We start from the raw sequence: 115,837 nt of genomic DNA on the forward strand, positions 1-115,837 counted from the left end.
TTTTCTCCGAATACTCCAGTTTCCTACTACTTTCCCAAAACATGTATAGCAAGCTCATGGAACTCTAAATTGTTCCTAGGTGTGAGTGTGAGCGCGGATGGTTGTTCGTCTGTGCGTGCCCTGCGATTAGCTAGCAGCCAGTTCGGGGTGTACCCCGCCTACTGCCCGAAGACAGCTAAGAGAGGCTCCAGCATGCCCCATGACCCTTGTGAGCAGATCAGAAAATGGATGGATATCTTATCTATATATACTGTATAGAGAAAGAGAGGGCGAGAGAGAGAGAGCAAAAAGACCAGAATGGATTCAATTCTTTATTCCTGCTTATGGTGCTTGCTCAACAAATGCCTTGATTGAAAACTTCAGTTAATGACGGACACGTGTGTTAAAATTTGTAAAAACAGCAGTGATACGCATGTTTATTTCATCAAGCGAAATGGCATACAGACAAAAAGGTACAGTACTGTAATTTATATGACACTGCCAATTAAAATGAATTGGAGAGGTTTTCACCATATATTTACAGTATGTCAAATTCTGACAGAATTGAGCATAAAAAATATTCGATACTTGTCGAGAGTAAGCACATTACAGCATTTTTTAAAAAAATAGACAAGAGGACAAACTATCCAAATGAAAACTACAAGTTATTACATGAAACGATGCAGCAAAAAACTTGCTAGGAGAACAATAGTCCAAAGAATCTGAGAAAAAAAAACGTAGAAAAAACACCTGATGCGGTTTGTTGATATCGTCATTGACCAGTTATGAGAGGTATGAGTCATTTCACAGGTAGATCAGTGTGAAAAAGTTGCACTGGTGGGTTGGGGCCACGGCCCCTGCATACACTCAGTTCACGTGGATGGGAACTATGGCCTCTGCAGTTCTAAGGCATGCATACTGTGTACGGGAGAGGAAGCCACCTATTGAACCATGCTGACCCATCCCATAAATAGAAGGTAAGAAAACCCATTGTCTGTCTTCACACATCATAAAATTGGAAAAAAAACAAAAAAAACCCAACAATCTCAAATCTAATCATGCAAAATTTTACATGGCAAAAAAAATCAGTTGTCATAGTCGACAACTATTCATGTAAACATTTGTATACTTGATATTCACAGCCTATCCATTCAACCACAATTTTTCTTTTTTGGGGGGGATAAATTTGAGGCATCTGTAAAAAAAAAGAAATAATACGGTTGATTTTGTTTTTTTCCAATTTCACCTTTATAGTGGAAAAGCCACAAGAAATGCCGATATGAACTATCATATATTTGCCCATGTATCGAGGACATTAAAAAAATGGAGCTTGGTTAAACCTGGCAAAAAAAAAGAAGCTTTTTTTTTGGGCAACTTCAGTGTTAGACACCAGCGCGACCGCAATTAAATTTTTTTTTTAAATTAAACCGAAAAACTAATCAGATGAAACGGATCCCAAAACCCTGAACGCTTATGTCGTTCAAAAGAAAAAAGACAATTCTTTGTCATCGTGAAGTGCTATCAGATTCCCTCTTCTTTACTGTATGGACAACAAAAAAATATCGGAATGATTGCCATTCACCTCCAAGGTAATTATCACAATCATCAATTTTGTCGTATGTGACAAAGATGCTCAAAGGCCAACTCTCAAAGTCTTTGCACCTTTACTGCTAAACGAGACTTTTCCAGTTCGTAGAAATCAAAAGACAGACAGTCACGTCTTTAAGAGCAAAAACAGTGCATCTTTACGGGAAACCGCGCAACACCCGCCGATGCATTGCAGAATCAGAAGTAGGCGGCACCACAGCATATTCAGTGTGTGAACTAATTGGATGAAAACCGCTTTCTGTGTGTGGAGGCGTATGCTTGAGGGTGTGGCTTTGAGAATTCAGAAATAATAAACGGATGAGAGAACTTCGGAAATGTTTCTCAGCTGGTTTCCTAAAATGCTTATAAAATAAACAGTTAAGAGTCAAAATGTGGAAAGAGAAGTCAATCTTAAAACCAAAATCTGGAAAATATTTGTCATGGTTTTCATTGTTGATTTTAAAAAAACAACAACAAATACAAATTTTGATAAGCAATGAGATTTTTTTACAGACGCCATTTTGGGCCAAGGGCGAGAGACCATGAGACTTGAGCTTGATTTTACTTCCATACACATTGCAGTTTTATCAATAATTTTATGAAGTCATTTCACGCTTATTTTATATTAAATGAATACACACGAGCAGAATGCATGCGCTTGACAAAATTATTGAGAGAGTTGAGGAGGCGTTTGAACGATCTTTCAGCTTTGTTGGAACAATTTCCTGACAGCCATTTTCTGTTTCAAGATGACTTGGAAGCAAGAAGGATAAGGCCTTTTATGGCAATGATTAAGTCATCTCAGTGTGGAAGACAAACACCGTACGGCACAGGTGTCAAACCCAAGGCCCGAGGGCCAGATCCGGCCCGCAACATCATTTTATATGGCCCCGCAAAAGCAAATCAAGTGCGTGAACGCCCATGATCATTGCTAAAATCTGTACCAAAATGTCAAATTGTCATGTGGAATAAATAACGTTGAGATTTTGTAATAATTTTAAGTGTTCCCACTCACTTGAACAATAATTGAACAAAAAAAAACCAAACAAACAAACTTCGAGTTGATTGATTTCAGCTGTCACGGCCTCACCAGTTACGCTGCCATCACACAATGGCGGGTGGAAATGGTATGAATGAGACTTGGAAAATCCGAAGCCCCAAACAAAGGGAAATGAAACGATCACCTGAAGCAAACAGGACAAGACGGCAAATATGGAGGTGAGAGGTTTCCACGTTGTGCATTTTGAATCACGGTATCCATCCGTGTCTTGTCTTAGCTAAAATCTAGATGAAACAAGCGTCTGTACATTTGCATGATACACGCTTCCCAGCTGTACTTTTTTTTTTTTTAGATGAATCTATATGTAGCTTCAGATTCATACAAGATAATATTGTCCATGCTTGCAATTTTGTTGGAATCATTTGGTGACGCCCTTGGGTTTTGTTGGGTATCCTGTCAAAATAATACAATCACAGGTCATTGGGTATTCATCATTATTCTTACGAACATATCCAATGACCTCATGCCAAACTATTATAAGTATACGCTGCTTTACTTCTTTTTTTTTGTGTATGTATATATTTTTTTCCCCTAAATTTCTATGCTAGTACAACTGCTAATACTTTATCTGGATGAAATTGTGAAGTGGCCATTTTAATTCTTGACACAATCAGTTTCTTCTAAAAAAAAAAAAAAATCAAATAATTCTTCTCGAGTCATTTTAAAGACAAGCTGCTCCAAAGAAAACTTTGGAGGCAGACGTGCTAGACCTGCTAAGTAGGTTTCAGCAAGAGTCAGAATGCACGCATATCAAAATACGATGCTCAAATATTTGCACAATAAATGCTTTTTTTTCCTTTTTTGACAAAACATTCATTCAATTACTAAAAAATAAATAAATAAATAAATAAATCATGGGAATGATGTTATGAGGTGACATGAAGAGGTTTGACAGGTAGTTTTGAGGTGCCTATTTAAGTGTCCCTCCCCATCTTTTTATGGGTATCATCTGAAACCATGAAAAAGTGTGAACATGCCTTCGTGTTAGTTTTTTTTTTTTTGGTCAGTGGATGTTTATTTCATTCATATGTACAAGTATTCAGGCCACGCAGATGTATATTGAATGTCAATATCATCAGGATAAAAGAATATTTCTTTGAGGGGAGGTGGTGGTAGGATCATGAGTTTTAGAGACTTAAGTTGTAATTAATTAAAGACTGGTGATCAAACAATCCGCCCCCCCCCCGCTCCCAAAAAAAGCCATCTCGGTCCATGTAGCTCTTCCAAAGCACCCCGCAAAAAATATGTATCACTGTTAACTGCAATCTGATGACATCAACTATCCGCTGAAGTGACCGGAGTTTACCGAGGAAACCGAATGAAAACAAAAACAATTTTATTGTTCATGAAAGTTAAAATGTCAAAATTAACCGAGGTCTTCAACAGTCATGGACTTCACCACGCTTATGTTATGCTGATAATACTGTGAGTTAGATATGATAAAATATACAGTTTTTATCTTGTTATACTACAAGGTTATTCTGTCAACGTACAACTTTATTCATTTTGTATTGATTGTGTGGCCCTGATACCTCCTTCATACATTTGAGAATAATGTGAAGTACTAAAACACCCCCCCCCCACAAAAAAAAAAACTAATGAATCACATCAACCGCAGTATATGCAGATGGTTTCTTCAAATACTGTTCAGAAAAAAAAACGAGATCCGTTGAAAATACAAAAACAGCTTTCCTCAAAAACTCATTCACTTGAACTACAGAGGTAATAGGGAAGAGCTGACTTGACGCAAATTGAAACCATTGAAACTCCGTGTGTGTGTGTGGACACGTGAAGCTTCAATTTTGGATTCGTTTGTGCCACGAAATGCGTCTAATCCATCCGTATGCACGTCTGTTAAATTGATTTCCTGAGAATTAAGAGCACTCGCCATGTGTGTGTGTGTGTGTGTGTGTGTGTGTGAGAAAGGGGTGTGGGGGTGGGGTGTGGGGGGGTGTATTCCACTACAGTGGTACCTCTACTAACGAAATTAATTGGTTCTGGAAGAAATTTCTGATCTTGAAAATTTTTAAGGTGAGACGCGTTTTCCATGTAAATGCCCTATTCCGTTCGAAGCCCCCCCCAGCCCCTCAAAAATTCAGACAAATGTTTTCTAAAGCTTAAAAATGCATCAAAATGCGTAACAAATACATGTTACAATTAGATTATTGTGCAATAAATGAGAGTTGTGCATAATGTAAAAAACAGAGTAAAGAATAAAAATGGTCATTTCACTTTTAAATGCGTCCTCATCATTTTTTGCCCTCTTTATTCATGTTCTCTCAGAAGTGGTTTTTGCCTGCCGTTTTGGAAAGAACTGATCCAAAGACGTTTGCTTTTGTCGACTTTTAACAATCCTTCGGAAATGTCCGAGGCAAACATCAGCTTAGTGAGTGATCGCCCGATTGGTGAACACTTTTTCTGGGTGATTCACATTTAGTTAAAACCATCAAAACACCTCTTGGCCTGAGGGGCGAACGACGAGGACGCTGCATGGACACAAATCTATCGATCTATCTACACACATAAACACATACGGTGGAAGTCCCTTTTAGCCAATGAGATGCCAGGATGATGCTTGGTAGTAGCCAATGGCAGAGCAGCTCTACGTATGTTGCGTTCAGGAAACTCGGGGCTGTGACTCGCAGCCCATCCTGTATTTAAATACCTTTCGTAACAAGAGGCAATATTTTCCTGTTGAAACGTTTCATAACTTGAAAGTTTCGTATGAAGAGACATTCGTAAGTAGAGGCACCACTGTATATGAAATGACAAACATCAAAAATCTTCCCACAGCAGTAAAATGCTTTCTGTATCCTTGGTGAAAGAAAAAATAGTCATTGAGACAGTCATCATGCTCACGGTATATACATGTTGTCAAACAAACACTGAATCAATGGGTAGCGCTGGTTAGAGAGAGAAAACATGTTTCTGCCAGCAAAAAAAACAAAAAAACAAAACCAAACCAAACTTTACATTGAGAGCTTAAGAAGGCAAAAAAGGGAATGTGATCAGTTTACAGCCTGTACAAAACTACAAGACATTTTTTGCATCGACATTTTACAATCTAATTGCATGAGAACATCCGCATGTACAAAATCTCCTTATCTTGCATGACTTATTTTGAACATTCAGAGGTTGGGTTTTTTTTCTGTTGTTGCTTTTTTTTTTGTTTTCCTGAGTTTTGAATCGCTGTAGATGAAAAGGCTCACTTACAGCTAAAAAGCGAGAGAAGATGCACATGGAACAGAGTCAGAGAGAGGTAGAGAAGACCGATGGAGCCAGAGTTGCAGAAAGAAAGGGTGGGAAACATGCCAACAAATGCAAAGAGCTGCTGATAAACTGCTAAAAACAGAAAGAGTTGTTGTTTTTTTGTCCACTGAGGTTCCTCTTTGTGTTATGGGTGACACACCAAGAACATGAAGCCACCCTGACTCTCAAAAGCTGCTGCCAGGGCCGTAGATAGCACCGTTGTAAGGATTTAGTGAGAACCTCTCACATGAGAATACTTTGCGAACAGTATTTCTGCCATTAAGACAACGTTAGTGTCGACTGTTCACACAAAAAAAAGGAAATCATGAAAAACATAAATACATACAAATCTTTTTTTTTTTTTTTTTTTAGCGAATGCTGACAGAAGCTGGGTATCTCAACCACCCTCTCAAGAGGGTTTGTCAAATTAGTATAATTAAATAATAAAAGAAACAACATGAAATGTAAAAAAAAAAAATCTATAAACCATTAATTAGTCGAGTCCTTGCGTGGTTGCTCGTCAGTTGTACATTTTTCCGTCATTTCCTGGCAGAAATCAACTGTCACTGTCTGATGAGCGTATTTTTCTACGGTCAGCCCTGAATCTGTGTACAAGCCAATGTATTGGCGGTCCGTATCTTTGTCTTCCCCGTTTCCGACCGAGTTGATATCCAAAGGGCCAGGAGAAGCGGGAATGTTTGTTTCAGGTGCGGAGGAGTCCAAACAGACAGCCAGATCCATGTTGGCGGTGTCGGGGATGTTACACGGCCTGGGATCGTAGGCAGCGTGATTGCTGGCAGTGGAAATGTTGGGTCGGAGGACCGGGCAGTAGTGGTGCAATGACTGAACCTGTTCGGGGCTCAGCTGGACATCCCTGCACACCTCCTGGGACAGACAGGAGAAGTTCTCCCATAGTTCTCCCATAGAAGCCTTCAGTTGGTTCCTTTCTGTAAGCAGCGTCTCCTTTTCGCATACCTGCATTTGCCAAAAATAAAAAAAGAATGCACACACATACTGGACTTTACCTTATGTTCACAATAATTTATGTCAAAGCCATTCACTGCACTTGTTTGTCCTGCAATATATCCACCCTTTTTTTCTGTACCCATTACAGCAGTCCCTTGTTATGTTCCAGAAGTGACCGGCAAAAAGGCAAAATCCATTATTGTTTATTGCGGAGAGGGACGGCTCTATGAAGCCATTATGAACTTCCACACACTTTGAAAACACTTGTTACGCTCCTGTGTCCCCGCTTGGTGCTGTGCTTAGTTTTTTTTTTTTTTCCCCCAGAGCTACCAGGGATGGGCAGAGTCTCCGAAATGCACCTAAGCTGCAGTGCAATCAATCGAGCTTTGAAGCACCCGGGAAGCAGTGGCTGTCGCCGGGTTATTGTCTAACTTCCGAGTTTTCTTGTGCCAGTTTATTCACATTGAGTTCGTAATTGCTTAACTTGTTTAGTTTTAGCTTTAGTTTTCTCATGTGATTTTTCCCATCTGAGTCTCTCTTTACTTGTGCAGTGTAGATGGAGTACTGTAGTGTATTTTCTGCACTATAAGGCATGTCGGGGTAAAAGGCACACGCGTGCGCACCACAGCAGCACATGAGGATGCAAAATTACATTTGTTGCATAACCTCTGGGCAACACACCTGATGCACGGGACAGGTGCGTAGAGTGGAGGACTTCAAAGAGGTAACAAGTATCTCTAATGAACTCTAAAATGCACTGGGAGCCAGTGAAGGGAAGTCAGAATTGGGGTTAAGTGCTCCCTCCTACGAGCTCCAGTTAGAAGGCGGGCAGCAGCATATTTGAACAACTGGGGAGGGCTTGAGGGAGGACTGGATGACTCCAAAATAAATTGCATTACAGAATCTAGCCGAGATGTAACAAAGACATACGTTACTGTTTTTAAGAGCTGTTAAGAAAGGAAAGATTCTTTTGCCAATTGACGAAGATGATAGAAGCTCAATTTAACAACAGCACCGATTTGCCAGTCGAATTTAAAATACAAATTTGAGTCTGTTCACTTTAGATAAGATGCTCTGGGGCACAGGTCACACAGGTGTAATGCACAAAGGCCAGTGGGACCCAACACTGTAACAATCCGTTTTCTTTTTGCTGAAATTTAAAAATGTTTTTGACAACGTGCTTTGATTTCCTCTTGACAGAACAAAAGTGGTCTTAAGGGGAACATCCAATTTTCCTTGGCGTGAAATAGATCTGATAGACATCTGCATAGTAGTGGAAGGAAAGACAATGTTTTCTTCGGATGGAATCTCAGCGCAGCAAATTCAGTGAAAACAACAGGGGTCTCAAAATTGAACCCTGTGGAACACCATACGACAGAGGGGAAGAGCGCAAGTCAGCCAATAGTGGCTAAACTACTCTAGATTGCTACCACGAATGCTCAACAGTTGGTGCAAGTGAACCTACAGAATATTGTTGTCCACCTATCAAATGCTAATTGGGATTTTTGTGCAAGGGAGTAACTAAGAATTTACACTTGGGTGGTGAAGGAAATATTAAATAGCCCAATTCTCAAATAATATTTAAAAAACGTTTTTTCCCCCCCTCTTGTTCCATGTCTTGAGATGGTACAGACAAGAGGTGTGACGGGCTGTGGATGTTCACTCCCGTGGCATTCCATTGTTTAACCCAGCTGTGTCAAACTCAGTTCCTGGAGGGCCGCTGTCCTGCATGTTTTCCAAGTGTCCCTGTTGCAACACACCTGATTTGAATGATCAGATCATCAGCAAGCTCTGCGGAAGCCTGACATTGAACCAGTTCATTTGAATCAGGTGTGGAAAACATGCAGGACAGCGGCCCTCCAGGACCTGAGTTTGACACCCCTGGTTTAACCCATTTAATCCCACAAGGACAACAATGATTTAATTTACAGGGCTCTAATTTTTTTTTATTACTGATTACGTAAAAGGGCAACCAATGACAACTTGATTTTGACCTTCAAATGTCGGGGAAAAAATTGGGAGAGCTTTCTACAGCTGAGGGGTGACCGAGAGGAAGCTGCTCATGAAAACAGAGTAACTCAAGGGCAAAGTGCAGCCTTTACATTTAATTCAAAATCTGTGGGAAGGTGTGTGGTGAAGTGAGAGGATCCTCAAAGACAAAGGAGTTGGCAGAGATAGATGGACTCACCAGTTTTCTGATCTCGCACTCAAGATTCAAGATGCAGTCAAGTTTTCTCTTGCGGCAGCGTTGGGCAGCGATGCGATTCTTGCTCCTTCGCCTCACATCATGGATGAACTCAAGCTGCTCTGAGGTCAGTTTGTGCATTTTCACCAATGTTTGGAAGTCATTCCGTGGAAGATTTATGATTTGATCAACAGGGAAAGGAAGCTTCACCTGGAAAATTCACAAACAGGTGGTTGTCAAAAGTCAGAATATTTTAAATAAAGATGTGACAGAAACAAATGTGACCCGGATCAGTTGATCACCGATGTCTGGTAATTCTTGTGCATACTGAAGGATTTTTGTTGCCATTTGCATTGCTTCCTTGCTGGATGGTGGCTTGTCATCAGGAGTTGAATCGATGCCTTTTTTTCAAAGTTTCGTAGATTTGCGTCTTTCCGACTCCAAGTGTCTGCTGGCTGTTTTTAACTTTGTGTCCAGCCTTGCTCAAACGGATGCATTTCACTCGCTTCGCTCCAGTCATTACAGTTCTTCTACGTTTCAATGCCACGACGTAAGTGAATAAAGTTAAAATATTTCGCAATTACAGTAACGCGAAGTGAAAACGTGTCTCAGCGTTGTCTTTTCCGTCGCATCGGGTGGCGTTGCGTGTATTCAAGCTCCCCCAGCATTACGCCTCCATCCGGGTTACAGCTAGTGGAATTTCCGCTTACGTAAGGTCCAGTAACACGTAATATTGTAGTCAAAATGTTAATGCATTGGTTTTTATTACGGGTGAAGGATATTCCTTTTCATAGAATTCCGGGGATGGGAATATTTACTGTATACACACACACACCCATACCTGTGAATCATACTGAAATATAAGACTGACATCACTACCGATTGTCAGCACAAAATGTTGCATTTTAAAACGAGTGTGTTTGCATTTTGTGAGACATTTTGCGGACCAATCGGGTTTCTGCTTCACTGAGTGTCTTTGTCGTTCTTGGATAGCAGGTAGGCAACTGCGCTGATCAAGCCCTTTAATTGAGTGATGCCACTTTTTAAATATACTTAAAAATGCCCCCTATTCCCCAGGAGTATGTGTATCCCTATTTGAGAATCATCTCAATCAAGTCAATGCGCCTAAGTGTCACTTTGGAGGGACACCAGGAATTACTCAACGACGATCATGCAGTGTGCGTCGCTGCATGTCAATTTTGTTCATGATTTGGACACGGACAAGTGGCAGGCTGTATTAAAAATAGCAGCGAGCTGAATCTGGCCCAAGGGCTGTTGTTCCCACCGCTGATTTAATTATTCTACCTGCCTACTGGCATGTATCCTGATGAACAAATGATGATTGTGCATGTTTGCCTTTAATAAACAATAATTTCCCTTGGCATGCCTGAGGAGATCTCACAGCACACTTGGGTGCCATCGACACCCTGGTTGGGAATCACTTGCAGGAGACAACACGATCAAGCTTATTACTTGGAGTATGACACCAATTGACCACAAGATGGCAAAATTCCATGAGTGCACGTCAGACTTTAGCTGCAGCTTAGACAGCAAGTCTCAGAGAGGCATAACAAAGAGTACGAGGAAGAGGAATTGGCAGGGGATGAGAGGAGCTGCTGCGCTCTCTCTCTTCTACCTTTCATATCCGATGGCAGAGTCTGCACAGCTCATGAAGAACAAAGTCAAACAAAGGCGGAAGAGGGCAGAGAGGAAAAGTGAGAAATGCTCTACACTTCCACTTCTCCTGCAGAGGCTGCCTGAGGCCCCAGAGAATAGAGGGCCAAGATAGTCTTCATCGGTCTGGTGATGCAGTAAGCCAATCTAACGCAGGTTCTTTATCCAACAGCACCCAATTGTGATGGTTGAGGCTCCACCTACCAGCAACTATTTATTCGAGAACCATTAGTGCCTTGTCATGACATAAATAAAAATGTTTCCATGTATTCAAGCTCATGAACAATACCCTTAGCCATCCTGGGTTGCATTTGACAAACTACTTTGACAGGCCATAAGAGTTGTGTGGGAAAACCTATAAACAGTAGGGATGTGAATCTCAGCACTGAGAACGATTCGATACACATCTCGATGCACTACCAGCGATGCGAAACTTAAATGATACATGGAATTTTCTGGCGACACGATGCGATACGTTTCACCGTCTTCACGATGTGATACGACGCATTACACATTTAGTTCAAATCAATGCGATCCGATACGATACAGTGCAATTTGTTGTGATATTGTGCAATTAAACATGATGCAAATACGCAAAGAAAAAAAGTTTAAAAAAAGATGGAATTCAGTATGGTATTGCAAAAAGTAGACCACTTTATTCCTTATAAACAGTAGAACGTGTAAAACAACTTATTTAAGTCCTTTCACAATTGGGTTTTGTGCAAAGAAAATGTAAACCAGGGGTGCCCATTAGGTAGATCCTGATCTACCGGTAGATCTAAGACAGGTCCCAAGTAGATCCGAGGAGTGTCGAGAAGAAAAAAAACAAACAACCATTTGTGTCTTTGTACATGTTAGTAATATATTTTTTGTGTTAATATACACTGCATACTAATCAGTCTCATTTTCACAAAAAAAATATTTAAAAAAAATAAAATAAAGCAGGTAAATCTTAAATTTGTGTGTGTGTGTTCGTGCGCGCGCCGGTAAGGGTAGATCCCGTGAGGTTAGTTGATCGAAAAGTAGATCTTCGATCCAAAAAGTTTGGGCACCCCTGATGTAAACAATTTGGCACCTGAGACTCACAGCTATGGCTGTAGTGTAAACACAGACTACTCACTGAGTGTCTTATATGAAATATCCATCTCCATAGGACAGAAAAAAAAATACAATTGAAAAAATGTGGCAGTCACAGCCTCAAAGCTGCTGTGTGTGTTGTAGCGTACACAGATCACTCTCACTGAGTGTCAAAATGAAATGTCCAAAAGAGTCATCCATATATAGTTTTTCCTTGCGTGATCACAATGAGCTGCAAGGGGACCCCCAAAATAAGAGGCGATTTTTTTCTGATCCTGACCTGGTTTGCCAAGAGTTTCTCTGGTGTCCAACGAGGAACTGGACGGGGAGGCGCGGGAGGGGGCGGGAAACTTGTCGGTGATGTGGTGCCATCGTTTTAAGTGGTCTGCATATTTGTGGTGCTGCCGTTGTATGGCTTCGTAGTGCGATATTCTTTGCAAATTACGGAGCTTTTATCAATCTTTCCATCTTTCTTTTCGAAGCCGTAGTATTTTCAAACATAAGATCTGAATGTTGCGGAAGCATTAAATACAGTAGTTTCCTCACTGCTGCTTGCGCGAACTTCCATAGTGTTTCGCTAGTTGTGTACTGGACTGTATGTGACGCGCGGCTACCGTCCGTATTCAACACACAACGCAAAACAATGATGGTGCATTCATGCGCCTAGGAAAGGGCAGATAGCTGACGTTTAACATGAATAAAACGGCGCTTGAATCGGATTTTACCGATACCCACCAATGCATCGTGATGAATCTCGATTTCACCCGTCAATCGCGTCGTACCCAGTGAATGAGCCGATGCACTCGCATCGCGCACGCGCGCATCGATGTATCGATTAATATCGATTATGTTCCACACCCTTAATACACAGGGGTGCACATCAGTGGTGCGTAAGTGTGCATGTTAAATGAAAATCAGCCCTATTTCATTGCCTCGCCGTGCATTTGTGTTCCAAGCATGTTGCAGCCACGTTAGTTTAGTTATTAGCCCCGAGCAGTGACCTCTATACTGTAATTGGAAGCCATATGTACCAGCCCACAGCTTACACAAAATGTCTCTTAAGTTTAAGAAAACCTTTATTAGTCTCGCAATGGAGAAATTCCAGATTCACAGCAGCAAAGTTATGAAAGGAAGAAGTAGAACAACAAAAAAATAGGAGCTGCTGGAAAGGCAGCCACTCTCGCGGCGCCATTTTGAAGTCAAAAATAACAAAAATAACACAAGACAACACATAGGACAGAGACAGTCGTGCAATCTTCACCACTTTTCTGCATACACTTTGTTGTCTGAAGCAGTTATAGATGAAAGAGGAGAGGATCAAAGTGTCCTTTCACCAGTGGATCAGAGACATCATGCTGAAAAATGTGCACACGTCTGCTACAAGCAAAGTTTTGAAAGCAAACACGAAGCTGGAGCAATATCCTGAACCTGAGAAGAGACAACCCATTCTTATCTGACATATTTTTTCTCTAGGGTTAACCAGGTATCCTTGATATTTTCTTGGAAGAGTGTTCAGACTTTCGTGATGTTGAAACGGGTATTTATGATGTTTTGTGAAACGCTACAGCCGTTGCTATGCACTGTTGTTTTTGAAGGTTTAAAAATGCACAAAAAGTCACAATAGGCCTGGCAAACACAATCCATATTTTACAGGTTTATTGACGTGGCCATTTAAAAAAAAATCCAATGTGCCAGTACCCCAAAGTGACCCACAGCTTGAGCAGAGAAGCCCAGACTTTCCTGTCCTCAGTCACTTCATCCAGCTCTTCCGCGGGAATTCCAAGGCGTTCCCAGGCCAGCCGGGTGACAAAGGTTCTCCAGCATGTCCTGGGTCTACCTGCTGGTGGGACATGCCCAGAACACCTCACCGCGGAGGTGTGCAAGAGGCATTCTAATCCGATGCCTGAGCCACCTCATCTGGTTCCACTCAATGTGGAGGAGCAGCAGTTTGACTCTGAGCCCATAATGGATGATCTCTAAAGGAGGGCTTCGACACCCTGGTCTAGAAAATCATTTGGGCCGCTTATATTGGGATCTTGTTCTTTTACTCACAACCCACACCTTGTGGCCATAGGTGATTGTAGGAATAGAGACTGACCTGTAAATTAAGAGCCTATGGCTCAGCTCTTTTTTCACCACAATGGACTGTATCACTGCAGATGCTGTCAGGTTCCATTCTTCCCTCACACGTGAACAAGAACCCAAGATACTTGAAATCCTCCACATGCGGAAGCATCGCATCTTCAACCTTGATAGGACACTCCACCCTTTTCCGAATGAGGACCATGGTCTCAGATTTGAAGGTCAGCAGTACCACATAATCTGTAAAAAGCAATGATGAAATACTAGGCCACCAAACGAGACCCACGCAACTCCTTGGCTGCAACTAGAAATTTTGTCCATAAAGGTTGGAAGAAAATCGGTGACTAAGGGCAACTCTGATATCGGTCATCTAGGGACTAAACAGTGCGGTATCAGGAGGTTCGATAGCCCCATACTCGCGAAGCAAACCCCACATAACTCTCCAAGGGACACGGCCAAACGCCTTATCCAAGTCCACAAAACACATCTAGACCTGTTGGGTGAATTCCCATGCACCCTCGAGGACCCTGCCGAGGGTGTAGAGCTAGTCCACAGTTCCACGGCCGGGGCAGAAACCACACTGCCCCTCCTGAATCCGAGATTCGACTTACAGACAAACTCACTTTACCAGCACCCCTCACTAGACCTTACCAGGGAGGTTGAGGTGTGTGACCCTCCTGGAGTTGGAGCACACTCTCCAGTCCTCTTTCCTAAAAAGGGAGACCAACACTCTAGTCTGCCAATCCAGAGGAACAGTTTTTTTCTCTTCAATCCAAATCTGTCCATGCACATGTTTGTACAGTTGTTTGGATGTGTGGGCGTGTGTGTGATTTTTCTAAAAGAGGACATTCACGGATCAAGAGACAAGAGCACACAACATCGGATAATAAGGTACACGTTACAAGGCAGATTTATCAAAATGCCGTCAAGCCAGCAATATTTAAACAGCCAATACAGCATTTACGGGTGACACACTTTCACGGGTGAAACTCAGATTCACACTGCTTCCGGTGCACGACCACGTGACTAAGGCGAACTTGATGATCACAACAACAAGGCCACTAACGAAAGCCACATCACTTCAACAAAAGCACTCCGGAATATTAATTCCAAAGGAATCTGAACAGTTAGATGTAAAATGGTGTCAAATAATGTGTGACTTCACATAATTGTGAGAGAGAATATTCTATTGTGTTAGAGGACCTGGCCATTTCTCATTGCTATTTCGATGCCCTGGTTCCAATCCTAATAAGTGAACTATGCTGCTCTGGGAATTAGCATAAGCGTATTATAAAGGTAAATCAAGGGTTTAAGATAGGATGTAGTATCGTAGCCAACATACTCAGAGTACCTTGTGTGACTTCAGCGCCGTGTAAGTGCTTCTCACATAGTATGCTATACTGTATTTGTGTATTGACCAAAACATTTTCAAAGTAGCAGAACAATGCCCCAATTATAGAAACATTTAATATACTGATTAATAAGAAAATTATAAAAACAGTTGGGTCAAAAATAACCCACAATTATTTAATTGTTACATATTGGACAGCCTTCTCGATTGTCAATGATGGCTTCAAGACCGCATATGCAGATTTGCACTCACCTCAGGGCCACGCTCTTGTACTGTACAGGACTCACTGTCTCCCTCTGAAAATGAACCTGACTCATCGCTGGAATTGGTGCCATATGACTGTTCACATTTTATTTTGGGTTGCCCCTGGTTAAAAACATCCCCGACACTGTGTTCCTGCTGGTCGACATTAAGGCAGCGGGCCATGTTGGAGCATGGTGAGGAAGAGAACTCAAACTGAGGCAGGCTGCACGGAGAGCCACCACTGCCATCTTCTGCATAGGAGTATGACGAACAGGAGCTGGATGTCCTGGTCCGTGTCTCGCAAGGCGGTGAGCGCGGGCAAACTTTTATTGGAACCGGGCAGCTTGTGTTCGGCCGTGGGCGGCACAGCAGTTGGGGTTCGGTGGAGGTGGTGCTGGGAGAATAGGCCTGGGAGGTTGGAAGGGACTGGCTGGCTCCAGGACACATTCCCTTTGGTATGTGCTCAGAAAGCTCAATTTCAAAAGAATTCCCACCAGGGTAGGAATGTGCTGGGGTTCCAAGGCGATTGCAGGCTCCTGAGGAAAAAATGACACTTCGTCGATCAAGCTCAACTTCCTGTTTGCAGATTTCATCGCAGGACGTGGACTTGACGGACAGACCTGCAGTGAAATTGTCATTGTTCTTTGGGGATATTAAAGACAAACTTAACTCCCCAGCAAAAGCTCTGAAGTCTTGATCTCCCTGAGAGTTAACTTTGTCCTGTGGACAGACAAGCCTGTTGGCAAATAGCTGCTGTGATGTATTGGGCGGATTGGAGCGGTCCACTCCTTTTTTGAATAAGGCTCGGACGCAGGATGCCGACTTGGTTCTCTTGATGATTTCTGAAGACACAGGATTATCCATCTCCATTGCGAGCCCACTATCCTTATCGTGAGTGTCCTGCTCATCCCCCGAGAGGCACAATGAGACGGCCTCTTCCACTGTTTGTTGTTCTACTTTGATCTCCGCCAAAGGCAACCTGTCCTGATCTGGGACTCCCCCACTAATCCTGCTCTCTTTTATTGTGCTCGGAAAACCTGAGGTACTGGTGTCTGAAGAGAAATCGTTATTGTGCTTGTTGCAAGCCCACTGGTATTTCCTGTACTTAGGGCATCGTGGCAGGTCTGATCCTCTGCGTCGATCAATGTCCAATCGGCCGTCTGTGAAGTTACTCTGTATAGACATTGCTAACCGATCCTTATTGGGGCACTGAAAGGTGGCAAGATCATCAGCACGTCGTGTCCTTGGGGAGGAGGGCATTTCGGCCTCTGACTGCATGCTTTCATACTCTGAGTTGGTGCCCCCAGCAGCCACATTGTGACAGTGCAGCAAGCTGTCCTCGCTACGCAGCTGAGCTTCCAGAAAACGAAAGCATGAATCCTCTAGGTTGTGCATGCGCAGGAATTCGGCACAGCGGATGACCTCTTGAATGTTTTCTTTGCTGAGTAACAGCTTTGCGGTGTAGGCAAACTGCAACAATGGGATGAATCCTCTCGCAGTGACCTGAAAAATAGCAGGGAAATTGTCATGATTACTAGAACGAGAGTCATTGTCTGGAGTACTTGGGTGTGGTGAGAGCCTGTAGCCTGCCATCTGTTCTTAAACAGCCCACAGCAGATACTAAAAGTGCTATTTGCTACTAATGAATTTGTTTTATATACTTGGAGCTTTTCACAATATGCAAAAAAAAATACAAATAAACTCATGACAACATTTCTCTTTACAACACTGTGGTCATGAAGATAATTCATTTTTTACAAGCCAAAATGGTTCCCTCCACTTCCTGCTCTGTGTCAACGCCCAAATTGTGAACATATGACATGAATGATTCCCAAGTAACTGCTTTAAAAATGGTTAGCTTACAAGACCTTGCTCCTGTTTTGGTTTCTGGATAAAGAGATGGGATTCGGCTGCTGTTCAGCGCAGGGACAGATATTTTCTAGTTGGTTGCAGGGACTCTGACCACCCCAAAATCCCCAAATTAACCTTATAGATTATATAAAACCTTATAGAAAGGTTTTCAGGTATGAAAGGCATGATTAGGTGAAATGATTATTTACAAGAATAAAAAAAATCTAAGTATCATCCAGTAGTCGACTCGGCATATTCACCAGCTTTATTCGTTTCCGAAGGGAACAAACAGAGGTGAGAAACATAGTGGTGGTGGAAATGGTGACCAAAAAAAAACTCCACACTCACCCCAATTATTTTGTTCTCAAATTTAAGGTGGGTGGATGGTTTTGGGTCATGATGACAAGTTACACTAATGCCGATTGTGAACGGTGATAGAGACCAGTCAACAGCATAAGCCATACAGGACATACATGCACACTTTGCCTTTTTCTTGAGCTAGGTATAGGTATATTAGAGTATATATTTCCTTAGGTTCCCTCATTTAGCCTTCCCCTGACCGTGGTGGAGGTCCAAATGAGCTAAATTGTTTGGGGCTTAATGCCCCTGGCAGGGTCACGCATGGCAAACAGATCCTAGGTGAGGGACCAGTCAAAGCATGGCTCACAGATCCCTTATGACGAATATATTAGCGGTCTGATCCTCGGTGACAGAGGCTATTTCTTGGGACATCCGAATGTCACCTCTCTTGCAGGGAAGAGGCTCTACATGGTGTGTGAGGCAGACAAGTTCCGACTTGACATAGAACTTGCCTCCACACACAGCCTGGTTTCTGGTACCAGTTCCATCGAGAGGGGTTGGACTCTTTTCCACTCTGGAGTTGCCCACGATGAGATGCAGAGCAGGGGCGGGCATACTAATTACCCCCCAACTCAGTGCCTGTACAGCCTCCCTCCACTTTCGGGTGTGGGAACAGGTCTCAATAGGGGGAAGCAGTGCACCACTGTTCCTTAGAGGAAGCAGAGTCTGGTGATTCAGGGGTGGACTCTCCAATCTCTGGGGTTGTGAAGTAACAGAGGTAGTTCAAAAGCTCCACGGCGGCAAAGCCCCTGGGGTGGATGAGATCCACTCAGAGTTTCTCAAGGCTCTGGATGTTCTTGGGCTGTCCTAGTTGACATGCCTCTGCAACGTGGTCATCGGGGAGAGTGCCTCGGGACTGGCAGACCAGGTTGGTGGTCCCTCTTTTTAAGAAGGGGGACCGGAGAGTGTGTTCCAATTATAGAGGAATCACACTACTCAGCCTCTCGAGTAAGGTCTGTTCAGGGGTGCTGGAGAGGAGGGTATGTCAGCAAGTCAAGTCTCCGATTCAGGAGGAGCAATGTAGTTTTCGTCCCAGTCGTGGAACAGTGGACCAGCACTAAACCCTTGGCAGAGTCCTCGAGGGTGCATGGGAGTTCCTCCAACCAGTCTACATATGCTTTGTGGACTTGGAGAAGATGTTCAACCGTGTCCCTTGGAGAGTTCCGTGGGGGGTGCTATGGGGTATGGTGTTCTGAACCCCCTTATATGGGCTGTTTGGTCCCTATCCCACCGATGTCAGAGTTTGGTTTGCATTGTCGGCAGTAAGTCGGATCCGTTTTCATTTGAGGCTTTGACTCGGCCAAGTCTGCCCTTTGTCACTGATGCCGTCCATAACCTTTATGGGCAGAATTTTCTCGGGGCATCCAAGTTGTAGAGTGGGTCGGGTTTTGTGGCCTCAGAGTTGCATCTCTACTTTTTGCAGATGATGTGGTGCTGTTGGCTTCTTCAATCCGGGATCTCCAACCCTCAAGTGGTTGGGACGAAAATCAGCACCTACAATTCTGAAACAATGGTCCTCAGTTTGAAAAGGGTGGATTGGCCTCTCCTGGTCGGGGAGGATATCTTACCCCAAGTGGAGGTGTTTATGTATGTTGGGGTATTGTTCATGAGGGAGGGCCAGATGGAGCAGGAGATCGACAGGCGGATCAGTGCAGCGTCTGCTGTCATGTGGACTTTGTATCGGTCTGTCATGGCTAAACACGAGCTGAGCCAAAAGGTGAAGCTCTCGATTTACCGGTCAATCTACGTTCCTACCCTCACTTATGGTCACCAGCTATGGGTAAATCTAAATCGAAAAGTCTCAAATATTTGGGATATCAGATTTCCTTTTTGGGCGCCCTGGTGGTCGACTGGTTAGCACATCGACTTCACAGTGCAGAGGAGCAGGGTTTGATTCCGGCCTTCCGGAATTTGAATGTTCTTCCCGTGCCTGAGTGGGTTCCTCCAGGTACTCCGGGTTGCTCCCACATTCTAAAAACATGCGTGGCAGGTTCATGGAACACTTTAAATTGTTCCTAAGTGTGAGTGTCAGTGCGGATAGTTGTTCATCTCTGTGTGCCCTGCGATTGGCTGGCAACCAATACAGAGTGTCCCCTGCATACTGCCCGAAGACAACTGGGATAGGCTCCAGCACACTTTGTTACAGCTTTGTTTATAGATGTATTGTTTAGCTTTAGGCTATAGTATATTAGACCAGATAATGCTTTGTGTCGCGGTACCCTCTGGTCAAGTGTCTGGAGCCTAAAGCTTAATGGTTTGTAAGACTCCAGCTAATCTCTGTTGTGGCCATGTGGTGAGGAATGATCGAGAGAAGCCTTTCCATTTAAACCTAATGCCAGTTAATTAGGTATACTCCTGAGCTGGCAGAATTCTTGGCCTGCTTTGGTGCTTCATTGAAACACGTGAGAGAAAGGGTGTCTAAGAGCCACTTACTATGACCCACTGTTTTAAAGATCAGCATGAGGTTCGCAGTTGACTGTGATTATTGCTTTGCTGAAATTCAGCAGATAGCCAACTGTTACTGATATGGACAGAAATCCATGACGTTTTTGGCATTTATAAATGTGAAGTAAGAGCATGTGGCGCGCTCCTTTTCACCCATGCCCATATTTCTGCTCTGAGCTAGCTTAAAGTGAGCTCATATTTCAACAATAGCAAAGCATATCAGCTATTGTTAGGAGGATGCTGCTGACTTGATAGCCATGAGTGGGGGATGGTAAGAGAGAGAGAGAGAGAGAGAGGGAGCGTAAGTAGGTGTATGGGAGTTTCAGTATGACACCTTGGGGGAGGGTAGAGGCTTTCTTTTCACTTTACGTATGAGCATCCACAATATGAGTGGTACAACCACACGTACACTCAATTCTACAGATGCAGGATACAATTTAGAGTCGCTCGACAGATTTAAATCCACTGAATATAAATCAAATTTTTTTGTTTGTTTAATGGAGGCACCCCTTGATCCCGTATGTCACTGAGCGGCTAAGGTTTGCAAGTGTGTGCACACATGGCGGAAGAAAGCAGTTCAAAAGATGTTCGCCATACATTCCCAAACAGCTTTAATGTTTGCAGTTTTTATTGCCCCCCCCCCATCAAATTTCGAACGTTGTGAATGTTCCAAATTTCTCTGCGACAAGAAAAAACTGTTGAGGACCATTAGAATTGTTGGTGAACGAGATATGGCCTTTCAAGCCCGAGTTATCACCAGTTTGTGGGCACGTAGTGAATGTTTACTTGTCAGGGTTCCTAAAAGGTTGCCAAGAGTTGCAAAATGTTGCAGTTTTTCAAAACTGCAAAGAAATTTTGAAAAAGAACTGTTTGCAATAAGTACTATTTTTTTGGGAATATCTTTGCAAACTTTTGCAACCCTTTGCAACCTTTAATGTACCCTGACAAATAAACATGTGCTATGTGTGCGCACACTTGTAAATCTTCCCCATTGAGTGCGATAAATGCTTAAGATATATGACTGGTATTTCATGATTATTTATCAACAAAACTATTTAAATTAAGTTTACTAAAAAATGAAAAATGCTTGATACACAAAATTAAGTTTGTAAACTCTTATTTTAGCTCGATAAATTCCATAACATTAATTTCTCTGCTTGGCTGATGCCCAGCTGATCAATGTGCCTTCGCGTTGTTGTGATGTGATACAACAGCTCAACCAGAAACCGCTAAATAAGCCTGCTAAGCAAGGTCAAAGGAGGGCGCGACTTGTACCTGTCTTTCTGATTACGGTATATTTAATCAGAACCCATGAACGTAAACTGGGAAACGATCGTCGAATGATGCTAATAGCTTGCGTACGTGTGGAAACATATCATAGCTTGAATGAAACGGATTGGCCAACCTGACGCAGTTTATTCAAACACGCTTATTAATAGGAAGGCTAAATAAGGAAAAGATCTCAGCATACCAATGGCTCTATTTTCAGTTAGTCTCATCAGCTGCCATCTGCAGGTTTACATCTTTATGTGTGTCCTTCGACATATGCAACAACAACACTGTTAAAACCGCAATAGTAGCCGAATGAGGGAAGTTTAAAGTGAGCCAGAGTATTTGCAAGTGATTGAAATTTGATTGTCCTTACTGTTTGGCTACTTTTTTAAAACAGTATAATGACCCATATCCAATTGACAAAAGGCCGCCAGTGGTTATTGTGTTGTATTGTCTGAATCATTATTGTCCAAAACTTCATTTTTGCATTACACTCGACAGTACATTTGTGTACAGTGTACTTTTTTTGCACTATTATGCAATATATGCAATGTAATATTGCAATATATGCAATGTATGAATATTGTTTGAGTGTATCCCCCCCTTAATCTCTCTACCTCTCTCTCGACACACACGCGCACACACACACACACATGCAGACACACACACTCTATTTCTATATTTCCTCAAAAACATATCATCAGATAATGTTGGGGCGATATTGACCAACTATATTCTGGTGTATTTTTTTGGGGGGGGGGGCAAAAAGCCAAAGAAAAAGAATACAAACACATGCACAGTTAATCCTTTTAAGGTGGATGAAATGATTTAGAGAGATGTATTGAACCAATGCTTACAATGATAGTGGCCAAAAATCCCCAAAATTTGAGGATACTTTTTTCAGACACATTTTGGCTAAACTACAAAAAGTGCTCAACTTTTAAGACTACTATAATCCCTTAGAAAATATAATCACATGTCTACTGTTATTATGTCAAGTCAAGTCAACTGTATTTATAGAGCACTTTCATACAGCCATCGCTGCATACAATGTGCTGTACATGGGGCGATTTCACATATAAAATAAACAGTAAAACAAATCGGTAATAAAGACAGTAGAAAGCACCAAACAGTAAAACCAAGAACAAATCTAAGTCATGCTGAGTCGAATGCCAAACAATACAAGTGAGTTTTGAAGTTTTGGTTTTGAAGATGGGCAGCGAGGAGGCTTGCCGAATGTTCAGTGGGAGGTCATTCCAGAGAGAGGGACCAGCAACAGAAAAGGCCCGATCCCCTCTGAGCCTCAGTTTAGTTCTTGGTACTTCTAATAATGTCTGGTCCGCAGACCTGAGGCGCTGGGCAGGTGTGTAGGGGCGGATGAGCTCAGAGAGGTAAGGTGGCGCGAGGTCATTTAAAGAGTTGAAAACAAATAAAATGATCATGAAAAGAACTCTAAAATGTATGGGGAGCCAGTGAAGGTATGCCAGAGTCAAAGTGTTCATGAGAGAGTAGAGGTTTTATTTTGGCCAGCTGTCTAAGGTGAAAGAAGCTGGATTTAACAAGGGCACCAATTTGCCGATCAAGTTTGAAATCACTTTCCAGTTTAAGGCCCCAGTTTGAGACTGTTGACTTAAGATAAGGAGACAGGGGGCCCAAGTCTACAGAATGGGATGTACAAGGGCCACTGGGACCAAACAGTATCACCTCTGTCTTCTTTTAATTGAATTTCAAGAAATGTTGTGCCATCCAGGTTTTGATTTCTTCCAGGCAGGATAGGAGTGGCCTTAATGAGAAGGCGTCTTTTTTGCTCAGTGGGACATAGATCTGGCAGTCATCTGCATAGCAGTGGAATGGAATATCATGTTTCCTTAAGATGGAACCCAATGGGAGCAGATACAGCGAGAACAGCAGAGGCCCCAGAATTGAGCCCTGTGGAACACCACATAAACAGGGAAGCAGTGAGTCACTCAGAGCAGCCAAGGCTGACACAACAGGTTCTGTCAGCTAAATAGGACCTAAACCACTCAAGAGCACTACCGCCAATGCCCACCAAGTGCTGCAAACGAGTCAGCAGAATACTGTGATCCACTGTATCAAATGCTGCAGTTAAGTCCAATAAAACTAGACACACGTGGTCTCCAGTGTCATTTGCCAGGAGGATGTTATTAGAAACGCATAACAGGGCTGACTCTGTGCTATGCATCATCTTGAAACCTCACTGGAAGGCCTCCAAGATGTTATGTTCATCCAAAAAAAAATTCAACTGCATGTGCACCACTTTTTCCAGAATTTTTGAAATGAAAGGCAGTTTGGAAATGGGCCTGAAACTTGACATCACATCTGGATCAAGACCAGGTTTCTTGATCAAGGGCTGGACCACAGCATGTTTAAACTGTTGGGGAACTATACCAGAAGAAAGGCTGTTGTTGATGATATCCAAGACCGATGCACCAACACTCAGGAGAACCTCCTGAAAGAAATGTGGGGGAAGAGAGTCGCAGGGGGAGCCAGATGACTTCGTCTGGCGAACTACATCCTCCAAAGACGTCAGGGACACCGTTTCAAAAGAATTTAGCGCAGCTGAACATGGAACATGGACAGAGGGGTCAGATGCGGTATTTGAGAGACCTTATCAATGAAAAACTGTAGGAATCTGTTGCACATCTCGGGTGAAGAATCCGAGGAAGTAGGCAGAGGGGGTTTGAGTACAGAATATATCGTTTTAAATAGTTATGTATATGTTATGTTATTATGACTTCAAGATGGTGCTGCGAAAGTGGCTGCCTTTACAGTAGCTCCTATACTTTTTGTTCTTTCTTCCTTTCATAACTTTGCTGCTGTAAATTGGGAATTTCTCTATTGTGAGACAAATAAAGGTTTTCCTCTTCTTATTCTACTCTGCCACTAGACAGGTAAAACAGGTTACTATTCCATACCACTGTCGTCGATAAAATCCCACCTGATACACCCCCCCCCCCCCACCCCTCGGTAACCCACACAGTGGATTAAATCAGATAGTGTCTCGTAATCCGCTCACAGTGCAGTTTAGTACAAACCAGACTTTGGGAGGACATGAACTCACCTCTATATTTTTTTTTACAAGTCTGCTTCTGACCAAGCAAATATCATGTCGCTGCATGTCACTTTATGAAGTAGATACATGGAAAGAACATTCATCTCTTCAAATTAATATCGAGGCAACTTTAGCAAATAGATTAAACAAACCAAATGTGTTAGATTGTTGAGGAATGGACAAAGGAAATGATACAACAAAAGCAACTCAAATGAACAAACTAATCAGAAAAGAACTTCCAACACTCCATCTAACACCCAGAACACAAACACAAACAATGCACGTCGTAAAATCCCCATGGTGATTACAATTAATGGATGTGGGTCACCGGGGGACCTCTGGAGCCAAGCCAGGTGGTGGGGCTCCATGGCAAGCACCTAGTGCAACCAAGGGGCCCCGCCGGGCATAGCCCAAAATAACGTTGGTCGCCCTTCCCATGGGCTCACTACATGTGGGAGGGGCCAAGGGGGTCTGGTGCAAAGAGAGCCGGGTGGTGGCAGAAGGCGGGATCTTGGTGCTCTGATCCCGGGCTCCAGAAGCTGGCTCGAAAAATGTGGAATGTCACCTCTCTGAAAGGTAAGGAGCCCTTGATGGTGCGCGAATTTGAGAAGCTCCAACTACATCTGGTTGGATTTGCCTCCACAAACAGCTTGGGTTCTGGTACCAGGCCTCTTGCGATAGAAACTCTTCCACTGAGGTGTTGGCGAGCAGATTTGGAGTTACTTATTACCCTGCGCTCAAAGTCACACCTTTGGAGCGCTCCATTAACTTGCCAAGCATGTTTTTGGAATGTGGGAGGAAACCAAAGTACCCCGGAGAAAACCCACGCAGGAGAACATGCCGCAGCCAGAATCAAACCCTGCCCCTCCGCACTGCAAGGCCGACGCGCTAACCAGTCGACCATCGGACCATATCGAGTGCCTTATTCATAATGGACCATGCATTGCAGATCTGTAAGTGGTGTAATTGGAAATCACAGCATTTGAAGTTCAATAATATTCTTAGTTACATTTAAGCGCAGTTGGCATCATTAAAGTTGAAATAATGTGTTTTATTGGACATACCTCTTCAGGAAGGCTGACCGTGAAGCCATTCTCTGCCTGGCCCACCAACACCTGGAGGAAATACTCGCTGCAGGCCGCCAGGACGGCCCGATGCCCACGAAATTCCTTGCCCTCCACTCGGACAGTCACATCGCACAGGATATCCTGCTTCCGCTGGTCATTAAGGCAGAGGAGGATATTGGTACAATGAACTGTTGACTCATACACATACATGGGGGCTTCAGGCTTCTCATCCACGGACATTCCGCTCACAATCTGAAAACAGAAAAGAGATGACGCTGAGAACCAAGCCCACCGACTGTCAAGATCTCGATATCTTACTGAATAATACAACAATGGATGAAAAACGTTGAGAGAGAATTATCCACGGCAGAGGGTGCATCAGAATCAGTCACTCCGTCTGCCTCCTTTTCTTGATTCTGTGTTTAGCAGGTCAGGATCAGACCCTCTGTGTGATGTCACTCAGTACAGAGAGACAAATGACAACCCTTTTCCTCAAACAAGCACTTTCAAAACAAATTATTTTGTGGAAAATAAAATAATATCCATCCGCATACGGTCATTCAAGTCAATCAGTTCTCAAAATAAGGAATTTAAACTCTTTCGGGGACAGCGGTTACTACAGTGGACAGCTTCTCATGTTAGCAGGTTGCAGGGTGCGTGAAAGGGTTAAAAGCAAATACAGATACATTTATTATCTCCTGTACAAAAATCAAAGCAATTTTTTTTTTTGAAACGCACCCAAACACAAACAGCAAAACAGAGAATCTCAGGCTACGACTGCTCTGCTAAACATGCTGCAGCTCTAAATTCAGTAATTAACTCATTCACTCCCAAAGACGTTTTTAAACGTCTTTTCAGACTTGGTCTAGAATTGGCTGGTACGGAATGAGTTTTAAAGCCACCATCATCTCGAATCCTTGGTGGCGAATAAGGTACACTTCTTACAACGTATTGTTCTCACAAAGGGATTACAAGTCATAATTGCGGAGGGAAAGCTGGGAGAAGTCATGCTCATTTCTGAGATAACCAAATAACATTGTGAAAGGCCGCAATTCAAAGTGCTTGGGTGACTTGGTACACTTCAGAGAGGTCTCGTCGGAAATGCGAGTGAATTGCCGGCAAGTTAATAGGTGTCTGGAGAAAATAAATAAGGCAAAATAATGCTAATAGAGACGATAAGCATTTCAGAAATGGATGGACATAGTGTCATGAATGCTTACAATATTAATATTACAAATGTGATTTAATTTCACAATACAGTCCGGAGCCTTGATTTTGACTTTTGAGGACCTGCACAATAAACCTCAAATTTAAATTGCAGTAGAGCCTCTTTTTTAGACTGATACTTATATTTGGCCACAAATATGTAGTCTTTTTTTGGTTCTGTTTACATTTGATAATTTCATATACGAGCACTACTGGATGCATTTCTCAGGTGAGCAGTCACATCCATCCATCCATTTTACCATCCGCTTTATCCTCACAAGGGTCGCGGGGGGTGCTGGAGCCTATCCCAGCTGTCTCCGGGCAGTAGGCGGGGGACACCCTGTGTGCCAGCCAATCGCAGGGCACACAAAGACGAACAACTATCCGCGCTCACACTCACATCTAGGGACAATTTTTGAATGTTCAATCCGCCTGCCATGCATGTTTTTGGAATGTGGGAGTAAACTTTAGTACCCAGTGAAAACCCACGCAGGCCTGGGGAAAACATGCAAGCCGGAGTTAGAATTGAACCCAGCACCTCTGCACTGTGAGGTCGACGCGCTAACCACTAGACCAATGGACCGCCCTGAGCATTCACAGTGGATTGTATTTTTTTTAATAATTCCAAATGTATCATCATATATCATTAGCATGATATAAAATGGGCCATATCAAAATATAAGATTTTTTTCCCCCCATATCGCCGAGCACAAGCGGTGACGATGTCGTACAGGATACTCTATACCAAGTATCTTCAAATACAGCTAAACTCTGTTTTATGGTAGCACTTCATGTGTGTGAATCATGTGACCAGAACCGATCTCATGCTGTCCGCACACAAGTTACGCAAGTGTACAGCGACTATTAGTTTTAAACCTTTCATGCACCCTGGAACATGATAACATGATAAGCTGTCCACTGTAGTAACCGCTGTCCCTTGAAAAGGTTCATTTTTGTCATGGAAAACAAAACATCATATTTGCAAAACTACAAATAAATGTTTCGAAAAGTAAATGGAAATGTACTATTTCGTTATTGCTCAATGGGTTTAGCTACGCTCATCAAAAGCTTGGTTTTGCCCATGAGAAATTGGTTGCAATTGGACTTCTTCAAATTTTAATTGCAGATCCATGCCCTATGTTTTTGTTTGGGTTTCCAAACAAGTTACTTGGATGATATGTATGGTACAGTTTTTACGCCAGATGCCCTTCCTGATGCAACCCGCCCACGACAGTGGAAGGGAAACCATTCACAGTGGTCTTGCCGTGGGATGCTACTGTCGGCGCTGACCGGGATTTGATCCCCGGCCCCATGCGTCCGAAGTCACTGAGCCATCCAGCCGCCCGAAGAACTGTGCTCTATCCAGTTGTAATAAAACTGCAGCATCTCGATTGGAGGTCGCAACAGGCTTCGCTAACATTAGCATGTTTGCGTATTTCCTTCCATTTCTAGATTTGCATTCACAAATGTTAACTGCTATCCCAAATGTTACTCCCCCAAAGAAGGACTATCAAGTCAGGCTAGATGATTTATCAAAATGTGTGCTGCCCTACACCAACAGATATTACTCAAAGGTGAGGTGATTAGCATACCTACAACGGATGGGTCACTACGTCCATGACCCATCCGTTCTAGGTAGATTCTGGACTCATCATTGAACATAAACATAACATATTAAAGTTGCAGTGCATGCAACCTGCATGCTGTCCCATAAATGCATTTTCCTAACAAAAGTGGCACCATTCAAAAGGGAAATAATCAGGCTTTCCAACAGTTAAACATTTAGCCAAGAAGCATTGTTCAAATAAAGAAAACTACCAAACACAGGTTCCCTTATGTTTTGTGCTGTCCATTATTGGTTCTAATTAATTATTGATAAGGTTTGAGTATCTCGCTCCCACCAAAAATAATCATTTAAAAAATGACTTTGATGTACTATCAATATGATTAATATGGCCTATATACAGGTAGGTATTTTAAAAAAATAACTCTGAAAACTGGATAGGTTTAATAAAAAAAATAGTTGTCACCATGCTTGACATACCAGTAACTGAAATATAATCAGTGCAAACGTTTCTGATAGCATAGAACCATCTTCAAATCAATACAATACAATACAATACAATACATGCTGATTTCTATAGCGCTTTCACAACAGCGGCAGCCAAAACAAAATGTACGACTCAGAGACATTGCCACAAATTCCTTCAAGAGTCAATTCAAATCAGGAAAAAGCTAGCTGCAAGCACACACGTGCATTACCTCAAAAAGGTGTCTGCACAGATCCAGTCATCTTAATCGTCCCCTGTTTGCTGTGACAACTTTCAATGCCTCCCACTACTTGTTACCAACACCAGCCGAACCTATCAGTGTCTGAGGGTGGGGGAGTATGACTGAACAAGCAGTGTGTGAGTGTGTGTGCGTGCGTGTGTGTGTGCGCGCGTGTTTATGTGTGTGCATGTTTGTGTGTGTCCATGTGTTCATATGACGACATTCAAGATTATTTTAGGCCTTGCCTGCTTAAATGCAGCTTGCATGAATCATGACTTCCCACATAGTAGGTCAGTGAGTGAGTCTTATATGGTAACACGCCGCACATGTGATAGAAACACGTTGTTATCTATAGACTGGACTCACTGTTTCAAATGTCTCTTAAGCATTACTTCATGGCTTGGTTGTTGAGGGTTTATTATCAGAAAAATAAGTCAATAAAGCTATTATTATTATATTAACCCTTTCAGGGACAGCGGTTACTACAGGGGAGAGCTCATCATGTTATCAGGTTATCGTTATCGGTGCATGAAAGGGTTAAAGCAGGGGTGTCAACTCATTTTAGTCGCGGGCCAATTTGGAGTTACGTCTTCCATTGGAGGGCCATTATGACAATGAAGCCACAGAACTATTGCTTGTACACAGCAAATTAATAGATTATTAGTTTTGAAATCAGTCAAGTCAATTATAATAGTTTGTTCAAATATTGTTCACGTGAGTATAAACTGGGTAACAAAATTGTTGCAAAACCTCAACGTCTTTTTTATACATGACAATTTCAAAATTCGGTACATATTTTAGCAAATTGACAGACACAATTTAATTTCGCGGGCCACATAAAATGACCTAGCGGGCCGGATCTGGCCCCGGGGCCTTGATTTTGACACCAGTGGGTTTAATATTTTGGATATAAAATGATCTTGAATAATTATGCATATAAATAAATAAATAAAAATCACGAGAGGACATTTTGATTTTGGATTCCCGCCTCCCCCTCCCTTCAGCATGCTGATATGAGTCAACATGGTCTGGTTTTGCTTTCACATGACACAGCTTGAGCCTAAAATCATATCGGTCCCCAGAAAGGACAAACATATTTGGTATTCTAGACCTCAATACTCAAGCGCAAAAAAGTGATCTCACTTGGGGGGGGGGGGATTGTCCTTTGAAAACCAAGATAACAGTAATTACTTGGGGTTATTGAGGCAATCCTTGGACATGACAAAGGAATGCAAAATAAAAGTGGAGAAGACGGTGTGAAATTGAGAAAAACATGTCAACCACAGTCAGAAAAAAAGGGCAGATGGAAACTGTCATGTAAATACTTGACGCAGAGGCATTGCCCACAGGGCTGCCCATCTTCAAAGCCCTCCTCAAAACTCACTTGTATTCTTTGGCATTCGATTCAGCATGACTTAGATTTGTTCCTGGTTTTACTGTTTGGTGCTTTCTACCGCCTTTATTACCGATTTGTCTTACTGTTTATTGTGCATGTTAAATTGCTCCATGTACAGCACTTTGTATGCAGCGATGGCTGTTTGAAAGTGCTCTATAAATACCGTTGACTTGACTTGACAGGCATCGCCCACGTAAACCGCTAAATGTAGACAATCTGTGTGAGTGCATATGTGGGAATATGTACCAGCAGACCAGTCCTTCCCAAATTTGAAATATTTTACGGAAGTGATGCAGATTTCCCCACCGTGAGACAAATAAAGCTTTTCGAATGTAAAATAATGCAATGTAATAGAATGTCATGTAATCTAATGAGCACAAAAAGTGTATTTTTCTCAAATATTGATCACAAAATTTATGATAGTGACCACTTTTTACTTGCGAATCATCAAGCTCTCAAGATGCTCATTTGACAGGTGGTGTGGTCCGGGGTTGTGAGGCTAGATCAGAGGTGGGCAAACTACGACCCGCGTGCCGAATCCGTCCCGTTGGTCTTTTTAATCCGGCCCGCCGAAGGTTGGTCCACAATTAAGGTTCGATGTGAATGATTGCATTCATTTCAATTGGACTTGTAATGACAGGCATTTCATTGTCAGGCGGCGCATTGACTTGAAGTTGCAGAACAACAGGGGGGTGGGGGGGGGGGGTATTTTCGACCACCTAGTACCTCTGTATCGCTCTACTTCTCCTGGTCTGATCACAACCCATCTGCAGCAATGCACAGGCTAAAATAGGTCATGAACAACACTGTTGTCATTTTCTAAAAAGTATATTAATACAGTACTTTCATACTTTTGTTCTGTTGATGTTTGATATGGACTGTCAACAAAAGCTGTTTTTTTATGTACCGTTTTTTCTGTCCAATTTTAACGTCAAGTCAAGTCAACAGTATTTATAGAGCACTTTCAAACAGCCATCGCTGCATACAAAGTGCTGTACATGGAGCGATTTAACATACACAATAAACAGTAAGACGAAATGGTAATAAAGGCGGTAGAAGGCACCAAGCAGTAAAATCATACTGAGTCAAATGCCAAAGAATACAAGTGGGTTTTGAGGAGGGCTTTAAAGATGGGCAGCGAGGAGGCTTGCCGAATGTTCAGTGGGAGGTCATTCCAGAGAGAGGCACCAGCAACAGAAAAGGCTCGATCGATTAAAAGTCAATGCGGCCCCCGAGCCAAAAAGTTTGCCCACCCCTGGGCTAGATGGAGAAATTCTCGGCTTTGGAGAAGGCTTACCAGAGAGAAATGAACGTTCCATTCATGGGCAACAACTCTGGTGGACGTTTTTGCATACAGCATGCCAACACGATTTGAGAGAAATAGTCTTTTTGTGTACATAGACAAAGTCCTAGATCAGTGGTCCTCAACTAGAAAGGCTGTACGTCCACTTTTTTTTTATAAGACCAAGGTCATGGCTATATGCCAATTTAGTATGGTCACGCCAAGCTTATAAAAATCAACACTCCTCACACCCAACCAATAATGGGGTGCATGAAAATAACAATTATTCACTTTGCCAGTACACAGCAAATAATGAGAGGTATTGTGTTGAGCCAGAGGAACTCTTTTATTTTTATTTAGTTGTGCTTGCTTAATAATAGAAATAGCTCTTTTAGGGAAATAAGACATTTTTACTTTAACTTTGTTAAACAGTAGTTGTCTTTTTTCCCTTAATTTAACAAAAGCAAAACAAAATACTCATTATACCAAAATAAATACAAAACATGAAAACAAAAATATCCTTTTCATTTGTACAATTCCCCCCCTGAAATCACTGCCCCGTTCAGCCATGAGCATGAGCCAGTTCGTCAAAAATTATACACACACAGTCGCGCTGCTGCGTCTTCTGCAATACATCTGTTCGTGCACGCAAATAATAAAACGGATAATTTTAACAAGCGGTCGCGGTAATGCGCAGATTATTCATTCATTCATCATCTTCCGATCCGGTTGATCCTCACTAGGGTCGCGGGGGGTGCTGGAGCCTATCCCAGCTGTCTTCGGGCAGTAGGCAGGGCACACAAAGACGAACAACCATCCACGCTCACACTCACAGCTAGGTACAATTTAGAGTGTTCAATCAGCCTGCCACGCATGTTTTTGGAATGTGGGAGGAAACCGGAGCACCCGGAGAAAACCCACGCAGGCCCGGGGAGAACATGCAAACTCCACACAGGGAGGCCGGAGCTGGAATCGAACCCGGTACCTCTGCACTGTGAAGCCGACGTGCTAACCACTGGACTACCGGGGCGCCTGCGCAGATTATAGTCCAAAAATATAAAATGTATAACTTAAAAATCACTTTATTTACTTTATAATTTATTATTTTATACAATTTGCCGAGGGTCCGGACAGAGGAGGTCTGCGGTCCGGTCGTGGATCGCGGTCCGCCAGTTGAGGAAGACGGTCCTAGATCTTTGTGTTTAAGCTCATCAAAATTGGGAGCTAATGTTGCCGGTTTACTTTTGTATAGTGCAGTGGTCCTCAACTAGAAATGCTGTCGGCCCACTTTTTTTTTTTTAATAAGACCAAGGTCCGGTCCCATGCACGGTGGTCATGGGGAGCAGGGCTATATGCCAATTTAGTCTGGTCAAGCCAAGCTTATACAAATCAACACTCCTCACAACCAACCAAGAATGGGGTGCATGAAAATAACAATTATTCACTTTGCCAGTACACAGCAAATAATGAGAGGTGTTGTGTTGAGGCAGAGGAACTCTTTTATTTTGTTAAGTTGTGCCTGCTTAATAATAGAAATAGCCCTTTTAGGGAAATAAGACATTTTTTACTTTAACTTTGTTAAACAGTAGTTGTCTTTTTCCCATTAATTTAACAAAAGCAAAACAAAATACTAATTTTACCAAAATAAATACTAAAAATGAAAACAAAATTATTATTTTCATTTGTACAATTCCCCTTTTCACATCCCCCATGAAATCATTGAAAAATATATCAGAAGAGGAGTTAAGAACCATTTTAAATACTGACACAAGGGAGCACAGGAATGTGCAGTGCTGTTCTTCCACTAAAGGTGAATGCAATGTCTGAGGCATGCAAATATTATTTGAGGACGCCATTGGGTTGTTCATTTAACATGTTGCGCTGTTCTGCCGTTAAACAGCTGCAAAGATCCCCGGGTAGACGGGAGCAAAACTGCACACAATCAAAACCTGCCGCGATTTGTCTTGTCTGTGTGTGGCTCTCCTGTGCTGAAGCTATGAGCACACTGTGGCGTCGCGCATGCGTCTATTTCCTGACACAATCATCCATTTTGAATGCGTGACGCTGATGTATGGGCACACCTTAAGTTCAGAGGAGCCAATCAGCGCGTCGTTATCGCCGACATGCCCCCGTCTCTAGTTCGTCAAACACTGTACACACACAGAGTCGCGCTGCCGCGTCCTCTGCAATACATCTGTTCGTGCACGCAAATAATACAACGGATAATTTTAACAAGCGATCGCGGTAATGCGCAGATTATAGACCAAAAATAGATATTGTATAACGGAAAAATCACTTTATAATTTATTATTTTATACAATTTGCCGAGGGTCCGGACAGAGGAGGTCGGCGGTCCGGACAGAGGAGGTCGGCGGTCCGGTCGTGGATCGCGGTCCGCCAGTTGAGGAAGGGGGTATAGTGTATGATGAATGCAAGCGTAAATCAGCCCGGGGGAATATTTCAGGGAAAAATCACAGAGTCGAGTTGCTGCTATTTGCGGATGAGACGCACATTGACTGAAATAACATGTTAGATGGTAGGCCGTGGGTGAATGTTGGCTTTTCGCATGCTATCCAGTTTATGCTAGCTATGACAGTTTACAGCACATCTCTACTTGAGTATTCTCACCATTTCAAATCATGAGGTGCTGTACAACTCAGACAAACTAGATGCTGGTTTTGAGAAGGCCACTCTTAAACTCCTCACAAGGCGAGGTAACTATTGTTTATCATGCCACAGTTTCCTGGCTAAAGTGTGCTTTAGCTATGGTCACGACGAATTACTCACTGAAATTGGCTGACAGACAGCGGAAAAATTTCCATTGATTTTGTGTGTGTGTGTTCGGCACAGCAAACCATTCCATAGGAAGCTTTTTTCAAATTATTTTTATTTTTTAGCTGCTTTATCGAAACAGATTTATTATGTCACAGATAGGCCAGATGAAAAATCGAAATAAAATGGTTCATCTTAAAGAGCATGGTGGTTTTACATCTGATCCGTCATTACTTTAGCACTGTAGGCTTTCCTTATTCAAGGAATAATCAACAGTAAAGTATGATGTTTGAGGCTGGATAATTGGATTTGGTGGGGAGGGGGGGTTCTTGGGGCAATACAATACAACTTTATTTTCATAGTGCATTTCACAACAGCTGTAGTGGGAACAAGGACACCCACGAGTCTTCTGGGGATAATTAATTCAGATCATAGATGGAACCAAAATCCAAAATGGAACCCTCTGGAACACCGTACGACAGAGAGGCAGAGCGGGACTCAGAGCAACCTAGGTTAAAACACAAAAAGTCCCGTCAGCCAAATAGCATCTAAACCACTCTGGAGCGCGATCATTAATGCCGACATGGTGCTGCAAACATGTCGGTAGAAAGTTGTGATCCACCGTATCGAATGCAGCAGTTAGATCCAGCAAAACAAGAAACACGTAATCTCCTGGTGTCATTTGCCCGAAGGATATCATTAAAAACTTGTAACTGGGCTGACTGTGCGATGCACCATCTTGAAACCTGACTGGAAAACTTCCATGACATTATGTTTATCCAAGAAAGTTTTTAACTGCGTGTGCACCACCTTTTCCAGAATTTTAGAAATAAAATGGCAGGGTTGATCAAGGCCAAGTTTCTTAAGCAGAGGTTACACGACAGCATGTTGAAAATGTTGGGGGACGACACCAGAAGACATACTGTTGCAGATAATGGCCAAAACCAATTTACCACTATTTGGGAGAACCTCCTTAAAGAAGTCAGGAGAAATACAGTCATAAGGGGAACCCAATGGCTTAATGTGACAAACCACATACTCGGAAAATGACAAGGAAACCACTCCCAAGGTATCCAACACTGCGGAACAAGGAACGTGCACAGAGGGGTCAAATGCGGCGATCGAAACGAGAGCCCTAGCTGTAGCAAACTGGTCAATGAAAAGGAATAAAAATCTATTCCACATTTCAGGGGATGAGTCTGTGTAAATAGAGTGGCAGGGTTTACTGGAAGTCCAGAATTGTTTTGAGCAAAGTTCGTGGATTATGATGATTTGCCCAAATAAGACTTGACAAGTGCTCCCTTTTGGACTCTTTCGCTTTTCTTTGGTAGCAAAGCCAAAAGTCTCTTAGGATTCTTTTTTTCCACCTGCGTTCAGCTTTGCGGCATTCTTGTTTTGCTGACTCAGTTCTCTCATTCAACCATGACTCTGGTCTTACTTTAGAAAAAGTTCGTTAATGAACCAGATAGTGTACGGATCCTACCTACGCAGACTAAGACAAACTACGATATAAAAATATCGATTTTCAGCAAAACGAAGGACCGACAAAGAAATCGCTGAAAGACGCAAAACTCAAATCAGCCAGGCATGACATGAAAACCAAAATACGTACAACATAACCTATTGGATCAAAAGTTCAACTAGGAACATGAACAAGACGTCTCGATAAGGTCAATAATCCGACGAGGGAAGTAGCAATCAGAGGCCCTAAACAAGACACAGGTGCACCGCTGACGGGAAATGCCCTCAACTCCAGCGGGTGCTTAAAAAAAAACAACAACAACAACAAAATTATATAGCGCTTTCACAACAGCTGCAGCGGTAACAAAGCACTTTGAAAAACATTTAACATACAACAGAAAAAGACAACACGTAACATAAAACACAGACAGTCATGCAATCTTAACCATATTTCATAGATACGCTTTATTATTTGAAGCAGTTCTAGATGAAAGAGTAGAGAATCAAAGTGACCTTTGACCAGCGGATCAGAGACGTCATGCTGAAATTATGAACGTCTGCTACAAGGTAAGTTTGAAAGTGAACAAAAAGCTGTAGCGTCCATTGACGAAAAAAAGAGATTGGTTCAGTTCTCTCCCATTTAATCCGCTTCAATTCAACAACACGTCGGAGATTCGGCCTCGTTTTGGCAAGACGGTGGTGGAAAGACGCTACCTCCGTTCTTGGCTAACCTGCCGGCTGATCTCCTCTGAATAATCTCGCGCCACCTTACCTCTCTGAGCTCATACGCCCCTACACCCCTGCCCGGCGCCTCAGGTCTGTGGACCAGTCTTTGCTAGACGTACCAAGAACTAAACTGAGGCTCAGAGGGGATCGAGCCTTTTCTGTTGCTGGTCCATCTCTCTGGAATGACCTCCCACTGAACATTCGGCAAGCCTCCTCGCTGCCCATCTTTAAATCCCTCCTCAAAACTCACTTGTATTCTTTGGCGTTTGACTCAGCATGACTTAGATTTGCTATTGTTTTTACTGCTTGGTGCTTTCTACCGCCTTATTACTTATTAAATATTACTGATTCGTCTTACTGTTTATTGTATATGTTAAATCGCTCCATGTACAGCACTTTGTATGCAGCGATGGCTGTTTGAAAGTGCTCTATAAATACTGTTGACTTGACTTGACTTGACTTGACAATTCCAAGCGGCAACTCTCAGTTCCAACCACGCTCTCTTCGGCCTCAGCTCCGCAAAGCCATCCATCGAGCCGCACCAGCGCAGACTGTTCGACAGAGCCAACATCTCTGCTAAACAAAACGGGGCTGTGAAATATGCTGCCCATTACAGACACAATAAAACAAGCGCCTTGGGACTGTCCAGCGGCGACAAGTCAAATACCACCGACATTCCTCCCAATCAAAACTAGTGCTGGTACCCGCATGCTGCAGAGAAGTCGAAAACACCAAGAACAGATTCTTCTCCTTTGATGAATGTCGTGGCCAAAAATGCTGAAAACAGTCCAAATCGGGTCCACACGAAGTAACAAAGCTCTTGAAGAGCACTGCTGTCAACGAGGGCGCAATGATAATCAATCAGACTGATTTAGAGTGAGAGGTTAAAAATTCGACTGCTGCACATTGAGTGCTTTGAGAAGTTCCCTCAAAGCTGCGTGTGTGCGCAATTGTGCACTTTTATCACCCTCTCAGCACACGCACACACTATATTTCTATGTTCCTTCCTTCATTTCCACCCCACTTTAATTTACAAACAGGACACCTGTTTCTTCCCACTTCCACGACAGTTTCAGTAGCGCGGCCCAGGGCGCGCCTGACCTCACATTCATACATGACCTCACATTCACTCACACTCACCACAGACGAGAGGCTGCAGGCGACACGCGAACCGCTCCATTCAGGGAGTCCAAACGTGGACATAGTTTATGAACCTCTTGAATGAGGCTCTTTCGTGCGTTTCAATGGTCGGGTGACTCGGAATTTTGTGGTTTTATCAAATGACATGGTTTCCATTATTTATGAATGGACAATGATGGAACATAGTTATACGGATTGGCTTAATTAATTATGCTTAAAGTAACCTTTGTGCTAAAATAAGATTAACAAACTTAGGCCAACTGAATTTGTGTCACAAATCTCAATTTAGTTACATTTTCTATTTTGACATAAAGGTGATTTTAATTTTTTCATAGCATGGTACATGACGTAACTTGCTATGATTGCAAGTTTTGGACAGGTGTCATACTGGTTTGGTTGCCGTGTGAATGTCTGATGTTGTTCAGCGTGGTCCAAGGAATGCTCAGGGAAGTTTGTGAGAATGCTCAGCCGCATAAAAAAAATTTGAGAGAAGAATGGCTGCACTGAATCAAGAAAGAACAGAGCTGCTACCAGCATGTGGCATTGCTGCACTCCATTGATGCAATCAGTAGAAGTCTACAGACTCACAAAAACACTTGGGCAGGGATGGGAAACTTAAATGCTGGAAGGGTCACAATTTCTCATCAGTGTTCCTCCGGGGCCACATAGCACCATGAAAAAAAAAAAAAAAATTTATATTGACAAAATACATGCATATCTGTAAAATATGTGCTCATTATTTGTCATTTTTCATCTTACATTTCTCAATGCATGAATAAAAAAATTACAACTTTTATTTTCTTTTAAATGTTTAACAGTTTGTGTAGGATTTGTCTCCTTATTTACCTGCAGTGGGGGGAAGGGGGAGGGGGGTTATTATAGGGGGCTATTATAGCGTCATTATAGCCCACACGCTGTCCTTTGTCGTTTTTAACTTTACTCCTTGCACAGACCACCCTCTGATGTACGACTGTCGTGATTCTGTTTTTGCGTCTCCAGCAGGTGGCAGAGGAGGGCTTTCCCTTCACCATGCACACCTGCTGTGCATATCAATTAGCCATTATTATTCCTCATCTTGCGCGTGATTTTGTCTCCAAGTGTTGAATTCTCGAGACGCCCTCTCTTGTTGACGCCACATATTTTCTCGCCTTGTTTTTGCGTTCTTCATTGTAAGTATTTTTTTTTGTGATGCTTCATCTCGGTTTTGTATGCTTCGTGTTGTCCTTTCACGACAAGCTATTTCTGTTCATCATATCCATGCACTTTGCAAGTGTTGTTGGTTAGTTAGTTTTTTTTCCTGGTTATCGAAACTAGCGCCATTTGTTGTACTTTGTCAGTCTTGCGTTTTTGTATTAATAAATTATTTTTGTTCAATTCTATCTGAGTTCATGTTTTGGGAATCCAATTTGGTTCCTGTACCCTTCCGAACCGTAACGACAAGGTTTCATTTTTAATAGCAGGTCTCACACTCATTGTTTTCATTTTGTTGTTAGTTATTACATCATCCACTATGGCCTGCATACAATCTTTCACAGTTTCAAATACAGTAAATGGGCTTTTCTCCTTTGCCAAAAGCCGCAAAACATAAAGGGAAGAAGCTGTAGCTTTTTATTGAGCTGTGCATCACGGTGCAGCTCCAGTCAAAAGATGCAATCAAGCACTGCCCTTTTCCCTTTTCTCTTTTAAGATCCCGCTGGGAAGTTTGTCTGGAAAGTTGGGTGCTTCTCGACGCGGTGTCTCCAGACGTTGTAATCTTGTAGTGGCAAATCAAACACAGTGGTTTGGCATTTGAACTTGATGGTAAAATAAAGTGTATGGTCAGTCCGGACAGGATTTTCTTCAACAGTGTTCATTGTCCATTTTAGGCTTCACAGTCGAACTTGACATGTAATTTGCAGCTACTGTAAGCATCGCTAGCTACGTTTCAAAACAACGCTCTGCAACGTGGGGAGCGTTTGCATCCAGGGTGTACGTCGGAATTTCAATGACGTTAACATACTCAAAGACTTGTCAGGAACGGCGCGGTTGACCCCCCCCCCCCCCCCACCACCACCAAATATATAAAAACTTGAGCACCATTTCAAGTTACAAAGGCCCACCACACACCAAGCAATGTGGTTGAAAAGTGCACGCAAAGCCATGAATGTCACGTTCCGTGCCTGCCTGCAGGGGGCGGGCTTTCTCCCCGCCGACTGCACACCTGTTGTTCATTCGGGATGATTATGCTTCCTTTATTAGGAGACTCCGGCAGTTTACTCACTGCCGGAGAATTCCTTACCGTGCCATTGCTCTCTCTCGCTATTTCATCGTTCGATATTACTCGCTGCCTTTTTGCCTTACGGCCACTACTATTGTTATTCGCGTTGCATCCAAATTGTTATTGCTCTAGTTTACTGATCTCTGTACTTCCTCGCTCTTTGTTTTTTCGCGAGCGTTTTCGGTTGTTTTTCCTTATTTCCTGGTCCTTATTTGACCAGCGTTTTCTGTTACCGTTTTCCCTGTCGGGCTCTTTCTGTTCGTTATTAAAACCCTTTTTGTTTCATACAAGATCTTTTCGTGTCTGCTTTTTCCTGGGAACCACCTCGTTATTTTTGTTGTGCACGAGGCGATTTTTCATCGCCTCGGGCGCAACGTGACAATGAAAAATCTCACATCGGCAAACGTGCCGCAAAGGAAAACAATTGTGAGCCTGTATCAGCTTTCGGGGATCATCCTCATATTTTGCACTGTATTATTTTTTTTTGGAAAGCAAAATCATGGCATGATTTTCATGGAAGAATCGGGTGGCCGCAAAGAAATAAAAGGAGAGAATGTGGATATTTTGAGAGTCTGTTGGCAATGAGCATTTGGCACGGTTGTGATCAACATTTGTCTGTGATATACGAGACATCAATGATGCATGTTTCACTTTACAAGGAGTTTTACAATATCAAAATAACGTGCAACAAATTTGTGCTTCGAACTGACTATTTCCTGCCATGAAGTATGGTATAAGGAAGAACTGGGCCTTCTGCAAGAAAGTAATTCTCATACAAGACAAGCACCATCTCATATTTTGAGTTTTTGGTTGTTTTGTTCTGAATCTGCTGCAACTATGTAAAATAATAGTCTGTAAAACTACAATTTTACACATTTGAAACTTTTTTTGTAAACCATTTTCATCTTTAAAAAAAAAAAAAACTAAAATACATGAGTCGGGCGGCCCGGTGGGCGACTGGTTAGTGCGTTGGCCTCACATTACAGAGGTGGAGGGTTCGATTCCAGCTCCGGCCTTCCTGTGTGGAGTTTGCATGTTCTTCCCATGCCAGTGTCGGTTTTCTCCTGGTACTCCGGTTTCCTCCCATATTCCAAAAATGTGCATGGCATGTTAATGGAACACTCTAAATCACCAATTTCAAACGCAAGGCCGGCGGGCCAAATCTGGCCCACCGGGTCATTTTATGCGGCCCGCGAAAATAAATCATGTGTGTCAACTTGCTAAAACCTGCACCGAAATGACAAATTGTCATGTGTAATGAATAACATTGAGATTTTGCAATCATTTTGTTACTGTTTACACTCACTTAAACAATATTTGAACAAACTATTATAGTTGACTTGACTGTTTTCATAATTACTAATCTATTATTTATTGTGTAAACATAATAATTTTGTGGTTCGGCCCTCCGGGGGAAGGCGTAACTCCAAATTGGCCCACGACTAAAATTAGTTTGACACCCCTGCTCTAAATTGTCCCAGGGTGTGAGTGTGCACGTGGATGGTTGTTTGTCTATGTGTGCCCCGCGATTAGCTGTCAACCGGTTCAGGGTATCCGAAGACAGCTGGGATAAGCTCCAGAACGCCCCATGACCCTTGTGAGGATAAGCGAAATGGAAAAGGGAGGGATGGATGGACATGAGAAGTTGAACCCTTTCAGGGACAGCGGTTACTACAGTGGACAGTTTATCATGTTATCGGGTTACAGGGTGCATGAAAGGGTTAAATAAAAAGAAAATGAGCACGAATGTAGCTGCCAATCACGTTTGAGCACATGCTCATGACATGCTGTTATTTAAGAGGGCACTGTGCTAAAAAACACACTCAATACTCCATTGTTGTATGAGGTACAGCTTTCCTGCCTCATGTGAAGGTGCTATAAATATGTGGTCCAAAGGTGCTCTACTGTTTTTTTTCCCCCCAGCGCACATCTCCAGATTTGATGAGTTTGAGTTAGCTGTGCACCACAAGTCTGAATTAGAATTAGTAACATCTTACACTAGGGCTGTTCACACGGCAAGATTTGGTCCGGTGCTGCGCCGGGGCTGCCCCAGTAGAGCGTTCACACATGCAAATAAGCTCCGGCGTAGCCCCGGAAAAGAGCTTATACCGGACAATATTTGCTCCGGAGCAAATGCTCGTTTGCGAAGCAGCACCGATGTAAATTTGCACGTGTGAATGCAACTGGGTTAAATTTGCTCCAGAGCAAATGCTTGTGAAGAGTACGTATGGCGAGAATGCGTTGCTTTCGTGCTCTGTCAGACTTCCGTAATGTGTTTGTTTCATAACGACACAAGACTTGGCTAGTAACATCTTTCCTTTTGTAGGAGACTGGACTGTCTCGGAGTTGTTTGTTCCTTTGTTGTTTGTTCACAACCCCCCGCACCCCATATAATTTATTTTGTGATTTCCTCTCTTGATTTTTTGTTTGGCGCATTAGTGTTTGCTTTTCTGAGTGTCATTGAAGTCATCGTTCATTTACGTTTTCTTGGGCTGTCACTCTCGAGCAGAAGGCACGGAAACTGAGAAGGCGAAGGACGTGCCGGTCCAGTAGTCGCTTGAGTTGTGTATATACAATACGTTTTGAAAAGAACCAACACGACAGCTCGTTTGTTTTCTGTCGTTTTGCTCCGCTGCAGAAACTGCCGTGTGAACGCAAGTGGGGCAGCCCCGACACTGTGTCGGGGCTACCCCGCTCAGCGGCTTTGAACGTGTGAACGCTCCACACAATTTGCTGCGGTGCAAAATATATCGCAACAAAATATATCGGTGCAGCGCCAGAGCAAATGTGTGCCGTGTGAACGGCCCTATTGACTCTACTGCAGTCTCATTTGGGGTTCATTATATGCTTATGACAGAATCTATAATCCCGTGGCTATATTGTACTTTCAAAAACACAATAACATATAGCCTAATGAGTGAGTTGGGGGGGGGGGGGGGGGGTTGTCAAGCAGCAGTGGTTCTCAAACTGTTGTGACCCTCTGGGAGTGTGTGTGATGCACCTTCCCTGTCGTTGCATCACACACACTCCCAGAGGGTCACAACTGTTTGAGAACCACTGCTTGAGGTGACATAACAAAACCCGGAGGAAGGAGGGAGGAAATTCTGGGGACAGACTGGCTGTCGTGGAAGGGAGGAGCTGTTGAAGGTTCAGCAAGGTTAGTCAATAAGGGACTGACTCTTTCGAGTGCATTCCAAGGCTACAACTCACTCTCCCGCCCAAAATCTTCTCTGGGGGATTCCAGTCGTTTCTGGGGCTGCTCTCAACTCAAACGTGTCAACGTTTCCAGGCCAGTCTTCCAACAGTTGAAGAGGGGGTGAGATCATCATTCACACTAGTATGCTAGTTGCAGTAGAAGAGATGAAGGTCAACATACTGTCCGACCTTCAACTCCCGATGTCTTCTATCAAAAACAAGCTAAGGGTTTCAAAGTGTTTGCGGAGGTGGCGGTACTCACTCACTGGTCCTTAATGGCATTCTCCATTATGACCCGAAGTAGCACCAAATCCACTGGCCGCGTTAGCAACTAGCATGCAACTGGCTAGCAACAAGTCATGAAAACATGCACACCTAAATAGAAGCAGGACGTAAAGCCGGAGGATAAATACATTACATGGAAGCAAGTAAGCGAACTACTACAACATAAAAAAGAGCTGTTTACAGCATAAATACAACAGCGGCATCACAACTTTAAAGGATTGATAATGGACTCAACTAACTCACAACTTGATAATATTATCAGGAAAGTCCAAGAAATCAAAACCAGCATAATCTCTGCACTTTGCTACTCCAATGACTCAGAAAGAGGTTGACGACATTAAAAAAATAAATAAACAATAATTTAAAAAAAGGTCAGATCAAACAAACTGCCCCGCTTTAAAAACTTAAATTTACAAAATATGTGACAGCCTGATCATAATAACAGAGAAGGAGGCCTATTTAGAAGGTCAGTCAAGAAAAAATAACTTGGTCATTCATAGAATGGAGCAAACACCAGGAGACACCTGGACTGATACAGAAAAAAAAGTGCAAAGAATTTTCAGGGAGAAGTTTCAGTGACAGGAGAGGATCGAGATGGCGTGAGCTCACTGCACTGGGAGACCCGAACCCGGGAGAATTAGCCCAAGGCCACTTGTGGTGAAACTTGAAAAATACTTGTGGCATGACAAACTTATAGTTTACCACCGCACCAGTACACCAACACAACAGGCTCAAGTTCAACATCATCATGCGGCATGCTGAGAACTGTAAATCAACCACCTCAACAAAACTATGAGACTGTACTGTAATAGTAAATCCATATATGAAAAAAATGGACTTCAAAACCTTTGAATCAATGATGATCGAATGATTTGGACCCCGACAATCATTTTTATATTATATATATTTATAATAATCACAGCAGCACTAATTCTGAGTACGACATGGACGATCAATTCAAATGGAAAATGGAAAATGCACTTTCAATTATATATTTTAACAGTAGAAGCCTCGATAGAAACTTCACAAAATTCAAAGAATGCGTGGCTAAATAACCATATTTTCTGCATCGTAAGGAGTTTCATTTTATAAAGCGCACCTTCAATGAATGGCCTATTTTAAAACTGTTTTCAGATATCGGGCGCACCGCATTATAAGGAGCATAGAACAGAAGTTACAATAGTGGCTGCGGTTGCGTTATGCATCCATTAGATGGCGCTACGCTGAAGGAAATACAATACAATTCAATGCAATACAGCTTTATTTATATAGAGCTTTCACAACTGCAGCAGCTGTAACAAAGTGCATTACAGAAAATTTTAAATACTACATCCAAGAAATCAGAACACTGTTCCATACATATATAAGGCGCGTCAGATTATAAGACGTACTGTCAGCTTCTGAGAAAATGGAATGCTTTCAAGTGTGCCTTACAGTGCGGAAAATACAGTAAGTAGATTTAAAATAATTACCAGATCAGAAACTTGGCTTGACAATGAGGAATGTAATGAAATATTTCACTACTAAAATATCTATAAACAACAACAAAAACACATCAAATGTCAGCCTAAATTTCATTTATAGGATCCTGTCTTGACACATTAAACCAAAAAAAAACTCCAACAACAACAAATAAACATAAAATACTGGATACTGTACTTTGCTACTCCAATGACAAAAATACACAAATAATGTATGGGGATTTTAACACTGACTTGTGAAATCCAAATGGACATGAAAAAAACAACTGCTTTTATAAATACAATGTATAGTAACAGTCTTTCACCTGCAATTATAAAACCTAGCAGAATCACAGTTGATACAGCATTTGAAAGAAAAAAGAAACAAAAGAGCCACACCAGGCTCCAGCCAGGCACACCAGCCACAGGTTCCCGACCCCTGCCATAGATCATAGCATATTATTGAGCGATATGACATAAGAGGTGTCCCATATAAATAGTTAAAAATGTATTTGGACAATGGACAATCAGTGTGTGCAGTTCAACAACATAAAATTAAATCAGCTGAAGATCAGTCATGGGGGTTCCTCAATGGTCTGAGCTAGCCCCAAAACTATTCATACTGTATATAAATGATATCTGCTCTGTTTCAAAATTACTTAAAAGTGTCTTATGATGACACAGCTCTCTAATGTTCTGGAGAAAATCTGACGGCATTCAAAAAAAAGAATTGAATACATTAGAAAATTGATTTGACATAAATAAATGATCACTAACCCCCCCACCCCACCCAAAAAAAAAGTGAATTGTTTTTGGCAGTATACTAGCAAAACACCAAGTTAAAATGTTGCTCAATTCAATTGAAATAGAAAGAGTGTATGAAAATAAATTTAGTAGAGTTGTAATTGACGCAAAACTAAACATTAAAAAAAGTATTATTATTAAAAGGAAAATGTCAAAAAGTTTTGGGATTCTATACAAAACCAAGGATGTGCTTCATAAGAACTCACTATAGACATTACCGGTATATTGTTCATTATTATTACCATACTTGATCTTCTGTGTGGAAATAGCTATAAAACACTTACCCTGTTTTCAAACTACAAAAAAAGAGCAATTATTAATCAATTTAAATATACTGAATCGACAAATCCACTATTTGTCAAATTAAATGCTCCAAAATTGTATGATCTGGTTTAATTTAAAATAGCACAACTAATGTACAAAGTGCACAATAACCTGCTCTGCCACAATACTCAAACTGTTTGAAATTCGAGAGGTGCTGTGACTTCAGGGCAACAAGACTAGACAATAAATAAATGAATAAAAAATTTAATCCAAAACAAGAACAAACGTTAAGCAAAGGTGTATTTCTGTAAGAGATGTTCGTTTGTGGAATAATTTCAGTACTGACCTGAAAAGGTGTGAATCGCTTGCTGTGTTCAAAATCAGCTTCAAAAGTACACACACAGAAAAAAAATATAAATGAGTTTTAAGTCGGTAAATTGCTTATTGTACTATGTGTACTTCAGTCGGTGAATATGACTACTTTTTTTCTTCTAATTCCCTTTGCACATGTAAACCGTGCTAAATCATGAACCTTTGTTATTTTCTTCTTTTAAATTTTTTTACTTCCCTTCCACGTCTTACCAAACTTCTGTTATCTGTTTACAGGTTCACTAAACAAACAAGCACTCAATGACATGTCACCATGGTTGGATTTGTCTTATATACGACCTCATCTCTGTTGGCATTTGCTAGTTATTTGTGCCAGATGAGTCGAGCAAATATTTAGAATCTGAAATTCCTGCACAATAAATTGCATCTCAGACAACAACACCTTAACCATCTCTAATAATAAATAATGTACAGTATTTGCACACTGTGATGTATTTTATAATCGAGAACCTGCTATGCAACAAGTGCTGTACGTAGAAAAATAATAATAATAATAATAAATAAAAAACTATAAAACAATAAATTGAATATGAACAATATGAACAATATGAATGATTGTTTTAAAGTGCTCTTGAGAAAGGTTTTGACTTTAGTCAACTGCCAAAGAAGAAGTAAAAATTTAAGTGCCATTATTGAATCGTTTGAGAATTGATTATTCTATTGATTAATCCTCCGATTAATTGAATAACTGGTCAATATTTTACTTTACATTAAAGTGTAGACAAAACTATTTTTCGCAGATTACTGTTTAAAAACCGCTTAATGCTGTTTATTTAGAATTGTTCAGTAATCAAAGAAAAACAACTCAACAACAATTAAACGATACAGTATCACACTTGAGCGACTGATGTACTAAGCAATCTTGAAAGTAGGCTGAGGACGGAGGAGACAACAGATGCCTTACAAAATAACTGAATGATTCAGGAGTGGAATTTAATAAACACAGGAAGAAAAAAATTATAATAAAACTCATGAGGAATTTTCAAGAATATTTAGACAGATGCTCCAGCTTCTTGTTGCTTTCAACTTGTGTGACGTGTGCACATTGCAGCATGACGTCTTTGATCCACTGGTGAAAAGGACACTTTGATTCTCTCCTCTATAACTGCTTCAGACAACAAAGTGTATCCCGGAAAGTGGTTAAGAGTGCACGATTGTCTGTGTCTCATGTGTTGTTTTGTATTATTTTGTCATTTTTTTGTTGGCTTTTCTTTTGGTGGCGGCGCGGACACCCGCAGCGGCTCCTCTTGTTGTATTGAGAGGGAAGAAATTTCATCTGTGCTGTATGTTATACATACAGTGAGTGCATTTGACAATAAAGCTTGTCCAATCCAATCCAATCCAATATATACAGTCAATACTGTCAAATTAAAATAAAGACAAATCAAAGAGAAAACCAATGGATCTCAAAGGGGAATTACAAAAGCATACAAAAAATAAAATATACCGGTACTATTTGGGGTATTTATAAAATATATTTACATTCTGTTTCTTTAGTTTTATAAGAAATATAAGAATACGTAGAAGAAGAATTAGTAGTATGTAAATACTAATCAATGTAAAAAAATTTTTTTTTAAATATGTTTAAAAAATACAATCAACTTTTAAAAATTATACAAAAGCTATCTGGAATATATGAAACTAATCAGTAAGGGATATGGAAAGGCCAAACAATCCACCTGCTTTTGTCGAAAATAATATCAATATTGATAATTGATCACTGGTGTCAAACTCAAGGCCCGGGGGCCAGACACATCATTTCATGTGGCCCGTGAAAGCAAATTAAAGATGTCAACTTCCATGATGCTTGCTAGAATCTCGACCAAAATTTGTAATTCTCATATGTAATAAATAAGAACCACATTGTAAGCATGTTCTTGTTTAACCAAACCCCTCAGCACAGTGACTTAAACAATAGTTTAAGTCACTATAGTCACCGTAAAATCAAGGACATTAACCCGGACAATTTAGAATCACTTATCAACAACCTCCCCAGTACTGATTGTCTTTCTACAACAGATGAGTTTTTGACACACTACAATACAAATCTCCATAACATTCTCAATATCCTGGCCCCACTCAAAACCCGAACTGTCTCCTTCAACCAAACAGCACCCTGGTTTACCCCTACCCTCAGACAACTTAAATCAAAAGGCCGTCAACTTGAAAGATTATATAGAAAAACTGGACTCGCCATTCATAAAGAAATGTACACTACCCACTTTCTCCATTACAAGGACTCAATATCCAAAGCCAAATCAATCTTCTACTCTGGATTAATCAGTTCCAATGAAGGCAACCCCAGATCACTCTTTTCACTCATTTCTAAACTTACTAAACCTGCTGACACTCTTCCCTCACATCTCTATTCCACTGATTTTTGTAATACTCTGGCCTCATTTTTTACATCCAAAATCCAACTTATCCACAAGCAACTCACCCCTTCAGCTGCTCCTAACCCTCCTTCTCCATTCTCCCCGGTTCCTACCCACCTATTCTCTGCATTCACATCCCCATCTGTCCACCAAATCTCCATCTTAATCCAGAAGTCCAAATCCTCTACTTGTCAGCTTGACCCTCTCCCTACTGTTTTAGTCAAAGCTTCTATCCCGGCCCTCTCCCCTCTCATCACTAACATTATTCAAACTTCCCTCTCTACTGGCATTGTACCATCTCATCTCAAAACTGCTGCTGTCACTCCCATACAGAAGAAACCTGGCTCTGATCCCTGCGACTTGAACAACTTTCGTCCCATATCAAACCTTCCGTTCATCTCCAAACTTCTAGAGAAAACAGTAGCTGCTCAACTTCACACCCATCTTTCCTCCAATAAGCTATACGAACAATTTCAATCTGGCTTCCGTCCCCTCCATAGTACTGAAACTGCCCTCCTCAAAATATGCAATGACCTTCTTCTCTCTGCTGACTCCGGTTCACTCGCCATCCTCCTCCTGCTTGACCTCAGTGCAGCCTTTGACACCATCTCTCACTCCATCCTCCTCAACAGACTCTCCTCCATTGGCATCACCAGCATCCCCCTCTCCTGGTTCCGCTCCTATCTTTCTGACCGCACCCAGTTTATCCAGCTCAAACGTTTTAGATCTCACCCCTTTCCCCTCACTTCAGGTGTTCCTCAGGGTTCTGTCCTTGGCCCATTGCTATTTCTAATCTATCTTCTTCCCGTGGGCAATATCGTCAGGAAACATCACATTCATTTTCATTGCTACGCGGATGACACCCAGCTCTACATCTCTACCAAACCTAATACCGTACTTCCACCATCCTCCCTAACCAACTGCCTGCAGGAATTAAAATCTTGGTTCACCTCAAATTTCCTCAAACTGAATAGCAATAAAACTGAATTCCTCCTTATTGGCACTAAATCCAATCTAAACAAAATAAACAATTTCTCCATTACCTTCGAAAGCTCTTCCATCTCCCCCTCCCCTCAGGTCAAGAGTCTGGGTGTCATCCTTGATAGCACCCTCTCCTTCACCTCACATATCAACCACATCACTCGTTCTGCATATTATCATCTTCGAAACATCCACCGGCTCCGCTCTTCTCTCACTCCTCAGTCCACTGCTATACTTGTACACACCCTCGTCACCTCGCGACTCGATTACTGTAATTCCCTTCTGTTTGGTCTCCCTCAAAAAACCCTCCATAAGCTTCAGCTGGTCCAAAATTCAGCCGCCCGCATTATCACACTCACGCCATACATAAACCATATTACACCTGTCCTCCAACATCTCCACTGGCTTCCCATTTTACACCGCATTCAATATAAAATCCTGCTACTCACATTCAAATCCATTCATGACCTAGCCCCTCCATACCTATCTGACCTCATCCATATTCCTACGCCTGTCCGCTCTCTTCGTTCCTCCTCCTCTGTCCTCCTCTCTGTCCCCCCTGCTCGCCTCGTCACCATGGGAAATAGAGCCTTCAGTCGCTCTGCTCCCCAGCTATGGAACTCACTCCCCGCTGACCTTCGTAATACAGCCTCATTAACACATTTCAAATCCCGCCTCAAAACACATCTGTTTCGACAAGCCTATTCACTCAGACCATAAAGCCATTGTCTTATTTATTTATTTTGTTGTATTTTTTCTTATCTTATTTGATGTAGTTTTTTTAACATTGTACTCGTGATTTTAACTGCTTGTTGTAAGGTGTCCTTGAGTTTCTAGAAAGGCGCCCACAAATAAAATGTATTATTATTATTATTATTATTATTATTATTATTAATAGTTGAATAAACCGTTATTATTGAATTTTTATTTGGTTTCAGTCATAATGGCCCTCCAAGGGTAACAGCAACTAAAATGTGGCCCACGACAAAAATGAGTTTGACACCCCTGCATAGATACTTTGTAAATGTTGGAATGTAATCAAGTAAAATGCATTCTTGATAAATAGCAGTAAAGGAATTGATAGAATTGGAAGAAATGTTGGTTCAATGAAAAATGTTGAAGAGAAGGAAGTCATTGAGATTGTTTGCCAATGTAAAAACAAATGTTGATGGATTGCAACCAAATGGACATGGAAACTTTGTTAAAAGTAATTCTGGACATCTCCAAACATTTACACACATTTGTGATGTATGATTTCGGACTGGACAATTTCCAAACCAAAATGAAGATTGCAAAAGTCATACCGAGATATAAAACGGGTGACACGCGCAGCTTCACAAATTACAGGCCTGTTTCACAGCTACATGAATTCTCTTAAAAGCTAGCCAATAATAGATTAGATCAATTAATAGAAAAACAGAAATGACTCTCCAGCAGTCAGTATGGATTTAGAACAAACCGGTTAATTTCACTAGCTTTGACAGAACTCATCGAAAGCATGACGGACTAAATAGACAATCTAGATCTTTTGGTAGATCTTTGATCTACCAAAGCTGTCCCTCCAAGGGTTAATTGGAACTGCATAAAATAAGGAGGGTAGCCTTAAATTTGTTTCGGAGTTACCGAACAAAAAGCAGCAGTTTGTGAAGTCGGGTGAATATAATTCAAAATGCTTGCGGTGTACCCGAAGAGTCAGTGTTGGGGCCCAAAATTTACTCATCGTGTGTATTATCTAGCATGGCCCAACTGTTCAAGTTTGTGCGGTTTGCAGATGGCGCTAATATTGTAGTGAGAAAATAGATCACATTTCTCAGAAAGAATCACCTCAGAATTCAGAAAGTTAAGAATATGGTTTGATAAAAACAAGTTAGCAATAAATCTAAGCCCGGGAGAAGGTAATGGTATTTGGAAATGGTGAAACAAGAAATCAACAAAACATATCAATAAAGAACATGAACTTAGAACAGGGGAGCCCAACCTTTTATAACCGAAGATCTACTTTTCAAGCTGCGAACCTCCCGCAATCAACCTGTTGCCGCACGTGAATGCACTCACGCACACGCCACTGTCATCTACCGTAGTGGATGTGCAATTACACTTTCTATTATACACAGACAGGCATGTGTGGAGAGATGTCCGAGTGAAAGTGATGTGCACACAAACAATGCTGTACTTGGGTTACCTTGCGCAAGGGCATTTCGACAGCAGCCAGGAATCAGACTTGCACCCCTCCATGATCAAGAAACCATGTTAACCCTTAGATGCATGAGTGACTGGCCCCTACACTCTTCCATAGGTGGGTGAAAAATGACCCATAATTCAATAAATGCTTTCTTTAATGACATTTTTGTCATTTTGGTTAAGAATAATCACTTGTATAAAATTTTGTAATATATTTAGGACCATACAGGAATGATTTCATGTTTGAAATATCTTTATTTTTAATTTTTTAACATTTTTGAAAAATAAAAATTACCCAGAATAGCAATAGAAAAATGTGAACATCCATTTTGTGTGTGTGTGTGTCTGTCTGTCTGTCTGTATGCATTGCCTGTTTTGCCTTTCTGGCAGTGATCATTGCACACAGGTACATTGCATTTCCCACACCTATTGCTGACTTTGCGATCTTTGTTACTTGGGCAGATCTGACACCTTTTTCACTTTGGTTGGCCCTGTGTATTTCTTTCCTGTGTCTTAGTGGTGGCTTTTGTCACCCCGCACCTTTTCATTGCTTCAATAATCGGGATTTGCAGTTGGTTGCAGCTTTCCAGTCGACACCCGATGTGTGGTGTGACAAGCTCCTTTGACAGCTCTTTGAGGAACAGCCGTCGTGCATTGGTGATGCCACTCTTGAAATCTGGGTGCTGAGCCATGAAAAAGGTGTAGGCATTTAGGGTACCGATGTCAATTATGTTGTACCGTTGCACCATGGGCCACCTCTGTGTTTGTCGCTTGCACGGGTAGTTGCCAACCATCTGGTCAATGGTGTCTACACCTCCATTTGTCTCGTTGTAAAATTTGATCACTTCTTTTTTTTTCGTTTTACTATGTTCATCCACTGCTTTGTCGTGATGCATCGTGCTCAGGAGCACAACAGATTTTCCTTTCTTTCTGACATAGCTGACCATGGTAAGGCTGTCATTGAATCCAAACTCTATGCTGTAAACCTCCCTGGACTTGGAAAGCTCCATCAGAGTAGGGATGTTCTGCTTGTTCTGACATAGAGTCCCCACAATAGTGAGCTCCTTCTCCAGGAGATGCTGCGCTAGTGGCACACTGGTGAAAAAGTTATCCATGGTGATGTTGCGACCGGTGTTTCTAAATCTACCACACAGCTGCTGGACAATATTTTCTCCCAGATTCTTCTGAACGTCTTCCCCCTGGTAGTCTCCCCGTGTAAACTATACCATCTATTGCATAGGGGATGTGTGCATCACAAACCCAGAAGATCTTTAGGCCATACTTGGCAAGCTTGCTTGGCATGTACTGTAGAAACTTGCACCTTCCCCTGAATGGCACAAGCTGTTCATCGACAGTGACACAATCACTGGGGATGAATTGCTGTCTGCAGTTGACCAGGAACAGGTACCATACATAGCGAAAGACTGCCATATGATCTGTTTCCAGGCAGAAGGCCAATTTGTAGATAAATCATAGTCATGAACAGACACACAAACAATTTTATATGAAGATAATACTTAGACGTATCAGCTCTTACAATGTAAAATAATTTTCCTGAGAGGTTCATTTCTGATAGTATAGTCTGCCCAGTCCGCAGTCAATGTATTGCTGACAGCCAAAGTCGATTCGAATCAGTGTTTCCCATTGGACTCCATAGTAAATGTACACGGGTCACTTTTGACCCATTTATGGAAACTTTGGGTAGCAATACAAAAACTGAAATTTCTTAAAATGTATAAAATGTAAGTTAAAATTGTGAATGACATTATATAAAAAACATGTTTTTTGAGGAATACCTGGAATATGAAATTATAATAAATTTTCAGTCCGAAGATATTTCAAGAAAAAAACCTCACCGGGTCATTTTTGACCCACATATGCATCTAAGGGTTAAAAGTGTGTCCGCAGCAAGACTCAAAATGTGACTGGCCAAAAGTCCTTACAGAGGAGCTGCTGCCACCTACTTAACGTCATCCGTGAGACAAAGGCGATATCATATTGGTTCAGCCTCCCCCCATCAGAGCTACTTGAGAGTGTCCTTAAAAAAAAAAAGTTAATTCCTTCTCGTCAAAAAAATGAAGAAAATGGCAAGGGGTGACACGTGAAACAGGACTCCCAGTTGACTGTCGACACAGTCATTGGATCAGGAAACCCTCAGAGCTATTTGGATTTTATGTGGCCCGAAACCTGAGAACAGAGAGAATCAAATATTCTCATGCACGCGTAAGCAAAGATTTTGTTGTCGGAATGCAAAGTGCTCTGTGGAAAAAATAAAAAAAACTGAGAATGAGAAGAAGAAGCAAAACTTTTAAAGTAGAGGCTAATTTTTGGCTTTGTTCAAGCTTTCACCACTCTCCTTCAATGCATTTTTGAGGAACTTGCTTGGAGGAAAACAGATTATGAGATAACATTGAGGCTCCCCAATAACATTTAGGTTTCCCAGATTACAAAACAAAACACAAAGTAAGATTTTTTTTCCCAATTAAGGTTCAGTGTTGATTTTAACTGATAGTCCATTGTGCTCTGCCAAATATGATACACATTTGAGGGGTGGGGGAAAAGCACCACCATTCATCCAGCTCTGACGGATTCAAACACATTCCAGTGGTATAATAGGAATATTTTCTCCCACCCTGTGTCAGAAGTGCAGGGTTCTTGCCTCGGAGCGACATAAACAATGGTCTCTTTCACTGCCTTTACTAGCCTGGAGATACAGCACGGTGGTGCATCATGGGTAGCAGACAGTTTCACTGCTGCAGTTTAGAATACAAACGTCCGAGAGGAGTCACACGAATGGAAGTAACAAATAAGTGTTCTTACGGAGGTACACACACACACACACACACACACACACACACACATATATATCTCGAGAGAGAGAGAGGAAGAGAGAGAGAGAGAGAGAGAGAGAGAGAGAGAGAGAGAGAGAGAGAGAGAGAGAGAGGGTGGCCAATGGGTCAGCCTCGCAGTGCAGAGGTGCAGGGTTCGATTCCGCCTCAGAAACAAACAATAACACCTAGGGACAATATTGAGTGTGATTTTGACCTGCCACGCATATTTTAGTAATGTGGGAGGAAACCGGAGTACCCGGAGAAAACCCACACAAGCACAGGGAGAACATGCAAATTCTACACAGGAAGGCCGGAGCCAGAATCTAACCCTGCACCTCTGCACTGTGAGGTGGACGCACTCAACAAACGACCACCGTGGCGCCTGTCTGGAACATGACATGCCCAAATAAATGAAACTCAACTAAAATAAATTAAACTAAACGACGCTGAACATCACAGCAGATAATACTGTCAATTAGATTTTTTTTTTGAAAAGGAATCCATCCATACATCAATTTTGCAATCTGCTTTATCCTCACAAGGGTTGCGGGGGGTGCTGGAGCCTATCCCAGGCATCTTCGGGCAGTAGGAGGGGGACACCCTTAACCAGTTGCCAGCCAATTGCAGGGCACACAGAGATGAACAAACATTGTTGCTCACAATCACACCTATGGACAATTTTGAGTGTTCAATCAGCCTGTCATGCATGTTTTTGGAATGTTGGAGGAAACCGGAATACCCAGAAAAAAAACCGCCGGCCGGGGGAGAACATGCAAACTCCATACAGGAAGGCTGAAGCTGGAATTGAACCCTGCAACTCTGAATTGTGAGGTTGAACAGCCGGGCCACCCCCTCGAAAAGGAATGTAGTGTAGAATTTGAATAGAATAAATAATCACCTTTATGATCGGGTATGTAATGTACGTAATCCTTTTGAATGGGATTTTTATAGTGTTTCCTAACTCCTGTTGTAATGTGTGAGAAGGACTTGTGTCTAGTGCCTTAATATACAGATATATTCCTTGAAAGTAATTGTATTTTAACAAGTCCAGAACAACAAATACGATTGACGAAAAAAAAAAATCTATTGCGAGAGAAAGAGAGACACAAGAGATCTGACTCCACTGCAGAAACTTGAACAGGGTAAGTGGAAAACAAAATGGAAATATGGATGGATAATTCATGATCTGACGTTATAAACAAATAGCATGTGTGTAAAAGCTCTCTTGGGATTTTACAGAAAGATGTACAAAGGGGAGGGGAATCAAAATGTTCTCGTCTCACCGCCAGAGGCTTGTCGCAATTTGATTCTAAATAAAAATATACTTTGGTGGTCATCTAAGCACCTGCAAAGGAAGTTAGTGGGAAGCGACATTTCCTATGCACGTCAGTTCTACGTGCCCTTTAAAATGAAAACAACCCAAAACATTATTGCAGAACAGAAATGTTGTTACTTTTATTATTACTTAGCGTCTAAATCAGGGGTGACCCACCTTTTTTTGACCAGATCAACTTTTTGAGCAACCAACCTCCCGCGATCGACCCTTTCCTGCACACGCGTACATACATACGCACGCCCTTATACAAGCATACCGTGATGAGCAACGGCCATAGCGGCCCCGACCATGAACGAAACAGAAAAATAAAGTAGACGCAAAAGTTTGTGAGTTTGTGAAAAGCAAATCGCTGCCTACCTTAGTAGAGGCCTGACGCCGAGGCATGCGACGCACTTTTTCAGTGTGTTGACGATCGTAGCTCACATGCACCATTTTTATAATGCTTCTCCCGGCCCTCCAGATTAACCATTCTTTGCCTGTGTCCTCGATGAATTGTACATGAAACAAACTCTGAATAATGCTAACAATAAAAGACTGTTGTTTTACTTCTACAATAAAACACAGTGCGGAATTGTTTCATTGAACATTTAAAACAATATTTATTTTGTAACCGCACTGACTTTTTGGTAAGGTGTAAAAATGTAATTTGTTTGCATCGTTAATTTGTGAAGCATCACTGATATTTATAAATAAAGATTTGCTTGACTTGGTTTGAACCACCGCTGGTATCATGATATTTTCATTCGAATTAAAAAAAAAAAAAACTAAAGACAATTGAGCGTCTTTGGATGCCTTCTTTATTTCTTAATATCAAGGTGCCGCATCGAGACTCGGTATGAGCAAATTTGAAAAAAATAGAGCAACTTTGTTTTCATATCTGGGGCGCACTGCATTATAAGGCGCATAGAACAGAAGCTACAATAGTGGATGCGGTTGCTTTATGCATCCACTGGATGGAGCTATGCTAAAGGCAATACAATACAATACAATACAGCTTTATTTATATAGAGCGTTCACAACCACTGCAGCTGGAACAAAGAAATTTACAAAACTTAAATACTACGGCCAAGAAATCAGAATATTGATTCATATGAAGGATGTAGCAAGAAGCACGGTGCGAAGTCCAATAAAATACAGGGTTTATTCATTGGCAAGCTGTGAGAACTGATCACAAAGACGGACATAAAGGATGCAAATAACATGACAGAACAATAAATGAAAGACAAACATTGTAAAGACAATTGTTTCAACAAAAAGGCACACAAACCATGTGGGCTCACGTTTACCAGGGGCTAAATATCCTTATAAGGCTTACTTGTCTCCTCCCTCCTTCGTTTAGCCAGTAGTTGACTATGCTTTTGGTATTATCTTCGTTTCATAATGCCTGCGTAGAGCTCACGACGTACTTGTCTGTTTGAGTGTGTGTTGGCGAATGCACATGTCAATTAGAACCCTTTTAGGTTGCAATCGGTTCCTGCTAATAATCAACACTAGATGGCGGACAAACACTAACAGCGAAACAACTCAATGGGGAATAAAATGTTTACATTCTCTTTATATTCGGCGCATCGGATTATAGGGCGCAGTGTTGTCTTTTGGGAAAATTGAATGCTTTTGAGTGCGCCTTGTAGTGCACAAAATACGAGATGTGTTGAGTCCCATTTAATGGTAATTTGAGGCTGGCTAATTCTGAACATAGCCTCAGTCCCAGTTCGAGAAAGCTGCATCATCTCGGTTGTTTAAATTGACTTGCCCTCTCAAATATTTTTTTTTTCAAGTGAGGTGAACAAGTTATGTCATATTAACCCTTTCGGGGACAGCGGTCACGACAGTGGACAGCTGATCATGTTATCAGGCTCCAGGTTATTAGTGCATGAAAGGTTTAACAGTTGAAAAATATGTGAAAAGATTTATCGTGAGCTCATACAACTTTGATGACTATAGTTCAAACAATTTATAACACCTTCAAAATAAAAGCAGTTCAACATGCTGTCTGTCGACTGACATGAGAATCTCACCGAGTGTTAAAATGATCTTGCATGCCGATTTGACCGCCGAAGGTTATTTGCATCTGCTTTACACACTGAGAGACAATGAGTAACAATTCCGCAGTGAGTCAGCTCAGCGGGTGCAAGCTCAAACAGTCCTCCGCAATGCCTCAGTCCCATGCCAAGGTGCAAAGAGTGTTCGCGGTACAAAAATCTTGCTACCATGTTTTCATTCGCAGAGCCGTTTTACACATGCTTCATTCTTCTGAAACTGCTTCATAATCCCCACTTTCCTTCCCGGTGATTTATTTCCACTATGACAACCAGATGTGCATCATTTCATTTACGCAAGGGTTTTTTTTGTCTCATTCATGGAGCAAGAATCCGAAAATCAGTTCAAGAGGTGAATCTGCTCGAGCATAGGACAAAACTCACAAGCGGGACTCAGAAATATGCTTCTGGTGTAAATAATTTGATAGATTCTTGGCAAGTTTCCTCAGCTAAAAAGATTCCACGTGGTGATGGACAACGGCGGCGCACACTCAGCAAAAGAAAAGAATGTACAGCAATGAAATAAAAACGGCTAAAAATAATAATAATAACGGGAACTTTGGAGTTACTTTGTGCTGTTTGAGTGTTCCCTTTATTTATTTATTTTTGGGGAGCAGTATGGCTCAGGAAGAATGAAAAATGAGGGGGGGGGAAACAACAGACCTTGGGGTGAAGTGAAGAATCCATTTTTTTTTCCGCAAAGCCGTTCATTCTTTACCAAACATTGGCAGCGGCTTGTCTCACATACCTTTGTGGTGACATAAGTGGGGATGAGAACATGTTTTGTTTTGTTTTTTTATATATATTCCAGCCATTGCACTGCATTGATGTATCCAAACAACCTTTGGGAAGGGAATGTTTTTTTAAAATACAGAAAAAAAAATTACGAATAAAAGCTGAATTTGCTTCTTTATGGAGGAGCTGCTGCTGATGCTGCTGTGTCATCAGTAGTTGAATTGAGATAACAGTGTAAAGTGCTTTGACTACCCAGGGTTACAAAATGTTATATAAGTGACAGCCCCTTTACCATTTTGCCACCTTCTGCAATCCTGATTCCATCAAAACACACAGATCGGTGACATTTACTGATCCGCCTTATCCTCATGAGGGTCATGGGGTTGTTGGAGTCTTTCCCAGCCGTCTTCCGGCAGTAGGCGGGGGACACCCCGAACGGGTTGCCAGCCAATCGCAGGGCACACAGAGACGAACAACCATCTGCGCTCACACTCACAATTCTGGACAATTTAGAGCAGGCATGTCCAAAGTCCGGCCAGGGGGCCAGATCCGGCCTGCGGTCGAATTTCATCCGGCCCTCGGCCCCTGTCATAAAATCAGTGCCGCCTGGCCCGCAGGTTGGGCGCAATGGAACACATGTTGCATTGACTGAGGTCTCGTAGACTGGTGAGTGATGTTTTATAGAGTACTGCTTCCCTCTAGTGGCTAAATGAGTAATAGCATTCACTAAATGAGTAATAGCATTTAGACACTAGAGGGCAGTAGCACTCTACGAGACATCACTCACGAGTTAACAAGACATCACTCCGTGTTTATATTGACTGATGTGTCATATCTCAAATGATCCTTGCAGTTGTGGATATGTGTATTGCTTGTTCGTTTCCCTGTTGTTCGAGTCAAAGGTTTTGTGACTATTGAAAAGTCATGGTGATACATTTTATGTTTCAAATCAATCAATTTGCACTCAGGAGACTTCTGTTTAAGAAAAAGTCAAGTGAATAAGCAGTTGCATGTGAAATACCTGTTTCAAATGAACCAAAAGAAATTCTTAAGATTGTTGAAATTAAAATAAAAATGGAAATGTGAAACAGACTGGCTTACTAAAATTTGTTGAACAATATTGTTGTTCAATGTAAAGAATGTCAGCCAAGGTCGGCCCCCCGACATTTTACCACATAAAATCTGGCCCCCTTGGCAAAAAGTTTGGACAACCCTGATTTAGAGTGTTCAATCAGCCTGTTGTGCATGTTTTTGGAATGTGGGAGGAAACCGCACTACCCAGAGAAAACCCACGCAGGCACGGGGAGAACATGCAAACTCCACACAGGAAGGCCGGAGACGGGATCGAACCCACAACCTCTGCAATGTGAGGCCTATGCACAAACCACTGGACTACACTTTCTATTTCATTTTATATTTTTATCTTATTTTTTTAAATTTATGAAATAATCCACAAATAGCTATTCACCAAACGTAAGAGACTATTATGTAGCAATAATGAAAAATAGAGTGATAAAATCAACTTAGTTGTCAAGCTAATAGTTTAGACTTGGAAAATATAACATTAGACCAGTGGTCCCCAAACTTTTTCCTGTGAGGGCCACATAGCTTTTCGCTTCTCTGATGGGGGGGCCGGGGTCAGTTTGTAACAGCAAAAGTGTGACTGCAAGATTACCTAGACGTAAAAATGTATCGTTTCCCAGAAACCCACACAAAATCAAATAACTTTTTTTGATACACTCGCGGTATTAAAGACGTCTTTCTTCTCGGGACACACCACCTCCGTGACAGCATTCATGCATTTCTTGACAAACTCTCCTTACCGCTGCTTGCTATCAGTTGAGCAAACCGAAAGCTAACCCGAACAGATGTCTGGTTCAGCTGAGCTTGGCGTGCAAATGTATTTTGCTGAGCTAACGTTCCTCTTTTTAGCGTTGACAGTTTGTCTGCTCTCATTTGCCCATGCAAAATATCATACTTGTTGTCGTGACGGGATTCATAGTGTCTCCGCAGATTGTATTCTTTGAATATCGCCACCGACAGATGAGACAGACAATCTTTTCTTTTCATTGGAAAAAAAATGTTTCTCCATTTTGGGTTAAATTCCCTGTATTCCGAATATTTTTTTTTCTCTTACCTCAGCTTTTCGCTATGATTACGTTCTCTTTGAGAGGGACGGGTTTAGGATTTTTTTTTCTGGGGTTGCCAGATAACGGCACAGACCACAGAAGGATGGAACAAATGTCACGTTATATGTGTTTATGAAACTGTTACTAGCTAGTAGTTAATCATGAAAATGGTTCTTAACTAAGGAATATTTTATTGCAAACGCCAAATCTTATGATAAAATACAAATATACATAGATGAAAAATAAATCAAAAGACTCTGTAGTATTGTTTAGGGGGGCCGGACCAAATGTAGAGGGGGGCCGAATCCGGCCCGCGGGCCGTAGTTTGGTGACCGCTGCGTTAGCCCCTCACACGGGTCAGTCTTAAATGGTATAATTTCACTCTATATACAGTGATCTATAGGTTATAAACTGCCGGTGTCACAAATTGTGGATTAGTGCAAAGTTTGTGACATGAACATTACCAGCTACTTGCTAGTTTGTGTGTAAAAGAACACACAAATGTGTGACACAATAAATGGGCGATAATTCCAATACGCAGGGAGGGCGACGTCTAAAGAAGAAAAGACTCGTTGTATAAAACGATAGATGAGTGCTTCAACCATTCACATGTTGGAAGAGTCGAGCAACGTTTACCATCACATTTCAATCAAGGTGTTATCTGCATTTAAACACCACGTTAAAATATCTCAATACCGTACTTAGTATTTCACGGTCAGATATATCCCCCCTTCAAACATATAAAAGAGAGATAGTGGAAGATTGTGATCGCTGATGCTGCTTGACGTGGCATGATCCCAGCGCATCCAGCAGACAAAGAAGTGCATACCTAATGTCACGCTGACACTAAGTGCTTCATTGCCGCATCAATGTATCGCAACAACATCAAAGTGTCAACCGTCGGACTCTAGCAATACACCAATATAGCCAGAAATCCGGAAGTTTTTTTTTTTTTTTGTTTGTTTGGTTTTGGGGTGAAACGTTATCTTCTGAAGAAAGACCCCGGAAGCAAAGCACACAAAAACACTCACCGTCCAGAAACGCTATGAAATGACAAATTATACTGTGGGGCGTGCCTCACTATCAGACATATCTTTAATAGTTCGGCATGAATCCTATTTACATTTAGAACATCTATTTGGTTGCGTCCCTAATCAAGATTGCAGTCCCAGCAGAATCACCCACTTATCAGGGACCCCCGCATAATAAAAGGGGCTGACTAAACCGCTGCGCTGCATGACCCGATCACGTAACAATAAAAGGCGCAGCTGGTTTCAGACACTCCCAATAAATAGATAGATATTCGATATTTTAAAAAATCGATCATTACTTTAGAACATAAAATTATTCTCGGTGGAATAAAAAAACAGCTAATGATTAATGGGTAACCGCAGTGCATGTACAGTCGAACTGGCTCGGTATAAAACGAAGTGTAATGATTTGTATTAAGACTGCGAAAGGAAAATCGTGATAGTACATCATGAAATATGATGATCGTAGTAGGCCAGCATCTGGGAAATCAATACTACTTATCGCATTATACTCCAACAAATCATCACAACGGTCTTATAACCTGGGAACTTTAAACCTCCTTAATGAATGAATATATCCTGTGACTCAGACATGTTTGCGTCATGGGGCGTGGGGTCAGTATTCTTTAAATGTTTCCCCGTGGTGTGAAGTAAATCAACCCACTATGCAAAATCGTAGCAAATACTGTACACCGTGCTGACTTAAAACAAAACAGGATGTGGTTCGGGGATGTGTTTAATTTCTTAACCAGCGTTCAAACCCGAAAAACTTAACCCACTAATTTCACCACCTTCATGCTGTCACTCCACCCACACCGCAGTCAACTAATAAAACGTATGGATTATTGTTTTTCTACCGATGACTTTTTAGATGGCTTGGAATGCCCATTCATGTGTGTAACTCCACACCATGAGTCATTTTTTCCGATGGTGACAGACAGGAAACGAAGATATATTACACAGCAGATCGAGCAGATAGTGGTCGAAGTACGACAAAGACGCCAGAAAGTGCACGGCTACTTACCGTTTTCTTCCTTTTCTTCTCGAGCAAACGCTCGTATCCGTTTCCTATACAAGTTCTTTCACATGATGACTCGCTTTGCCGTCTCCTTAAATCCTCGTGACTCCAATTTACTACTTCTCCAGCGGCAACAACACGATTTGATCCGCCTCACCTACTGAAAAACATGTCCGTGGTTTTCCTTTCTGTTATTACTGCTACGAATACGTGTAAACGCTCGTTCAAAGTGATCCTGCACGGAGTGCAGCCCAGTCTGCCGCTGTTTGTTACGCTCGAATGGAACGCCTTCTCTCTACCGCTGCATTGTTGACATGAGTCCGCCGACGTCACTCGGTTCGTTCATTGACAACATAGTCAGCGCGTCGGTCCTTATCTCGCTAATGGCTGAACGTATGCGTGTCCGTGGATATCTAGCATAGTTACCGCTTTGGCAGAGAATCGTACTTAAACTTCCCCGCCATATTGAATGTGGCAAAGTGGCACGCTTGTTGAACTTCATCCATTCATCCATTTTTTGACCAGCTTCAATCTGACGTCACTCGATAATGGCGACGCCCAAGGAGCTATAGACCGACGAGATAAATAATAATAACAATAATAATAATAATACATGTTATTTATAATCGCCTTTCGAAACAGTCAAGGACAAATTTACATGATTATAAACATATGTCTTTCTTTATTCATTTTCAGTTACTGTAGTTAACCTACCGTATTACAAATAGCTTCACATAAGGCATGATTTGTACTGTTTTTGTGAAAATATGCCGTTATCTCCCTGTATGAAGTTAGTTGGTGAAATTAATGTGACATGCTTAGAAGATAGAATATTCGTTTCTGTAACTCATGGATTTGTTTTTGCACTTGTGTTACCCCACACTTTAACACAATACACGAAGTATGGGAATACCAATGTAGAGTATAAAATACGGAGTACAGTTTTGGCAAGGCATCGTTTCACTTTGTTCATACAGTAATTACGAGATGATTCGAGATTTTTGTTTTTCTATGTCTGACATGTCAATTGTAATGCCAAAGTCTCGTTTACATTACCCATTCGAATGCCATCAATTATTGGCAGTTGGTAGATTGTTTTAAACGAGCCGAAAATCAGTTCTTTTGTTTTATTTACTTATTTTATTTATTTTATTTTATTTATTTACAGATAGTTTATTCATGCCCATTTAATTTTTTATTTTCATTATCCATCCGTCCATCCATTTTCTGATCCGCTTATCCTCATAAGGGCAGGCTGGAGCCCATCCCAGCTGTCTTTGGTCAATAGTCGGGGTACACCCTGAACATTCTGCAAGGTGAGATGCAAATTATTTTATATTTGTTAAAAGTGTCCCCCCTTGAAATTGTAATGATTGACTCCACTTCAGGCATAACCACTCAAACGCAGAAGAAACAAACTTCTACTAACAAAAAAGTCCATTGCAGTCATTGTCTAAAACAGTGGTTCTCAACCTCTTTCAAGGTACAGAACACAACAAGTTCATATACACATTCACCGAACCCTTCATTCGTGAAAAATAAAACTTACTTTTTTTTTTACAAATTCAAATTCAAGAACTGAATTCCTTCAGTTTTGCCGGTGAGACTAGAACTGCTCAACTTGGCATGACAAATCATGCAAATAGGACGCTGAGTCCCAAATACATTCCATGATGCATGTGAATCCATGTTGTGCATATTCACCTGACCACTTTCTTTTTTTTGCTTGACGTAGTTAGCATGTGTGAAAGCAGTATTTTTCAAAAATCACATGACGTATTATCGTGACAATTACACGTTGACTACTGAGCAAACTAAATTTCCAACCACGTTGATTGGACAATATAAAGTGATCATCTGCAGCCACTGATGGCCAAGGGGGTGTGTCATAACTGATTGACATGTTGAGTCATGTGTGTCTTAAAATCCACGGCAGAGGCCCTGAGACCGATTCATCGACCCCCTCGGGTTCGGTCGAACCCAGGTGAAGAAGCATTGGTCTGAAATGAACAGAAAGTGAGTAATTTTGAAAGTTTTGACCCATTTTTGCTTATTTACAGGGGCCATAGTTTTGCACCCTTGTCCTAGAGCAGGGGTGGGCAATTATTTTTTGCATAGGGCCACATTAGAACCAGAAAATATTATGGAGGGCCGGATCAAAAGGGTGAACTAAATTCAACATAATATTAATTGGATTTCTTTATTTAAAAAGCAGTAGTTTGCATTTTTTGGCACATTTTTCAGACTTTAAAAGTACATTATCCTGTCGTATTGAATGGGATTTGCTCGACTTGGCGCTACTGCGGGCTTCCGTATAGTCTCCCCCTTCCTCCCAATGCTCTGCTACATCAAGTAACTGTGCCACCTGGTGTTGAAATGCCTGTCATTACAAGTCCAAATGAAATGAATGCAGTCACTGACATCGAACCTTAATTGTGTACCAACCTTCGGCGGGCCGGATTAAAAAGACCAACGGGCCGGATTTGCCCCGCGGGCCGTAGTTTGCCCACCCCTGTCCTAGAGGATTGACTTCAAACATTTGCTGTACAGTGGTACCTCTACTTACGAAATTGATTGGTTCTGGAAGAAATTTCTTAACTAAAAACTTTTGTACCTGTAAGTAGAGATGCGTTTTCCATATAAGTGCCCTCATGAATCCGTTCCAAGACACCCCAAATATCAAACATAATTTTTTTCTAAAGCATAAAAATGCATCAAAATATGTAACATTACATGTTACAATTAGATTATTGCACAATAAATGAGAGTTGTGCATAATGTAAAAAAAACTATTAAATACTACATTGGTTTTTTGCCTTCTTTCGTTCATGTTCTCTCTCAAAAGTGGTTTTTGCCTGCCGTTCTGTAAACGACTGATCCAAGGACATTCACTTTTCTCGGCTTTTAACGTTTGCCCGACTGGTGAACACTTTTTCTGGGTGATTCACATTTACGTAAAACTATCAGAACTCCTCGTGGCCTGAGGGGCAAATCACGAAGACGCTGCATCGACGCATATCTATCTATTTATCAATCTACACACATACGGTAGAGGTCCCTCTTTGCCAATGGGATGCCAGGAAGTAATAGCCAATGGCAGAACAAAATAGTATGTTGAGTTCAGGAAACTTGGAGCAGACCACACTGTATTTTTACCTTTCGTATCTTGAAATTTCTTTCCTAACAACAGGCAATATTTTCCTGTGGAGGCGTTCCGTAACTTGAAAATTTCGTATGAAGAGACGTGTGTACCATCTTAAGACCCGAGACAACACCAAAGGAAAAAAAATCATGAGTTTCCAAGTACTGTATGATGAGATCGGGGCATCAAAATTTGTTTTTAATCATTCTTTTGCCACAAAGAAGGAAATCCTCAAAAGATCCCTGCATATGGTTCCAAAAAAATCCCAAACTGTATTTACAGTATATAAATGTGTGGAACCTGAAGACATCTGAAATTCCCTGTGACGACTCAAAATTTGAATGTTCTGAATGGAGTCCGTTGATTGAACTTGCCTGAAAATTTATCAAAAAAGCCCCAAGACGATCTTACTCACGAAATATTGTGACTTTTCGTCAAAGGGCATGGCCAGTGTGGTGCCGCCAAGTCTGATGATTCATCGTGACAATAAAGGTTGCTGTAACTTGACCCAGATGAGCCCATCTTGTCCAAACTTCACACATTTGACGAAAGCCTTTGCCTGAAGACATCTAGGAACTTGTTTTTCATCGTAGTGGTAGTCACTGTCTACTGGAAATACCATATTTTCCATACTATTATGGATTATGAGGCGCACCTTCAATGAATGGCCTATTTTGTAATTTTCTTCATACATTGGGCGCACCGCATTATAAGACACAATCTACAAAGCATCCACTAGATGGAGTTATGCTTAAATAAACACCAAATGAATGATCAGATTTCGGAGCGACAGAGTTCACTTAACCAACAGCACATTATAACAGTGACTCGTTAACTCTCTTGCCGCAGCTCTATTTCCGTGTTCAACTGCGTAGCCGATCGCCTTTTAATGTAATTCATATCACATTTGCCACATGCATATTTATGAAGTAACTCATTCTTTATATCACAATTAAATCGTCTGTATCAAATTTGATACTGCAGGTTTAAAATATGATTGTCCCCAAATTGTCATTTCACATGTAATCTACATAATGTTTCCGAAAATGTGATACAAAAAATATATTATAAACAATATAGCAAAAACATTTTTGTGGATTTTGTAATAAGGGTTAATTAACATCTCAGTTCACAAAAATCTGAATTTTATTAACTGGCTATTTTTTGATGGGTCAGGTCTTACAGGGTTGTTTGAATGTTGTTGTAAGCATGTCTGGAGCAAGGAGCCATTATGGGGTTGAATTATTACTCTAATGACCATACACAAGGCACATCGGGTTTTAAGGTGCGCTGTGAGCCTTTAGGAAAATGGAAGGCTTTTAGTTGCACCTTTCAGTGCGGAAAATACGGTAAATATTTTGGGTGGAGGGTTCCGTTTTTCTCCTTGCAGGATGACCACATCTAGTTCATATATACTTGGAAGAGTGTTTGATGATGTTAAAACACAAAGTTTTTTGCAAAATGCTGTTGCCGTGGCACGGCACAGTTTGTCATAAAAACTGATCATTTTGATGGTCTAAACATGCTATAAAACTCACGAAACTTTGCCCACACATCAGGCCTGAAAAAAAAATAAAAATATATATTGTAACAGTTCAATGTGGATTTTTTTTTAAGTGGCTCAACAGCACTCTCTATAAAATTGTTTTACAAAGCCGCCCCAGTTGTAGTTTCACTTCAATCTATGAAAACTGGTATCTGTAATACAGTAGACTAAGACCTACGAAAAAGTCTCCTGCCTTGTCAGTCAGTGAGGAAGGCATTGCAAGTCCTGTAGTACAATGCAGGTGAAGGACTCAATCCATGTCAAATGTTATTTTAGTTAATGCTGCTAATCAATTTGTTTACAATGATTTCCACAATGCCGCCAGCCACACTAATCCTAACCAAATCTACTCCATGTTAGATGGAAGTGTGGCGACAGTAACCGCAGGACCTTCAGTGGTGGCAGTGAGTAAATTTAGATCCCTGTCAGGCTCTCCGCCCCAGTGCGGCAAACAGGCTTACAGTCTGAATCTTTAGGCTGTTTACACGGGAAGTAGACACGGGCCCAAATAAGCCGCTTGGAATCTACGGCTGAAATCCTTTAAGACAGCCAAATCATTGTGTGACAGCTCCTTGTCTGTCACCGCTGTGTCTCTAGCTGGAGATGAGTGAAGTAAACAAACAGTTGTGAATTGTGCGGTGAGAGATGACTCATCAATTGTGGACTCAACTCTGCTTGGAGCTGTGCATGGCTTTGTCTGCTGTGCAGCTCCTTGGTGGTGGTCCGAGCTTGAATGATGCCTTGTGCAAGACTGCCCTCTTGGGGCGTCATCAACAACCAAAAATCCACACTGATGAAACAGGTCACACTCTTTCCAATCTGGTCTCTTGAACCATGTAAGTAAATGGACATGGACCTATTAGAAACTTTAAGCAAAATCAAAAAGCAGTTACAAAGCAGTTGCGAGTGAAGACTTCAAAGCGAGATGAATGTTTGAAACTGTGTACACTAAACAGAGTTGCAGGGTTCGATTCCGGCTCCGGTCTTCCTGTGCGGAGTTTGGATAGTCTCCTCGTGCCTGCAGGTGGAGTCAGCGCTATTTTCAGCGTCATCCATCAACAGCCCCGCGGCACTTGTGTTTTTTGCGGCTGTCATAGGCAGCAATTTTTTTTTTGCGGAGATGTCGGCGCTGTTGGACAGTCTGCGTTGTTGTGGCTGGATGCATGGCTGTTGGACTGAGGATGAGAGAGGAGCGTCGGCGTGGAGCATGGATGCCTGTTTGGAACTGAAAGTCGGCGCTTGGAATTGAAGCGGATTTACATGGGACAGGACAAGTGAACCAATCTTGTTTCTTTTCAGTGGACGCTACAGCTTCTTGTTTAGTTTCAAACTGAGTGTGTCCTGCGATTGGCTGGCAACCAGTTCAGGGTGTCCCCCGCCTATGGCCCGGAGTCAGCTAGGATAGGCACCAGCACACCCAGTGACCCTTGTGAGGATAAAGCGGATCAGAAAATGGATGGATGGATGGATACATTAATGGTCAGTGCCAAAATTTAATATGTGCTTTTCCTGTAATGTGTTAAATTTGTGACAAATTACCCCCCCCCCCGCCCCCCATCAAGCTGAATCTGAAAGTTGAGCAGAAGACAAGTTCTGAGAAGGTGGAAAAAGTTTGTTGTCATCGTGGCAGTACATCGTGGCACCTCTTGCACAATTTTATTCTTGAAAAGATGAATTTGTTAGCGCATCACTGGAATTTTGTTACAATAAAACAACAAGATTTCCTTATAATTACGTCTCCTTATAATTATGTCATTATCATGGCCTTTATTTCATCACATTACATTTCACAACCGACCTTGATCGTCGGGTTAATCAGAACATTTCACTCCTCATATTTGAGATGATGTCACGCATTTTCCGTTTGTATTTCCACGGGCATTTTCCATGCCATTTATTAGTAGACACTTGAAGGCAGTTTGTATCGCAGTTTATTCACCTTGGGGTAAGAGCTCAAGGTTAGAAACACAATTGTCAAAAATGTCACAATTGTCCGCGACAACAATAAATGCGTTGCCAGAACCGTGGGATTTCAATTATTCTCTTTTTCTTTTCAAAGTAGTTGCCTCCGGTCAATTTAAGAAACAACCGCACGTTCCATTTGATTGTCCTGATTAATGGAGCTAGAACACAGTGGAATTTATAGACCAACAGACAAGATATGATGACCTAAATTCTGTCCACTATAGAGAACTACTTCATTTCTCTGTGCCATAGTTAGCCTATTTCTGTCATCCAGTTTCCATGGGAACCTTGCCATAGATACAATCTAAAGCGTACAGTCAATCTCCTCATGTTTAAAAAAAAAAGGCAGAGCTGCCTTAACATCCCTTAATGGTGCAACAGTTTCCCTCATTTACATATTTTAGCTAATTCTTGTGAGCATAAATGGTAAAGAAACTGGACGGGTGGATGGATTGCAAAATTACACGGTTGCGAGCCTAAACTCTGTGTCAAGTATCAAATCTAGACATTGTATACCTGAACCGCAAGTGACATTTTATATCGGAGTCTAAACTGTCATGAGTGGGGAAACAACGGCAATCGCGTGGAAAATAAGCACGGCACTTTTCTTTCTCAGACACCCTTGATTTCCGGCTGATGTGAACTCAAACTCAAAGATGCCAAATCTGATTTTTGAGGGGTGGGGGGGGGGGCAGGTGAGAATCAACACCAATCCGTCCTCCGACATACCTGATTCAAAAAACTGGTCATGAGCAAGCTGCTCTAGCAGCCTGAAATTATCCTGATCATTTCAATTAGGTGTGTTGGAGTAGGGAGAGCTCGAAAACTGGCAGGATATGGCTCTTGAGAAACCAGAGTTCCCTATCCCTGTTCTTTCTATCAAGTTTGCATATCTTGAGGCTGAAATGTTTGCCCATTCTTCCTTGCTGAACAGCTCGAGCTCAGGCAGATCAGATGGAGAGTGACCGTGAGCACCAATTTTCAGATCTTTCCACAGATTCTCAATTGCACTTGGCCAAGTCCTGTTTGGCCTCAGGATGTCACCGGCTGTTGAAAAAAAAACCTCCTTCACAGTAGCAGAGCTAGTGAGTGGGGTGTTGGATTTAATAAACAAATCCACCAACGCCTCCTTGTGCTCAACTGGAGACGTTCCAATGCAGTATGCGCTGTGGGATGACCAGTGGCGCGTTTAAAGCATTCCAAGGCAATGTTTGTCCATTTCGCGTCGGCATCAGGCGTACGTCAGTACGTCACACGCATGCAAATGAATAAACTGACGCAGCTAAATAAAGTAAAACACAATCTATTTTGCTGGCTGCCTGTCTCTGTTTTAACTCCTAAAAGGCCAAAAGGTTTTGCTCCCCTGACCCAAAGACCTGTGTCGCATTGTTGCCATAGATCAGGTGTGGCAAATATGCGGCCCGCGGGCTAGAACCGGCCCCCAAGGAGGTTCGACCAGGCCCTCAGGATCATTTAAAAGTGAAAAAATTCATAAAAGACATGGAATGAATAGTTTTAATAAGGTGTGATTCATGGAGTATCAGCTAGGGGACACACTGTTTTGATCAGAGTAGAAGACAACATTGTTTTGATCAGAGAAGAAGACAACAGCAGCCTCAGTCAGACAGATCCAACACAGCAGACGATATCAAGGTCATTAAATTACCTTATTCTTTACACATTTAATAACACGCTCCTTCGTTTCCAAAGTGTAGGCAGGAATTACATTTAGATTTTATATCTACATGTGTAAATGATTTAAAAATTCATTTCTTTATATATTTTCTTGCATATCACATATTTTCTCGCCTTGTTTTTTCATTCTTCATTCTGCTCATAGTAAGTATTTTTGTTGTTCAACTTAAATCTTGAATTTGTATACTTTGTGTTTTGACAGCTTGTCTTTTCACACCTTTTGCATTTTAGTTTTGTTTTTCCCTAGTTATTGTAACTACTAGCATCATTTGTTCATTTTTGTATGAATAATCTTGTTCTGTTCAATTTCATCTGAGTCCACGTTTGGAGAGTCCGATTCTGTTCCGGCCCCTTCCGGAAGCGTAACAAACTTGCCATGACAATCAATCAATGCTTTATCTTCGACATCCTCCTCGTTGTCTTTTGGTGAATTATTGCTACCTCCTGAAAAGGGACGGTATGCATAATATATAACCTCCTATTTAACCCTACTGTTTCCAAAAATAAAACTAGATTTTTAAAACTTACATCATAAGAATTTCTCTGTAAGGTCTCAATTATTCAAATGTATTTTCTAAAATTTTAGCTCATCAATTACTTGAGGTCGTCCACATTCGAAAATAGAGCTCTGATGTATCTTTGGTGCATACCGCCATCTACTGTTCATATATAGTAAACGCAAGCGTGGTGTTCACCATTTTAATCTTGACAGGTGATTGGGGTGGGGGTACTTTGCCGAACTGAGAGGTCTGTTTGTTACGAGAACGCTGACGGATGAAAAGCTACCTCTGTTTGTGCTTGATTTTTTTTTTTTATAGCGAAGGGTAAGAACATCATTAGTGACTGACTGACGGACGGACCTTCCATCAGTACTGACGGAATGCCCACTACTGGTGGACAAAAAGGGAGTTAAAATATTTCAACGACTGCCTTTGAATAAATTATTTTAATTGTAAAGAGACTATAAACAGAGAGCGAGAGAGAAGCAGATGTGAAAAACGTCTGATAAACAACAAAAAGAATGCATATTTTTCTCAGTTGAAACGTTTTCCAGAATTCATTTTATTTCATGACGGTGTCTCACTGTCACCCAAAACACACATTGTAAGTTGCTGAGGACCTGTATGCATGTATGGATCAATAAAAAGAAAAACCATGAGACAGAAACTCAATCGATGTGCATGAACAAAATGCATAATTTTTAATGACTTGCCAAGTGTTTTAAAATTGTAATTACGGATTTGTACTTGACAGATAAAACAGTGTTTGTGCAAAAATACTTGAGGGGTATGAATTGATTGAATTAAAACGACGTTTGAGTACAATTCATCCAATGTCCATTACTTTGCCTTTTTTTCCTCATTTTCACCAATCGTCACGCAAAACAAGTCAAGCACTGAAAAATGCAGGCACGTTCTAAGGCAACACGTGAACTAAAAATGGTATGTATGGGCCTCTAGAAGCCTCTTACTTCAGAAATCCCGCACCCCATAAAACGTCAAAACTAATAATGACTGCGAAATAGAAAAAGACAAAAAAAAAATAAAATCAAAACAATCAAAACAACGTTTAGGTCAAATATAAAAATGTTTTAAATGTGGAATCCACAGCTTCTCTTATTGGCTCCAAAAAGGTATCGGGTGTTGCTGTTTTTTGTTTTTGCATCCGGGTGGACACGCAGAGAGTCTTTTACTAAGGAACACAAACGTATGACCAAGAAACAACCATCTCTGAACCAAATACTGAATGTAAAGTCCCCAGAGTAATTTATCATGGTCTCTGCCAGGACAACGCTGAATGGAAAAAGAGAGATTGAATATAAATACACTGCTACACCTAAGGGCGGGGGATGGCATCCACACACACTTCGTAGAATAGGTGCCAATTATCCTTCTACACATTCCATGAATTCCGCACGCGATCATGTTGAAGAGCAGCCTTGCTTTTTTTTCTTCTTCACATTCTCGAGGACGATTTTGCCATCGGCTGCTCAAAGGGTACCAGAGAATGCTTAAGGAATGAAAACAAAATCCATCAACTGGTCTGCCAAGAGGCCCTGAGAGCAACCTGTAAAATACACAAACCACCCTCACCAACCTGCTGTCACACTCAGCTGCAATAGAAAGCAAAACTCCATACCGAAGCCCTGTGGAGGCTCTGGGATGCAGTGATTGTTTGGTCTGCAGTCACAGATTACACTGTGAATATGTGCAAATATATGTACAGAAGACACCTCTCTGCTGGACAGAGGCAGACACTACAGTGTGACATGCAGGGTATACCAGCACTGAACTGGTGTGCGTGTGTTGTGTGTTTGTGCACACGCATTTGACTTTACGCCAGAGACCAGGTGTCCAAATCACAAAGTTCCCTGTCTCTTCTGTTGCTGGACCCGAATCAGCTCCAGCTGTTTTTTGCACTTCTGGTAGTATGTGGACAGACTCTTGTTCTCTTCCAGTAGTTTTTTGTGTTCCTGCACCAGACGGGACGTGTTCTGCTGGTCCTTCTCATCTTGGTCCAGTTCAGCAAAGAGTTCCTTTCTTCAAAGATGACAATGGAAGTAATTTAAGAAGCAATCTTACTGACTCATTTCTCATAGCAGACCAGTAGAGTGGAACCATGCTTTAACAACAATTAGGTTGACAGTGGACCCTCACGATATGTTTGGTTTGTTTTTTGCAGATTCAGTCAATTCCGACCATAACTTTTTGCATTTTCTCTTACAAGCTTTCTTACATTTAAGTCACACCAGTCAAGAAATGTCTTTTTTAAAATTTAATTTAAGGCACGGGTGTCAAACTCAAGGCCCCAGGGCCAAATCTGGCCAGGTGTATAGTAACTTAAACACGAGTTGAATCAAGAGTTATTCTTGACTTTTTTATATGGCTTCAGTTATATCGGCCCTTCAAGTGAAACGGTAACTAAAATGTGGCCGCGCCATAAATGAGTTTGGCACCCCTGATTTAAGGGGAGAGTTGCTTTAAATTAGAATTGTTTAAAATCCAAGGCAATTAACATGAGGGTCGCGTTCACAAATTCACTGACGCCCGTCAGTGACACGACTGTGTGTGTGTGTGTTATGTGTGTTCGGAGAAGCAGGGCACAGTTCCCCTCTTGAACTGCTTCCATCTGGACTGCCACGCCATATTTCCAGTTAAGGCAGCAAAAGCGCACACCAGCGCTTGACTTTTGGTGCCCTCGGGATAAACTGAAAGGCACATTTCGACAATGCTCTGAGTTTCCCAACAGTTGAAGTCAAGCAGTGTGCCCTGAGAATATTTCCAAACGTGCCGGAGAGGTCGTCGGCCCCCCCCAAAGCTTCGTTCCCTCATCGTGGGTACGAACAGAAAAACAGTCTGTTCACGCTCCTTCACTTGAACTGTTCGGAACCTCAGAACGTTGTTCACGTGTGCCGGTCGGTTATTCAGAGTGCCCCCAAAAACGGCGCCCAATGCAGACAGTAGAAGCTGGAGAGTAAACAGCTAAAATTGTGAGCGGAGCGTGTGCTCTGCTTCCAACAGCAAAAGGGATGACGAAACTTCAGCAAATAACTATTTGGGATGTAATGAATATCAGATTTTTTCGACATTGTTGCTTGACTTACTTCCTCTGGATTAGCAGGGCGATCTCTGTTTGCACTTTCAGATACTCTTGTGCCATTTTGCAATGCTGCTCAAAAACGGCCATAGACTCTTTTGAGTTGGGGAAAGGAGGAAGTGGCTGGAATACAATGCAATGGTGCGGTTACCACTTTACATTGCAAATATGCATTATGTCAGAAAGGGATTGTAATAGCAACATTTTATAGATATAAAACTGAATAAAAATATATATATACCTGCAGTTGATGGTCAAGGGTGAGGTAAGCCATTGGAATTGAATTGTCTGAGCCGTTGGTGTCTATGAAACAAATTGGTCATGAATCTGTAGGAATCTCTCAAGGAATATGCTTGCCGTTACCAACAACTGTTCAATAACCGACTATGACATTATTGTAAGTTTGCGGATCAAATGTTTATCTTTATTAACTTGAACGGCTGCGCGAAGTACCTGTGAGGTCATCGGGGGAGAAGTAACCTCTGCTGTTTGCCTTTTCGGGCAGCATCACCCTCAAACTGGGACTCGAAGATCGGCTACTATTCCGACTTCCCTGCAAGAGGACATAAATGACTTGTATCAAGGATGTTATTTATCCAAGGTTGTGCAAAAAGGGCCGAGAGACAAATTGCACGCGTCATAAAGTTTGATACTAAGGTAAGGTATTAAGTCCCAACTGAATAAATTTGCAAAAGGAATGGAAATATCAGCTGTGAACAATGAGCCATCACATACCGTAAATTCTGGGCTACAGACCGCACCTGATTAAGAGCCGCGTGCTCAGATTTATGACGATAAATCCATTTTGTAAATATATGCGCCGCACCGTACTATAAACCGCTGGCCAATGAGTAGACGGGAGTTCGCTTCTGATTGTTGTGATTACCGGTAATCATACAATTTCATTGGACCCCTGTGTATTACTCATTCATTTTATTGGTCAACTGTTGCCGGGTAACACATTTTTCCCCCGCTACGGCAAAAAAAAAGCGGAAGTTGTGATTAGTCATATAATCTCATTGGACCTCAGTGAAAGACTCATTCATTTTATTGGTCCATGTTTTTCCGCATTGGAAAAAATAAATTAAAAAGCCGCTTCATATTACACACCGCAGTGTTGAAAGTGTGGAAAAAAAGTAGCGGCTCGTAATCCGGAATTTACGATAATTATTTTTTTGAGAGGGGGTGCAAGAAATCGTTGGCGAGATAACAGCAAAAAGCAATCCCTGATTAGATTTTACAGAGCATGAAATGTAACCAAGACAAATGGGATGAATTGTTTGTTCGGGGCAATTCCATCTCAAGATATTTTTATTCTATTTTAGGGTCCGCTGCAAGGTCCCCATTGGACAAACCCCAATTCCAATTAAGTTGGGATGTGGTGTAAAACATGAAGAGAGAAGACAATGATTTGCAAAAACTTTTTAAAATGAAATAATTATTGTTAATAATTGCCCACTGTGGGGTTGTGAAGCCCTTTGAGACTGTGATTAACCCTGGAGAAACCAATAACCATTTTCCTCTTTGGAAAATGATGAATTATACATTAAATGACTGCTATATGTTCACTGAACAATAAAATATGTTTTTTTCAAAGATTTTATGCTTTAATCCTAATTTACAATTAGGGCCAAATTTGACCCTTTGGGATTTAAGGGGAGCATTTGAGTAGCAGAATTTATAGGGGCCAAATTTGACCCCGTGGGTTCTCCAGGGTTTGGGCTAGATAAAGAAAATGGACTTGAATTTGGTCAATTGAATACACTATAAAGGCAAGACATTTCAAACTGATGTATGTTCCCCCCCACCCAGCCTCCAAACACTCTCTCATTTTCAATTTGATGCCTGAAACACATCACCAAAAATATGGTCCAGATGTATGGGTATTATTTTTAAAAATAATTGGCCAATCTAAAGTGTTGAAAATGGTTTGCTCTCTTTTATGATGCAACATTAATGTTTGAGGTATAAGGATTCGCCGGTAGCAATATTTCTAATTGTTTTTTTCTTTTCCAAATCAGTTCCTATCGTCTCATTTATATAAATCAGGTTATACAGTATTACAGTTGAAATGTTTCCAGATATTGGCATCATTTGTGAAATTTTGGTTTCAGACACAAATGCCAGAAAAAACTGCTTGGAATGCAGAGAAAACCCCACAAAAATAAACTTCAGCTGAATTTCAGGCTTCTCTGTAAACAAGTGGTTTTGCCTTATGACTTGTTTTCTTTATGGAATGCTCCACATCCTGCAAATTCTGTCAGGTAAAGTCAATCTATTGTGCGCAACTGTATGAAATTAGATACCAATACAATTAGGGCAGCTGTTTTGGATATCGAAAAGACTTTACCTCCTGACGTTGGAGGAAGCGCTCCTTTTCCATACATTTAAAGTTTCACACCGCCACGATGGTTTGACTTACCTGGGTGGATTCCGTGCCAATCCCTGGCAAATCCTGCACAGAGCGGCGCCTCTGAGGCTCACGTGTGGCTGTGAACATGGTAGAAAAAACAAGGACAGACCAAAAAAAAAAAAAAAAGTCATTTTAGTCTGTGTCATATGTAGTGCATGACAAAAACATAAGCTTTTACATTGTTTTCACGATCATACGGCGCACCGTATGAAAGGGTGCAGTGTCAGTTACGGTTGCTATTTCTTTCCCACGCCGCTTGCAACTTGAGTTTGGCAATTTCTGTCCATTACCATGGCAACCAAACACAATCGTAAAAGCCAACTTCTCGTGCTCCGTTGTGCGTATCACTACCGTGCTGGTCCCCCTCAGACCCGCAAGATGGCACCCTCGTCGGCAGCTGCCGTCAAGTGCTCTTCAAGAGTCTTGATTTTTGTTTTTTTGTCTTTTGTTTTGTCACATGGTGTTTGTCGTTACGTCGTGTGGACCCGATGGTGATTGTTTTCAGCGTTTTTTTGGCCACGACATTCGTCAAAGGAGAATAATCTGTTCCTGGTGGCTGCGCCTTCTCTGCAGCACGCATGTACCAGCACTGATTTTGATTGGGAGGAATGTCGGCACCATTTGACTGTCAGTGCTGGACAGCCAGGGCGCTTCTGTTTTTTCCGCCAGTAATGGGCAGAAATCTTCACAGTCCTGTTTTGTTCAGTGGAGATGGCGGCGCTGTTGGACTGTCTGCGTTGGTGCGGCTGGATGGATGGCTGCTTGAGCCGAGGATGAGCAGATAGGAGCGGCGGCGCGGAGCGCGGATGGATATTTGGAACTTAAGAGTCGCCGCTTGGAATTGAAGCGGGAGAGGGACATGGGACAGGAGAGGTGAAACAATCTCTTTTTTCGTCACTACAGCTTTTTGTTGACGTTCAAATTTTGCTTATAGCAGACGTGTTCACATTTTGAGCATGACGTCTCTGATCCAATGATCATCTCGAACTGCTTCAAACAACAAAGCGCATGAGGGTAAAGTGGTTAAGATTGCACGACTGTCCGTGTTTTGATATGTTTTTTTATTATTATTTTATTTCTATTTATTTTATGTGAACTGCTTTGTTACAGATGCAGCTGTTGTGAAAGCATTGTATAAATCAGGATGTATTTTATGTTATTGTATTCTATACAGTGTGGTTCACTGGGGTGTCGAAAGTGAGCGGCACGTCGTCCATGTTGGTGATGTGGTTGGGCTGGTTTGTTGTTTATCTGCAAGCAGTTTGTTGTGTTAAAAAATGCACAAATGCTTGTCCCTCATCACTTGCCGTAGCCCAAGTGGGATTTTGGCACTCAGTGTATACACAAGACATTATTAGGTGCCCCGTACATTTTGAAGAAAATTTAAGAATTATAAGTGCGTCTTATGATCATGAAAATACATTACTGCCGTGTTTAACTAAATCTGCCAAATGTAATTACAGTACATACAATTTTAACTGATAGTCAATGGATTTGACTTGCGTCTCGAGACGACACACAGGACGGTTATCAGAACTGTCTCAATTCTATCTTCACCTTTAATCATGACAACCTCTCAAAAAAAATGAGAGGATGTAGTCAATCAGTGGAGAGTTAGGTGGAAGAGCCACAATTTCTTTTTTTCTTCACTGCATAAAAGCCAGGCCAAGCAACAGCGTGAAAAACAAATGTATGCTTTTCTACACAGGACCTTCTACCAGCAAGCCAGTCATATGACAAAGAGCAAGCCCCCAGTTAGAATAATTATCGAATGCAATTGTAAAACTGATATATTCAAACCGGCATGACAAAGCTGCAATTCTAACTGGTGCCGTATTTTTTTGAATTTAAATAAAATCACAGCATAAAAGGCAGCTCTGTGTGTGCAACTCCAGGACAAGCCAATACTTTTTAAAAAATTTCATAATTAACCCTTTTCACATTACGTAACCCTTACGTCGAGGAGTGTCACACAGGAGAATGAGTCAGAGCAAAGCAACCCAAGATCGTGACCAAAACCAATTAAACCCAATTAGCGGGAGGCTCGGCAGTCCATCTTATACCTGTGACGACGATCTTGGGAACATCCAGAATGGTGCCATAAGATGCTGTTTTACGATGGCCTCGTTTATACTGCGGGCGTGCTGCAAAAACATATACACATGCATACAGCTGCATACACAAACAAGCGTGCAGACTATGATAGACTCGAAGCCAACTGGACTGGAAAGGCAGGCCAAGACACATGCAGAGTTTACTTTTTGCAAGGGCAACATGCATCCCATTCATTCCAGATGCTGTGAAGTGGCAATGTCTGTCAATATTTGCAGCTAAATATATATATTTTTCCCCTTCATACAGGTCTGGGCTCCGATAGGTCCTCAGAAAGGCCTCCCTCCAATGTCAATGATCAAGTCTAAATAGCAATAAGTTTAAAAAAAACAAACATCTTAATCTGTCTTCTATTACCTGCTGGGACAAATCCTATTTTGGGCTCCAACTCTGACAGGTCAGCACTCATTCGTTTATTGTCACAGGATATCAAGCCCTGTGTTCGAGCAGGCAGACTCTCAAAACTACCCCCTCTGGAAAGAGGCAACGTCCTTAAAGGGTCTCCCTGGAAAACCAAATTACGAGTTACTTAATCTGCAATTGCTTTGTTCAACATTCATTCCTCTCACCCCCAAATCAAAATAAAGACTTGACTTTACCTTTGGCTTGAAGTGAGGCGCAAACTGGGGTGTGATCTTTATTGTGTCGCTGCTTCCTTGAGAATCACTGCGCTCAATGTTTGCATCACTTTTGTTGCCAGTGCTGTCCACATATGAACCTGTTTTCCAAGGAAAAAAAAAGCTTATTTCAACAGATTCCACCCACCCAAAATCTTTTGATGTCTGCCAATATAAGGAAACAGAGTACCGTATTTTCCGCACTATAAAGGATTTCGGATTATAAATCACACCTTCAATGAATGGCCTATTTTAAAACTGTTTTCATATATAGGGCGCACCGCATTATGCGCGGCAGAAAATGAGTTGCATCTTTCAAGGCAACCGCCGCTTTTTGACTGCAGTCATTGAAGACTGGTAATTGTGCTGAACAATGCTACATTTGGTCTGAAAGCCAAGCTCTGCTGTTGCCAATGTAGTTGTAAATGTTTAAAGGGCTGACACATTTCTATCGCTTCGCTACTCAAAGCGTTTCACGCTGTTAGCTCATTCACCTATAGGTGACGCAGCACCAGGAGCAACTGCGGTTTCAGTATCTATCTCGAGGACACTTCAACATGGTTGCAATGGCCGGGATGGAACAACAAACCTCCAGGTTGAGAAACGATCAAGCTACCACTGAGCCATGCCACCCCCAGTTGTGATTTTGTACGTTTTTACTCGGGGTGGGAATCTATTGACAGCTCAATACTCCATTTTGATTCCGGGATCTACATTTCACTTCCAATCAATTCTAGACTATTGATGCATTTCCTTCCCGAAACGTTTCTTTCTGACAATCTGAAGCCCCTGAAGTCCCTCAGCCAATTGAGATACAAAAAACAAATCGGGGTTGCAAATTAAAAAATAAAAATAAACATTTAAAAAACTGCACTAAAAAATACGGGAAACAGCGAAGTCACGAGGGGCGAACCACGTTATCTGAGGGTTTAATGTACAGTTTACCGCTTTTTAGTGCAGTTTTTTTGAAGTGCATTATATTTCTCATTAATTTATGAGATAATTACATTAAAAGATACAACAGAAGTGTAATAAATAAAATACTATTCTTCGACAGTCAAGCAGCGAGTAATCATCATTTTAGGCGATAACATCATTGTCAGAGAGCAACAGAGTGCAAGCCGTCAAAATGACGGTTCTGGTGTGTCTAGGTCTATTCAAAATCCTGGTACGCATCGTGTTAAATGACAATACATTATACATCTGGCCAATTGAAAAGTATCTTCCCGCTAATCTCAGACATGTGGTTAATGTATATGGCATCACATAAGTGAAAGTTATTGCTCTACCCGTGCTCGTGGCAGAATTGCCCTGCCCATCATCTGAATATTGATATGGCGTTTGCAGGGGTTCTTCGGATCCAGGAAAGTACTGCAAACAGACATCACAGGCAATAAGTACAGGATAACATTAATATTTCATATCAATATTCATATCAATCCCACATTCTTGTACGGCCACTGGCACGAGATGTTGGCATGAAGCTCGTCCAGTTTTTGACCTGACGTTGGCGAGCAGGATAGAAGGTAACGGAGGGATTTTGAATCTCTGGCCAAGGTACTTCTGCCTCAGGCCTCCCCTCCTCCCCCACTTTCTCTTCCGTTGGGCAGGCCCTTTGCCGACTCCCAACGCATTGGCCCGGAAATATGTCGATCCACTTTTGTGGACCTGCTGGTACTGGATATTACACATCCTGCAGGAGAAATAAGTCCCCTCGCCTGTGTATCAACAACACGGATTGTCTCAAGCGCAAGTGTAAGTCCCACACTGAAGCATATTAGCAGTAGCAACTCCCACACTAATGTCATCTTCCCGCCCATCCACAGAATAAGTTCACTTCCGCCTCCAACTTCCTGCACGTCTTTGACGTAAACGCATTACGTGCGCTTGCAATTATGCTTTACAATGCGTCTCTCTGAAGCGCAAAACATGAATAGGGACTTGCAAATTGCAATGCGAATCAGTTTATTCAAGCCTTGAAAAATAAATTGTCGAATCTATACATTAGAATAATTTCACTTTATTCACAACACTGCTACCTGACAACCCGAAAAGACAAGCTTTGGAAAATGTATGAAAACTATGTAACAGGGTGGCCCGGTGTCCAGTGGTGAGCACGTCGACCTCACAGTGCAGATGTCGTGGGTTTGATCCCGGCTCTAGCCTTCCTGTGTGGAGTTTGTATGTTCTTCCCGGGCCTGCGTGGGTTTTCTCCGGGTACTCCGGTTTCCTCCCATATTCCAAAAACATGCATGAGAGACTGAACACTCTAAATTGTCCCAAGGTGTGATTGTGAGCGCCAATAATTTTGTTTGTCTATGTATGCCCTACGATTGGCTGGCAACCAGTTCAGAATGTCCTTCGCCTCCTGCCCGAAGACAGATGGGATCGGCTCCAGCATGCCCCGAAACCCTTGTGAGGATCAGCAGATCAGAAAATGGAAGAATGGATGAACTTAGTAACATTTCACCTGCATGAGATGAGTCATTATTTTCACAATCTCCTCCATGGAAGGCCGCTGAGAGGGGTCTTTGGACCAGCAGCGCGTCATCAAATTCTCAATAGGTTTGGGTAAATTCTTGATCAAAGGTGGTCTTGTCCCTGAAATAGAACACACGTAATTCAACAAAGGAGATTGGTATGATCGCGGAATAGAAAAAATACGTTTTAAATGTAAGATAAACTGATGCTGGGAGTGGCCCAAAAATGTCCATATTCATGTCACCATCCTTCTGACTCACCATTGTGCACTGCCCACATAATACGGAAAGCTGGTCCTCCAATTTCATCAAAGGGCTTCCGACGTGTGACCACCTCCCAGAGAATTATACCCCAGCTAAACACGTCACATTTCTCGCTGTATTTGCTACCTAGAAACCAGGAGGAAAACGATCACTTTCAAACAAAGCAAAGAGGTTTCAAAGCAATATTGCTGTGAGCAATTGCTCCAGTGTTTGAACAACAAAAGGAAATGCCACAAATTTCAAATACAGTGTCCCCGCTAAGATTTGTGGTTTGTAATCATGCCGAAATTGTTTGTGCAAGAAAAGCTGATCTCAACCACACTAGTTGTGTGGCTAATTTTCGCTTCCACTTGCTCACCCAATCGCAGGCCGAGCAGCTGCCCTGCGTTGGATTTGAGATTGACAGTGGGAATAAATCCAGGGGCCTTCAAGTGTGACGGGCCCCTTGAACTTTGTGACCTTTGAACACATTTCAGGCTTTAACATATAAGAATTAACACCAAAAGGGACACACACAGGAAGTGCAACAAAATTCGTATGGCATTTTAAAATATTTTAAGGAGTAAAAAAAATAGAAAGTGTGGCGTGCAAAGTGTTTTTAATAGGTTAGATGGAGAGTGTTTGTGAACAGTAATTTTTTTATCCTTCCACTGATACTCAATCGGATTCAGGTCTGGATGTTGACGTGCCCATTCTAACATCTGCAGATGTTTCGTTTTGAATAATTTCCATTGTAAATTTTTTGATGCTTAGGATCATTGTCTTTTGCAGGCTCCAACAGGGTTTCTTCACCAATGGCCCTTAGTTTGGCTCCAGCCATCATCCCACCAGTTTTAACTATCTTCCCCTGTCCCTGCTCCAGACCATGACGCTACCACCACCGTGTTTGACGCATGCACGCACCCACGCGAGCACACGCACACGTACACGTACACACACACACGTACGCACACACACATATACATTTATATTTTATTTGATAATATAACCAGATGCACAGAAAAACTCAAAATATTGATTTTTAATATAAAGAAAAAACATGTTGATTTCAATGTATTTATTTCTGAAATGTGTACAGGCCAGAAAACCTTTGGTGACCCACCACATTAATGTGGTGGCCCCAGGCCACTGTGAATGTAAAACACTGTTTTATTTACATAGTTTGTTTCCCGGGGAATCCAGGACTCCAGTTTGTATGAGAACAGATTTCTCAGTTGGGCACTCAATAGCAATCTTCATTTATAGATATAGGATGCCATGTAATTGATGAAAGACAACACTTTGGTGGTGTTCTTGTTGCAAAAGTGTTTTACATCACTTAGAGCTCTGTCACCAATCAGTGTTTAAGGCCCATCGATTGACTTCATCTGGAATGTTTTAGTTACATAGATTTCAGAAATTTTATTTCAGGGAGTCAGTATATTGTGGAAGTGGACCAAATCTATTTTGAGTTGGATGTCCATGTTCCGAGTAGTTATGTATTCACCATTAATTTTTGAGGCAGTCATTGTCCATGGCTGCTTTATCTTTTGGTTTGAAGAGACAGTCAGCGCAGGCAAACCACACTACTCATTAATTTGATGCTTTAAGTTGATGCTTGGTTCTGCCTGTTTTCTGCTGTCCTCTCTCTTTCGGCTCTTTTCCTGGCAAAATCCAGGGGTGGGTCGATTTACCATCAGATACAATTTAAGGCAGTAAATTTTTGTTTCTAATACTGCCATCTTATGAAGGCGCTTTTAATAGTCTTCAGTGGAATCGAGAGGCATCTTGTCACAAATAGCAGTGTTGTTGTAATTTACAAGCCACATTTACGTATTCAAGGAGGAAACAACAAAGGTTGAAATATGGCTGCGGCTGCCTATATGCAAAAAATTACAGTCCCATAGATCAAAGTGTGCGAGTGTCACCGTTGCTATGTTAAAGAAGAAGAAAAAAGACGGGCGAGAGCTAGCAGCAAAAGTGTCTGCATCGCATTAGAGCAGGAAGCAGATATGCCATTGTTATCAGTTAGTTTCTGCCTTTTTGTGACAACCAAACGACCAACATTTGACAAGCATGCTGAATAAGACAATGGTTAATTACAGTTTGGAAACAAATTTGGAAAAAGCCAAATACTTGCCTTCAAATACCTCCGGAGCCATCCACGCTGCACTTCCTTTGTTGTTTGTCATATGAGTCTGAATGTCACAGGCTGTTCCAAAATCGCATATCTTGAGTACGGTGCCACCAGCCACAAGCAGTAAACTAAAAAGGACAACGCACGAGTATGAACACACATAAAATCAGAAAAATGTCAGTCTTGAAAGGATGCATTCAAATGTGATTTGTTCGTTCTACTGCCCTATACTCTACACCAGGCATGTCCAAAGTCCGGCCCGCGGGCCAAATCCGGCCCGCGGTCGAATTTCATCCGGCCCTCGGCCCCTGTCATAAAATCAGTGCCGTCTGGCCCGCAGGTTGGGCGCAATGGAACACGTGTTGCATTGACTGAGGTCTCGTAGACTGGTGAGTGATGTTTCATAGAGTACTGCTTCCCTCTAGTGGCTAAATGAGTAATAGCATTCACTAAATGAGTAATAGCATTTAGAGACTAGAGGGCATCACTCACGAGTTAACAAGACATCACTCCGTGTTTATATTGACTGATATGTCATATTTCAAATGATCCTTGCAGTTGTGGATATGTGTATTGCTTGTTCATTTCCCTGTTGTTCGAGTCAAAGGTTTTGTGACTATTGAAAAGTCATGGTGATACATTTTATGTTTCAAATCAATCAATTTGCACTCAGGAGACTTCTGTTTAAGAAAAAGTCAAGTGAATAAGCAGTTGCATGTGATATACCCGTTTCAAATGAACCAAAAGACATTCTTAAGATTGTTGAAATTAAAATAAAAATGGAAATGTGAAACAGACTGGCTTACTAAAATTGGTTGAACAATATTGTTGTTCAATGTAAAGAATGTCAGCCAAGGTCGGCCCCCCGACATTTTACCACATAAAATCTGGCCCCCTTGGCAAAAAGTTTGGACACCCCTGCTCTACACCAAAGGGGTTAAAGTCAAGGCCCGGGGGCCAGATCTGGTACGCCACATCATTTTATGTGGCCTGCGAAAGCAAATCAAACATGCCACCATTTAAGATGCTTGCTGAAATCTGTTCCAGTAGAGATCAATAAAGCAATATTCTTGAATTCTCTATGTTTTCACAGTCATAACGGCCCTCCGAGGGATTCGGAAACTACAGTACAATGAGACCCATGACAAAAATGAGTTTGACACCCATGCGCTATACTTATCACCTTCCTGCTGTCGGCAGATGCTGCAGTGTGATGTTACAATTACAAGCACGTAAGAGTAAATTTGGAGCACAAAACTGTTTTGTGTGCAAAAACACTGTTTATGTGAACCCCAAACCAACCATAGAAGACGTGCCAAAACAACGGAGAGGTTGCACATCAACAATGAATGAATGAGTGAATGAATGTATGGCTTAACTTTGTTAAAATATTTGACCAGTCACCTCAGGACAACTTTTGCAATACGAGTATATTGTGCAAATGAACATGGTTAAACCCCTCCGGATGGATACATGGTGTAGAATGAAACGACATGCTAGCTTCGCTGTTAGCCAGCTCCGAACCTCATCATCACACTTCTCAGTAAAACAATAAAATGTCCGATGGCAATGGTGAGCCAACGAACAGGTTAAAGTAGGCCGAAAATTAGATCTTCGATCAAAAAAGGTCGGGCACCCCTGGACCACTATAATTGACAACTTTTCGTCTCTTCGGGTAGGTTGCACATCTCTATGGATCTGTTATGTGAAGAACGCATACTGCCAACAGAAGAAACTGGCAGGGAAAAGGAACTGAAGTGAGGTGTCTGTGATGAGGTGGCAGGCCCTTCATATAGCTGAACGTCCCAACATCAAAGCAGCAGTCTTCAGCATCACCTCTTCCACTAGGTTTGTGGAGAGGATCTTCTCTTTTATGACGAGTACGTGGACAGGTGTGTGAAAAAAATGTGTTGAACTGATGAAAGGAAGGTGAGCTTAGTGTGAGACTCAACGACGACACGTCTTGCTCAGTTTTACTCTGCGGCAGTCAATGATAAACCGCTCCTCACAGGTCCAAGATCTCAGAGGAAATATAGATGAAAAAAAATAGGTCGTCTCCATATCCTTGCTAGATCATGCTCCTTTATCGTGGCTTCACTGCATCAAGTTTTGTCCCCCCAAAGTACTGTATTCAGAAAAAAATGCAGAATGACTCGGAGATTTTGAACATGGCTGTACGCATGATTCCCAGCGCGATTCAACCAATGACAGCACAAGTGGATTTGTCCCGTGAGCTGATTGGCTGCGCATCTTCGCAGCCCCGCCTAGCACCTTCCCCTTGTGTCTTATCACATGGTTGCCTCTCTGATCAGTGTCTAGTTAAGCTGTTGAATCTGATCAATGTCTCATCAGCTGTGGACTCTGAGCAGTGTCTCGTCACACTGTTGTGTTTGCTCCGTGCACTGCATGAGGGGCGGGTGGTGGACACGCTCGAGCACGGGCAAAAGCAAAAGTGAGCGAGAGAGAAAGAGAGAGGGTGATTGGGCTTGTCCGAAAAAAGCAGCACTTCTCTCTTTGACTCCTCCTCATCAATACCGATTAATTGTCTTATTATAAATACATCGGCTGCGCGGGGATAACTGGCCAGCAGCTAGCTGGAGGTTAATGGTGGCTACACTGTCAGAGCAGCGTAAAGTGTGAGCAACACAAGTGTCTTTGTCTCTCTCAAAAGGCAATGCTGATGAATATTAATTACTGTACAATGTTTTATAATTAATGATTTAAGTGTACTGCTGTAGTCTTTGTCTCAAATATGTAAAGTATGCATACCGTTTACATATAAACATGCTGGTATCCACATAAACGTACACAATAATTCCTAGGGGGGAGCCAACGTTCCATCGTGGTTTTTCACTTATCGCGACGGGGTCCCAGTACCCACTAACCCGCGATAATAAGTGAAGGAACACTGTATATACTTTGTTGTTTTGAATTCAAGTCAATTTCTGGATAACATTTTCACATGTTCATATCATTTGGAAAGATGCACCTTGTTCGATTCAGTTTAAATAGTCAAAAATGGTTTCTCCCACAAAATAAAAAAAAATAATTAATTAAGCTTTAAGTTTGAAAACAATCAGGTTGGCCATCCCGTTCTGTTTTGCGATGACATTTTCCAAATGTGAGATATGGCCAAGTGTTCATGTCACCTAGGGGTGTTTCAAATGGATTTGATAAAACACACAGAAACAAGAGTGAAATATGATTAAGTGTGGGTCGTTTTTAATGTGTGTTTACACACATTTATAAATGCATTTTTGTTTCTCCTCAGTTTGTGCTCAATCAGAGATCCTGTCCGTTTTGTGGATGGATATATTTTCACACATTTTACATGGTTCAAGTTTCTTATTAACGTGCTCTAAAATGCTTGCAAATGTCGACCCCCACAGCCCCGAGGTTCGGCACCCGCAGATTTGAATCTTCACCAATTTAAAAATATGTATATTTTTTCATATTGTTTGAGAGATTTGGGGTTGGTTTTCTTTCTCTCCTATTTTTCATGGAAAACGTACATATATTGAATGCTTATCAGCAGTTTTTGGAAGAATTTTGAATTCAATAAATATTTTTCTAATGCATTTCAAGGGCTGTCACTTTCTTTAGGAATTTTCATATTTGCTGACCTGCCCAATCGCTATCCCCGTGAATAGCGGGGGTCGACTATAAGTTTGAAAAGAGTATACGTTTTTGACAAATATTTTTTTTATTGTTTTTGTTTTGTTTTTATAACTTATTTCCCTCTTGACTTGCTGGCCATGTGAAAATGTGGGTCTCACTGTTCGAACCACTGGTATGAGGTACAATGAAACAGCAAACAATACAATGTGAGATGACGGGGGGCATACTTAGGTGGCTTGAGGTCCCTGTGGATCAGAGCCTTTGGTTTCATGCCATGGAGGTAGGCCACACCCTGGGAACACTGTAAACACCAGCTCATGGCATGGGAGGCGGAGTAAGAGGGGAGCGGTTCAGCACCATGCAGCACTACAAACAAGAAAGTGAAGTCACGACCCTGACAATGACAGCAGAAAAACATAGGAACAATAGACATGCACAGGTCTGACAAAACACTTTTAATATACATCTGGTGGATCCTTAATTGTTTCAAAAACAACTTGAGGATACACCACAAAAGGAGATGACAATTAATAATTTAGGCTTTCCTACTCCATGCTGCTGCGATTGGCTGGCAACCGATTCAGGGTGTCCCCCGCCTACTGCCCGAAGACAGCTGGGATAGGCTCCAGCACCCCCCGCGACCCTCGTGAGGATCAAGCGGCTCGGAAGATGTATGTATGCATGTATGTACTCCATGCTGCTCCTGTCAGCAACATTTAGATCACTTTAAAAAATGTGATAATTGCATTGTATTTTTGAGAATATATTAAAGCTGGGGTCACTAACATGAGGCCAGATCTTGTAGCCCCCAAAACCCACCCGAGTAGCCTGCAGGACTACTCTAAAATAGCTCACCAGTGATGGCGCATTGTGATTTCCTAGCAGTTTTAGATGTGATTATTTGAAGAGTTCCTGAGATTTAAAGAAAGTGTTGCATGTTCATCTTTATCTCGTTTTTTTTCTTCCAAAAATCATCAATCCAGTGGCGTTTTATGATAGTGACACGGGCAGAGCGCAGCGCAGCATTGTCAGAAGTTATTTTATTAACAAAAACAAAAAACAAATCAACAAACAAACAAAAAATATTTTGATGAGTTTCAACGGCTAACGGCAATCACTGTGCGGTCAGCCGCTTGACCGCACAGCCTATTGTGTTATTACAGATATTTTTGGTATATTTATATGTTATGGTTATCGACCATAAGCCAGGTGCCCGATTTTGAGCTTTTGAGATCAAGCGAATGAATATATCCCATTGTGATGTTTGAGTAGCCGTATGTCTCAAGCATTTAAAAAGGTTGGGCCTATATTTAAGATCAGTAACTTAATAGACCTGGAGTGGCCATTTTTAAAGATGGCTGACATATATTTATAAACGCGCAAAGTCCAGTCTAACTGTGTGCATGGATGGAGTTTTCTTTTTGGTATTTTGGTATACTTTGCACAGGTAGAATTAGGTTCAAAAAACTGCAAATTCTCCCTTTGCTGATGATGTAGTAGGCCGTGAATGTGATGTGGACAATTGGAGACAGCCTTGCAACCACGACCGTGCATCCATGTGTGACCTCCACCCTTCCCAATTGAGATAGGGGTGCCATTTTTTTTACTTTTTTTAAGCTGATAATCCTAATCATTTTCAGTGAATTGGTGTCTACAATGATTCAGAGGGATTGTCCTGGTGTCACATTTCTGAATGAAATCTGATGACATCCACCACACATATCTGCGGAGAGCTGAATCTGTCTGCCTGTGCATCGATCCAACTAACATGGCGTTGGACCACTGCACCACGAGTTTGTGTTTTTGCCGAGTGAAAGATCTAGTCTAATTTTAGTAACAAAATTTGCAGAGGCATCGTGGTGGTGGGGTAGGGATTGGGTGTTTTTTGGTGGGGGCACCAGAAGTGTGCCCCCACCAAAAAAGAGACCCAATCACAAAAAAAAAAAAAAAAAAACACCCTGGCTGGTAGACTGTGGCACACAGCACAGTCTACCAAATTCAATCACAAGCAAGACTTGCACCATTGAGTGCAGTCTACTTTTTGTGACCAAGTTACCAGTTTGCGAGGCAGCTCTTTGCACCGGAATGAATGCAAACAAATGAAGATGCGCCCGTTTTTACACCAAGCGCCCAGGTGCTCACATACGAAAACAGGGCCCTACAAGTGTACTGAGCAACAGAGATCGGACAGGTGGGCCAAGGGTATCAACAGAAGTTGATGAAAGAAGCATTTTGAGAGTTGTGAAGAAACACCCAATGACAATAGTCAGTGACATCAGTGCTGACCTCCACAGGGCAGGGGTGGAAGGATCACAATCTACTATTCGAAGAAGACTTCAAGAGAGGAAACACAGGATGCAAACGACTCATCACCAAAAAGAATCAGAAGTCCAGACTGGATTTCGCAAAGAAACACAGAGGTGTTTCTGGACTGATGAAACCAAGAAGAACCACTACCATAGTGATGGAAAGGCTCACGTATGGAGAAAGAAAAGATCTGCTTATGATACGAAACCTTCAAGATCCTCTGTGAGGCATAGTGGTGGAAATGTCCTGCATTGGGCTTGCATGGCTGCTTCTGGAAAGGGCTAGTGAGCCCTTTTATGGATGATGTAACCGATGACGGTCGCAGCAGAAGGATTTCAGAATTTGACAAAACCATTTTGTCTGGCTATTTTAAAAAGAGAATGCATCCAATTTAGGCATTAGCGGTAGTCCAGTGGTTAGCACGTCGGCTTCACAGTGCAGAGGTACCGGGTTCGATTCCAGCTCCGGCCTCCCTGTGTGGAGTTTGCATGTTCTCCCCGGGCCTGCGTGGGTTTTCTCCGGGTACTCCGGTTTCCTCCCACATTCGAAAAACATGTGTGGCAGGCTGATTGAACACTCTAAATTGTCCCTAGGTGTGCGTGTGAGCGTGGATGGTTGCTCGTCTCTGTTTGCCCTGCGATTGGCTGGCAACAGATTCAGGGTGTCCCCCACCTACTGCCCAGAGACAGCTGGATAGGCTCCAGCACCCCCCGCGACCCTAGTGAGGATCAAGCGGTTCGGAAGATCAATGAATGAATGAATGCATCCAATTTAATTGGGAGAAGCTTCACCATGCATTCAGAAAATGACCAAAACACACTGAACACACAAACAACGACTTAATTATGGGGGGGAAACTGGAAAGTCTTCAACTGGCCAAGTCAATCAGCGGACCTTAACCCAATTGAGCAGGAGTGGCCAACCCGCGACTCGCGAGCCGCATGCGGCTCTTTGGCTGGTTCCATGCGGCTCCTGGGCTTTCACATGACAAGCGTTGAAAACACTTCGGCGGTGGCGCTTCCATTCTAACAACAGGCGACAAGTACTAGAGAATTCACGATTTCAGTTAATCATCAATCCCGTTACTTGATTGACATAAAGGGCAACCAGTCAGATGACAACTGAATCACCGCTCATGCGCAAACAATGGCACTAAGCGCTAAGCTAGTCAACGAATTGCTTCCGATTTTAAGGCAGGGGTGCCCAATACATCAATCGCGATCGACCGGGAGCCAGCGGACTGGTCACAAGTCGACTGTGAGGGTTGGCAGTACGAAAAACGTTGTGTTTTGATTTCATGTTAGGTGACATTCCGGCTGTTGCTCATCTTGGCGTGCATGCATGGGTGCAGCATATGCGCACATGTGCATGGTTGGGTGCCCACGTGCGTGCGTGTGGATATGTCCATGCGCTGATTGATGACTTGTGTGTCAATGTTTCTCTGTCCACATTATGTTAACTGGGGTGAAAATTGCGCTCACATGCCTTTGTCCGACTAACCAGGGAACGGATTACTGTCGAAAATTTTGAGGTTTGGGAGGTTTACATCAGAGGATGTTGCTCATCTTTGGGCCTTTGGAGCCCTTTCAGATTTTTGCTGATAAGGGCAACACAAATAGGATTTGGACTTTAGGACTTGATTCGGCAAGATAACTTTGAGGCACAACATATCTGCATATTGCTGTTGATTACAACTCCTACTCTGATTACATACAGTATGAGTGACAGAAAGGACATCACAACATTGTTGAGACTGACAAATGATCCAACTTGTATACTGTAACTTAGACAACAAATGGGGGGAATTCTCACTTGACAGTTATGTTGTAGTGTAAACTCACCATTGTACAGCGATCCTCCTTCAGCATATTCCATTACAAGACAGACCTAAAGAGGAGCATCGGATTATGCCAATTTCTCCAACGGCATTATTTAATCAATTCATACAAAACATGATCACAAGTAGGCATGGGCTGGTGTCAGCTTCTTGCTGATCGATAACCTTGAGAAAAAAAAATTGTGGTTTCACAATACTGCAATTAGGGGTCTAAAATGTATTGTTTTTGCATGGTTGAGTAATTAACACAATTTGACCACGACATTTACCCATGCATCCATTTTCTACATTGGATCCGAGGTCAGGTGGCAATGGCAGGAATTTTAAGAGGGAAGCCCAGACGTCCCTCTTCCCAGCTTCTTCTTCCAACTCTTCAGAATGGATCCCAAGGCGTTTCCAGGCCAGCCGGGTGGCAATCTCTCTAGTGCCCTGTGTCGTCACTGGGGTCTACAGCCAGTGACCACCTCACCAAAGAGGCGACCAGGGGGCAGGCATCGTTACCATAGGCCCGAGCCACCTTATATGGCTCCTCTCAATGTGGAGGAGCAGCTGCTTGACTCTGAGTAACCGACCCATGCCTATTCATTCACAATGGCTGACTCGACTCTCTTGATTATCATCAAATAGGGATGCACCGAAGTGAGAACTCTTTGCCAATACTGGAAAAAAAAAATCAGGATATAAATAGAAGCCTTTCTTATGTGGCTATAAATTGGATATGTATTTTCGGCGACTTGTCAGATCCATTTGGCCGTATAGAGAAAATAAAGATGTTTTGATGGTTCCTCACAAGTTTTTGCATTCAATGCATGAAAATTATGTTATTCACTACTTTCTTAATCAATAGTTTTCTCCAGTGCTTCACAACCTTTATTGGGCCAAGGCACATATTTCCATCCCAAAAAAATGTCACGGCGCACCACTTAGCAAAAATGATTCATAAAAAGTCCGTACATAGCTGCACCTTCTGTCATCTATTGGAAGAGCATTTGGTTGTTCTGCCTATTACTGTAGAATCTACATCTACAGTGTAGATGGTGTGGGCTTATGTGTCCATCTGGCACCGCCATTATGAAAACTGCAAGCTCTTTTTGATAAAAATAGCTTTTGACTTCAGCAAATACAACCTCCATAAAGCTGCAAATCGAACAAACGATTGATTCTTTTTGTCCTTTATAACCTGTATGTTTTGAAAAACTGCTGCGCAGAAACATTTGGAGAAGTACAGTACATTTTAACAAAACCTTTTTTTATGAATGACACAAAAATACTGTTATCCATTTGTGTGTCAAGCCCCCAAAGAAAATGATAGCAAAACATATTAACAAAAAATATTGGCCTATATTTGTGTCGTCTGACCTCAGCATAAGTGCAAGCTATTGAATTGCACATTTTCACATACTACTTCACCACCTTGGTGCATGCCTTATCACAACACTGTGTTTGAGTCATGTTACGTTGATAAAAAAATATTTTGGACCAAAGCCAAAAATGAACATATGTGCCATTTTCGGCAAAATTTTTCGGTGCACTCCTATTATCAAATATAAAGACCAATGACCGGAACAATACAACAATAAGTAATATAAAAATAATTGCGAACTTACTGGATTACTGCAGGAGCCATACAACTTCACAATATTAGGATGATTTACCCGCGAAAGCTGCCGAAGCTGCAGACAGAGGAATGCAAGTCAATATTGGTAATATAGAGGTACTTCAAGTTATACTAATACTGTAATTAATATTACAAATATTGTAAGGAAAATAGCAGCAAAGCTGATTTTTTGGACTATAAGTCACACCTTTCTTTAGTTTTCTGCAACCGAGACACAACTGCGACTTGTAGATATTAAAATTACAGTTGTAGATATTAAAATTACAGTTCGGACGTGGGCCCAAAATCCTCAATTGCTTATTGTGTTGACTGTCTTTTGATGGTTGCCAAATACTTTTGGTGCGTTACCGCTGGTGGCCACCTTCTTCCGCATGCGAAAAAGCATCAACAGTATTTGACACCCACCAGAAGAGGGTGGACGATATGCAAGAACAGGAAGTACAAGTTCAAGCTTTGGCCACAATGAGCAGCGGGATTCTCGTTCAGGTGAACAATTTATTGTTTATTATTTTACTTAATGTTAACTGTTTTGATAGGCGCTTTGTTACAGCTGCAGCTGTTGTGAAAGCACGATACAAAATCATGATGTATTGTATTTAAAACTAAAACAAACAACTTTTCCAAAGTGAGAGGCAAAGTTTCATCCAACTGAAACTCGTTCGCAGCAGTCAATAGCAAGGGTGTTCGAAAAATCACTCTTGACGCTCTTATAGCACTCTAAGAGTGTGTGCCTAGAGAAGCAGAGCACACTTGCCTACCATTAATTTCCAAACGCAGCTGACTGTATGTTACCAGTAATTGTTTCCATTTGTACTGCCAGAGGCACTAGGCTCTGGCACTCCTTTTTTGGGGCATTTTGAGTAACCACACAACACATTTGAACAATGCTCTGAGTTTCCGAACTGTCAGAGAGAATGAATGAATGCACACAGTTTATTTCTCAACACACCTACAATTAGGAAACCAGGATTCTGGGTGCGAGTCCGAACACTCCTGGACTTGGTCTCAGTTTCTGTCAAATCAATTTCCCAGAAATAATGCGACTGAAGCGACTTACCGGTACATAATTATTGGTACCACTGGTTAAGATGTGTTGTTTAGCTTCTAATAAACAGTTTGTTTTTTACACAATATAGGATGAAAGGGGGGGCCCGGTGGACCAGGGGTTATCGCGTCGACCTCACAGTGCTGAGGTTGTGGTTTCGATCCCGGCTTCGGCTTTCCTGTGTGGAGTTTGCATGTTCTCCCCGGGCCTGCGTGGGTTTTCTCCGGGTACTCCGGTTTCCTCCCACTTCCCAAAAACATACATGGCAGGCTGATTGAACACTCAAAATCGTCCCAAGGTGTGAGTGTGAGCGTGGATGGTTGTTCGTCTCTATGTGCCCTGCGATTGGCTAGCAACCGGTTCAGGGTGTCCCCCGCTTACTGCCCGAAGGCGGCTGGGATAGGCCCAAGCACCTCCCTCGACCCTTGTGAGGATAAAGCGGATCGGAAGATGGATGGGTGGATAGAGGATAAAAATGTTCCAAAAGAGGAAAATCCAACCTTTAATTCAAGTGGATTTATTCAGTGGCGAGGAAGGGGGATCTGACATTAAGAAATTCGATTTTACATCAAATCATTTGTACCACAATTATTAATACTGCTGATAATGCTTTGTACAGCTCCTTTTTAACCAACAAAACAATACCTAATATTCTCCTAGAATGTTTCACTAGACCAGGGGTCAGCAACCCAAACAGGGTTCCCAATCTTCCACTTGCTTTTTATTTATGGACCTTTTAATGACTTTTCAGGATCAATTTTGCCATTTTTAAAGGACTTTTTCTCCATTCAGCGGGAGAATCACGGTGGATTTAATGCCCACTCAGCAATACACGGGCTGAACAGAAAGTCACATATCACTGAGCTGGTGTTCAAATCATTGCTGCCAAAGGAAGGGAACATCTGTATTTTTAGGGGCAATCACTTAACCCTTTTTTTGGCATACTGTATGTCAAATTGTCACTTTGCTACCTATATCACAGGTAGGAAAATGAAAAAAAAAACAAATTAATTCTCAAATAAAACACACAAAGAAAATTTAATAGAGAAAATATAAAACTTCAATTTATTTTTGAATAAACACAACACTAAGAACTGAGCTAATGGTCATATGGGTCACCTGGAAAGGGTTAAGAAAAATCTGGTTTCACTCACAGTAGTACTGATTGCCCATCTTAGCAGTATCGAGTATACCTGAACAGCTGAAATGCACGTCAGAAGTCTAAATCCCAAATGGTCCAACCCTATTATTTTCTCTCATATCACCTTCAATGATCAGACATCTATATATATATTGCGCGTCGTCCCGCACGCGGTCTGTCCTTCCGTCTGTCCCTTTTCAAAACGTACCTACTTCACCGCGCCGCTGCACGCCGCCACTGCGCCGCTCAGGCAGTGGCTCACTACGATCGCGCGGGCATCTTAGCGAAAAAATGTTGTCTACCCACAAGCATTGCAATGAAATTGTTAGTTATTTAGTAGAGCTATACATCTCTTTATTTTCGCGATAAGCAATGAAGATGAACAAAAAGTTGAACCAAGCAACAACACTTTTGTGGGCCGAAGGCCCACCTTACCAGCCTTCCGCAGGAACTAGCTGATGAGCTGCCCGGAGGGCGGCGAACCACCACCTTACCAGCCTTCCGCAGGAACTAGCTGATGAGCCGCCCGGAGGGCGGCGAACCAGCTAGTGTTTTATAATGACAAATATGAAACTGATATGACAATTAGGGAATAGCAGACCGTGACTTAGTTTTCTCCTCAATCTCTTTTGCAAGTTCTTGGTGATCAATTTACTTCTATTTTGCTGTGTGCCTCAATGCATTTGACTTGAACAGGTGGTTATGACAAGTTTTACCTCTCACGGAGATGCCCTTCTTGCACACTCGCAGTAGGCCGACATATAATCGCCAGCAATTTTTCCGACTCAAACACGGAACTCCGGCTTCTCCAGCCATGCCACTTGAAAATAGCTATGTCCCGGAATATTTGTAGCGACGCCACTCTAGCGAGGCGCGCCTCAGCAGTTGAAAGTCCGCTGCTCTTTACTGTGTGTGCGTCCGCGCGAACATGTACGCACGCGCACGTCTTTTGGTTTGAACCAAGCAACCGACGTCACAAATCAAATACGCTTTGATCTACAACAACAAAAAGCTAGCCTATCGGAGACAACAGCTAAGCTTAGCTGACGCACACACAGCAGAGAGCAGCGGACTATCGACAGCTGAGGCGCGCTTCGCTCGAGTGGCATTGCTACAAATGTTGGGATCGATAAATTCGATGAATAGATTTTTCCAGAAAATACGGTAATTGTTTGCCAAGCCGGCAACCAAACCATCCATTCACTGCCCGAGGATGGCGTCAATCTATCCGAAGTGATCACGTGATCGTCGGAACTAATCGGAGACGGCGGGGAAAGCAGATCATTTTCTGACAAAATTATGAATTGGAAGGGTGGGGAAAATGACATACACAAATGAAATTAACACCGCAGGTTAATTTTTATGGGTTTTTATGGATTTTAGAAGATTTGAAGTCTGTGTTTGGCAAGACTGTTAAATGCATAATTAAAGTGTACGTTTTAAAAAACCAACACCACAGCGCTCCTTTTTCGGAGCTGCAATATGCATCTATATCCATTTTAGCTATATGAGCCTATCAAAATCTTTTTCGATTTTCAAACATTTTTTATAAAACAACTCCTACATGTTGTTTTATAACACTACATGCCACTACATGTCAAGTCACTACATGTCAAGTCAACAGTATTTATAGAGCACTTTCAAACAGCCATCGCTGCATACAAAGTGCTGTACATGGAGCAATTTAACATGCACAATAAACAGTAAGACAAATCGGTAATAAAGGCGGTAGAAAGCACCAAACAGTAAAACCAAGAACAAATCTAAGTCGCTAAAGAGCCTCTGGAGCCGCATGTTGCCGACCCCCGCACTAGACAATAGAATACAGAAAGCGGGACCTTCGACTATTCCTCTTTCTACAATCTCTCTAAATCAGGGATATCGAACTAAACTTATGAGTACTGCTGAAGATAAGAGTCTGGGTGTCTCTGGGCCACATCAAGTACCGGTATTTAAAAAAAAAAAGTACAACTCATCCAATCTTATCACTTTTTATGAATAACACTTCAGATCTTTTAAGGGTTCTTCAGAACGTGACCAAGAATGATAACCAGGTCCTCTCTCTCATCTCTGTGGTACTTATCGTCCTCACATGGCGAATTGCGTAATACCATCTGATTACTTCAGCGCAGCAACTTTCTCTGTGCTTTCAAGACAAAAACATTCCATCTCCTGTTTTTCTAGAATTTTGCTACTCTCATCCCCAAACTTGGGGTTGAGATCTGGGGACCCAGATATCAATAGGAGAAGTTTGATTCCATGTCTGATGAATCTTTTCTAAAAATTTTAGTATGCTTCTGCAACAAATATTTTATTTTTTAAGGCTTTCAACACATCTTAACCAGGGGTGCCAATTATCATGGAGGGTACGGTTTGATATGTTTTTTCTGCTTCAATCATGCATTTTTTGACCAGCGCAACTTGGATTCTGGAGCAACAAACAACTTGTTCAGACTGCAGGGAAATGCAACCTAAATCTGTTTTTTTCCCATATCTGTGACCAGTAGCTGTATTTTTTACGACGTTTGAATAGCTCAATTCCGATTTTTTCAAATTTGACCTGTGTCACTTTCATGTGGCGGATATGATCAGATTTTTTTTTTTTAATGCGACCTCAGTCTGAATGCACAGGTCGCATGTGTCCGACCTATATATCGTCAAAAGCCCAATATGTGTTTCGCGCAGACAGGAGAAACTGCTTGGGAGTAAGATTGACAATTATCCCGCATTGTTCCTCTGTAGATAGGAAATGCTAAAAAGTGGAGGAGCCTACATGCTGGCCCCCCATTTAATTCGGTTAAACACTACAATGCGAGTATCCAACGTTGCGTTAAAAATATGAAACAGCACTCTAAGGTGTGTACCTCAACAATAAAGGCTTTTCTCTCAGATTCACTTTCAATGGTCTTGATAGCAACATCTTTGCCTTTCCACTTGGCTTTGCAAACCACTCCAAAAGCTCCTCTGCCGACTACCTGAAAATAAAATGTTTACAATGGGTGTTAACTTTGGACAATAGTAATAATATCACACTAATAAATGCACCCTACCTCCTCTACTTCAATGTCCTCATAATTAATTTCCTCAAATGGATATCCGGGAGGTGTCTCAAGCATGTCGGTGGATGGGAGCGACAGCGACATACTAGCTCACGTCAGCCACCTACTGTTAAAGGAGAAACATAGTAGAACAGACAGTAAATAGATATGTGCTGCGCCGCAGATATTAGACACACAACAGTGCTGCTATTGGGATTGGCCTGCCATCAGCTAATTCTATGCCTACGTTTCTTAAAGAAAAAAAATAGTACTTAAAAAAATCGAAGGGCCATTATTTAAAACTGAGTTAGATGTCAGAACGTTGGTCGCAAAACAGCAACTGTCAAACTTACATAAACAATCTTAACAGGGCTAACTGTTGCTGCAATACAACTGTGACGAAACAGTTTACGACAAACTAACATTCACTGTACGTTGTCACAGAATCAACTTTTAGTAACACCGCAGCCTCGAGTTAACAAGTAAGCCGAGGCCTACAGTTCATTAGATGGCTTTTCACAGAAATGTAGCTGTTGGCCTGGATGCTAACACAACATACCGGGGCTAGTTAGCTCACCAGCACCGGCCGTCTGGACATGAAGGTGTCTATTATTCATGAACAAAAACTTAAACGGCAACGTCCTTTAAATAAAATGGGGTTTCATTGTCGCACCGAGAGCTAGACATAACTGGTCTAGCAGGACTGGTAAAAGTGTATTTTTATTCTTCACAGGAAATGATTCAACAGGAAACGAGTGTGCATTTCTAGTTCTTCCCCAGGACACTGAACGCAAGTTTTTAAAAATCTATCATTTAAAAATAGGCAAGTCAAAATTTTCTTAAGCAGATCTAATATTTTCATGCATTTTTAAATGACCCAAGTACTACACCCTGCATACCTACGTTTTGTCAAACATTGCAAAATAAACCTCTTTGGAACACGGACGTACCGAATAGCCGGACTACTTATGCCGCCATACTCACAGCGCCAGAAATGAAGCCGCTGGCGGTCATCTTGCGTTGCTATTCAAAGCACACCTGCACTTGAATACTGTATATTGATTTATTTCCCGCGGCAATTTCACGTTATTTTCTGTCTCTGAGGTAAAAATAAGACATTGGTGCACGGTTGTACCAAAAAGTCTGTGAAAAACTCTGAAAGCACATTTCATTGGTAAGAATGAAGTTAAACATTTTCTTCCCATAAGATATATCACAGAGTTCCATTTAAGATCACTCTGCATCACGTTGTCAGAACTATGAACAATAAAATGAGCGCAAAGTCCATCAGGAGAAAAAAATGCTGTGAAATTGAAACATAAGTAACTCACAATGCACAGTACTGAGATAATATAATTCCGAATGGTCAAGTACTGTCACGTTGCAAGGTGGTGGTGGACCCCAAAAAACAGGCAGGAGAGAGGAGCAGGGTGTATTTGAAGAATTGTATTTAAAAAAAAAATAAATAAATCAAAAACACACAAAGTATCAAACAAAAACCATGACTAAAGCTGCCTAAAACATAACAATGAACTAAACATGACAGAAAACAAGAGCAAACATTCTAATGCGTGTTGCTGTTTGCCAAACAGTCGCAAGAAGCATCAATGACCCGACACTGAGTGTTCGGGCTGGGAGTCCTTTTAAGGCCTTAATTACCTATGACCAACAAGTGTGCAGCTGCCAGGGGGAGCCCTACAGTGCCACCTGTTGGTCCCTAAACCGAATCATGACAAAGACAAATACTGTATTGAAGTTTGGTCTCTGTGAGACACTCATTACACAAGAATCCTGGCATAAAAGATTGCACTGATAACAGTTTTCAGCGAATAAGTGACAGAAGTCATCAGTACCAAAAAGTGGACATTTTAACATTGCTTTAATTTAAAATATAAGATAAGATAAGATAAGATAAGATAAGATAAGATATCCTTTATTCGTCCCACACTGGGGAAATTTACAACATGTTACACAATTTAAAACACAATTTTCTTCATTTCCTGACTTTTTTTATGGTCAATTTGACATCAAGCAAAGTCAGCCAGTATGTCACTTGATTGTCAACAAACCAGCTGTGTCCGAAGTCTGCCAAACAGAACTGAGGAGCAATTCGCGGGTTCAGCAGACAGAGGCTCGTCCCCAGGTACAGGATTTGATGGGATTTCTGATAAAGATCAAATGTTATTGTCATTAGTTGTTACTCAAAGCATTTATCTCCTCCATCCATTATCTGATCCTTCCAAAGGTTGCGGGCCTTGCCTTTAGGATCTTATCCCCGCTGTCTTCGGAAAGTAGCCGGCGTACACCCTAAACTGGTTGCCAGCCAATTGCAGGTCACACATAGACATAGAGTGTTCTATTAACCTTGCCATACATGTCTTTGGAATGTTGAAGGAAACTGGAGAAAAACCATACAGATACAGAGAGAACATGCAAAATCCACACAGGAAGGCCAGAGTCCAGAATGGAACGCCAGACCTTTATACTGCGAGGTGGACGTGCTTACCGTGGTCTTGTGGATGCCATATGCTGAGGAGGAAAAGAACCATCCCCTTACTCTTACCAACCTCTGCACTCTCACGTTGATCCCACGCCCAACACCCACGTGCCTCTTCGGACACACACAACCTGTGGCTGTTTTGACTCTCAGTCACAAGTTCACATGACAATGAGGGTGCACACTCAACTAACTTGACATGTAAATGAGCGGTAGTCCAGAAAATTGGCATATTTTGTGTTTACTTTATTTGTGTGTGTGTGTGTGTGTGTGTTGTTTTGTTTGCGCCCCAGGTGGAAGCCCATACAGCAGCGGTCCCCAAATTACGGCACATTTGACCCGGTCCTCTAACCCTCCTGTAGTCCTTGGGTCAAAATGACCCGTCACTGTGTTAAAAACGCCCCAAAACCCCCCTAAATGATATTTTTTTTAACTTGAAATGTTATGACTTTTCCGAGATTGTCCCCAGCTGCAGATTTAAATTGAAATGGAAGCTGTACAAAAAAAAATACAAAGGTGGTTTTCGGGGCAAAATGACCCATGACGCAAATAGTGTTGAAATCAAGGTCACAAAGTTATTTACACACCATAGAATGTTTCAGTGTTTTAGTTGTGTCTCAGATCAATTAGTAGAACACGTGAACAAGACGGTAGCAGATATAAACAAGACAAGATAGGTGGCGTTCTCGTAGATGGCAGAACTCTTTTTTTGTGGATTTCAAGGGGCTATAATTATATATTTATTTCCTGTTTTTTCTGTGAAGAACTCAGAGAGGGTTATTTAGTTATTATTTATTTCATTAATAGTGTTATTATTTGTTTCCTGACTTTTTTTCTGTAAAGAACCTGGAAAGGTTTATTTGGTTGTGTATGGCTTTCTGGGAAACAATAACATTTTTAAGCTCCCCTACGATCGTTGATGTTACAAACTGACCCATCAGAGAAGGGAAACGTTATGTGGCCCTCACAGGAAAAAGTTTGGGGACCAATGCCATACAGTATTGCCTGTCCTACAGCAAAAACCGGCCCTGAGTGAGAGTGCCCTCACCTGGCGAAAAGCAAGACTGCAGTAGATTTAAAACTGCTTTGAAATCTGACGCGCGCGCACACAAACAGGCACGAACACACGAAGACTAAAATTCAATCTCATTAGAATTTTTTAAATGAATAAAAATAGATGAATGCACACAAATACTATGGTGGTGATTAGAAAATTCTGGGGAAATATGTCACAGGTTGAGAGTGCCTGTGTAGCTATGGATGAGCATACTATCCAAAGTCAGGGTTTCATTAGTTAAAATTCACACATATCCAGAATCATGCCCATCACATTCAAAATCAACCAGGAACAAGTCTAAAAGAAAGCAACTTTTGCTGAGCGTAATTTGCGATATAATGCTCTTTTATTTTCCGTGGCTTTGCTTTTGTATACTATCTCAGAATCTACATGCACTGTTTCACTAGCTAACAGCCAATCAGTGATCAATTGTCCCAAGGGCCTGCGCCATTTTGCATGCTGCGAACAATGACTCATTCATTAAAAAAAAAAATGAGAGTAGAGGTCCTAAATATGATAAATCAGTTGAAATCCCACCAACACAATACATTTCCAAAACATAAATCCCCAAAATGTGCAAAAATGTATTGCAGTGTAAAAAAAAAAAAAATTAAAACCACTTTTAAAAGCGGGTTAATATCCCCCAAAATAGCATCATGCAGATTGTGATAGGCATAACCAGAATATACTGTACATATATGCTAATTTACAGGTCTGTACCTACCTGAAAACAACTTGGGCCTCCAAGTATAATCCAAAAATTTGAATTCTTTCATTTGACATCATGAGGCAATAATACACTTGACTTTGGTTTTTCAGGGTCCTTAAGGACAGATTTTTGGAAGTAGCAACCTGAACCCCCCAAAAAATTGTTCATAAAATTCCACACTTGAAGATTTAGACGGGCACTCTAGAAGCCCAACTACTTCAATGCAAAAAAATGAAGAAATCAAATTTGATTAGCATCTTACTAAAGCGTTTCATACCTGAACTAAAAATAGTTAAGTGGCTTTTCAAACATTAATGACACTTTGCATTTGATGTGGACCAAATGGACTATACATATCTGATAACATTTTAGGGAGATTTCATGTTAAGACATGATAAAAATAGCAGCACTTCATCGCGAAAAGGCAAGCGAAAGGTGCGGAAAAAAAACTTTTGTTGTCAATGAAAGTATGTCTTGGAGATGGCTGACCTGTGCGTTTTACGGCCAACAGAACCCACTTACTCCATCACCGTTGCAATCCCTGCAGTGCAGTCTGCCCTCGTGCATTTACAGGTCTATGTTCAGCCCTGTCAAGCCGGAGTGCTAAACATGTCCATCTTACTTCCATTTGGAAAGTATCGGGGAGCGAATCTCCTGAAAGGTGTGCTTCTCCATCTTCACTTCTCTGCCTTTGTTCATGGCGCTGTAATCACACAGGCGAGTGGACTTCATATTTATAAATCATTTATTGAGGGGCTAATGCATTGCACTCGAAGGAAGAGTGCCCACTTTGCCTGTAATTACTACCGGCAAGAGATACAGCATTGTTTCACATGGAAAACCCCTTTCTGTCTTTCGACTTTACTCTGCTCAATGATAAATATATTTAAAGTTTTTTTTGTGTGTGCACGGAAGGCTTTTACTATGACACAGGGATAAAAATAACAACCACTGGGAGGGGTGAAGGGCTGGATTTTTGTGCCGAGAAAAAATATTTGAGAGACGTGCATCACTTTATGTCATCATCTAATCTGAGTTTTGATCTCGGGAGTGCAGAGAGGAGTTCAGGCAGCACAGCTGGGTATGTCAGTAAATTTTGCCGGGCCGTCATTTATCATGATCCCATCCGTCAACGTCAGTCCATCACTTAGTCAACGTTGTTTTCACCCAATTCCGTCGTCGCTTGATTACCGTTCGTGTTGGGGTGGTTCTGTTTGTGATCAACAGGTGGCACTGAAGGGCTCTTCCTGCAGTGGCACACCTGTTGGTCATTGTGTCATGAGTTAGTGTTTCTGTTTAAAGGACTCCCTGCCCGACCTGTCGAGGTTGGATCATTGTGTTTTGTCACTGTGTTTGTCTTTGTGTCCGCCTTCGTTTGTATTTTTTGTTAAATACATTTGGTTCAGTCCGCCTTGCTCCTCCCTGCATCCCTGCTTTTTGGGGTCCACCAACTACGCCTGTGTTGTTATTTTCCGCATTGGAAGTAACTGATGATGACTCTGACGTAAGCGATGTCGAAGTGCCGCATCTTGTACCTCCGGAGTTGGCGGAGTTCTTTAAAAATGACACAGAGGAAGAAGATTTCATTGGATTTGGAGTGACACTGAGTCAACTTGTTAGCATGTTCTTTATGCTACAGTTATCGGAATAACTCTGAATATGTTTCGTGAGCATATCAGGCACATTCTCAGTTCGTTGTTTATGCATCATGTAAGGTTAGCATATCATACACCTATTCAGCCTGTTGTTCTCTATTTTTGGCGTTGGATATAATTAAATAAAGTTCCCCCCAAAACGCGACTTACACGTACCAGTGCAACGTATAGTCCAGAAAATACGGTAAGTGGGTGGCCACTCCGTGTAGGCAAATTTTCATCATGGAGGACAAACGTCAAGCTGAAATACTTTGCTTTGCGTCCGACCCCATCTACCAATTGCCCTCGACAGCCACCGTTCCTACTCGCATTCAAGACTTGTACGAAATGAAGAAAGCTGAGGTAGAGGAGTCCTTGGAGAAGACGAAAGCAGTCGCGTCCATCGGTGATTACTCGACGTCCCTTAGTAACCGCAACTACCTCGTGGTGACCTGTCCATTATTTTGACCTTGACTGAGATCTATGCCCCCGTGGTATGACTGTTCTGAAGATAGAAGACAGGCATTTTGCCGAGTCTGTTGCAGAGCATTTTAGGCAGGTCGCTAGTATGTGGAGCATTGAACCCAAAGTTGTGATGGCTCACGCAATGTGATCGCAGGGACCCATGCGGTGCACCGTACACATTGTGCACAGAGCTGTCGCCGTTTCACTTAACCTCCTGCTGGCAAAATGCAGAAAAGTTGTGGGACACTTAAAGCACAATCCGACAAACCAGAAGGAGTCACTTGCCCAAGAAGTGCCGATCAGAATAATACTCTGGAAATGATCAAGCCCATCCTACTGAATGTTCATCCCCCCCACCCCCCCTCGTGAGCTACGCTAGCGTTCCACACACCCACTGTCGCCATGCCAACAGCTGCTGAGCTGGAGAAACTGAAGAGGCTCAAGGCTGTGTTGTTGCACTGTAAGGGGGGAGGGGGGGGGTAATTTATTGCGTAGACCCTCGTCCCCCGTGTTGTGTTCTTTTTTTATATTATTCCAGGTATGTGTCTGATCTTCTGGGAAGAGACGATTTTTGTCTCTTGTTCGGCAGGCGCTTTCAGCATTGTGTCATCGCTCTCGTGTACTGAAGGTCACTGAGGATGACCCTGCTTACATGGCCAAGTACAGTGGTACCTCGGCTTACGAACGTCTCTCCACCGCGTCTTTGAGCAGCCTTACGCCTGAGCGGGCAACAGGTGGACTTACCCTGTCCAGAACGGTCCAGTCATTCTTGCAGAGTTGATCACTGTGGGTGGTGGGGAATCCGAAGGAGAACCTGGGACCACGTGGTCTGATCCCACAGCAGATGTTTCCGACACCGGGAGCACACTAATGGGAGAAGGCGAATCATTCACCAGGGCGGCAAATATATTTTTCAGGGCAGCTGATATCACATAGTGCGGCCCGGTAGTCCAGTGGTTAGCACGTCGGCTTCACAGTGCAGAGGTACCGGGTTGGATTCCAGCTCTGGCCTCCCTGTGTGGAGTTTGCATGTTCTCCCCGGGCCTGCGTGGGTTTTCTCCGGGTGCTCCAGGCTTCCTCTCACATTCCCAAAACATTCCTGGCAGGCTGATTGAACACTAAATTGTCCCTAGGTGTGAGTGTGAGCGTGGACAGTTGTTCATCTGTGTGTGCCCTGCGATTGGCTGGCAACCGATTCAGGATGTGCCCCGCCTACTGCCCAGAGACAGCTGGGATAGGCTCCAGCACCCCCCGCGACCCTAGTGAGGATCAAGTCGTTCGGAAGATGAATGAATGATATCACATATCTCCTCTGTGTCGTCACTACAGAGAGTTGTTGTCATTTGTGATTTGTTTTTCGAATAATTGACCTTTATTGGGAGACACACAGCACCGCTGAGCTTGGTATGTGGGGAAAAGTTGAACGGTCAAAGTCAAACTTTGTTAAGGGTGAGACGGCTAAAAAGCTGTTGATTTGCACCATTATGTGCGGAAATAGCAGCAAAACTGTTTTTGCTTTTTATGGAGGCCCGCTGGTTTTCGTGTGACCAAGGCTCGTGTGGATGAGCTGCGTGAGGGCTTGATGGTTTAATAAATTTGTCAATGACTGTTTTATGCGTCAGTATCTTCCACCATCTTACATTTTCGTTTGGTGGAGTGCCATGGGTGTTTTCATATGTGTTTCTCAAATGTCTCACAAAACGTTGAAAAATGATGGACGAGGTGAGACAGGTCAGAGTGCAAAACTAAAACTAAGCCTGACTTAACTTGTCTGAGAAAAATTACTTGAATTGGCTCACTTGAGAGTTAAAATTTACAACTTTTAACGTAGGCTACTTTTTGTCACGTGTGACTTTATCCCATACCTGTATTTTAGATCGGCAATACACAACACATTTTTTTAAATAACTCAGGGAAAACATAAAAAAATGTTGACAGGGGAAGCGGCAGAATCCATCTGCCGGATAAAACGTGAAGGCAGGCTTTAGCCATCGTGCTGGGGCAAAAAGCCGAGTCACTGAATGAGGAGTGTGTTACTCTGAAGACGATGTGTGCAAAGCCAGTGACCTGGACTTAATCCTACAAATCTTTCTTTTCCTCAAGAATTTGAAATGGAAAAGCAGATTAGATGCATTCACAAATTCAGCTGGAGAAGTTGCTCGAGTTCCCCTCACGCGGTTTTACAGCTATGGGTTACCCTTGCTCTATTACACATGAAAGGGAAAGTGTTTTATTATATTTTCCGCACGAAAAGGCGCACCTAAAAGCCTTTCATTTTCTTAAAAGCTCGCAGCGCGTCTTAAAATCCGATGCACCTTGTGTATGGTCATTACGGTAATATTTCGACCCCAACAACGCAGATTTCAAACTTAAGTTCAGTTACGCAGTTACACACGGAAATAGAGCAGCGGCAAAAAAGTTCGTTAACAAGTCAACTTGCTGTTGGTTAAGTGAACTGTGTGGCTGCTTTATTAATTTTTTTTACTGACATCTGGTCGTTCTTCTTGAACATAGCTCCATCTAGTGGATGCATTGTAGATTGCGTTTTTGTTAAGAACTTGGGTAAACCGAGTTAGGGAGGGGGATCCAAAAAACGTAGACAAAAACAAGATCTCCGATGTAAAGACAATTTAATGTCCAAATCGAACCGAAAATAAGCGAGAACATAAAGCGCTGGTCCACAATGAGGACCAGGAGGTAAATCAAAAACGACTAACAAAAGGTGCTTGCACAAAAGAGCAAGAAAAGGAAAGTAAAGCCCACAAACTACGAACGAAAAACAATGTAATACTTTGTACACGCATGAAAAGCCAGATCATCAAAACAAAATGGTACTTACACACAAACTTGGTACCGAGACTACACGCGAAAACACGACGAGGTCAAAAGCCACTAGTCAATGAGCAATGAGGTGAGCAATGCCATAAACAATACTCCCACAACCGGCGTAGAACGTAGGAGTCCTTAAATAGTGTCTCTATTGATTAATGATTGCCAGCAGGTGTGCTAGGGAGAACGCTCCTGCCACCTGCTGGCCAGACCGAAAAACCGAAACGTGACAGTTTTATAAGCTGTGCACCCAATGTATGAAATAAAAATTACAAAATAGGCCATGTAAGGTGTCCTTGTGTGTTTTTGTCATGATTCGGTTTATGGACCAACAGGTGGCACTGTAGGGCCCTGCAACTGCACACCTTTTGGTCATTATGTCAATAGCTGTATAAAAGGGCTCCCACCCGACCACTCATGGCCGGGTCTTTGTTTGTCCTGTCATGTTTGTTTCCTGTCATGGTTCTGTTCTAGTTTTTTTGAGCTTCAGTCATAGTTTTTGTTTGCTACTTTGGACTCGTTTTGTTTTCCAGACCCCCTGCAGCTGCACACTTGTTGGTCATAGGTAATTAGGGCCTTAAAAGGACTCCCAGCCCGAACACTCAGTGTCAGGTCATTGTTTGCTCTTGCCACTGTCATGTTTGTTTGTTTGCTGCAATTAGGTTTGTTTCAGTCATGTTTTGGTTGCTGTTATGTTTAATCTTCACTCATGATTTTTGTTTGCTACTTTGGACTTTGTTTGCTTAGGATTTAGTTTTCTGTGTTTTATCAATACACTTCTTCAAATACACCCTGCTCCTCTCTCCTGCCTGCTTTTTGGGGTCCACCACGCAACGTGACAGTTTTAAAAGGCACTTATAAATGTATTATCCATTAAAGGTGCGCCTCATAATACAGTGCACCTTTTAGTGTGGAAAATACGGTACTCTTTTACTTGTAGGGATATTTACTATTATCACCGCTGTGAAAGTGAAATGTCACAAAACTTTGATGTCAAAACACAAATGTTGCATCACTGCATTGAGCCTTTGACCCACTGACATCATAAAATGTTGCATTATTCTTTTTTCATGCATTCTCAGGCTTGCGCTTTAAGTTTGATGAGAACAGCTCCCAGTAAGGAGCTGGTTTTCTTGTTTCACCACTCCTGCTTTCGCCCACTTTCAAGAACTTTCAAAATCTCATTGGCCAGCCATTGCTGAAGCGACATGCCAAATTATGGATCAAGCCCTGCAAACTTTCAGCTTGGCAAGCGGCCGAACAAAATGTCGTTCATATCCGCCAAGAACATTTTACCAGCGCGCCTCCGAACCACAACCGCAACTCCAAAGTGGCGCAAGACCACATTTTGCTTTTACCATTTTAATTTTTAATCAAGCCTTTTCCTGCCATCCTTTTTTTTTTCATTTGACCCCTAGGCTGCCAACTGCGAGACTCAAATCAGGGAAACTCCCACATCACCTGCCCTTTGGGGGGCGAAAGTTAGACAAACTGTCACTTCAACATTTGCAGAATTAACCAGATTTTACCAAGAAGAAATGAGTGTGTTTTTGAAATGTAACTGGAAATGGGAGTACTGTACCCAGAGAAAACCCCCACAGCCACAGAGAGAACATGCAAATTCCACACAGGAAGGCCGCGGCCAGAATCGAACCCCCGACTTCTGCACTCTGAGGCAGATGTACTAACCAGTTGACCACAGTGCCGAGCTTTAATTATTTAAATATTAAAAATACCCCCCCCCCCCCCCCCCACACACACACACACACACAATAGTGGCAGCCCAGTGGTCCAGTGGTTAGCGCGTCGACTTCACAGTGCAGAGGTGCAGGGTTCGATTCCAGCTCTTGCCTCCCTGTGTGGAGTTTGCATGTTCTCCCCGTGCCCGCGTGGGTTTTCTCCGGGTGATGCGATTTCTTCCCAGATTCCCAAAACATACGTGGCAGGTTAATCCATCCATCCATCCATCATCTACCGCTTATCCGGGGCCGGGTCGCGGGGGCAACAGCTTTAGCAGGGAAGCCCAGACTTCCCTCTCCCTAGCTACTTCGTCCAGCTCTCCCCGGGGGATCCCGAGTCGTTCTCAGACAAGCTGGGTGACATAGTCTCTCCAGCGTGTCCTTAGTCTTCCTCGGGGTCTCCTCCCGGTGGGGCATGACCGGAGCACCTCACCGGGGAGGCGCTCAGGAGGCATCCGAATCAGATGCCCAAGCCACCTCATCTGGCTCCTCTCGATGTGGAGGAGAAGCGGCTCGACTCTGAGCCCCTCCCGGATGACCGAGCTTCTCACCTTATCTCTAAGGGAGAGCCCGGACACCCTGCGGAGAAAACTCATTTCGGCCGCTTGTAACCGGGATCTCGTTCTTTCGGTCACGACCCATAGCTCGTGACCATAGATGAGGGTTGGAACGTAGATCGACCGGTAAATTGAGAGCTTCGCCCTTTGGCTCAGCTCCTTCTTCACCACGACAGACCGATACAACGTCCGCATCACAGCAGACGCTGCACCGATCCGCCTGTCGATCTCCCGCTCCCTTCTGCCCCCACTCGTGAACAAGACCCCAAGATACTTGAACTCCTCCACTTGGGGAAGATCTCCTCCCCGACCCGGAGGGGGCACTCCACCCTTTTTCGACTGAGCACCATGGTTTCAGATTTGGAGGTGCTGATCCTCATCCCAACCGCTTCACACTCGGCTGCGAAATGCTCCAGTGAGAGTTGGAGAGCCCTGTTTGAAGGAGCCAACAGCACCACATCATCTGCAAAAAGCAGGGATGCAATACTGAGGCCCCCAAAACGGACCCCCTCAACGCTTCGGCTGCGCCTAGAAATTCTGTCCATAAAGCTTATGAACAGAATCGGTGACAAAGGGCAGCCTTGGCGGAGTCCTACCCCCACTGGAAACGATTCCGACTTACTGCCGGCAATGCGAACCAAACTCTGACATCGGTGGTATAGCCCGTATTAGGGGGTTCGGTACCCCATGCCCTCAAAGCACCCCCCACAGAACTCCCCGAGGGACACAGTCAAACGCCTTCTCCAAGTCCACAAAACACATGTAGACTGGTTGGACGAATTCCCACATATCCTCGAGGACCCTGCTAAGGGTGTAGAGCTGGTCCACTGTTCCACGGCCGGGACGAAAACCACACTGCTCCTCCTCAATCTGAGGCTCGACTTCCTGACGGACCCTCCTCTCCAGCACCCCTGAATAGACCTTACCAGGGAGGCTGAGGAATGTGATCCCTCTATAGTTGGAACACACCCTCCGGTGCCCCTTTTTAAAAAGAGGGACTACCACCCCGGTCTGCCAATCCAGAGGCACTCTCCCTGTTGACCATGTGATGTTGCAGAGACCTGGACAGCCCCACAACATCCAGAGCCTTGAGGAACTCCGGGCGGATCTCATCCACCCCTGGGGCCTTGCCACCGAGGAGCTTTTTAACCACATCGGTGACTTCAGCCACAGAGATAGGAGAGCCCACCTCAGAGTCCCCGGGTTCTGCTTCCTCCAAGGAAGACGTGTTGGTGGAGTTGAGGAGGTCTTCGAAGTACTCTGCCCACCGGTTCACAACGTCCCGAGTCGAAGTCAGCAGCGCCCCATCCCCACTGTGCACAGTGTTAGTGGTGCACTGCTTCCCCCTCCTGAGACGTATGGTGGACCAGAATTTCCTCGAAGCCGTCCGGAAGTCGGCTTGCATGGCCTCACCAAACTCTTCCCACGCTCAGGTTTTTGCCTCGGTGACCACCGATGCCACGTTCCGCTTGGCCAGTCGATACCCGTCAGCTGCCTCTGGGGTCCCACAGGCCATAAAGGCTCGATAGGACTCCTTCTTCAGCTTGACGGCATCCCTTACTGCTGGTGTCCACCAGCGAGTACGGGGGTTGCCGCCACGACAGGCACCAACCACCTTAAGGTTAATGGACCACTCTAAAAATTGTCTCTCGGTGTGAGCGTGAGCACGGATGGTTGTTCGTCTATGTGTGCCCTGCGATTGACTGGCAACCGGTTCAGGGTGTCCCCCCCGCCGACTGCCCAAAGACAGCTGGGATTGACTCCAGCACTCCCCGTGACCCTTGTGAAGATGAAGCGGATCGGAAAATGGAAAATGACACTACTTGTCAAAGTTTACATTTGTAAAATGTCATCTTTGATTTTTTTTTTTTTTGTGAAATTAAGCATGTTTGTTTTTTGTGTGTGTGGTCAGCACCGATTTGCGCTCGTGGACGCAGTGAGGCAATGACAAGAATCAACATCTGACCAACTTTCAGGAACGTTCCGTCATGTCCCTGGCATGTAGTCCAAAATGTCATCTCCTTCCTGTACATTTTCAAAGGGCGGTGAGCTGGAGTGGCAGCCCGTACTTTTAGCTTATCGGCCAGCACTCTGCACTCCCAACCTGGAGGCTGGATTCGATCCCCAAGTAAGGCCGACACAAGAATTAAACCACCACCACATGTACAATATACCCCCCATGATTAAAATATGGTAAACTCACATACTTTTCTACTCTCTTCCTTGAAAATATTCATATAATAGTTAAATGCATTTTATGTGCAACCAAAGTACCGGTACATGTCCGCGATTGTAACGAAAGGTTTTCATGGAGAAATATACTAGAGTAGGTTTGCGGACACAATGCACATTTTACAGCTATTTTTATACCCTCCCATACTTTTACACTGTGATCCCTTGACCAGAAACTAAAAGTCTTGTGGAAAACAATAAGTCTTGGTCCCAAAGGTGAGCAAAGTCGAGGCAAATATGCTACCGTAATGGAAGGTTGCTAGATATCTACACACATTCCACTGAAAGCATAGTGCAGTTATTCCTTAGCACTAATGCGATCTCAGTGCACTCTAAACCCGAAGTGAAAATCCGAGAATAGAGTCTTGGCATGATTTCAAGACAAAGGAGTTGAGTTGTATCATGTAAGCCCGAAGTATGTCAAATACTGTAAGCAGTTTGGTTTTTCTTTGGCTTTCCAGTCGTCGCTGCTGCGTGTGATGTGTTCATTGACGCCTCGTAAAGGAGAAAGAATGTGTTTTTGTTTCCCTTTTACTGTATACACTGGTAACTCTACTTACGAAAGTCATTTGTTCCAGAAGAAATTTCTTAACGTGAACAATTTTCCACGTAAATGCCCTATTCCGTTCCAAAACCCCCCACCAAAAAAGAAAACAAAATTGCACATGTTTTCTAAAGCATAAGAATGTATCACAGTACGTAACAAATACATGTTACAATGATTTCAAAATAAATGAGGGCTGTGCATAATGTAAAAAAAAAGAAAAAAAAAGAATAAAGAATAAATGATGGTCATTTAACTGTTAACTGCATCCTCATTGTTTTTTTTTTTTTGTTGCCCTTTTTAGTTCATGTTCTCGCTCAAATGTGGTTTTTGCCTGGCGCTTTGTAAACAACTGATCCAAAGATTTTGTCGGCTCTTAACAATCCTTTGAAAATGTCCAAGGCAAAAATCAGCCTCGTGAGCGATCGCCCGACTGGTGAACACTTTGTCTGGGAGATTCAAATTTAACAGCTCAAGGGGCGGAGGGGCGAATGGACGCCGCATAGACACATCTCTATCTATCTCCCCACATAGACACACACCGTAGAGATGCCTGGAAGATGTTCGGTAATAGCCAATGGCAGAGCAGCAAAAAGCATATTGCGTTTGGGAAACTTGGAGCTGCGGCTAGCATCCCATACTGTATTTTGCCTTTCGTATCTCAAAGTTTCTTTACAAACAAGAGGCAATATTTTCCCGTTGAGGCGTTTCATAACTTGAACATTTCGCATGAAGAGACGTTCGTAAGTAGAGTTACCACTGTGTAGTTGTCATGTTTGATTACTTAATTATCCATCCATCCATTTTCTGAACCGCTTGATCCTCACTAGGGTCGCGGGGGGTGCTGGAGCCTATCCCAGCCGTCTTCGGGCAGTAGGCGGGTGACACCCTGAATCAGTTGCCAGCCAATCGCAGGGTACACAGAGACAAACAACCATGCACGCCCGCACTCACACCTAGAGACAATTTAGAGTGTTCAATCAGCCTGCCATGCATGTTTTTTTGGAATGTGGGAGGAAACCGGAACACCCGGAGAAAACCCATGCAAGCCCGGGGAGAACATGCAAACTCTACACAGGGAGGCCGGAGCTGGAATCCAACCCGGTACCTCTGCACTGTGAAGTCGACGTGCTAACCACTGGACGACCGGGCCGCCGTCAACTTTCATGATGCTTGCTAAAATCTCTACCAAAATTTCAAATTCTAATTTGTAATAAATACAAGTGGTACTATAAGCATTTTCTTGTTACCAAACCCCTCATTACAGTAGCTTTAACAATAGGTTAAACTCCACACAGGGAGGTCGGAGCTGGAATCTAACCCGGTACATCTGCACTGTGAAGCCGACGCGCTAACCACTGGACTACCGGGCCACTTACTTTTGTTAGAAAGAAGAGCTACAAGGAATGCACTGTGATGATTGTCCGGGACAGTGCGACTTCACCTTTCCTCATGCCATGCTGGGTTACAGTGTTACATTAAAAGCACCACCTTAGTGTCAATGTTCTTTGAAGCCGTAGCGACGTGGAGCTGCAAACTGCCACACTCCGTAGTGGCCTGTCACACATAGACACTCACCTTTGACTGACTCGCATTCTAATCCCGTCACAGATTACTATAATGTAAAATTTAGCCGTTAAACATTCACGGCCTTATACATAGTCTGAATTTTGGAAAATTTTTGAAAAATTAAAAAAAAAAATTTACATTGAAGAAAACTACAACATGAAACTTTTAGTTGGACAGTATAAGCAAAATAGATGGAGAAATTGGTATAAACGATCGAGGAAACAACAAAGATAGCCACACGATAGGAAGGAGCGTGCTTGGGGTTAGTTGGGGTGTGATTGAACAATGAGATGAAGACCAAAATTGTCATGTTTCTGTTTGTGACCAACAGGTGGCACTGTAGGGCCCTGCAGCTGCACACCTGTTGG

The 115,837-nt window shown here is 42.3% G+C and overlaps 2 protein-coding genes and 1 long non-coding RNA gene across 7 annotated transcripts; 1 reads left to right on the forward strand and 2 right to left on the reverse strand.

Annotated features, from left to right (window-relative positions):
- The first annotated feature begins 2,419 nt into the window (after window positions 1-2,419).
- Window positions 2,420-3,236, forward strand: LOC127591932 (uncharacterized). The gene is made up of 2 exons (XR_007960026.1): window positions 2,420-2,569; window positions 2,952-3,236. It is a non-coding gene; the product is annotated as an uncharacterized LOC127591932 (long non-coding RNA).
- Window positions 3,237-3,252: 16 nt separating this feature from the next.
- On the reverse strand, window positions 3,253-63,423 carry bach2b (BTB and CNC homology 1, basic leucine zipper transcription factor 2b). Its single transcript, XM_052052138.1, has 5 exons — window positions 63,093-63,423; window positions 25,519-25,773; window positions 15,463-16,956; window positions 9,030-9,236; window positions 3,253-6,850 (listed from the first exon to the last, which is right to left on the reverse strand). The coding sequence occupies exons 2-5, from the start codon at window positions 25,759-25,761 to the stop codon at window positions 6,365-6,367; spliced, it is 2,430 nt and encodes an 809-aa protein (XP_051908098.1). The 5' UTR covers window positions 25,762-25,773; window positions 63,093-63,423; the 3' UTR covers window positions 3,253-6,364.
- Window positions 63,424-72,601: 9,178 nt separating this feature from the next.
- Window positions 72,602-100,391, reverse strand: map3k7 (mitogen-activated protein kinase kinase kinase 7). Of its 5 annotated transcripts, none has more exons than XM_052052149.1 (18): window positions 100,215-100,391; window positions 99,650-99,764; window positions 99,464-99,574; window positions 94,403-94,468; window positions 92,800-92,845; window positions 88,879-89,017; window positions 85,037-85,161; window positions 82,915-83,043; window positions 82,644-82,774; window positions 81,463-81,544; window positions 80,156-80,274; window positions 79,914-80,061; window positions 79,508-79,588; window positions 77,454-77,521; window positions 75,485-75,584; window positions 75,273-75,334; window positions 75,039-75,154; window positions 72,602-73,974 (listed from the first exon to the last, which is right to left on the reverse strand). In XM_052052149.1, exons 2-18 carry the CDS (start codon window positions 99,740-99,742, stop codon window positions 73,794-73,796), a joined length of 1,797 nt encoding a protein of 598 aa, XP_051908109.1. In that variant the 5' UTR covers window positions 99,743-99,764; window positions 100,215-100,391; the 3' UTR covers window positions 72,602-73,793. The 5 variants fall into 5 exon arrangements, with proteins under 5 accessions (XP_051908109.1, XP_051908108.1, XP_051908106.1 ...); XM_052052148.1 differs by having other exon boundaries at window positions 99,650-99,761; window positions 100,197-100,391; XM_052052146.1 differs by having other exon boundaries at window positions 82,915-83,039; window positions 85,033-85,161; window positions 100,197-100,391.
- Between the last annotated feature and the right edge of the window lie 15,446 nt (window positions 100,392-115,837).

The sequence above is a fragment of the Hippocampus zosterae genome, chromosome 19 (genome assembly GCF_025434085.1).
Source record: "Hippocampus zosterae strain Florida chromosome 19, ASM2543408v3, whole genome shotgun sequence".
NCBI lineage: Eukaryota > Metazoa > Chordata > Actinopteri > Syngnathiformes > Syngnathidae > Hippocampus > Hippocampus zosterae.

Excerpts from the sequence above, each read along its gene's own strand:
- bach2b (XM_052052138.1), bottom strand. The coding sequence starts at position 25,761 with ATGTCCGTGGATGAGAAGCCTGAAGCCCCCATGTATGTGTATGAGTCA. Across the intron at positions 16,957-25,518 it reads CGGTCAGCCTTCCTGAAGAG|GTCACTGCGAGAGGATTCAT; the intron begins GTATGTCCAATA and ends GCTATTTTTCAG. Across the intron at positions 6,851-9,029 it reads AGTGCGAGATCAGAAAACTG|GTATGCGAAAAGGAGACGCT; the intron begins GTGAGTCCATCT and ends TGGCAAATGCAG.
- map3k7 (XM_052052149.1), bottom strand. The coding sequence starts at position 99,742 with ATGTCGCTGTCGCTCCCATCCACCGACATGCTTGAGACACCTCCCGGA. Across the intron at positions 92,846-94,402 it reads ATGGCTCCTGCAGTAATCCA|GTCTGTCTTGTAATGGAATA; the intron begins GTAAGTTCGCAA and ends GCTCCTCTTTAG. Across the intron at positions 80,062-80,155 it reads CGCCTCACTTCAAGCCAAAG|GGAGACCCTTTAAGGACGTT; the intron begins GTAAAGTCAAGT and ends TTGGTTTTCCAG.